We start from the raw sequence: 144,179 nt of genomic DNA on the forward strand, positions 1-144,179 counted from the left end.
TTTCCAAGGAGGGTACAGGCCGTGTTTACAGTGCCTGACATGCTACACATTTGATTTCTGGGTTTTAGGTTCCTCTGTCACAACTTCAGCCACAGAAGCGACTTTTCAGAAACTTTCTTTTATATCTGCCAGGGTGGCAAAAAGTAACACAACTTTTGTAATTATCCTCAGGGCCTTTTGGGATAAGAGGCATTCTGGAGCAGTGAGTGAGAGCACAGCTGGTAGAGCCAGGCTTTTAAAAGTTGTACATAACGTCGTTTGCACCTGCAGCTGGCCAGTTCAGTCCAGCTACTCTTAAGTACACTTAGCAGCTGGACGTTTAAGTTTCCTTCTGTTTATTATTCGGGATTCAAACACTTTTTCTCCTTTACAAAAGTTGTCTTTAGTTCCCTTTACTGAGTCACATTGGGTCATACATAAGTAGATTAAAATTAAAAGAAGAGAAATTCTCACTAAAGTGTATGATTCCAAGAATCTTGAGTTAGGGCTAATTCTAATTTACATACACTGTTCTGCTATGACAACCCAGCTACTGGTACCTGGACAACCTAAAAGGATCCTTCAATGCTAACATTAAAGGGATGCATAGAAGTTGATCTTGTACAATTGCTTTTTTTATGCTGTATAAAGACCCAACACGCATCTTTAAAAAAAAAATTTTTCCCCAAACATCAGACTTACTGGGCATATCAAGTGTTGTCTACCTTGCTTTTGCTGGAGGTCTGTGAAAGGACTCAGATGTGGATTTGTGCTCTCAGCACGTATTTTGCTAAAACTGACAAACTTTTCTTTCAGCTGTTTGTCAGACTTTTGAGTTAAATAAAAACAAAACAGAAGACAATGAATTTTAAACAATCTGCAAAAAAACCCTTCCCCTCTTAATCAGGTGTCATTTCCTTAACATTTAGGAGGTCAGATGGACCAGTCCACCATTCACACACATAGTATTCCAGGAACAACAGGGAGGGGAGAAGAGGGAAAGGAGGAAGATTAATTTATAATCTTAATTTAAAAAAAAAAGTAAAAATTTAAGGTCATAATAAATGTGCAAAAAATTGAACTGAACAGCTTTGTGCCTTTGTAATATTTAATATTCTTTTAAAGGTGAGCTATAGAGGTAGGATGACCATATTTCCCAAAGGGAAAACCAGACCCTGCAGCGGACTGGCCGAAGCCCTCACCCCTCATGGGACTGGGGTCACTGCTCGCCCGAGCCCTCCCACCCCACGCAGGGCTGGGGTTACCACTTGCCCCTCTGCATGTTCCTCCACACTGCACCCTGTTTTTTAGATAAATACCCAATTTTGCCAAAAAAGTCAGGATGGCCAGGACAGGGCTTAAAATAGGGACTGTCCTGGCCAAAACGGGACGTAGGGTCACCCTACATGGAGGGCAATGTGTATACTTACCATACAGTGTGATATTAGTTATGTGACAGCTAGTGCTACCAGCACTACCTGTGACCTGCAATGAAGTGGCAAGCTCATGCTGCAGAGAGGACCAACTTAAATGTTTACTTATGTCCACAGACTGGGGTATAAAGTTAGAACTCCATATTCCCTCAGTCCACAATGGGCCTCCTACTGATATCAATAGGTGGTTTACACCAAGATCAAGGATAGAATATTGCCATTATGTCATCACTAAACTCTATTCAGTCCCTTCTAGCTGCATTCATTCTCTCTCACTGGGCAACTACTCATCTTTACAAGCACTGCTGTTTCTGCCCTTGGTTTGGTCTCTCCCATTTTCAACTCCCTTTTATGTGGGCTTTGCTCTCAACTCCATCACAGTTGCTAAAATGACCAGCCATTAAATAATTATAGGTGATGTGAAGTAACAAAATGCTCTGAAATTAATATTCTATCAAGTTGAATGAGAGCGTAGTTAATCTGTGAGCCATGTTGTCTGTTTACTGATATGAAAACGCTGTAGTGGTTTATATTTAGTTCACATTTGAAAGATTATCTCTGCATCCAGGAGAAGTAGGAACTTTCCTTTTTGAAAAGAACGTTTAGATTCTGGAAAACCCATGTTTGGTGGGCCACAAATTCACTGAGCAGTCCGGACCTTCAACAACACAATTCCATCCCCTGGACGTCACACTAGGTTCAGGTTGCTTTTATCATTGGTGAGACAATTTATAGCAGTATTACAACTTGGAAATCTAAATTGCAAGGACACAATAAAGCATGACGAATAAGAGCCCAATTCAACAGAAACTCTATAAAAGAAAGTTATTCAGTTACTCTTTTGAAAGGTCTACAGTATGTTCTTCGGCAGTTCACCTATCCTATTTAGTAGATACTCCAAAGTGTTTGCAGTGAAAGATTCCCAAACGCATGACCCCACCCAGTGATGAGCTGCCAAAAGCTGAAGAACCGGTTCCTTCAGTTGCTCCAGGTCTTTGGCGGCACTGAAGGATCCGCTGCCGAAGGCCAGGAGCAACTGAAGGACCCTGCCGCCAAAGATCCAGAGTGCCGCCGGGTGAGTAAAAATTAAAAAGGGATTCTCAGGCGGGCCGGACAGGACGGTCCCGTGGTGAGGATGTGGCCTGCGGGCCGGAGTTTGCCCACCCCTTTAACAACCAGTTCTAAACCGGCTTCAAAATTTAACAACTGGTTCGTGTGAACCAGCTCCAGCTCACCACTGACCCCACCTACTAGCCCTATATAATCTCCTTTACTGTTGTGAGTTACATACCACAGTATAAGGCCCAACCTTGCAAATGTATGAGTAAAGAGGCATTTAAGGTGCCCTACAATTATAGGGCCAGATCTCCTCCTTCTCCCCTCCTCCGCCATAGTAAAGCACTTTGAGATCTACAGCTGAAAAGTATTATTGCTTTATCAGATGTTGGACAACTGTTTAAAGGATCAATGTCTGGTGTAAAACACCCACTGAAGAGGGAGCTGTAGCCCATTAGGCCAGATCTGAAGTCAGCTCACTGTCAGTTTCCGGAACGGGAGTAAGGGACATTTTAAGTACAGTGTATTTTGACAGTCTCTAAGTACTTCATTCCAAAAGCTTCAATAATTGTTTTAGTTGAAGACTTAAGGTGAACAGGGGCATTCTCTTGGCAGTGGTTCTGCAATACCCATTGTCCCACAGTAAGATATATCATCAGAAACAATCATTTATTCCCTCGTAAACCTTTCAGTCCAACCCATTCACTGGGTGGTGTTAGGTTAAAATAATGTGAAAATTGTAATTCCATCTTTAGAACATGGAGGAGCCAGATGACTAATTTTGTATGCTGGTCTAGCAAGTGGGGTACCAGACACCAACACATTTGGAATTCAGCAGCAAACCTCAGTATTGGGTTAGTCTAGATGCATATATAACCTGACTCCCATGTTAAAGTCCTCTGTATTGGCTCCCAGGAGGACTCAATGAGGTGAGGTGTCAAAAAATTTGGTTGAGCAATGGATCCTGACTTCTAGGTCAGGAGATTCACCGTCAGGAGAAGACAGAGGTGGTTGCAAGGACAGGTAGATCAGCTCTGGGAACCACAGGTCTTGGCCAAGATGGTGCTATGAAGATGGATAATAATTTTTCTTGTTTCAATTTGTTCAGGACCTTGATCAGAAAGGGAGGTGGAGGGTAAGTGAAAAGCAGTATGTGAGGCTAAGGGAATGACTGGGGCATCTCCCATCAAGTTGCAGCCATGCCTTCCCCTCAGGCAGAATCATCTGCCCTTTGCACTGGATAGAGTTACAAAGAGACCTATCTGTGGATGACCCCACATAAGACATCTCTCTCAGAATACCTCGTCATTCAGTGCCCACTTGTGGTCAACATAGGTGGGATGGGAGCTGGATTTTGCCACACCATGCTTGCTGGGGCCAAGAGAGCGTTGTTAATGGGCACAGTCTTGGGGAGAGCTCGCCTTGGATGTATGATGGATGTTCAACAAGGAATGCTGGAGTTCCTGTGTCCCCTCCAATGGAAGTTGTATTGTCCACTACGTGTTTCATCAGGTTTTGAAAGATCTTGAAATCATCAGAGTAAGATGGTGGAGGAGGTATGACAGCCTCAACTGCTGAAGAGGAGGACTTATGGGAAGGAGGTATTTCTTCCTCCTCAGCTGGTTCTTGCTCCTCCATGAGATGTGTCTGAGAAGCAAGGGTCAAGGGCACTGGTTGTTGTTCCTGACATGCCTTCTACAAGTTGGGATGCAGTAGAACTGGGTTCCATTGTGCCCACTGAAGTGGAGCATAAGGGTGGGCCCCAAGGCTGTCCTTGCCAGTGTCTCTGGATATTTCCCCTGCTGAAAGTTTCTTCCTCAGGTTGAACCTTGAAGGAGAGAGGGAGGGAGGGAGGCAGGAAGTCAGAGGACCTTCGTATGGACACTTGAGTCAGATGAGGTATCATCCCATGTCCAACACAGGGGCGGAGGGTGCCAGTACTGGGCCTGGAGAAGGACCTGAATTTGTAATGATACTGAGGTGCAGGCTGCCTAGTGAGAAGATACCTGGAGATGTCAAGTTGGTACCATCTGGAAATCTCTCAATACCCTCTGAGTCTGCATGGGGATGGTGCAGCACTAGAGGATGAGTTACCATCAAATATGGCAGGGATGGAGAGTAGGTAGGGTCTAGAAAGAGTCGGTACCGGCAAAGAGTCTCTCTCAAACCTGCTTAGAAGAGGTGACTCAGGATCATTCAGGGTGCGAAGGTCCTCATGGAACAGGAGTCAGGAGAGCAATCGGGACTCTGGATAGTGACCTTCAGGAGTCAGTATGTCAGGTGATAATGGAGATGGTACTGAAAACAAACTGTGCATGACGAGCATTTCGCCTCGACTCTGGAGGCCTCATGCTTTGAAGGCACTGAGTCTGGTGCCACTCTGGGAGGCTTCTTGGTGCACTGCTTCTTTGCCAGCAGCTTAGTATTGGTACTGGAGGGGATGGGAGCCTGTAACAAGATACAAGGTCTCCTAAGACCAATACCAAAGGGGTGACATTTGAGTTCTGAGTGGTGGCACAGGGCCCCCAGCGTCTTCACTTACTGCCAGAGCAAAGCTGGTTGGCATATTTGATGTACACGGGGGTGACCTAGGCCCCGTGGGTCTCAGACTGCTTGATTAACAGGAGTTTTAGCCTGTCCTTCCTCAATTTCTTAGATCTACTCTTGAAACCTCCACAGATGTTTCATTTAGAGGGGATGTCAGACTCCCCAAATCAAGGGAGACAGCCTGAATGTCCATCACTGCAGGGAAAAGACCTGTTGCAGGTCTGACCTCTGGGTCTTGGGCATAACCCAAACTCAAGGCTGCAGAGTGAGGCCTGAGAAAAGTTAAACAAAGGCCTAGATCAGGCAAAGAAAAAAAGGGGAAGAGGGAACCCCATCCCCCAAAAGTACAAACTGTGCTAAAACAGAAAAAATAAAATCAAAGGAAAATACTATGAAATAAAGAAAATATGAGCAAGAGATGTAGCAAGCCAAGTGGCTAGCTAAACAGACCACCACAATGCTCTGTCTCAAGCTGCAGGTGACTGAGAAGGAACTGGAGTGCTGGCTGATCAGCCCCGTGCTGTGTACCCTCATGCCGGAGCACAGGAGTGTCTAGGATACAGATGCAGACACTGCTGCTAAGAATCTCCAGTTAAGAGTGCACAGGCGTGCACACAGGCTCACATGGAGTACCCATACGGACACTACTAAAAGAAGAATGCACAGTTTGGTAACAGTTCTTACTGTAAAGTAGCTTCTCTGATCTAGGCACAGTAAGTAGTTGGCTCATGTTCAAAGACAACTTTGTGCCGCTCGTTGATCAGAAATTCCCTAACACTCTATTTTCAGTAGCATTAACCAACTATGGTACAGATTTTCTACACTTGTAAAAATGAGAAGCAATCTCTAACTACATACAGTTATTGTGACATGACATGTTAGCAGCCTGTCTTCTCCATTTCAGTGACCTCTATTGCCCTTATCTGGTAGCTGAATATTTTGATTGGCAAGTACTTGCTCCTGTTTACTATTATAAATGTTCATGGCTACTGCTGCTATTTCAGCAGTCAAAACGACTCTCTATTCTCTGATTCCTCAAAAGCAGGCCAATACAAATATAAAAACCCTTCAAGTTATTTCCTGCTTTGGATTTCCCACTGTATCCTGTCTTTTTGTGTCTCTCTTCCTTATAATCTGTTTGGGACTGGGAAAAACTTCCTTTTATATCTTAAACACTGCAAAGTACATTATTGCTTAAATATGCCATCTAAATAGCTTACACTGTAGATTGGTTTGTCTGTTTACTGTCCGCCCGTGGGCAAGGCTAAATATCTTAAGCCATTTGCTTTAAAAACCTGTCACAATTTTATTTTCCATCGCAGACACAGTCTAGTTATATAAGTGATAGACTGGAACCCGAATTACCCCAGGAAGCATGCAGAGATTTGACTTCTCCTTACAGCTCTGACACCAGCTTCTTCTAGAGCCTTGGGTAAGTCACACAACCTTTCCACCTGTCTTCCCATTTGTAAAATGAGTATGAAACTAATTCACCCACCTCAGAGAGGTATTGAGAACTAATTTGTGCCTGTGACAGAACTCCGGTGGTTTGATAAATGAATTAGAAATACCTTAGCTAGAAAAGCACTTTAGAAGAATTATGTCATTTGATTACCCCACTGCTCTCTGCTTCAGTGATCTTTTTCCAAGGTCAAAAACAGTTCTGCTACTGAGACTCTGATGTGTTTAGAGTCAGAAGTTCAAATCCAAAATCTAGAACACACGAAAACCCAATGTTTCTTCCCCTCCACAAATATGGAAAAAACAGGTGCCTGACATAAGTAAACAAATATTTAAACAATAGCAGCATTACAATAAAAGCAGGATTTTTAAAGAACTCATTAACAAAGGAAGAATGCACATATTTTTATTTAACAGCAATTTAGTATGCAGTAGCTAAAAGATGTGTACATTTTATTTATTTACTTATTTATTTTTAGGAAAGAGACAAATGTGTACCTGGATATCAGAATTAGCACCTAATGTATGTAGAGAAAATAAGGGCTCACTACAAGCATTGATAAGGTCTTGAACAGTCTAGGAGCAGAGTCTCATCAATGAACAGTAACTACTCAGAGTAATTTCTTATGATCAACTGACTCATTGTTGCATCTCTGCAGGGAAATGTGGGTAATTAGTTATCTTTAAAACACTAGGAATGCATAGTTCAAACCGTTAAACACAGCAATTTGAGAATTAAAAATAGGACAAGTCACAGTTTTGGTCTGAAATTATTGCAGTGCAAATTTTGAAGTATCAGTAATTTTAAAGCAATGGAATACAATGAAGAGGTAGGTACCCTCCCCTTGACGGAAAAAATTTAAAGTTGCTTAAGAACAGCCCTTAGCCAAGCTAAGGAACGTATCTCTGAAAAGCATTAAATATCACAGGTACACATAGAAGCCATGGCAGACTAAATTAACTGGAAGATATTTAAAATGATATATAAAATGTTTCACTGGAATATAAAAAAAATCTGCAAATGGTTACACGTTTTGTGGAGTGAACCAGCGGGTTACTTTTCAAATGAAATACAGTACACAGCGATTTAAAGCTTTTGGGAAGTGAACTGTTCACTTTCAGTACTCAAAAATCACTAAAGCCCAGAATAGTGCAATTTTGTAAAAGTAAATGTGCTCTTTCTTGCTAACAGCAAAGGGTCATGCTCTTAATAAAGCAGCCTCTAAAACAGGTTCATATGATGCATGCCTTGATTGGGGGGGAGAAGGAGGAGAGAAAGTGGTCAAGGCCCAACCCATTAGTGGGAAATGGCTAAACAATACAAACTCACTGTATTAGGAAAGGGAGTCAGTCACTGTTGGCTGAGCATTTGAGCCATTTCCCCCACAACTATCACCACGGGTTCCAAGTCTGTCATTTTCCTCTCCTTCCAAAACCTGCTTCAATGCTCTTTCTTCTTAGAAATAAGCAACACCAGCACCTACCTGCAACTCAACAGACCACCAGTATACCGACAAAAATGGAGGGAAATGTTAAGATGAAAAAATATTTCAATTTTCAGATCCCAAGAGTTATTATAAAGAATGCGTTTAAAAGCTATGAATACTATGATATAGTTCTGTCAAGCTTTCAAATCTGCAGTTCATTCCGTTGCATCATCCAGCTTGCTAAAATACATTAATGGTGTACTTCCTTATATACTGTGAAGTTAATATTGAACTAAATAAAAGGTGCTAAAAATGGACATTTTTATATATCATTTTGTACTAATACACAAGGTGCCATGCACAGTTGAAACATTACTTTTTTAAACCTATTTACAATTCTACATATTTATTTTACACTATATCTTTCATCATTACAACTACAGAATAAATTCAGACCCTGGAACACTGGTACCTTTGAGTTTCTGCTAGAACTCCCAGCCTTGCATTATTCAAGAAGTACTGCTAATCTTTTTCTTCTTAAATTTAAATTAAACTCATTATTTAAAAACACATAAGTGCATGCCCAGAAGAAAGCTTTCAGGAAAAAGTTGTCAATGGACTAGTGTTGCTTAAAAATTACATTGGCTTTGTGTAGAAAATTTAAATTCAGTTCAAAAAACCAAAAAAGCCTAATAGAAACCTACTTTGACTAAAATAAATACAATTTATTACACTCTAAACAAAATAATTGTACCTTTAAAAATGTACTGATTTAAACTCATTTGATTTTTTTAGCCTCAAACTTATTCCCCTTTCCAAGCAGCAAATAGTAATAGGTGTGTAAGAATTCCTTTTGAAGTTAATACTTTCATGGTAAATTATCATCCAGCATAAACCTGAGGCTGCAATGGTGGGGGCAATTTATCATTCTCTACGTTTTCAGAGTCAATAGCTGCTAAGGGTTGATTTTTTGGTTTTATTTCCAATGGATATTTTTCAACAATATCTTGGACTTCCTTAGTAATTCCATCAGTCCAATCTATAAGGTCTTTCTCAAGCTTCTTGGCTTCACTGACAATTCTTTCCTGTCTCTCATTCAATTGAGATAGGAGGTCTAAGTTCTTATACATCTGTTTAACACCTAGGCACACATCTGATGACCAGTTTTCAGACTCTTGTTTCTTTGGAGACGTTTGGCCCGACATGTAGCGATCAAAATCCTCCTGGCTTAGATTTAAAGATTGAGCGTCCAGCTTTTCAATGAAGGCCACAGCACAGCACTACACACAGAACAGAGAGAGAGTGTCATTGCAGGGTACATGATGCAAGTCATAACCCAAAACAACAAGTGTTCTGCATTTTAATCGTGCTGTTATACAAACAATATGGTGGTTGGTTTAATGGTTCAACAGATCACCGGACAGCAAATTGCTGCTCTCCTGAAAAGCCTCTCAGCGTAGCCTGGTTAAAATAAGGCCGTTCACAAAAAATAAAAATAACTAACATTTTAAGAAACTGCAGAACACCATTCAGATCAGGTCATCTTGGCTGTACAAAGCAATTGTGTGCTGACTGAATGAGGAAGCTCCATTGCAAACTATGGGGTCACTGCATTTTGAAAAAGAACAGTAAGTGAAAGAATGAAAAGACACAGTTGACAGCAGCACTCTATACTAGGTGCATTTGTTTTAGTTATGTACTGAGCATAATTTCATGCTACACCATCTAATCTGTTTCTGAAAAAGTAAATGGGAGGAATGCATCTCAGCTTGAAGCGTTCTCCTTCTGAAAGCATTATTTAGAACACACACTGAAGTATTTCATATTAAGAAAAAAATTCATTTTTCTTGTAGAATTGTTACATATGCAAATTCCAGGGTATCCAAATTCACAGTTTTGTTCAGCCAAACACACACACGCCCGCCCTGTTCTAGGGATACTTCCATAGGACTGTCCCTCTCTATCAATGGCTGGATCCTGCAGGCCTTTCACATGATGAAATCCTGCCAACTCAAATGGCAACCGAGCATGCACAAGCGCTGCATAATCGAGCCTCAGCAGATTTTGAATAGCTAGTAGTCAAGTCAACCTTCTCAAAACTGTTACAAGTTAATGGTTCTTCATCTGTTATATCTTTAATGCCTGAACCTTGAGGTTAACGTAAATCAAGTGGTAGCTGAACTTTCACTTTTCTTACATAATAAAAGCTTGCCCAGGTCTGCACGGGCAAAATACTGGTCAGAATCAAGGGCTTGAACTGGTTAAAGAAGTGGCTAGGAAACCAAGGCATTCTTAGGTTCACCTAACTTAGAAGGGTGGGGGGGGGGAGGAAGAAGAAATGAAAAGTGGAAGGGAGTGCACTCCAGCCTGAACAGCAGTACACTGTTTCATAAGAATAGTTTCACATTATCTTGCGACTACATTTTCTGTTTCCTTCAGTATTAAGACATTCACCTTTGCTGGGAATGCCTTGATCAAACAGCAGATGATAGTATGGTATACAGCTTCAACACTGTTCTTGAACTTACCAGGTTGGTAAAATAGTAGCCATCCTCTCCAGTCATTAACCTGCTTGGATTACAGAAGCGGGTTATATACTGGATGTTGGACTGCAGACGGGGTGGGTTTCCCTTCAAAACAATATAGATAAGTGTTGGTAAGAAGTCATCAGCAGAAGCTGGTTCGTTTTTTGTGATTTTTATAGCGTTGAAGATATGTTTGCTGCATTGGGTGATGCATGCTAATTTATCACGAGGGACACGTTTTGAATCCATTTCGATAATATCTGTAAAATAAAAACCCTATATAGTTAGATCTCCATTCATCAGAAGCCCACAAAAGTAAATCCATACGTAAAGGGTGACCCACTGGATTGCTATCAGATTGCACTATTTGTGTTTAATTTACTCCACTTGATACTGTATGAAAACTAAGTATTTATATGCCTCCCACTTCAACCTAGTTCCAGAGTAAACATTGTTGGGATTTATTCTCACAACACTTCCATGAGGTAAGGAAATATTATTCTCATTTTATAGGTGGGAAACTAGCCCAACATCACTCTACTAGTCTGTGGCAGATCCAAAAACTGAACCCATTTCCCAAAAAGCAGAACTAAGTTTTGTTTGATTTCAATAGTTGACAAAGTAAACAGTACAAATATTAGGATTCACAGAAGAATGACAACAGCTATGCTCCAAGGCCCTGATTCAGTATGGTTGCTAAGCATCTCAATTTTACCAATCTCAACCTTCTCAATGAGACTACTCTCATCCTTTAAGTTAAGCTTGGGTTTAAGTGCTTTGCTGAATTGGGGCCTAAGTGAGGCATATCTACCCCTTAAGATACCAGTGAACAAATGTGAGTTACAGAAGCAAATTTGTCCAAAGCGTTTCTGCAGAGGAATGAATTTATGTATACAATATTCAGGATTGTAGCCACTTGTTTAAAGCAAAAAATACAGTCTCTATGAAAAAGCAGGTGTTTATACTTTTTACTTCTTCAGATAGTTAATTTGGAGAAGATAAGCTAGTTTATAGTTCACAAACCCGTAATTGCTTTCACAACCATATCGGAGACCTCTGGAATTTCTTCATTAACAGGAACACACAGCATTTGTGGAGTAACCCAGTGTAAAGCCCTATCAAGAGAAACAAATGAAAACACACACCACCCCTAGCAATGAAGTCGTCTGAGGTCAGCGGCAAAGGTTAACAGTATGCTAACAGCTTCTTTAATTAAGCTATCATATAAGGAGCCTTCTGTTTGACAAGGCAAGCACTTCAACCCACTGAGGAAACTAGATTACTACCCAGAAAAACATTTATATTATAATTAATACGCTACAAGTGAGTGCATGATTATTTCAAATGAAATAACCCAGTGTAGTCATTTCCATTACCTTAACAAAAAGCTACAAAAGAATTAATCCAAAACATTGTCTTCAGTTAATAAATTAGTGCCACTCTTGCACCAGATTTCAGCATGCTAGTTTCGGCATGAATGGGAGACACCACTCATGCGATTTTGGACTTCTAGATTATTTCTCTTCAGAAATCCTTACCTGATTCTCTTTTGGACAACCAGATCCTTCTTCTCATCATCAGTTGTTTCAGGGCAGAACACATATTTATACAATCGAGTCATGATATATTTTTCAATCTGGTCCATTGCTTTCTCAACTTTTTCTGGGGAAACTGAAAGATACAAACCCATCCCCCAAACGTAGTAAATTAGATGGTTTACGGACCCATAGGATTGTTTGTGAAGACTTAATGCCAGTTGGCCACAATAACCACTGAGTCAGCACAGGTATGAGTTATTCCCTTCTACTGCTCAAGTCAAATGTGAGTTAAACAATAGGTACCGATGTACTGAATCTAATGCTTTTCAGAAGTAAAGAATAATACAACAGTAAGGAGCAAGTGTGGATGCTCTGAGATAACCATATGTCTAGGCATATGAAGGCAAGGCATGAAGCTGAAGATCAAACAGGTTCCTAGCTCCAAAGAGGTTTAATATCTAGGTTAAAAAAAATTACTTAAACCCCTGAACAGACATGGTCCTTGACACAGTTTACAATGTGGAGACATTTAATATACTCTGCTTTCAATTTTGGAGTTTCTGCCTTTCAGGAACCAAAAGGAAAGTGGGCTTGTTTCAAGGGTCAGAATAGTCATACCTGTACAGTCAGACCTGTACTGACTGTAGACATGCTTGAGAGACATAGAAGTGGACTGAAGTATTACTCTGCACTATGAATTTTAATTTTGGTTCTGCTGCTATGCATTTTATAGTATGAAATATCTGAGCTAGAGGCCTCATGAACTTACTATGCACTTCCATGCACATGTAACTACACCTAGAGGCAAGGCGGCTTAAAGTTTTTGAGAATAATCACAATAAGGTACGTGCCACTCAAAATACACTCCCTGGGATATTTCCCACTCCAAGAGTAGGGAATACACCAAATACTGGGTAAACAGACAGTTAGATTACATACAAATAATACAAGTTAAATTGCAGAACAGTTTAAAGAAAGATGAAAGCATAGGTATGAAAATTAGAAAATTAAAAAGGGACTGAATATACCAGTTTAAAAACAGCAACAATTAAGGGGTTTTTTTGGTTTTTGTTTTTAAGTTTTGGACCAACAAATGTTTTGTGAACTGAACTGTTACTTGGCAGGGTTTCTTTAAAATATTTAAATACCCTCTGACAATCAATTTAGATAGCAGAACTTTACAGAATCTTAAATATAGTGATGTTACTTGGAATAGCTCTAATTAGAGTGTTTACTACTAAAAAGTAACAATGTCACATGGGGACAGAGAGAGAAAGAGAGAGCACGTGCATGAGAGATTCGGGAGATGCAAGTGGCCCAAACATTATACTGTTTCAATGGTAAGGTGTGAGAGAAAGAAGAGTCTGATACCTTTCCAACGGGTCTGTAATTTCTCCGCTACATTTTGATAGAAGTCCTGGGCACATTCAGATTGTTCCTCAATACTTAATTCCTAGGACAGAACACTGATCTTAAGTGAAAAAAAACAGCATGGTGCCATGCAAATGACATAGAAGTAGTCATGTACCTATTTTTTCATGGAAAATATCTAACAGCAGCAAGAGTTGTACAGAACACAGGACAAATTATCTTCTCCGTATTGTGACTTGAAGACTATATTTATTTGTTCTGCACAATACTACGAACCCGAATGGGTGGAATGATGGAGCTGTATTTAAAGTATGGGGCTAGGCATTGCAACAGGCTTCCTGTGTGACCTGCAGAAAGTCACTTAATCTTTTCATGCTTCAATTTTCTCATTTGTAAAATGGAAAGAGTTTGTTAACCTAAGAGAGAAGTTGTGACACTTACTTTGTTAGTATTTTTAAAGCAATTTGAAATGGAGGCACTACAAAAGTGCCAAGTGCTGTTACTACTGACAATGGCACTTTGGAACACTACAAGATTAATTTCTAGTGTTGGACCATGATTCAGCAAGCCATTTCTATTCAGCAAAGCATTTAAGCACTTGTTTAGCTTTAAGCATGTCCTCAAGTCGCATTAAAGTCAATGGAACTTAAGCATGCGCTTACATGTTTTGTGTGCACAGAAAGAGCAACAAGTGCTGTATGAAGGTAATAAGTATTACTTGGAGGGAAAACTTCATGACAGAACCATTTGCACAGGTAGTAATAGAGAAGCAGTCTTCCTCAGCTGCTGACCAATTCCTGGAGCTTCAGTGGTGTTTGTACATGAACGTGCAAGTACACAGGCAAACTGGCAACAGAAAGCTAAGGGTGGCCTCAGTTTTCAAAGGAGCAAACGCAATGACTTATATTTTGGAATGACAAAAGGAATAATTTTAACATTTTAAAGTTCCATGAGCCCTAAAAGCATTTTACACGCAACTTACTTTAAATATAAAATAAAGAGACAGGTTCACAAATCTTCTGATTTTCCTATGACTTATACATGAGAAAAAGGGAGGGGGACTGTAATGAAAATGGTGACAATCTAAAATTCCAGTTAATTTTCAGGTTGCCATTTGTATTGCTATAGTTGAAGCAGAAGAAAATAGTATTAACAGTAGATACTCAATATTTAAAGCCCTTCATTTTAAAAAACAAAACAATTACCAAAAAATTCCCAGGTTTTATAAAAGCTATTGTTTTTATCATCAATTTTCCCCAAATTTTGGAGTACACAAAAATACTGATTATCTTGAGAAAAATCCAATAATGCATTTATGCTAATAAATTAGTCCAATGTAATGGAATATATGCAAACACGTGCTTGTGTAAGTGTGTGTACTGCTAATGTATAGTCCATGAAATAAACCACAGCATTAAACGGTGTTCACATTCGATACTCTTACTTTTCTCTGTTTGTTGCTTTTTCTGTCCTCCTGTCCCCCAATATTCACCCAGACAACTGTGAAGTTATTTTTTGCACCTTTTTTTAAACCTTTCAAATTTTATAACAAACACCAATACATTCTTGAGAAATTTCAAACAAAATTAAAACCAAAACTGAAGGGCCTTATGAATGCTGGATCATTTCAACCCTAGGTGGCACCATAGCCACATCAATACTTCCGCGGAGGACTGACGGTTCAGCTTTTGCATAAAGGATTAAAAGCTTTTGTTTCTGCCTAAGTCCCTCGTTTTTAACGTGTCACTTATATAATGCATGTGATATACCAACCCTTTTGTGATGCATTGCTTCCAAAAACATTTTGCACTGCTTATAAATGTCTTGACCAGATTTTTGATAGGTCTTGAGAAACTCTATAAACTCCTTGGACGCTCGATCTGTCTCAATGCTGACCTGCCTGTTTATTGAAGGGCTAGGAGCCTTAGCTTCATGAATCTCTGCTGGGAAAATTAGAAACAATTAGAGATTAATTGTACTAATCAATTAATGTATCAGATTAAAAAAATTATAGGACAAACCTAATTTAAACTTCTATACATAAAGATGAATTTTTCTCTTCTGAAGAGAACAGGATTAAATAGTGACATGTTGAACCATCACTAAATACAACTATATGAAACTGCTTATTAAGCTAACAGTCACAAATATTTAAAACCAGATTCTCATTTACATTAATGACCCTATACATTAATTTTGACAGTATAAAGGAGACAAAGTGGGTGCAAGTTACAGTTACATGCTCACTTGAAAATCCCCTTATATTGCTAGAGCAGTGTTAGTGTAAATGAGAATCTGGCTTTAATGTTTGAATCAGAGCAAAAACACCAAATATGGTCCAGTTTTCTACATGGAACTCAACAACAGACGGGAAAAACCCTACCCTTTGTTTAGTGGAATTTGTTCCAGTTGTGTATGCAAGTTTACAAAGCTGGAAATGTATACATTAACATGGGGCTTCCAAACATTTCTCTTCGGGAAACATGTACTTCAGCAAATATTGGCTGCACTTTACAAGACAGTCATACAAACTTGATAGGATCTTCTCTACCCAAGTTTAGCACACCCACCTCTCAGTTTGCCAGCCAACACTGTCAAAATGAATGATTGAATGCAAGATGATGTAAATGAACATGATGAAAAGCAAAAAGCAAAGAGAGAAAAAACATGAAAATATTCTTAATAAGCAGATTTTCAGCGCAAACAAACCCATTTATAACATGCAGAACAAGAGAATGCACTGTGTCAGTAGCCATACATGCAGGACTTTAAATAAGAGGAAAATAATTTGTCCATTAAGTTCATGTATTTCATTTGGTTTCTTATTCAATATGACTTTTTATAGGCTCAACACCATCTCAGATTCATCTCTCATTTTTAACTTCACATATTTCAATGGAGTTGTACACCAGTGATGAATTTGAACAGCAATGTTTGAGAGAGAGACTCTTCAAGGGCTTCTCACTTAGCAATATAGTCTTCTCTTGATAAAAATCAGTATAGACCGGGGGTGGCCAACCAGAGCCTGAGGAGCCAGAATTTACCAACGTACATTGCCAAAGAGCCTCAGTAATACGTCAGCAGGCCCCCATTAGCTCCCCCCTCCAGCCCCCAGTGCCTCCCTTCCGCCGGCAGCCCCAACGATCAGGCACCTCCTACTCCTCCCCATGCCTCTTGCCTGCCACACTGCTGTTTTGCGTGAGCTGCAGGCTCGGGGGGGAGGAAGGAGGGTATGGCAGGCTCGGGGAAGGGGCAGGGGCCTTGGGGAAAGGCGTGGAGTGGGGGCAGGGCCTGGTGTTGAGCAGTGAGTGCCCCCCCAGCATATTGGAAAGTTAGCATCTATAGCTCCAGCCCTGGAGTCAGCGCCTATGCAAGGAACCACATATTAACCTCTGAAGAGACGCATGCAGCTCCAGAGCTGCAGGCTGGCCACCTCCGGTATGGACACTATTAGCAGTAATGCAGTTACAGTAACTCCTCACTTAACGTCATCCCAGTTAACGTTGTTACATCACTGATCAATTAGGGAACGTGCTTATTTAAAGTTGCATAATGCTCCCTTATAATGTTGTTTGGCAGCAGCCTGCTTTGTCCCTGCTTGCAGGAAGAGCAGCCCATTGGAGCTGGCGGTGGGGGCTTGGAACCAGGGTGGGCCGGCAGCCGCCCCATCAGCTCCCCTAACTTCCCTGTGCAGCAGCCGCCCAGCAGGCTATCAATTGCCAGGCAGTTCAGCTGTCCCCCCCTCTGCCTTGGAGCTGCTCCCCCAGCCTCCTGCTTACTGTGGAGGGGGTGGGGAGAGAGGGGTGCTAATGTCAGGATGTCCCATCCCCCCACTCCTTTACCCCATCTCCACAGAATGGGGGGGGGGGGGGAGAGACGACACCACAGGGCTCAGGATGGAGGGAGCAGCTGCTGTCTCAACTTTTTGATCTACTTAAAAAGCCAGTGTACCTAGAGTGGGGTCAGCATACTTCATGGGGCAATGCATCTCTCTCTCTCTCACACATGCTGTCTCTCCTCCTTCCATTCCTGCTGCCTTATAGAGTATGAGGCTACATTAACAATGTGTTAACTCTTGAGGGCTCAGCTGAGCGCTAGATCATCATTTAGCAGTAAGGCATTCCCTGGGAAATATCCCACCCTCTGACTTCACCACCTCAGCCAAGCTTCACTATCATCATTGCTGTGCACAGTATTGAATTGTTTGTTTAAAGCTTATACTGTGTATATGTAAAATTTCCATGGACCCGAACCCACCCCCCATTTACCTTAATTCTTGTGGGGAACCTGGATTTGCTTAACATCGTTTTGCTTAAAGTAGTATTTTTCAGGAACATAACTACAACATTAAACAAGGAGTTACTGTACCGGTGTGTGTTAAAATTTTACTCCTTATAAGCCATATAAATAGAAATATTTGAATTCTATCAGTTAAGATCAATATTGCTAAAGCAAATCCATTCATTTCTATTTATACCCAAAGGTTGTTCTTTAAGTATAAAAAGGAATTTTAAAAAATTCTGAAGATTCAAAGCAGTATTCAAGATTGAGTCTACATAGTAATTTGAATACTACTTAAATGCAACCTAGTAGAGTACCATAACAGAGTAAATAATTTACTAAATTTAGTATGACATAACTAGTTGGTTACAAATATGCACTTTATAAGATACAATTAAAAAGAAAAAAAGCACTAATTTTGAAAAAGTATTCGCTCTAAATTATATCAAATAATCTTATGATGTATTTTAATTCACCATTAAATCAATGTCGAGTATTAGCTAACTGGCTTCCTTCAATATTCAAATTTATCAGCATGAAGTTTTATCATCCATCTATTCTTATGACATTTGGCTGATTAGATATCCATAAAAATGGCACCCTCATTCTGCTATTTCTAGTTTTTGTTTAACGACTACAAAAGCTCGGTTTAGAAAGCTTCATCTGAGACACTTTTAGCTTAGTAAAGGTAAAATATTAATAGCCTCCATCTAGATACAGTTACTACAGACATGGCTACAAAATTTGAGCGCTGTTTTCATTTGCTCTCTAGTTTAAAATAACTTCACTCTTTAATAGTTACAGCACCCAAATTTGTAATGATTTAATATGAATCAGGGAGGTTGCAATTTTATTTGCTACTACTCTCTACACAGAAATTTTGGCTTAAGACATGTGAAGCAGCATACTGTGTATTGCTCACTACATTCTGTAAGATATGTAATTTCAGTTATATACCTTACTGCACTTATTCCATAGTAAGTGAGCATGCGTATTTACTGATAATTTAATCACAGAAAAGGAATAAAGCCCATTTGAGCAGGTTAGGAAGAGCCTGCAAGAGGAGCTATATCAACACAATACAAAAAACAGAAGTGTGGGGATTTAAGGATAATTTTTACAAGGAGGATAATCATCATCTACATGAATATCTCCTTTTTCTTTCATTTCTATGTGGCGTTTGGGTGCCCCAGCAGAACATTAGCATTCCAGCTGCTTCACACTATGGTTGTGCCATTACTTGGACTAAAGTCAATGAATAAGAATATGAAAAAAAAGTATTTTCTAGTACTTCCCCCCAAAAAATTCCCTTAACATGTGTATATACCCGATATATTCTGTAAAATAAAGACACTTTGCAATTTAGAATTTCTTTAGAGACCAGAACATCAGAATGCCAAACATGCTATAGCTAAGATTTTGGACAAGATCCTAAAGCAGCTACTTTGTCAATTTTGCTATTATTCAACTCAGATTATAAAAATGTCGCTTCTCTCATAACATAAAATTGCTTTCCCCTGATTTATGTAACTATGTCCTGAAGACACGTTTTGAGAATGTACTGGGTATAATTCAAGCAAATTTACACAAACTAAAGTCCCATTTCTAGCATAGTTATTTTTAGTGCAGCATTTTAGAGGCTTTTTTTTAAAACTAAAGATGAAGCAGCACGGATTCATTCACTATTTTTAAAAAGTGGAAATTTGTCTTCTTTCATAGTTTGATTCCTGAAGTATTGTGCAAGAAAACAAATCTCTTCTAAGAAATTTGAGTTTCATTTTTTTCCCCTAAAGGCAACTTGTTGGTTCAAAGTTCATATATCATAAACCAGCTTTAGAATGTACATAATGATGTCAAGCATTGCCTTTCTTGTCGTCATCATATTCAATGGCCTAAGTTATAGCTGGCACAACCCTAGTTTGGATTTTGCAAAGCCCAACTAAATAAACTTACTAGAACAAGCAGACAGCTCTCCAAGCTGTGCTGTGTTACCTTCAGTAGGGGAAGCCAGCTCCCAGGAGGGAGTAAAAATCTCCTTCAAGTCCCTGAGAAGGTTATCAGCATTTCGCTCCCTCCCAAGCTGTCCTTGCTTAAGGTTTCTCTCTTGAGCCACTGGAATAAATGCAAAAGCAAGCAAGACACCAACAGCAAGAGTGTCAAGTGGTAAGGAGAATAGGACCCCCCCAAAAAAAAGGGGGAGGGGAAGAACATGGGAATGAGAAGAATGAATGTTACTATTCTGGATCAGGGACAAGGAGTTAAGACATCAGTGATTTGAGATGCTTTTGTGTTTAACCAGGTGGCATTCATGCACTGAGAGGCAGACACTCCAAAATGAAGGCAAAGTATATTTAATTTCTTATCGCAAGGAAATATGCAGTGTGTCTACAAAACTGGAGACCCAGCAATGTCACCTTTCCATTATAGGAAAATATACTCCATGCTTTTTGGAGTTCCTCCTCAAGAGTCAAGTTCTCTATCAGCCATTTACTACCCAAGCCAAAGTGCATAATTACAAAATTAGTTTCTTTTTTTAAGTTATTGCTATGCAAAGACAATGATGCAATTTTTCTTCTTCTCTTTCAACAGACTCTACAATGGATAACAAATATTTAGTGAAGAACAAACTTAGTATTCCTCCTGAAACTCCCTTTTTGTTTTTTTTTTAAACAATGCTTATTCACGTTATTTTCCTTGAGGATACACAGGTTACACAATCTTGGTTTTCCTTACAAAATTATCTGAAGTCTTCAGAACACGTGTTGCTTACTGCTTCAAAAGTGCATTTCCACAACATTTAGACATCTGTTTATTGAATATTACTAAAACTCAGGGCCCTATAATCTATTATTATTCATAGAGTATTCCCCTACAATTCCTAAACCATACAGTCATCACACTGAAAATGTGGCTGATCCTTGGTTCCAACAAAAACCCGTCTCACAGAAGTCACAGGGCCCTTCCACCCAGCTATTTACAATAAAGTTGTGATAGAACTTCCAGCTGGAAGCATTTTTGATGAATAAGGTTCCTGAAAGCTTTCTCCCTTAGCATGAGTTGAAGTCATTCCACTTTCAACATTATTTCTAAACTGTATATTGTCCACTAATTTAAAAACTTATGTTTCTGAAAAAAAAACCCCTTATATATAGTCAAAAAGATACCCATGTCCATATGCATCTTTATTGAAAAGATTTTGAGGAGAGCTTGCCAGAAACAATTGTTACTCCAGCCATTTCAAACATATGCTTCATTCAGTCCCTGCATTTAGCCTATTTTGTAAAGTTTAGTCTTAAATTGAATTTTCTATTAGTCTGGCTGTTGTAAACATTAAGCACATACTGCTAACAAAGGTCATTTTGTTAAATGATTTGAAAGTCACTTTTAATAAGGCTAATTCTTAAAACAACTGTTTGGGTGAAGAGACTGTCGTCCTGTGTAAGAAGGAATTTATTACACTGGTTGACCAATATGTACATTTCCTTGTTACACCTCTACTGGAGCCGACATTCGTCAAGGTGCTTGCTTTAAAGTGTATCATAGCTGTTCCCTGCAAGTGCTGATCATGGTTTGCTTTTGCTCTGATAAAGTAAATCACTTTGCTAGAAGTGTACCATGGTATCATCTATGGTTACCTTTTATGACTCCTGGCAGTTAACTAGTAACTTTATTTACATCATTACAACATTAGGGCTTCTGGGTTTTTTTAAGGTTTGTTTCATTTTTTGGGATTTTTAGCAATTTTTGACTTTTATGTACATGTACAAAAATCAGGGTTTTTCAGAGCTCTCTTGCATATACTGTAATGACTAATAAGAAAAGGAGGACTTGTGGCACCTTAGAGACTAACAAATTTATTTGAGCATAAGCTTTTGTGAGCTACAGCTCACTATGCTCAAATAAATTGGTTAGTCTCTAAGGTGCCACAAGTCCTCCTTTTCTTTTTGTGGATACAGACTAACACGGCTGCTATTCTGAAACCTGTAATGAGTAATGTAAATCATATGCATTACTCATTACAGTGTATACTACTGTAATCTTTGTAATGTTTCCCAATGTGTTTTAACATAGTTACGTTTCCAGCTGAGCTATCTTAAGGTGCAGTAGGGAATCTTTATTGTGCACCATCAGCATCTACATGGTTAGTGCATTTTAGAAATCACACTCCTGTACTCCGCATTACTGCTCTGTGTAGACAAGGCCTTAGATAAAAGTATGGGGGTTTTTTTTGTATCAGGAGTGTTTTATTCATGTTTATCAACTGAAACTGAAAATCAGAAGCCCTAATTAATACTTATAGGACTTCAGATGCTGCTCCATATAGTTTGTTACATAAAACATACGTAAAGAAGCCTCAGTTACATTTTATAGGATTATTCACAGTGATTTTAACTGACAAAGCAATCCAGAAAGAATACTAAGTTTCCTCATGCTCAATATAAAAAACACAAGAAGTTTAGCTGCAAACTTCCTTAACACAGCTTTGTAGTTATAGGATCTTTTACAAACAGTGATACCAGGAGAAAATTCCATTTGCTTTGTTTCAGGGATATATTAACGCAAGAAGTGGTGAAGGGAACAAAGATCTTCTGAACAGTTTCTAATGTCAGCACACTGGCCTTTATTGGGAATTGTCATAAGAATGGGTTATATAAAAAGTTTGGACAGATCAAGACACTTATGACTTGGCTGGCCTCAGCTTTGTTTGAATGAGTGTAGCATTGCTCTAATTTGTTAAGTGAACTTGCTTACAGCTGCTGCTGTACAGGACAAAAGGAATATTTTGAGCACAGGATGGGCTTAAATTGGAAGACAACAGATAAACAAAATGTGCTGCCAAAAGGCAATTAGAGAAAAAGTCCCTAATATCAGATAAAGTGACCTGGTCAAAGTATGCATGGTCAGTGGTAATAACCCAATTAGAAAAGAGAAACAACATGAAAATAGCACAGGTTGCAGAAGTCCTGCAAATTGAAGCTTACACATGCCTATTGTATGAATTACATAAGATACATAATATTGATGATACTTAATGGTGAGTGGGAAAAGAACTAATGAATATGTAATTGGATGTGTGTAAGTGTCTTAAAACGTGAGGGGACAGTTGGAGCTTCATTGGGGAAACCCACCATGAGTGACTTATAACCCAGGAGAAGGTAACTGGCCATTATCTTTTTCTGTATGTCTGTTGTATCTTGCTTTAATAGTGTAATTATTATTGCAAGAAAAGCTTTTCATTCAAATAAAGGTTTGAATTAATAAACTTAAGTGCCTTGGACGCAAGCGTGTGGCACCCTCACCCAGCTTTAGGAAGACAGGTAACTCATTTTCTGTTAACTAGTCTAAGCTTCAGTTTGGACACCCAACTTGGCCAAATTACATGGAGTATATTGCAAAGAGAACCACTGCTCATTTAGACCAGTGGTTTTCAACCTGTGATTTCCAAAGGGGTCTATACCTCCATCCAAAATCTGTTAGGGGTCCACAAATGAAAAAAAGTTGAAAACCACTAATTTAGACTAATCCAAGACCAAGAAAACTTGTTTTAAATTGAGTTAATCACAGACATGCACTGTCTACAGACCCTAGAATTTCAAGTCCCTTTCACAACTTTTTTTAGTGGCAAATAGCTTGGGAAGACTTAAAACTATTCACACAGATAACTCTTGTCAATAGTGTAAAGTGATCCAGGAGTTCCATCAATACAGAGTCAGCCGTCACATCTGATGGTATTATTTCCCCTGTATGCTGATCAGAGGAACTACTAACAACTCAGTGGGAATTAAGGTTTTAGAGGCTTTATTTGGGCATACAGTTTGTAAAACAGCATGGTAGTTCTGGAAACAGTGGAGCAGATTCAAAACAGTAGTTTTATCAGTATTGTTTCTAACAGTGGCGATGACTCTGACCTTGTAATTATACAAGTATAGGATGGAGGTCCATATACAACGTAGTTATTGGCTTATATTTGGTAAACCATTATACACAGCCTTCTAAAAATCCATAAAGGATATATTATATAGTAATGGTTAAAGAAATATAAGAATTACCCTTCTTAGCTCCTGTCCTGGAAGACGCACTGAAGAATTTCTTGACGGTTGTCACCTTGCGTGTCTTCTCATTGGTTTTCTTTTCCTCAAACTTGGAAAAGGTGAGCGACTGTGCCCCTTGTGTACTCTGACTACTAGCATAGGCTTCTTCCTCCTCACGCTGAAGTCTAAAATTAAAAGAATTTGGGACAGTGTGGCTAGTTAGCGCCAACAAAAGATTAATAAGCACTGTCAAATCCACTATCCTTTCTGCCCCCCAAGCCTGTTCCCAGACTCTTTTCTCCTCCCTCACCCCTCTATCAACTCTTCTTCCAAGCATCACTTCTTTGTCGTTATATAAATCTCTCCTTTCCTCACGGTCAACACAGTAAAAACATTTGTCCTTTCACCTTAATTGTAGCTCTTCAAGGCAGGGATTGTATTTACTATTTTAAACAAGTTAATCATAATCATAAAGAGCTTATCTGCTGCTTCAACATCCCCAGTGAAAAGTTATCACTTATTAAAAGGATTTCTTACAGACCCAACACCATGGTACTTGGACAGTTACAAAAATACCACCACCCTTATTACCTGCCCCCTTTATTCCCTCCTGAAGAGGTTATAAATTTGTTTTCATCTATGTCAATCTTGGTGACAGATAGCGAACCGTGGCCACCGGGAGCTGCGGGTGGCCGTGCATGCGGACAGTCGATGTAAACAAACTGTCTCATGGCCCGCCAGCGGATTACCCTAACGGGCCGCAGGTTGCCCACCACTGAGTTAGGGTATGTCTACATGAGGTTTTTCTGAAGTTTTTTTTTTAGAACTTGATTAATTGATTGCCAGTTAACTTGAGTTAGCTAACAAGTGTCTACATTCTAGCCTGGACATTCCAAAAAAGTTTGAGATTTATTCCAGATTGAATTCTAGGATATGCCACAAATGTTCAATTGCTGGAACCAATGTTTGTGGAGTAGCAAATGCAAGTTAACTGGCAATCAACTAAAGTTTAAAAAAAAAAAAACTTTAGTGTAGACAAACCCTTAATGACAGATGTGGCCACATTCTCCACTAGGTGAAACATGCAAGCAACCTTCAAAGGTAAACTTAAGCATTATAATACTGCAGCCTGTAGGTAATGGAGGCATGGATAATTGTGGTGCAGTATGCATTGGAAATCACAGCTGGACATTTCCAGGCCAGCTGAAGATAGCAGAAGTTACTAAAATGCCATTTATTGAATGGGCATAAAGCAAAAACATCTTCTCACCCATGATGTAAAAAACAAATCTTTGCTGCTAGGATTGACTACACATGAAATTTGATCTGGAATAAGGTAGGATGTGCATTTAAAACAGATTAACTATTTCTGATTATCTCCACGTGTGGATGCTCTTATTCCAGAATAAGAATGTCCACATGCGGAGTTAAACAGAAATAGCTAATCAGGAAAACACAAGCCTATATTAAAGAAACAAGATGTACTTTTGCCAATTTTGCTTATAAAGTAACGAAAGTACTTAAAACTGAAACTTCATATTAATTATTGGCTAAACCCAAGATGCTGCTGATCATGTTTCACAGTAGAGGAACTATAAATTTCAGTTAATGCTGAAAATGGTGGCATTTTTAATCCTTGCTACTGCCAGGACAAAAATATTAACTGAGAAGTATAATCAACTATAATTTAATCTAATCAGCATCTAAGAAAAAAAGACTGAAATAAAAGGAGTTTGTACACTGCCAAGTATTAGTCATGGAATTCCAGACTTTATCATGTAGATTATGCAGAATATTTATTGGGGTTTTGTTTTGTTGTCCTTAGTTACCACATAGCAATGCTCTTCTGAAGTGTTTTTTATGCAAAAATATCACAAATGACAAATTTCTTCCTCGAGATCAGAAATTTGATTCGGTCTCCTCCTGCAAAGCCCACAGCTGGCAACTGAAGGCAAGAAGGGTAAAAAGAACTATAAAATAAAAGATGGCCATACTGTTTGGCAAAGCCATCTGACTGCAAGGGATGAAGGAATAAAGAGGCATCTTTACCGCTCTGCCAGCTCCCAGTCATCCTGAATCTGCTTCTGCCTTGCCTTATGGTACTCTTCTCTCCAGCACTTGGAGCAGAAGCCCTGCCAAGCAGGGTTTCCATAGTAACCACATCCTTTCTTGCACAGTAGTTCTGACTGATCAACGTGAATTCCTCTGCGTTCAGACTTTAGGCTCATTTCTTCCTGTTTAAAGAACTGAAGAGAAACTTGTTGACAGACGGTTAAAGAAATCCAATGAAAATACTTTGATAAAGAAATGTAAATATTTTGAAGAGTCCATTTGTCTTACAGAGAGAAGCTATCCTCTCTCGAATTATTCGATAATTCAAGTAGTAAAAACACAAAGGCTAGAGGAGCCAGGGCAATTTTCACTAGTTAGAACACCATCATTTGATGGTTATACAATCATACAGTACCAAAACAGTCACAGGATGAATGTAAATGTGTATAGCTTTTGTCAATGTAAAGTGCTATGTACAGGTCAACTCTTAATACAGGAGGTCTGATTCTTCACCGTCTTGCACCTTGTGTAGTCATACAACTCTGAAAAAAACGTAAAAGGCTACCTAAGCAGAACACTCCACTCTCACCAGGGTAGTGTGTGGGTACGAGTGATTACACAACATGCCAGGCAGGAGAATGTCAAACATAGTAAAATACATGGCTCCTTAATGAACAGATACAGGATGTATTTGTATTTACTAGATTTGTATTTAGGATCTAACCGTCTCTGAAGAAGTCAAACTAATGAGTAGGACCCTACCCCAAATTCACAGCCATGAAAAACGTATCACGGACCATGAAATCTGGTCTTTTGTGTGCTTTTACCCTATACTGTACAGATTTCATGGGGAGACCAGCATTTCTCAGATTGGGGGCCCTGAACCAAAAGAGAGTTAGGGGGGGAAGAGGGGCTTTGGTATTACCACCCTTACGTCTGCATGGCTACCTTCAGAGCTGGGTGGCTGCTAACTGAGGGCCCAGCTCTGCAGGAAGCAACACAGAAGTAAGGGTGGCAATACCATACCATGCCATCCTTCGTTCTGCGGTGCTGCTGGCGGTGGCTCTGCCTTCAGAGCTGGGCTCCTGACCAGCAGCCGCCGCTCTCCAGATTCCCAGCTCTGAAGGCAGTGTCACCGCCAGCAGCAGCAAAGAAGTAAGGGTAGCAGTACCGCAACCTCCTCTACAATAACCTTGCAAACCCCCCTGCCTCTTTATGGGTTAGAACCCCTACAGTTACAACACAGTGAAATTTCAGATTTAAATAGCTGAAATCATGAAATTATAGGATTTTAAAAATTGTAGACTGCGAAACTGACCAAAATGGACCCTGAATTTGGTAGGGCCATGGTAATAAGACATGACAGATCCAATATTGTCAGCCATTTTAGCATGGAGGCAAGTAAGGCAATATTTCTGTTGAACAGATTTACAACCATCTAACACTGATCCAAGAATTTAATAAGCAACCAGATCCCTAGTTTCCTGATCATTTTTCTCATTTTTGTCTTCAACGAGTCTATACAACTGAGTAAGAATCAGTATTTGCACCAATGTCTCATAGTATTAGAGAGTCAGGTATTCATTATCTAGCAGTAGGTCTCAACTTTCAGAATTTTAAACTATTTGATGCAGTACCGAACAAGACAAATGAAACTACATTTACTGACCTAAGCCTCTGAATTGTTTGAAAATAATTAAATTTGACTCAAATACACAGATTGGAAATAAACTGTGTAAATGTCTTTACTCTTTTAGGACAGCTTGTCCCATGGACAGTTTCACAGTGATGGAGCAGTTAACTGCCAGATAGCTTCATTCTAATTTCAATTGCTTGGCTCCATTTATGACAAAAACAAATTCACTTATGACTCTAAACATAAGCAACTCAGCATTAAAGCACTATGCATATATTAATGTTAAAGCTTGGATTTGAACATCCTCCTACATACACACACCTCCACCCCAAAATATGTTTGACTATTGCAAGGGAACATGAAAAAGGAACTGGACCACACACAGCTGATATGGACTAGACTGAGTTAAATGCAAAAATGAAACTAGCATAGTGAAAAATATTTTTTCTTTAAAAATGGTTTTAGTTTAAGGTGTTAAGGTGCTTTGTTTTGTTTTCTTGAACTGATTTTTAATTCAATAGTAGCCCTTAACTGGAAAGGATTCTTCAGGGGAAAAAGAACATGACCAAAGATCTTTCCATTTCCTCTGAAATTCACACATACAAGGGTTGTGGATAATAAAACATGTTTTAAGCTTGTTTGATTTTGCTCAATCAGCAACTAAAGTATCTAGAGAAACATAGTATTATTTCACTTCGGAAGAAATAAGAAACCAATTTATTCCCCCACATTACCATCCATGAACACAGTTTTATAGTATGGAAAGTGACACACACATTTTGTACCAGGTTAAAATGTATATAATAGACTATTTTTTTAGAAACTATGACAATGTTCGACATTTCCCAATGACTTAGGTAAGAGATTTTAAGAGACCTGATGCAGAAGAGAAACCAAACTACTTCAGCCCCACCAATCAATACCTCCCCCTCCCTCCCAATCAGCTGTTTCTGGCATGCAATGGGGGGGGGGAGTGAGGGCACTGCAGGCTCCGAGGAGGGGGCAGGAAGGGGTGGAGTGGGGGCAGGGCCTGTGGCAGAGCCAGGGTTTGAGCAGTGAGCACCCCCGTCACACTGGAAAGGTGGCACCTGTAGCTTCAGCCCCAGAGTTGGTGCCTAGACAAGGAGCCGCATATTAACTTCTTAAGAGCCACAGGCTTTTCACACAGCATCAGCAACAGATTTATTTGAAAGTGACAATGTACACTTCAATTGCTTCCATCAATGCTGAGCTGACTGTCAATGGAAGGATCAGCTTGAAGAAAAATATGCCAATTTTGTAAGTTATTGGGAGCTTTAAGGAAGAGATTTTACATAGAATATTCTAACAACATGAATTCTATATCCATTCTATAAGACTGTCTTAACCATTATAGGAAATAAGCCATATATTTTTCAACTGTCATCTCAAATTATTACCTCCCCGACACACACACAATCACCTACATTCCATACTGTAACAAGAATAATATTTCAGTATTGTCCATTGACTACATCTAGATATTTAAATTTCTTTGGCTAAAAAGAGCAGGATGGTGCTTGAGAGACACAATGAAGGAGGAATTTGGGGAAATAAGGGACGCAAATTGAAAGTGCCCACAGACACAAAACCCTCAAACCACTTATGAGCTTGCATCATTTCTTGCTTTATGAAAGGGCTTGCCTTTATATCCAAGTGGTGCAGACCCTACCACAGCTTTCTGCAACTCTAAGTTCAGAGATACAGACAAATCTGGCTCCCTATATCGAAACAGACCTTTAACTGCTTTAAAAAGAAAAGAGAAAAGCCAGATACTAGGGCCAAGAAGATTTTTTTAGTGTGCTGCAAATACTCTTCTGTACATCAGAACAAAAAAAAACAGATTCTTTTCAATGTAAAAACTCAGCAACTTAGATTTGAAGTAGCTGAATGAATCCATTAAAGGAAGAAGTTCTAGACCGGGGGGAAGGACCAAAACAACTCCTTTCTGGAGTATGCCCAAACTATTCCTATCTTCCTCCTAGAGGGAAATGCAAGAAAAGGAAACCATAAGTTTATCTACAAAAAAGGAACAAAATAATGCAATTAAAATAAACTTCTGAATTAAGTCTGTTCAACAAACTAATTAAGTCAAGTTCCTCCAGATGTAGGCTCCAGACAACTATTGCTTGTGTGTAGTACATTCATTTAAATACAAAGAAAAGACCCTATCATAGAAGCACACTGGAGGATTGGAACTAAAATTTTAAAATGGAAATCTTGAAAAACAAAACAAAGGGATTTGACTATGTAATCCCAATAATGACCTGTTCTCAGGAGTATAGTAATCTGTACAAGTTTATGTACTACAGACAATAGTGATAGCTCAGTTATGCAGTTTATATTTGTGCATTATTTTGTTTATTTTGTTTTTGTAGATAAACTTATGGTTTCCTTTTCTTGCATTTCCCTCTAGGAGGAAGATAGGAATAGTTTGGGCACACTCCAGAAAGGAGGCCTCCTCTGTGACTCAGTCATAGGCTGAATCCACTCCCTTCCGAACTTCCATACACAATACAGTTGAGAGATGTGACAAACAGGTGCCAGAGCACAAGGGGGAGGTGAATGGATTTACCTGGGAGTATAAAGATGAGGAAAGGGGCAGTGTTATGGTGCATTATAGCATATTTCTGTGCCCACCCCTTTGCTCAGAGGTGGGCAAACTAAGGCTCGTGGGACCATCCTGCCAGGCCTGTGAGCTCCCCGCCGGGGAGGCTAGCCCCTGGCCCCTCCCCAGCTGTCCCCTCTCCCCTGCAGCTTCAGCGCGAGGTGACGCTAGTGGTCTGGCTCGCCGCTCCTGCCGGGCAGCACAGCAGTGGCGTGGTTGGCTCTGGTAAGGCAACAGGGCTTTGTTGCTCTGAGCAGCATGGTAAGGGCGGGGTTGGATAAGGGGCAAAGGACGGACAGAGGGCATTGGATAGGCGTGGGAGTCCCGGAAGGGGGTGGGGGGGCCCTGTCTGGGGGCAGGGGAGTCAAGGATCAGGGAGGGTTGAATAGGGGGTGGGGTCCCGGGGGGCAGTTAGGGGCTAGGGCTCAGGGCAGTCAGGAGACGGGGGGGTTGGATAGGCGTGGAAGTCCCAGGGGTGCCTGTCTGGGGGCGTGGGTGTGGATAGGGGTTGGGGCAGTCAGGGGACAGGGAGGGGGTTGGATAGGGGGTGGGGTCCCGGGAGGGGGTGGTCAGGGGACAAGGAGCGTTGTATGGGTTGGGGGTTCTGAGGGGGGCAGGAAGTGGGAGGGGAAAGAGGCCAGGCTGTTTGGGGAGGCACAGCCTTCCCTACCCGACCCTCCATACAGTTTCACAACCCCAATGTGGCCCTCGGGGCCAAAAAGTTTGCCCACCCCTGCCTTCAGACTCTGAAGTGTCTCAGGTTGGATGTCCAAACTTAGTGGACTCTTGAAAATATTGGTCTTAGAAACTAGCCAACTTTTGGACAGTTAAGTTATTTGTATGTCAAACCGAACTGATCAGCAACAGAGATACGAGGCTACCTAGCTCACAGTAAAATAGGAAGTGCAACCAGAAGGACGACATGATTTTCTTGTCTTACTTTCTTTTAAAGAAAGTCTACGGTGATCAGTTTACGCATCTTAAACCTATCTCCACAAACATCTTCCATTAAAATCTTAATGAAACTGAACATGCAACCCTCAGATGAACACTGCTTCACAATACAATCGTGAGGATAATAATAAGAATGCACCTTGTAAAACAAACTTCATATGCTTGAATTTATACACTATCTTTATTTCTAGAGAGACAAAGTGGAAGAACTCATACAGAAAAATTATAAAAGACCAAAAAAACCAATCACATCAACCACAGGTAAGCACTTTTCACAAAAGGATCATTCTTATTCCTGACCTCTTATTCCTCACCCCCAACTGAAACCTGCACAATACTTTTGAAAGATGAACCTGGAACTTAACTTCATTCTACTAGATACTAAAAATTATGGACTTAACAACCCACTGGATTTATGGCTCATTACAACGTATAATCCACTAACCCTCCTTGTTCTATGACTGTAGAAGTGTTAACTGCCCACTTCATCTTGAATGGTTTCCTGCAGCGTGTTCACTCCTTATCTCTTCCACCTCTGTAGTGAGCTGTAGCTCATGAAAGCGTATGCTCTACTGAATTTGTTAGTCTCTAAGGTGCCACAAGTCCTCCTTTTCTGTATTTAGCTGTGACACTGAAAACCTTTCCAGACCTGAAGAATAGCTCTGCGTAAGCTCAAAAACTTGTCTCTTTCACCAACAGAAGTTGGTCCAAGGTTCTCCAACCGGGGGGTCAGGGCCCCTCAGGGGGTCACGAGGTTATTATATGGGGGGTTGCAAGCTGTCAACTTCCACCCCAAACCCCGCTTTGCCTCCAGCATTTATAATGGTATTAAATATATTAAAAAGTGTTTTTCACTGATAAGGGGGCTCACACTCAGAGGCTTGGTATGTGAAAGGGGTCACCAGTACAAAAGTCTGAGAACCACTGACTTAGTCTAATAAAAGATATTACCTCACCCAGCTTGTCTCTCTCATATCCTGGGACCAACAAGGCTACAACACCACAGCAAACAGCTTTATTTCTAAGTCAGTTACATAACATACAAGGCCAGCCTTAAATCCAAAAAGGGCCCCTCCCCCAATCACATGTGTATAAATCCCCGAAGCCATATTTGTCAGTCCTGTACAACAGGCACAGAAATAGCAGTGATCCTTCTCCTGGGAAATTGTACATCTTGTGCTAAGAATAAAGCTCTTTCAAGAGGAACAAGAGGCTATATTTTATCAGTTTTCATAGGGAACACAGATTGCAAAATATCTACAAACACACAGCACCAAACCCATGATAGAGCTACTAAAATTACCAGAACGACTACAAAAAATAATGCTGTGACCTCAGCCTTAATATAGTGTAAAGAAAGGGCACCTTCATCATCAAAATAGCATTTATCACGCATAATTTATTTAGTGTGCACATAAAAGACTAAGATTATGTAATGGCGTCCTTTTCAGCTATGTAATCAAAATAAATTGCAGAATACATCAGTGTTTACAAGGACTGAAGGCAAAATTGTGACTTCAGGGAAAACTGTTATTTGTTAACTAACACATCCATACTAGGTCTAGAATTTATCATGTAAAAGTCATACAGTACTTCAGTCACATTTTCTGCCACCTCTCCTAGCCTTTTCCTCCCAAGAAGCAGAATAGGCAAATAAATTCATCCTCACAGCCAATGAAACTGATGACATTCCTATAATATACAACAGTATGTAAATTCTGTTTAGGGTCATCTTTGCACAGCAGAACAAAAACTAACCCAGAAATCTGGCAGAGTTAAGCAGAAATTAACATATATTATGAGCGCCTGGACTTCTGGGATAGCATCTGTACAAGTCAATGATGTAATTACTACAACACACGAAAAATGGTTCCTTAACATAAGCAATAACTGCACTTTGTGAAGGTTAAAGAAGTGACTTTGTAGGACTGCAGTAAATGTCAACAATGATATTTCAGTTACACAGGTTCAAACAAATGTTTCCTTTTTTTAAATATGTATGAAAGTCCAAAAAACCCAAACAGGCTAGTAGGAAAAGGTAAGTCATCCACTTTCATATTAAATTAGGCACACTAAGCGTATGCCAGCATTTATAATTTATGACCAACAGCAGTAAAATGCCATGTGACCCAACATGGTTATCATTTGACTCCTGAATCCCTCCCTTCCAGCTTTTATCCTCTATCTCCAGAAACAAGCAAAGAGACTCAGAAGTATTCCTGAATTCCACCACATTCCTTCGTGACAATCCAGACTGCTCTTTCTATCAGACTGATCTGCCCAAGATCCAGATTATTATTATTATTATTATTTTAAGTCTAACCTCTATGGCATTATTCATGCTTTGGAATGAATTTCATGGTGGGCATTATTAATTCTTTTAATTAGAACTGGTCAAAAAATGTTTCAAAGGAAGTTTTTTGAACTCTTGAAGCAAAAACAAACATCAAGACTGCCCGATTGTCATGTTCTGGGTGCTAAGCATTAAACCTCAGAGCAGGATGAGAAGGGGAAGGTGAGGAAGACTGTATACATTTTGCCAAGATATCAGCTGAAGCTTTAAATCTTATTAGCGGAGGAATGACCGATTGATTCCACATCATATTAGAAAGCTTTCAGGTAGGGCTCACCTCTAGTTCACAGCACACTTTCAACACCTGGGGCTTGATTACACTTGAAATGCTACAGTGTTGCAGCTGTGTAGCGCTTCAGCATAGCCACTGGGAAGGATTCTCCATCAGCATAGGAGAGGCAGTAGCTAGGTCAATTGAAGAATTCTTCTGTGGACCTAGTACTGGCTACCCTGGAGTTTAGGTTGGTTTATCTAGGCTGCTCAGAGGTATAGATTTTTCACACCCCTGAGCAACGTAGTTAAGCAGACCTAATTTTCTAGCATAGACCAGGCACAATCATGTACAAATCTACGAGATGGACCACGGTGTCTTTACTGCAAAGTAAAGACTTCTTCCGAAGTCCAGTCTAATATAGAATGGCATCTCTGGATTTTAGCCATCGAGTTGTCCAACCTGCCCAGAGCAGATCTAAATGACACAGCGGTATCTGCCAGCAGCAGATTCACACTAACACTCACGTGAGTACAGCTGTACCAGTACAACTGTGATGGTGGATAACTTCGGAGGGGGAAAAAACACTGTATGTGAGGCAACAACGACACGCTCCCACATGAACCCATTCCCAAACAGAGCAAAGGCAACGAAAACGGAAATTTTCAAAAAGGAGAAAGGCGTCCATTAGAAAGCAAGCATTTCTTTGGCTGCGCCTGAGTGAAACAGTAATGTCATTATTACCAGTAGCGTCTTCAGAAGAGTGATTACGAACCTCAAGTAATTTTCTTTTAATTAAATGCCACAAGTCTTTATGAGACTGAAGTAACTAACCATTCTATTTTCAATCACTATTCAAATATTTATTCAATTCAGAACAGCAATCACTGAATTGCATGGCACATACATTTCTTATAAGTCATGTAAGTGCTTAAATATTCATGATTCACACACTACTCTACAATAATCATTTAGGCATATAATTAGTACGTACTTGTAATAAACTAGGAACCAGTTTCCCCCATAGAAAAGGGAGGGACAAGATGACGTAAATATTTTCCATCCATGATTCTGTGAAAACAAATAACTTCAAAACAAGCTAACATCAACCCAATCATACAGTAACCACTTTGTTCAGAACCAGCACTTAATCCCCAAAACTTAATCAGCAACCAATTCACACTAAAAATATTAAGAAATTAGATACAAGTTTATTTTCTTGCATATTTACTATAGCCTATTAAATATATGTTCATTAGGAAGAGAGTCAAAAGATTTTAGTAAAATTGTTTTATCTTTTATTCAGAATTCAAATGACTGCTCAAACACTACTTTAAAGCAACAATGCCAGGTCAGAATATTGGTAACAACATGGAAATGAAACATCACAATAAGATTTCGTAACAATATTTGGCAAAGGAAGTTACATCCATTGTTTAGCATTTTTGGAATCCAATGTCCTGGTCACCAGGCTTCACAAGTTTTATAAATCTTAGTGAACATAATTCACTATTTGTTCCAACTCTAAAAAAGTAATTTAAAAAGTTATATGCAAGTAAAGCACCACCCTCAGCAGTGCTGACAGTGCAAACTAAAACCACAATTTAATTTGTCCACATGCCCACTGTCTGTATATCTTATTATGGAATCTCAGATCTTACTCAGTTACCATCTTTAATGATAATATTTTATCCATCACAGAGGGCAATGAACATTGTGAATTAACAGATCACACCCAGGTGTCTATATCTTGACCCTGTGTGCCTCATACAGAAAAGGAGGCAAATAAAATCCCATGCAATATATACCTGAAAATTGCTTCCTGCTATGATTGAGAAGAAAGGAAACAAGTAATTCAGTATCACATTAAATATGCATTTTTAAATAAATTTTGATCCAAAAATCCAGATGGAAAGTAAGCTTTTTGAAGTATCAGTTATTCTATTCCACATATACATTATCAAAATGCTAGATCATTATGTTGCTTGCCTGCTTGAAGGCAGAGAGAAGCAGTTTTAAGGAGCTGACATCTGATATCCAATTCTTAGTGTAAACTTGCACCTGACTGAAGTGTTGTCAGTATCACAAGCGTGACTATATGTTACAGTCGGAGGACTTGTTTGGTCACAAGAAGTACATCAATGATATACAGAGAGACTAAGCATAACAGGAGTTTATGACAAATGGCAGCAAGAGAAAGGGGAAGCTAAGGAAGACTTACAGACTAGATTGTAATACAAATTGAAATAAATTTAAAATAAGCACCCAACCATAACTTGAGTTTTCCTTTTGCACAATGTAAAACACACACACACACAGGATAAAAATCCTAAATAGAAATATCTGCTCCATCATATCATTCTACAAAAAAACCCTCCTGATCTAGCCATCACATCTCTTCCCAGTCCTCTTTCCCCACTTCCACTCCACAAAATACTAATGATGGGATTTACAGCATGCCCAGGTGGTCAACAATTTCAAGTTTTTACAGATATTAGTTGGAGGACTTGCTTCCTACAGTCAAGTAACCTTCCTTGAGGGTACCATTTTCTTTTAAGCCATAGGGCCACAAGCTTGGATTCCCTTTTAGTGGAACCGATGCGGTAACACGTGGACAGAAGTGATGTCTCAGGGAGTGAGATACCCAGACCACTTAAACTAGGTCTACACTTCAAATGTTGCAGAAGTAACACTGCAGCACTTCAGTGTAGACACTAGCAACACTGATGACAGAGGTTCTCTCATCAGCATAGGTAATCCACCTCCCCAAGAGGAAGTAGCTAGGTCTATAGAAAAATTGTTCTGTCGACCTCCTGCTGTCTACACCAGGGGTGAGGTCGGCATAGCTATATCGCTCGGGGGGGGTGGATTTTTCACATCCTGAAGAGATGTGGCTGTGGCAATGTAAGTTCCCAGTGTAAACCAGCCGTCAGGGTTTTGTAGATCAACATCAACACTTTAAACTCAATCTGAAAGCCAACAAGAAGCCAGCACAGACCCCAAAGTTCTGATGTAATGTGCTTGCAGCAAGAAGCACCTCTCAGAGATGGTCTTATGGCAAAGGTATTGGACTAGGACTCAGTCTTTTTGTGTTACTTTGGTCAAGTCACTTAATCTCTGTGCCTCAGTTTTGTGTAAAACAGGAATATTACTACTCCTGATTTTACAGAAGTAGTACTGTGAAATGCTTAGATACAATGGTGACAAGAGCCACAGAAAGACACGTAAAATAAATTAATATGGGAGCCATGCTATACACTGAACTGGATAGTCTTAAGGGAAAGCTCCTTATGTGGACTGCAATATAGCTCTCTAGTAAAGGAAAATGAGCTATTCCAGTTCAGCTATGCTTTTTTATCAGAACAACAGCCATTTTAATTAAGATACTATCACACGTTGCATGACAAGCACTTTACACACAGAGACATGGAAAAAAACATTTTTGCTTTGCACAGTTTTATTCACTTATCACTGAATAAATATTTTATGAACTAACCGGAAACAAATGTTTGTAGGAATCCACCAATTAGTTGTTTTTAAACTCCATACACATTCCTAGCTATGTATAACGTTAAGATTCAAGACTCAATAAATACCTTACAAAATCTCCCAAACCACCAAAAGATCATGCTTAGTAGTATTATTTTATTGATCAAACACCACTGTAAACTTTCCAACCTACCCACTGTCCCTAATACAGAATTTTTAACTTTCTCAAATTATACTACTATACCTATGCTTGAAAGCATTTGAATATGACGTAGTACAATCTCAATTTCTCTGACCTCTAACAACTGCCATCATCTAAGCATTAGCTCTCCGTGGAAACTTAATCAGGACTCCTTAGCTGGGTTCAGAATATCCAAGTTTACCTTGTTTTCCCTTATACAATGGGTCAAAATGTCTTGCTGTCCAGGAGCACTCAGTACGGAATTAAAATAAGACATGTCGATGAAAAATGATTAGCTTGAAAAATATATTACATAACCAATTTATATTGTTAATATGCCATTTTAATTATGCTATTTACCCCTTCCAAACTTTGCTTTCAAATGAGTGAGCTAACCAAAAAAGTGTCACAATCCATGCTAACATTGTATGTCTTTTTAAAATACCTGACCGCTAAACAAAAACTCAGGGGAATGGTCACGGGGATACAGAGCCTTTCACATTGAGATCACCAGTTCAGTTTTGGTCCAGATCAGTAATGGTTCAAGTCTTGCTTCCAATGGTCACACATGTTTACATTGTAAAAGCCACAACAACTACTGGTAACTTCACTGGCATTGCCACTAAGTATTTGGCAATGGAGTGAACTAGCCATTAAGACTGCACTACTCTTTCAACCCTAGAAGTGCTCTCCTGAAGGTCAGGATTGAAGTACCTGCAGTACTGTTTGTATAAACTTTTACTGGAGCTGCCCCAAATTGTACTTGGCCTGTATTTAAACAGATAACTTCTGTTTCCAGAGCTGTCATTCTATAGTTTCTATGAACACTAAATGCATGTGTAAGTTACAAACAAAAATAATAAACCTTTGATACCCAGGGAACTATATTAAAATGGCTATCATAGAAATGGACACGTGAGTAGACTGTTTGGGCTAGTAAGCATTCAAAATACATTTTCAAGGCTGGACCAATTGCTATTTGAATGATTAAGCTGCATTATTTGTTAACCAAAAGTAGAAGAGACAGTAGACAAATTTTCCAGGATGCTCTTGGGAAGTCAGCATGAAGAAATAGCCTGAAGTGTGCAATGAGTGAAACAAGTTTATTTCTCCCACCCCGCCAGAGTTAACACAAGAGAAAAAAAAATCACCTGAAGGTTATTCCATGCAGTTTCTATGTTTCCCTATAAACCAGTCCGTCCATAAGAAGTACAAGATATTCTAAAAAAGAAAAAAAGGCACAGCACCTCATTATAGAGCAGCCCGTCAAAAAACAGAAATGGACAGCAATAACATAAAGGCTATGGCTACACTGCATGCCACCTGCAGCAACATGTGTAGGGTATGCGTAACTACATGCAGCAGTGAGAAGTTGCATCCGCGCTGTGGTGTGGAGCTACAAGTGTCAGCGAAAAGCTCTGGCAAGGGGGAGACAGTGGGGAAACGCTCAGCAGCAGAGGAATGCTGGAGTCTCTTCCCGCTGCTGCTTCTCTGCCAGAGCCTTTCCCCACAACAGGGAGCTGCTGGAGCCTTTCCCCACTGCCACAACGTCTCCAAATGTCTGTGAAGTCTGCTCTAGGCAGAAGCTTGATATACACCCATGACACACAAACCTTGGTTTCCCTGATGTTTTGACAGGACTAGTATAGCCTGCTGCGCCAATAAAATATGTTTGAACTGAACAGCAGTCAACCAGAAAGATCAAACTATGTTTCACCAGTATTGTCATAAATTATTATTTATATTATCATATAACCTAGAGGTCAACTAAGATAGAGGCCCCAGTGTGCTAGGCACCATACACAGTAAGACACAGTTCCTATCCCAGAGAGATTACAGTCTACATGGACAAAGCATAGAAAAAAGGAAGTTTTTCCCTTTCACAGATGGGGAACCAAGGCACAGAGACACAAGATTTGGGCAGAGATCTGCCAAAGATCACACACAGAAAGTCTGCAGCAGAACTGGGAATTGAAACCAGGGCTGCCGAGCCCCAGTCTAGTGCCTTAACCACAACCCCATCCCTCCTCTCATATCAGCAGTTCTCAAACTGGGTGTCAGGATCCCTCAGGGGATCGCGAGGATATTACATGGGGGCGGTCGCCAGCTGTCAGCCTCCACCCCAAACCCCGCTTTGCCTCCGGCATTTATAATGGCGTTACACATATTTTAAAGTGTTTTTCATTTATAAGGGGGGGGTGGGGGTCGCACTCAGAGACTTGGTATGTGAAAGGGGTCACCAAAGTTCAAAAGTTTGAGAACCACTGTCCTACGCTCACCGGCTCAGAGCGCAGCCTCTCTGCGCGGGGGGTGGGGCTGGAGCGGGCAGCCCCTGGGGGCCCTTTACCCCAGGGACTCCTAGCACAGCCCCACCCCACCCCACCCCTAGGTCTACGGCCTTTCCCTCCCGCCTGCCTGACCCCGCTCCGGGCCGGGCTAGGAGGGGCTCGCCAGGGGGGGGATCAGGGCGAGCTCCTGACACGGCCCTGGGGAAACACCCGTGTTCGCGGCGGGGGAGGGGAAGGGGGAAAAGAAGGGGCCGCCCTACGGGGTCGGGGGATGAGAACCCGCCCCCCCCGGTAACTGGGTCAGGACCGGCTCAGCGCTGCCCTGACGCCCCCCGACGCCCCCGCTCCCCCCCGCCCCGGGGGCTGGCAAGGCCCCGCGCCGCCACGCTCGCCCCGGCCGGGAGGAGGCACCCGGCTCCCGCCGCGGGGGGGGGGGGCCGCCCCACCTGCGTCTCAGCCCCGCTCCGGCCCCTCCAACTGCGCCGCCTGCGAACGCGACGCGCCTCAGCTCAGGCCAGCTCGGCAGAGCCCCTGCCGCTGCGTCAGCGCGCGTGCGCGTGCGTGCGGCGGCGCCGTCACTTCCGGGTAGCTCCGGCGGGGCGGGGCCCGAGGCTAAGGAGAGTGGGCGGAGCACCTGGGGCAGTGGCTGAGGGAGAGGGAATGGGGGGGAGGCAATCGGGGTAGCAGGCCCTGTCCCTAGCTGGGGGGAGGGTTAAGCCCTCCCCCCCACACATTTTGGACCTTCAGGACTGGCCCTGCTTGCAGAGCCCTGTCACTGGCAAGTTGCAGCCAGCCGGGTCCGGGGCTGCCTAGGTCAGTGGTGGCACCATGACCTCCTTTGGCCAACACCATTACGACATGAGCCCGGGTGGGGGCAGAGGGGACTGGAGCCTGAGACCCGCTGCCCCGGGTGGGAGTGGAGCTCAGGTTTCAGCCCCAGCTCCCAAGCATGCAATGCTAGCCCTGGTGACCCCATGGTTGCCATCCACGTGAGGGTCCTGCAGCAGTTTGAGAACGGCTGGCCTAGAGTCCGATTGTGATGGGCGTGGTGTTGTCAAGGATGAGGCTATTACTCAAGTCTTACTCCTTCAGGGGGCACAGGGTGGTTTCCAGGTGCCCCAAAGAATTGCTGTATCACAATGTATGTCACCATAGTGTGATGCATCTGTCCCCTCCTAAGAGCGCCAACAATCCCTGAGACATTTCATTGATGTGCCAGATATGGAGACAGTTTCATTTAGATCTGTAATAGCCCTTAAAATAAGGAATGTTGGCAAATGAGCTAACGAAGAGGACTGCCACAATAGCTCATCGGGGCTATAAAAGAGGATGTGTTTAGCACTGTTACCAAGCAGATCATGCGGAATATTGACCCTTCCATTGACAAAGCCTCATGGTTGCTGACTGTTTCCGAGCTGCAATGTGTGGACATAAATGCTCACATCACAAATATCCAATTTACCAGAGTGAGCGCGTTATTACAGCGCTTTTCAAGTCTGAGGTCAGTCACTACTGTTTCTGCTGCATATGCTATACCAGGACAGAAATAAAGGGCTGTAACAGTCTGTAAGATTGTTATTGTAATTCTAAAGAATGTTCATGTGCAATTTGAACTTAGGGTTATTTTCTACAGTATAGTCAGGCAGCATAGTTAAAGTAATTTAAACTATTAAAAGCATAAGCCCACCAGTTAAGGAGTGTATAGTACAGGGGTTCAGAAGTGTATAGTACAGGGGTTCAGGAGTCTATTGGGGGGGGTTTGTGAGCTGATAGCCTCCACCCCAAACCCCGCTTTACCTCCAGCATTTATAATGGTGTTAAATACGTAAAAACATGTTTTTAATTTATGAAGGGGGGGTGTCACACTCAGAGGCTGTCTAGGTGAAAGGGGTCACCAGTAAACACATCAGGAATGGAGGTTGCTCATAACTCTGAAATGTTCATAATTCTGAACAAAACATAGTTGGTCTTTTAAAAGTTTAAAACTGAACATCAACTTAATACAGTTTTTAAACTTTACTATGGAGAAGAAAAATGGTGCTCTCTCTTCTTTTGTAGTTTGTTTAACACAGTGCTGTACTGTATTTGCTTTTTTTCGGGGTGGGAGTGGGGGGGAGGTGTCTCTGCTGCTGCCTGATTGCATATTTCCAGTTCCAAATGATGCATGTGGTTAACTGGTCAGTTTGTAACTCTGGTGTTCGTAACTCAGAGGTTCTACTGTATAAAACTGTAGAAGACAAAAGGATATAAAACATGACAACTGCTAATAGATTTAAGCCTTGCAGAGCTTATGAAAGAAAACCACTCAAATAATATTTTACAATATTAAGTGAAATTTAGCTAATGGAATGGATGGTAAAAATACATGTTCTGTTGCTCCACAAAGAAGCCAAAATTAAAGCCCACACTGATATCAGAATCTTGACAATATAACCAACAATGCTGAGTTCCTGCTCTCTCTACTTTTCAACTATCTGCAAAACCAAGTAAGTGATGAGAAAAAAAAAATCAGGAAAGTAGTAGCTTCAATTGATGCCAGATTTGTTTCTTTAACATACATTAAGTTTTCTCTCTTTCCTATTGGACAAGGTGTCCCCCTTATGAAAGCCATGCACATAGCTGGGGCTAATCAGCCTCCTTGCTGACCATCTCACCAGACATGAACAGACCCTGGAGACAAAATTACTTCCCTCATCCAACATTTAATAGTGATTGCTCCAGGTAAAGGCTGCCAGTTTGGTATCTGTTCTTTGAATAAATGTGCTTCAGTCTCCAAAGCCATCACACTTTTCACTAGTACCAAATTTTCTCTCTGTCTCTCACACACGCCTATAAATGATTACTTTCATTAAAAGAATATTCATTTTTGACATAAGTAACTTACTCCAACAGCTGCAGAAGGGTATGCTGCACTGCAGTTTGGATGGACTGTGCCAAGCAAATAACCAGTCTTTATCCCAAGAGCTTACAGTCTAAAATCACAAGTGGGTGAAATACAGTACAGAATGAACAAACAGCTATTGAAAGGGTATTACCATTTTTCACACTGCTGGCCATTTTATAAGAGAAAGATCCCATCATAGGCCACGTCCCTCTCCCACCAATCCAGTACCACAATGTATGATTCTCAAAATGTTTCATTCTGCAGGCCAGCATGAAAGACCCCAGAAGACCATGTTCTGAGAACTGCTGTTACACTTCAGGAAACACATTTGATTTTTTTTGTTTTTTGTTTTTAAAAAAGGATTGCTGAACTAAGGAAAGGAGGGCTGCTTTATGAACATTAATGGGAAATTTCTCCAAGGATCACATGAAAGAAAGCAGAAGTGGGTGTCACAGATAAGGGAGGGCAGATGGAGAAAATGAATGTAGACAAGGAGAAGCTTGACTCATGCAGACGGGAGAAAAAAGCCACTGCAGATTCAAGTAAGAAAAGACATGGTCAGGGAAGTGGGAAAGGATGATCCTGGCTGCTGCATCATGAACAGCCTGTTGCTGCGATAATACTGAGGTGACCCCAGGCTTGTGTCTGACTTGTAATGTGATAACGTCAAGAGACCTACCTCTCACTATTCTACACGCAGCCGATAAAGTGGGTATTCACCCACAAAAGCTTATGCTCCAATACGTCCGTTAGTCTATTAGGTGCCACAGGACTCTGCTGCTTTTACAGATCCAGACTAACACGGCTACCCCTCTGATGCTATTCTACATGTGTTACATAGTGTATGAATGAGGGAAGAGACCCACACTCAGAATTTGACCTCTCTGCAGGAGCAAAGCTCACATTTTTCTCTTTCCAAAACCATCAGAAATGGCATCCCTGCTCCCCTTACAGTCTGCAACTGGCCTTACTCCCACAGCTGCTTAGCCTTTAAATCAGAACATTGGCATTTTCCAGACTGGGCAGCCTGATGAATGCTTAGGAGGCATGTTTTATTTATGGTGCTTGCCTCAGGGAGAAAAATAGTTAAGATTACTTCTATTCAAACAAAAACAGTTTCCTCCCTCCCTCCCCAACTGCCTTTCATTGACAAAGGCTCTAACTTTCACCTTTGGGTCTGAAACCGTCCAGCTCTCACCACAGACGTGAGCGGTGCTTGTTGGGCTGGTTGTGCATGGGGTGTGGGTTTTTTGGTAAATTCCGGTTAAATGAATTGAGCTGCATTTGACTTATTGAGCACATGCAGCTCAGCAACTACCATTAAGCTTCTTGCTCCTAGTTTTAGCGTTGTATAGCATGTGGCAAGAGCTGCAAGTGGCTAGGTAGGAAAAGAACTATCAACTGAATTTGAATGAGGTGGTGGGGAGGGATTTGTAAATGTCTAATTGAAACAAGGGCAAACTCTTTCCACCACAAAGTGAGACTGTAAACACTGCATTAATCCTTCTAGTGGGAATCGCCACCACCTAAGTAAGTTTGAACGGGTTGTGTAGTGTCTTACTTCTCACCCATAATCAATCGTCTGTTACACAGAGGACCCTAGGTTCCATCCACTCCACTTGATAAGCTGGGGAAGGAAGCACTGCAATAACAGAGCAAGGGAAGCATCTCTCATGCACAACAGCCCCAACATGGGCATACCAAAGAGAGGAAAGCAGGCCATTGATGTCAATTAGTCATGATGCTCAACAATATTTCAGGAGGTAGTAGTGAGTAGTGGGGCAGAGTTCCAAGGCTATGACTTCAGCCATTGATTTCCCCCCCCCCCCAAGATACCAGAGCTCAAACCAAACACATATCCAGAAAGACGACAACAGGAGCAGCACTGGATCCATTAAGTCAAAGAAAAACCCTACCTATCCTATGAATACCTTTAATGTTTTAGTTAGTGTGTGGCAAGGCCATTTCTGTCTCTACTGTAGATAAAATCCAATAGATTAATACTTTGTTCAAAACTTTCTGAAATCAGATTTTGGTTGAGAGGCTTTTGTGCACATCTATATTTGTTCAGATTATAAAAAAACAAGTTAATATATTTTATTTCACAACAGACTATACATAATTTTTTTTCTTTTACACATTAAATGAAATACATAGATTACATAGTTTACATGGAATTGAAAATACATAATAAGACAAAGTGCTACAATATCCACAATATTAAATTAACATTATTCACAAACTTATTTAAAATGTAAAAACAACCCCACACATTTGCAGACACTGAATATCTCCAACTTTCAATCAGTATCTAGGATTAGTTTTTCAAAGGCATTCAGGATTATAATGCATAGAGACAACATCTTGCTGACAAAATGTAAAACATGACAAAATAAAAATCCTTATAAAAGCACTATCTGTAAACTCATACTAAACCTGTGAAAGTAAAATGACCAAAAATTCTTGTCCTGGAAAGTAACATCCATCTGAAGATCTGTATATAAAATAAATAAATAGAATTCCCAGATCAGACTCAGCTCATTCACAGAAAGAAAAATGAAACAACCTTGAGGGTTTGTTTTTAAAAATGTTAAACAATTAGAAAATTTAAAGCCATCTTAGATCTCCTCTATAGTGCAAGGGACAATCTAAAAAGCATTACAAAAATTTATTCTTTTTTGAAGCTGTAAGTAACTATATAGATCAGCATAACTACAAGGCTCAGTACTTCCAGTGATTACTTAAAGCCACCTGTGTCCAAAGTGTCCCGGGCACTAGCTCACAGAGGCTCTGGATGTGTTGGGAGAACTTCATGCTATATTCTGTGTTTTGTATCATTGCCCTTTCTGGCTGATGATCAGTTGTATGACCCAGTACTTCTGCACTGAGCTTTGCCACCCAGGAAGCACAAGGATCCTAAGCACAGGATATGGCATGAAGTTCTTCCAACACATCCACAAACTCTAAGCGACCTTGGCTGAAACTCAAGCAGGGGAAACCCTGCCTCCATGGACATAGTTCAGTCTAAATCTGATCCATTTCACCCCCAAAACTAACCTGCACTACCTTTCTACTGAATGCATCTGATGAAGTAAGCTGTAGCTCACGAAAGCTTATGCTCAAATAAATTTGTTAGTCTCTAAGGTGCCACAAGTCCTCCTTTTATTTTTGCAGATACAGACTGACACAGCTGCTACTCTGAAACCTTACAACAGAAGAGACTCACATTGGCAACCAGGTGCAGACAACCCAGATTAGCCAAGCTATCCACCACCAGGAACAGATCCACCGACAGACTTCACAGATGCTATGATGGAGACAAACATTTCTTTGCCTCCGGCACTACCACAGCATGAGAATTCAAAAAGTCTGAATGATGCAAACTATCAGCTTTGGCATGAGACTTTCACCACCAGTGCATCTGTCTTCCCTATCACGTCATTTTCCCCAGGTCATCCATAAGCCAGGGTGACCTGTGAAGATAAAGCTGGGGGAAGAATGTGCCTCGTTGACCACTATTGCTGACTGAGGCCAAAAGATCATGACCTGCCACCATGTTTATAGAATCAAGTCCTAATTTAAGATGAACAACAACAGGAAGAGACACACACATATGATGTAGTCCTCAGGATCTGGCAAGTCCACCAGTAAGCCCCTCAGAATCCCAAAGTATGGGCATCCTTGGCCTAACTTCTTTACGTTACTAAAAACAACCTGCAAAAACTATGAACTCGCTTATGTGTAAACTGATGTTACTTTTAAAAAATTACTAATGCTCTATGGGGAGTAAAAGGAGAGTGGTGAAATAAAGGGAGACGCAACAGAAATAAGATGACACTGTTTGACTCAAGGACACCTCTTCAGTGTTTCTATAGCAACTGCCAACCGATAACTTCCAAGGATTTTTTTTAATTAAGGTGTATTCTGGCTCTCACTGTAGATATTGAAACTCCTGCATACAAGATAAACTTTCTAAACTAGAGCATTTAAGTAGACTACATATGTATGATTTAGAGGTTAGAACAAAGAGCAGGGAACAAGGAAGAATCCAGTCACAGTCATTACCTCCATGTGTGTCCTCAGGCTAGTCACTTGATCTCCTTATGCCTCTTAAAGCTGGAAAACTGGAAGGGGGGAGGAGGGGAGCAGTATCTCACTGAAATTGTCATTCATAACTAGAGTGGGGAAATAAGTTATGAAATACAAACACTGGAACTGGAAAGGTTTTTTTAATAAAAAGTGCATGCTAAAAGCACTGGGAAGGATGCATTATAGAAAAATACATCAGAACACAGATATTCAGTCATGAAGCATAAAAATATATTGGAAACCGTAAACAAGAAAACTGGTCAATTTCTGCCATGACTTTTACAGGGTATAAATCAGGATAATTTGCCCCCAAAAGTTTCAGTAAAATTTGATTTATTACTGTTTAACACAGTAACCATTTAAAAAAATAACCTTAAAGTACCACTAACCCTTTGAGTTTAGCAAAGTGTCTGTGTTCAAATGGCACTAAAGCTAGCCAGGCTGTGTATTCAGTAAAATTAATGCATCCTTGGATACACAGGAGGCTTTGGCTCTTACTTTCAAGGACTTGTATTACCCAGCTCCACTATGCTGACTGCTATGTCTTGCGGTTTAATCAATCGTCATTCTAAGCAAAGGTTTGTCGAAATACATTTCAATTAGATTGCCAAGTACATGGTTAGATCCTCTTTAGGGACTTGCTTATTAAGAATCAAGGAAGAGTTCCTGTAAATAACAGACTGAACTTTGTATTTGTTGGAATGCTTTCAGGTTATGCCTATTTGTCTAAAAGGGGGGGGGGGGGGGGGGAGGAAGAGCATATAAGCTAAAGCAAACCTCACTGCAAGAATCCAGAAACCAATTGCTGATGATCTTGATAGAATTACTTAATTCAATGGAAGTTTTCCACACATAACATTCCTAAACACAGGAGAGACATGCTCTAAAAAGCATTCCCCTGGCAAGTGTTCACAATCATTTTCATGGGTTAGCATTAATCCAATTAGTCCCAAATATCCACATGCTCGTCTGTTCCACGCATTTGAATCTTCTGAGACTCCAGAATGGATGATTAGTTGAACTATATTTTACAATTGACCATATATGGAATATTTTAAGTGTCTGTACCAGCCAAACACACATACATTAGGATACAGAATGTTCAGTTTCTGCAGCATATCTTGGCTAACTACGTTCAAAAGGAAAACTGTTACTGAAGAAAGTCAGTGATCAAGATTTCAAATAATGTTGACATACACAAGCAATTTAAATAAACTAGGGATAGTCTATAGTCTAGGGATAGGTATGAGCACAAGGATAGGGAACCAGGATATCCTGCATGCTCACTCCAGCTCAAACACGATCTGTGGACTTGGACAAGTCATTTAATCTACCTGACTCAGTTGCCCTATCTGTAAAACAGAAAGGCTAGCTCGTGACATGAAACGGCTATTGTGAGAATTCAGTTGTCAATATTTGTAAACTGCTTTGAAGGTTAAACACCACTACTCAGGGCTATGTATTTTAATTATTTTACACGCACAATTCCCACTGACAGTAACAGGAGTAATGCATGTGTAGAAAGAAGAGACCTCGAAATGTCCATACCAGGCTCTAAGAACTACATATTTAAAAGTCACAATAGCACATTTAAAATTCAGTCTGAGTCTGATCCAGCAAAGCATTTAAACACGTTCTTAATGTCAAATATATCCCATCAAAGTTTATAGGCTTGTTTGCTGGACTGGGGCCTACATGAAATACATTTTAGACACATTTACCCCCTTTTGAATTACACTGCAAATGTAAATTGATACTTCTGCTCATTCTCAATGACCCAGCTAAATATTTATAGAAAAGACCTAGTATATAATAACTGTGTTAAATAAAAGAAAGATAAGAAGTCTAGAAATACAAAATTACGGTCAATGCACCATTCTTCATTTATGCCCTCAAACAAATGTACACACCATTTACTGTGGATTTTTGTGCAGCTCAGTTTAGATACATTGAAATATCTTTCACACACAACACTATGCTGGCTATGTGGAGGGCTTTAGGGTTCATAGGTGTCCCCTGTGGAAAAAATAAATTATAAACGTCCTCCCTGAGTGTCTGCCAAGAGCGTCCCCAAGCCCCTGCGCTAGTCTCCGCTCCAGTGAGTGCTTGAAGCCGGGAAAGCCAAAGTAAGAAAAGATGCCTACCTACAGCTTTCAGGTTAATGAATTCATTCTTTGTTGTTACTAGATTGTACAGTATTCCCCTGATAGACTCCCTACATTTCTACACAATCTGTCAGGGCGACTCCAGAACATTTTTGCTGTGCAAATCTGAATCTTAATTGCTTCTACCATTGGCAATACTTAAAAAAAAAAGTTACATGCTATGTTGAGTGTAAAGAACAGATCAGGAACTAGGTTTCAAAACAGTTTACAAAAACAAATCAAGGGTCTCAAAGGAAAAACAGGAACACAGAAGGGCGGAGGGAAAGAAGTAAACTGTGCCAGTGGCTGTTAGCCAGTCTGCATCATTAATCAACAAAGATGCCAGCACCAGGGGAACAAAATCTCTACACCCATGAGACAAAATGTATAATTTATGTCCCAAAAAATTCCAACTATTAATTACCACCTATTTTAATCCACTATTTAGCTGCCTATACAGCGAATGTGTTCTGCTCTGTATCATAGCCAGGCAACCCTCATGTAGTATTGTGGTATATAGGCAAAAAGGGCCATTATGAGCAGCACAAGGAAGGCTCATTGTCTCGTTTTGTTACATTCTTAGGTCCTACGAATCTGTAGTTACCTTTCAAGAAGCAATTGTCAACTAGTTGGGACACTAAAACATACCTTCCTTAAAGTAAAATAAACCTCATCCCATTCCTGGCGGGTGCCTTTCATAGATATAACATTTTAAAATGTACCACTTCGCACTTTTAATATTAAGCTCTCAAAGTACGTCACAAAGATGAGGAGGTATCGTTATTCCCTTTTTACAGATGTGAAACTGGAGCACGAAGAGGTTAAGCAACTTGCCCAAGGCCACACAACAAGTCAGCTGGAAAACCAATAACAGGATCCAGGTCTCTTTGCTCTGTTCAAACCACTAGCCAATGCATATACAGAGGTTTTTAAGAGGCTAATAATTTTAATGCAAATATTTGAGCATGCAGCAACCTAAAAAATAATTAAACAGAACTCAGTTCTTAACAATTTCTCTCCCCTAAGTCATCACAATTAGCAGAGATTTCACTGTAATCCAGCTTTTGCAATTTGCACACTGAAAACAATTGGAAGGTTTACATGAAATATTCCACTCACTGTTAGCAGGTTCCCTTCGGCATCACTGGAGAACGAAAAAATGATAGTCGTCCTCTCCAAAGATGCTGCGAAAGATGCACCATACTTCTAGGTATGTACATTTGGGGGCTAAACAGGCTGCACTTACCATTCCTCTGACAACAGGCAGGGCAGCATGACATTCATAACAAAACGATGTTGATGACATGAAACAATCACATGATCCATTTATCAGAATGGAACAGAGGCCCTGATGTTTATCCAGATAAGCGAGAGATTCTGCACAGGAAATATACCTTACAAGTGTTCAGATACTGCAGTGACAGAGTGGTATAAATACTCAATGTCTACACTTTAATGCTGCAGCTGCACTGCAACAGCACTTCAGTTTAGACACTACCTACACCGATGGCATAGGTAACCCACCTCCCCAAGAGGCAGTAGCTAGGTCAACAGAAGAATTCTTCTACCGCTATCTATCCTGGAGTTAGGTTAGTATGTTTCTCAGGGGTGTGGATTTTTCATACCCTGAGAGATGTAGCTATACAGATGTAAGTTCCTAGTGTAGACCTGCCTTTAGACTAGGCAGAGATAGAGAAATAGGCAGATAGGCGGAGAGATGTGCAGGGACATAACTGAATAGAGACAGAGTGTTTAACTAATGGCTTGTCTACACAGGGACATCCAGGAAAAATTAATTTGAATTAGCTAAAATTGTGAATATGAAGTGGACTAGTTAAACCAAATTAAAATCCTGCAAGAACCTCTTCATTCAAAACTTGCAATGGCCTTAATTCAGTTTGGAAGTTAACTAAACTAAATTGAATTAAGGCCACTTTAATTCTGAATAACAGCGCCCACAAAGAGATTTAATGAAGTTTAACTAATCCACTTTAAAATCACACCTTTAATTATCTGGATGAATTTTCCTGGATGTGCCTGGGTATAAGCCCTAAGAAAGGTTCTAAAGTCATTGAAAAAAATTCAGTGTTATGCAGATGTCTGGAGTCATTATACAACTACACATCATTCATTAAATATATATGAGGGTTAGCTGATCAGTGTTTTGTTTTGTTTTATTTTTCAAATTTAGAACTTGCAAAATGTGATGGTATCTGCCAAGAAAAGTTAAGTCAATAAAGTTATTTAAAGCAGTTATCGGAGTATACTCCCCTGACATCCTCCTGCACAATTCTTCTCAGTTTCTGTCAAAAAATGAACACATATTAGGCAGTAACAACATCTAAATCACGGTAAAAGATTTTGTTTAGAACAAGTCCAGCCAATAGCAATATTGTCAACTCTCACAAATTAAAATCACAAGACACAGAAAGTATGCTCATAATGAAAGCACAATGGTTCTTATGTCTGGGCTTTTCTTTAAACTGGACTTAAAGTTTTCAATGTCTGGTAGAGAATGTGGTAGGGCTTTAATTAAGATACAAATGATACAAGAACAAGTTTTTCTTCCTCCTGTCCATTTCTTTTTAATATAGTGAACCAGAATAAGTTGGCATGTAATCTACTGGCACAAATGTTAATGCCAGAATATTACCTCATAAAATAAACATGATCAAAAAGAACAAAATCCCCATCATAGCTTCTCTTGGAAATTTCTAAAATGTGATCAGAAGATAGTCAAGCCCAAAAGTATGCTTTTAATCACTGCAGCTGAGATTCCCATTTCTGTCAACAATGCTGAAACTCAGACCACAGCAATGTTCCATTTATACAAAGACATGAGAATTGGGCAAGCACCACTGAACTACCCAGTTCATGATGACTACTTAGTCATTAAATAAAGCATTTCTCCTAACAAGAAGCTTAGGCTCATAAGTTTCGTATTTTGGATCCGAAGGAGGCTGTTTAGTAAAAAGTTCTGTCTGTGGCTTAAGGATCCCTTTCCCTACAAAGGGACCAAAGTTGAGGAGCCAGCTGACAAGTGAAGAACTCATTCAAGTCTTCACTCAACTTAGGGCTTGTCTACGCTACAAAATTTAAGTCACTTTGTCTAATTCAACCTCAAGCCTCCGAATTAAGTCAATTGTGTGTGGCCACACCATGCTCATTGTCCCGATGGAGTGCGCCCTCACTAGCAGCGCCTACATCGATGCACAAAGCAGTGCACTGTGGGGAGCTATCCCAAAGTGCAACTTGCAACAGTGTGTTTTGGGAATTTTGTGCAATGCCTCATGGGACCAAAATGTTGCACGGGAGAATGGGAACAGTGCATCGGCATCCCATGATGCACCGTCCTCCCTCCCTCATATCAATGGCAAACAACCCAGCGGTTTTCACACCTTAAAACTGCCACGCGTAAGCCATAACCCCAGAAGCATGGAGCCTGCTTAGTTGTGCACTCTTGCTGGGAGCATCTCAAAAACCTCACGCCTCTGCCTGCAGTATTTCCAGAGCTGAAGTAGGGTCCGCCACGCGGAACATCGCGATGTCCTGCAAGCAGCCCTGCTGCAAGCCACTGAAAATTTTTAAAAAAATAAAATAAAAAAAAATTCACAGTTGGTGCTGGCAGTCACAGAGCAGCTACACTCTGTTGAGCACTGTTTCTGGTCCCGTGAAACAAGCACCGACTGGTGGAAATGCATCGTTTTGCAGGTATGGGACGACGAGCAGTGGCTGCCGAACTTTCAAATGCAGAAGACCACCTTCCAGGAACTTTGTGCAGAGCTTTCCCCTGCCCTGCAGTTCAGCAACACAAAAAGGAGAGCTGCTCTGACAGTGGAGAAGCAAGTGGCGATTGCTGTTTGGAAGCTTGCAATGCCAGACAGTTACCGGTCAGTGCAGAAACAATTTGGAGTAGGTAAAATCAACCGTGGGAGCTGCTGTGTTCCACGTGTGCAGGACTATTAATCGACTTCTGCTACGAAGGGTAGTGAGTCTGGGAAATGTGCAGGACATAGTGGATGGTTTTGCCGTGATGGGGTTCCCTAATTGCAATGGGGCGATAGATGGCATGCATATTCCCATCTTGGAACCAGACCACCTTGCCAGAGAGTATATAAACCGACACTGAGATGCCTATAGTTATCCTGGGGGAGCCAGCCTACCCCTTTCTCCCATGGCTCATGAAGTCATACACCGGCTGTCTGGACAGCAGTAAGAAACAGTTCAGCTATAGGCTCAGCAAGTGCAGAATGGAGGTTGAATGTGCCTTTGGTCGTTTAAAAGGGCACTAGAGAAGTTTACTAACCAGGTTGGACCTTAGTGAAGAGAACATCCCCATGGTTATAGCTGCCTTTTGTGTGCTCCATAATATCTGTGGGGGAAAAAGGAGGGGAAATTTTCCGCAGGGGTGGACAGTTGAGGCAGATTGCATGGCAGCCATTTTTGAAGAGCCACACACCAATAAGAAGAGCACAGCAAGGGGTGCTGCGTATCCACGAGGCTTTGAAAATCCGTTTCAATAATGAGGCACAGTAATGTGAGCTGCTTGTCTGCACTGTGCTTTCCCAAACCTTCATCTGCCTTGCATCACTGTCCCTGCAAAGCCAACCCCCCATCCACTCCTTCTACTCAATAAAGAACATGTATTTCTCAAATCCATTTACTTTATTTAACAAACATAAGTAAAGATGGAAAACAGAAAAAAAAGTTAGCCTTGGGGAAAAGGGGTTGTAAAGTTGGAACAGGAGTAAAATTTTTAGCTGTTTAACATAACACTGCATTCTAGACCATTAAAGATCTGTGAACGAGCACCTTCTGTTCCTTGTACCCTCCTCCTGAGGTAAGTGAAAGGGATAATGGACTTTTCTCCCATGATTAATGGAACGCTTGGCGGAGGGTGAGTCTGTGCCAGGCGATATTGGCTGGCTGTCCACCAGAGTCTGCAGAGGGACTGTACCCTCCTGCTTCTGTTCCTGTAGTTCAACCAGATGCCTCAACATGTCTGATTGGTCCCTCATAATCCAAAGCATCTCATCCTGCACCGCACACTCTTGCTCACTGGAAGCTTTCCTGCTCTTCATGTTCACGTCTAACTTCTCAGATAGTTAAATCCTCCACGCTCTCAGCTCTGTCTCAGCTGTCCCGGAGGTGTTCATTATCCCGGTGAACATGTCCTCCCGTGTTCTCTTTCACCTTCTTCTAATCAGCGAAAGTCTGCTTTCAGGTGTTGATGACATGCCAAAGGACACATTTCCAGCTGGGGGTCAGTCATGGGAAAAAAGAAAGGAGCCATTGTACATGCATAAAATGTTTCCATAGCATAGCTGTTTTCATTAAAAAAAACAAACAAACCCACTTTTATTACACTAGGTGCAAGCCATAACAATCAAAATCCATAACTGTGCGTTTTGCTGTTCCAGCCATGGTGAATAGCCCCCCAAGTCACGGGTGACCGCACTTTTAATGAAGTTTATGGCAGGCTCATGTCGGAAGCAGAGGTAGCTAGTCAAACAATGGCCTTTCCCCGTAGCACCACGGGAAGCTGTATACAAACAGGGGGTGGGGGGCATTTTCACTCTCAAATTGCAGAATCTCACATGTGGGCCCCAATCCTCTATCAGCCACTTAAACTACTTGTCAATCCATGCCGAGAACAGTAAAGGCACATTAGCGGCCATGTGGTTTGGCGATTTGGCATCTGGGTTGGGGGAGGAGGTCTACATGCTCTTTTTTACCCCTTGTAAGAGCACTTTTACTGAGAACTTCAACCGTTTCCCCTAGGTGACCCTATGTGCTAACTGTCTCCTGAGGGTAACAGAGGCGGAAAGGAAGGAGATGCTGCAAGCGTCTGGGTATGTACCCAGTCTTTATGCTGCTATGCTGTGTACCACAATGATGCCAGCAGAATTAATTCAGGAGTTGCATGGGGAAGCGTCCTACTGTGGTGGAAGAAATAAGACTGCCCTGCCCAGAAATCTTCTGCAAAGGATTGCAGAGTACCTCCATGAAAGTGTCCTAGAGATATCCATGGATGATTCCCGGGCTAGCCCAGTCCACACAAACAGTCACTTCCGGGGGCCACCCTTTGCGTAGCTGGAGCAGCCTCTTGTAAGCAAAGAGCCACAGCACCTCACTTTTTCTTCAGAGTAAATATGCAATACCACTGAATGTGTGCGCCCGCTAAAGTTTAACTGGACTTTGATTGTAACTGTATACTCACCAGAGGTGCCTTCCCCAGCATCATGGTGCGTCACCATGATGTCCTGCAACCCACAGGGCTCCAGGGTTAAAAATATTTCCTGGATCTTGGGGAGAATGGACCCACCGCTCACCTGTCTCCCATTCTCCTCTTCCTCATCCACCATATTGTCCTCCTTGTTGTCCCTAGACTCACACACCTGTGATGTGTCCATGTTGCTTGTGGGGGAACTGGTAGGGTCACCCCGAAGAATCGCATGCAGCTCATTATAGAACTGGCATGTGTGGGGTTCAGCACCAGAACGACTGTTTGCCTCCCTTGGCGAAGTTCTTTTATTTTCACACGGCACTGCTGTGTGTCCCTCATGTAGCCCTTCTCCCCCATTCCATGAGCGATCTTTACATAGATGTCAGCGTTTCTTCTGCTGGATCAGAACTCTGCCTGCACAGACTTCTCCCCACACAGCGATGAGATCCACCACCTCCTGTGCAGACCAGGCTGGAGCACGTTTGGGGCATGTAATCTCCATGATTAGCTGTGCTTAAGCTGGCATGCTCCCAATGCTGATCAAACAGGAAATGGGAAATCAAAAATTCCCGGTGCTTTAGCAAGAGAGGGGCTGTTTCCTGGGTACCTGGCTGCAGTGCAGCAGATTGAGAATGATCTCCAGAGTGGTCACAGATGAGCATTGTGGGACACCACCTGGAGGCCAATTAAGTCGAATTACACAATGCCTCGTCTGCACTACCTTGAAGTCAACCCATGAAAATCAAATTAAGTGCTATGCCTCCCGTAGAGGTGGATTACAGAAGTCAACATTAGAGGCGACTTGGTCAGCATAAAGAACCCGGTAGCGTAGGCACATACATTAACAGGTCAACTTAAGGTGGCTTCCTTCGACCTACCTCTGCAGTGTAGATCAGGCCTTAGTGAACTACCTTGGTTAGTTTCATTTGCCATTTCTAGATTGTTTCAGTTTCTCATGCACTAATAGGTTGGTGTTGTTTTTCTCAGACTGAAGGGAAATCCTAACATTTAAAAAAAGATTCAACTAAATTAAAAAAAAAAAAAGGGACAAAATCTGTTTATCTCCCTTCCCCCTTTTCCTTTCCAAAACCTAAATTCTAGTCCTAAACCCGAGCACTTGACACTGTTCCTTTACAAAGATACAAAGTCGTGAGCCCCCCAAGTACAGCCTTATAAAGAAGAGATTACAGTAATCTCTTAAATTAAACATTATGGATGAGGGCTAATCAATTTTTTTTGTTCAGAACATGCTATTCAAAGACTCTTACTGAAATTCTTGATAAACATTTTACATGCAAGTTGCCTTCCCAAAGATCTTTCTGGTCAACAAATTAGATTAATCAACCCAATGAAATGTAACACAGCAGCCTACAATTTACATAAATATTTCCAAGATTAAATTTTGAGGCCAACCCAAGTGACTTTCCTGAAACAGTGGAGATGATTTGAGATACTCCATATTAATAGTAATATTTCCAGGATTTAAATATATTCCTACATTTTGGATAAAATGATGTATTTGAGCTTTCAAGAGAGACATTTATAAATTTCGGTATTTCAACTATCACTTTCAGGGAAGAAAGATGATCCTGGGATAGCCTCTTTCAGTCTAAAAGGAAATCTGCTACAGAGACACATTAGCTGGTAGCCGGAGAAATCTTTAAAGATTAATTACAAAGTCAACAATTACACTTCTTATTGCTACAAACAGGGATATTCATCATGTAACTTAATTTTTTTTTCAGGGCTTGGCTTATAAAGTCTCACCATCCAGCTTCCATTTCAGAATCATGTGGAATTATCATTGGATCTGGAAGAGTTAAGTTTACAGTAATTCATATATTTGAGTGCCCATTTTATCTTTGCTAATTGGGGCATACCAGTAGGGTTCTCTCATTTTCCAAAAGACCCGTCTGTATACAGCTTCTTTTTTGTAGGTGTAATAAACATTTAGAATTTCTAATGCTGAGAACAGGCTTTCTGTGAATTGTAATTTGTCCTAAATGTATTAAGGAATGTAGCCTGAATTTGTTAGATGTTCTTCTGGTCATAAAAATGGAAATAATTGAACTATATAATACATATTTGTAATGCAGAGTCTCAATAAAGCTATTTTTTGAAAAACTGAAATAATCACAACCAACATTAACATTTAGGACATTTTTCCCTTATTTATTTAAACTACCAGGTATTTCTGAGTTGCATTATCAATATCTTTGTACCGGAGTGGTATTTGGCTTTATAGAGTGATCAATCTAGCAGAAGTGACTAAAACCATTACACCAGCTGGTAAAATTGAAGCCACAGATGTTCTCAAATGGTGCTAGCACCACCAGGAGCCATGACTTTGCTCCAAAGAGAGTGAAAGTTGCACTGTCCACTTTTCAGACCCTGCTGTTACAGAAAAGGCACCAAGCAGGTGGGGACCTTTCAGAAGGTGTCAAGTTAAGATACCTGAGCCAAGAATCTTGTTTCAGGCTCGTTTTTTCAAGACATTATCATGTAACAGGTTCCCATTTGCTGAACAGCTAAGCATTAGCCAACATTTCAGCACGTCAATTCCAGTGCATCTCAGCAGCAATGCATTTCCAGAGACATATTGCAAAAGATAATATTAAAAGCAATTGTTGTCTAGAAAAGACTTTTTATGCACTTTCTGAAAAGAATAACTCACCACCAAGTAATCTTGAATTCATAGATGGGGCGCTTGCAGTAATAATGGTTTATCAGATGTTTATCACACACACCAATGCACTGATGATCCACAGCAATTCCCTTGTCTGACAGGTCTGTCACAATACAATGCAGAAGATCGTATACATCAGCTACAGCCTCCCAGGGGCCAAAAGATACATCTACTTCACAGTGATGTTCAAACAGTTTTGTCTCACTTTCACTTCTTTCAAAACGTAGAGAGTTGAAAAGTGGACACTCATATGGGGTGATGGGCATTTCTTCCTTGAAAACACAGATCTTCAACTTTGCAAATCTTGCTTTTCTCTGCATGGCTCTAAGCTTAGCTATTTCAATTATCCGTTCCAAGTGTTCTAAACAACAACAAAAGTTACAAACAGTGAATGTCATGCGAGGAACAGAACACAATGTTTTCATGTGGAATCTAATTACTGCATCAAAGTGGCATGAATTATTCTTAAAACAATGCCAGAGGCAACAAAAGATATACTCAAGGGTTGCTTGCAGTTAGATATGGCCTACAATAATGAAATTATCCATATTCATATTGAGAGTTTAGTGTCTGTGATATTGATTTTATATCTTATGTGTGCATGTATATACCCCTACTTTAAATTCCAGTTATACACAACCTTATGATTGCAAGCTTTATGACGACTGCTTGAGCAGTATGCCAAAAGTTCAAGTTGTGAAATAACCAAAGAATCACAAAACTGAGAAAACTCCGGTTTTTTGGTCTTTAAGTTAGGTGTGAAGTCACATGTATGGCATTATTCTCTTCAGTTCAAGGCTGGTCTCAGACTAGCGTATTTTTAATATAAGCTGTGTTCAGATAAGATCTGTTGGTAATGTTATTATGTGTCTACAAGGAACAATGCAAAACACAGTAGTTTTGCTATTGTCTCAAAAAAATTGATTGTCGTCTGTAAGCTCTTTGAGGCAGGGGCCTGTTTATTGTATGTCCATAAAGTATTTAGCCCATTTAGGCACAATACATGAAATAATAAATAGCTGTTGAAACATTTCCTAAAGACCTTGAACGCACAACCTCTTATGCAAGGAAAGAGATGCAGGCCTCAAGAGAACCACCAATGCAGATTCAAAGAAATAGTTTTGTTCAAGAATCTCTTCTCACACTTTATGGGCTTGATCCTGCTCTCATTCAAGTCTAAGGAAAAACACTCATCACCTTGAATGATGCAGGTGGAAGTGCTGTGTGGGGGCTTCAAAGATGTCAAGAGCTAGGATGTTAGAGCGTAACTACCCAAAAGCAAAGCCAAAAACTGAAGCTTGGAAATGGAAATCAGAAGCCTAAATAAGTTTGAGGATCTGGGTCAAAATTACTCCAGTGTAGAGGAACTAGCATCAGAACCGTAGGACTTTCTAATAGTGTTAAGTGTTCTAAGGTAAATACGCAAAGGGGGTTTTCATGAACAGGAAGAAAGTAAACTCAGTCTTCTGAGCATTATTTATACTATACATACTAAGATACAATATACATTGTCAATATTCTTTAGTTTACCTTTGTAATATGGCATTAAGCCCAAGAAAGCTTGTCTAACTTTTTCTCCTTTAAGAGGCTGGACTTCCTCTAGATTGTCCAGCAATGGTCCTATGGAATAATATTGAGCTTCCTTGTAAACTGACCTCACCCGTTCTCTCGGAGGCAGGTCACCAGATCGCAGAAAGTTAAGTATGTCTCTAAACAGAAGGGGGGAAAAATATTATTCAATAACAAGTCTTCAAAAAAATTTTGGGAAAAAAAAGAACTTAATTGTTAATCTGACATGAAATGGAGACACCATTTTACTCAGTCCAGCAATTTTCAAATTCAGAAGGTAAGCAGCAGCTCTCATTCTTATATGAACTGTGAACTCTATTTTCAAATGCACATTTTGAGTTGCATTTGGCATTTTTGAGCCTCCAGCGGGAAAATGTGATGTATGTGAAGCTAGCAGTGTTGGGATCCCAGTTTAAAAACACAGCAAACAAAACATTCAGGATGGTTTAATCTCTTAAACTGAAGCAGGACACAGATTATAGTCTCTCACTGACAACACAGTGATAATTTTCAGAGTAGCAGCCGTGTTAGTCTGTATCCGCAAAAAGAAAAGGAGGACTTGTGGCACCTTAGAGACTAACAAATTTATTTGAGCATAAGCTTTCGTGAGCTACAGCTCACTTCATCGGATGCATTCAGTGGAAAATACAGTGGGGAGATTATATACACAGAGAACATGAAACAATGGGTGTTACCATACACACTGTAACCAGAGTGATCAGGTAAGGTGAGCTATTACCAGCAGGAGAGCGGGGGCGGGACAGGACAGGACCTTTTGTAGTGATAATCAAGGTGGGCCATTTCCAGCAGTTGACAAGAACATCTGAGGGGGAGGAGGGGGAATAAACATGGGGAAATAGATTCATAGATACTAAGCTCAGAAGGGTCCATTATGATCATCTAGTCTGACCTCCTGCACAACACAGGCCACAGAATCTCACCCATCCACTCCTGCAAAAAACCTCTCACCTATATCTGAGCTATTGAAGTCCTCAAATCATGGTTTAAAGACTTCAAGGAGCAGAGAATCCTGCAACAAGTGACCCGTGCCTCATGCTACAGAGGAAGGTGAAAAACCTCCAGGGCCTCCTTCCAATCTGCCCTAGAGGAAAATTCCTTCCCGACCCCAAAAATGGCGATCAGCTAAACCCTGAGCATATGGGCAAAATTCATCAGCCAGATACTACAGAAATTTCTTTCCTGAGTAACTCAGATCCCACCCCAATTCCAATTCAGCAGTCTCTCAGTGGAGTCTGTTTTTGAAGTTTTTTTGTAGCCCACGAAAGCTTATGCTCAAATAAATTTGTTAGTCTCTAAGGTGCCACAAGTACTCCTTTTCTTTTCACAGTGATAATTGTATTCATTAAGTACCCGATTTTGCTAAAGAACTATGTGGGCAGATCCCTCGGCCCACTGAAAACCTCACTAACATTGAAGAGCTCCAGGTGGGGTTGTAATGTCTGGCTGTGGAGTTGTCTTTACAGGATTAGGGCCTTCTGCAATTATTCTGACAACAGAAAGAGTGTTTCATTTGAATGTGTTTAACAATGGTTTAGATCAGAATGCTTTGAAGATGGAAAAACCACTTTACAAACATTCACTAATTAATCCTATTAGTGAACATATGACCTAAAACAAAGAACACACCTGCTACTTGGCCCTTCTTTATAATGTTGCAGGAAATATATAAAGTGCTGGTTTGGTTCGATAGTGTATATCACAATTAACTCAATTTCCAATAAGACAGTTGCCAGCAATAAGAAACTCACAAATGCCAACACTTGTTTTCAAATAAACAAATCAGCTTAATCATACTAGGAAATTCTGTCTTGATATAGATTGCACTTTGTGGTGGATTAAGGAACAGCACTGACTGGCTTTGAAGAGAATTAGGTCCTCAACTGGATAGATGAAGAACATCCCTCTGGGAAAAGTATTTTGGAAATGAGGTTAGAATGTCCAATATATATCTCTACAAGCAAAGATCTGATCATGAAAAAGCTTATTATTTGGAGTAGCAATTACTGCCAACAAGTGGAACTAAATATTAGCAGAATCATGCTCAAAATAAATAAATAAATAATAAAAAGAAAGCTACTATCTTGTTTGAGACCTTTAGAAGGATTATAACAGAGCTCTGAATATAACACTACCAGACATCAGCAATTTAAAAGAAGTTCTTTGACCCCTGCATTGTTTTTCCACCTATAATATGTAAACAGGTCTTTTTAAAACAATAAAAAATTATTATGCTTACTTTCTCACTGGTCCAGGGAATAGCTGGTCCACGTGCAAAACAAAGATTAATCCTACTACATTTTGCAGAATTTATTTGTTGGAAAGTGAAAATCCCCGAAAGGCATAGATTTTACCTAAACCTTCAGCTTTCTAAAGTGCATTATAATTAGAGCTGGGCCAGATTTCAAACAACAAATTCTCTTTCAGAGAAAATCTGGCAATTTTGGAGGTGAATAAATATCTGCAGGCTTGAAACAGTGCCACACATTTCATCAGCATGTAGTGTTAATCTGTTCACCTGAATTTACATATACCTGAAATTCAGATATGTGAAATTCAGGCAAATAAAAACGCAGACAACAGAAAAGAGGAAGAAAAAAAGATAAAAATTTGCAATTTTATCCAAAACAAGATTTGGCCCCTCTAAGTATTATAGTATGATTAACAGGGAAGAATATTTTACACTGAAGTCAAGCTTGTAAATTAGTCAGACAACTAGCATTGTGTTTTCCTTAACAGCACTGTTATACTCTAAACTTGGACGAATCTCTACAAATGTTCCATAAAACATTTGAAAATCATAACAACCAAAAAGAGGACTTTATCAAATATCCTAGGAACATCACTGCCATCCCCTTTTAGGGTAAAAACAACAAGATAATACCAACAAAAATCACAAAAAAGAGGCCACAATCATGTTATTACAAGAAATGGTGTCAAATACTCAACTTTTAATGTACAAGCAACTTGGCTCCCTGGATGGAGCTTTTTTGTGTGTTTGTATGTACACACACTTCTGCTGAGGACTAAAACATTGTTCAGGTTTTTTTGTAAAGTGAGTTACAATAATTAGTTTTTAAATGGGGTTTTTTGCACGACAACATACCAAGAAATCTGACAGTTTTCTGGAAGAAGTTTTAAAAACTGTAGTTGCATGTTAATCACACCAATCTTTGATAAAAAGATGCAATTCAAATGGGATTGAATCAGAAGACAGGCAAGAATTCATTTGCATTCTTAAAATTAATGATTCCTAACACAGTAACAGTTTCAAAATTAGAGTAATAAGGACAATGCACATACCCAAAATAAGTTCCATCTCTGTCAATAAAATATCTGCCTTGAGCATCTGTTGGAATGTAGTGTCTTCCACTAAACATAGCAGCCAACATGGTATCTTCACAGCGTCTTAGTGTTGACAGCCTGGTAGTGAAATACATGCCTCCTACATTAAGCGGAACAACTTCTGGGAACTGGAAAAGCAATCATATCACTATTTAAAAGTTATTCTGTGGTGCTTCACAAACATGTATATGACAAGATCCCTTGACCCACACAGAGGAGAATCTCTACGAAACACAGGATAAGATTACAGATCCAAGATGGCACAAAGACACAGTCTGCGAGGAGATCAAAGTCTGAAGGTTTCATAAAGAGCGGAGGAATAGGGAGAGGGAACCTCCTGGCACAAAGGAAGGAGGAGACTGTTCCAAGCATAGAGCCGCTGCATGAAAGGCAATAACCCAAGAGTGAAACAAGGTAATGAAGGAAGCAGTTCAGAGAAAGAAATGAGCGGGTAACAACTTTTGGCAGATATAGGTCAAGGAAGAGTTGTGCTGAGTTTAGAGGGTAAGAATTACCTATATTTACAATAAGGCAGCAAGCACTTCTCTTTCTAGGGTAGAAGACAGCAGATAAATCCTAATGTGGATGAGGGGAGGGTATGGGTTTCGCGGGTAATACGCCCGGCTATCATGCAAAAAAGGAGTTCAGTTTCCTTCACCAAGCTAGTTGGCAATAGAAATTAAACTAGAAACTCTTGAGACTTCAGCATGAGAAATAATGGATTCCCTGATACTGTACAATGGAGGCTCAAATGTAAGCACCTCACCAGCTCAGAGGAGAACAGTCTTACACCACTCTTACCTGCTGAGGCAGCAAGTGCCCTGCCTGAGTTGCAGTAGGAGTGGCAGGGTCTTGGAAATCATCCTCTGCATCTGAACTCGACATGGCATCGTCCAGATTTCCACTGGCTTTGTTCTGCCCTGTGACTACCACCATCCCTCTGGCTCTTGTAACCAGGTCTGCCGGGCAGACAGCCGTGGCAATGCTAAATGAGAGACAAGACCCAAATTATCTGGATACTTTCCCTACCAGCTGCAGACAATCACAGGGCTGACAGAGAGACATAATTGTCCTGCTTTGTACAAATAATTCAGGACACTGTTATTATTGGGAAGTGAATCATTAGAGGGATGATTATTATTGTGCTGTGAGTCAAGCTCACAGATGCACATATATCTGGAGGAATGCAGTCTGCCCAGCAGTGCCAAGAAATCTCCTGTCAGACTCAGAGCAGGAGAACCCGTCACTGGCTGAATAAAATGCTGATTTTCATACGCTGCCCAATTCAGTGTTTGATTGGCTTAGTTCTTTTCAGCAGCAGAGCTGTCATTTCCCAGCTGAATTCCAATTAGCTATTGGTTCATCTGCCGCTAAATTGCAATTGGCTGTTTACAGAGTTGTGTTCTGAAAGCTGTTCTCTTATTGGTTGGACTGTGCTGTAGTAATCCCGTCATTGTTTACAATAATGTTGTCAAGTCATTTAATCATCTTGCATCTTTCAAAGCAGTTTTGGCTCTGCTGTGTGTTAGTGCAGTAGCTTCAGATGCTTATAGCAGGGCTTTCTGCACATTGTGCCTTACCTGAAGGCTTCTGGTGCAGTTCTACCAACTCATGTAAAATATTAACCCCGAAAAACGAGCTACAAATCTAGCATTCTAACCACAAACACGTTGACGAAGTTTTCCTGTGAATTGAGTCTCACACTGTTGTGAATTTAGACCGATGCAGCATGATGTGGATAATAAAGGCCCATCTTATGTAGCAGAAAAGCGAGGCCAACCAGGTGGACATACTGTGCTCTCTTCTGTGCAGTGTGGGGGGGAATTAGTAAGGGAGGGAACAGGGAAGACAGCAGGCAGCACTGAATCCTCCTCTTTTGCCACCACTCTCTACACTTTGTTTTCTCGCTGTGGTCTTTTGCTCCTTTAAAAAGACTTGTGTACATTCTGCAAGTGGAAAAACACCACAGCTTAAACAACTTTTTAGATTTCTAGCAGTGCATGAAACATACACTTTGTTATCCTATTATTCTCACTTAAGTTTGCAGCTGGTTTTTACGTTATTACTCTGGGCCGGACACTGGTATTTTGTCACGAACAGGACTGCTCAAAGCAGCAAGCATCACTCCAATATTAGGACCTTTGCTTACAGGTCTTATCTTTCTCTCACATTGGCATTCTAGCCTCATTTCCAACACATCCACAGGGTGTCCTCATCATCCCTCCAGCCTGGGGACTGAATTCCCTTCAAAACCCATCACCACTGCTCTCAGTCTGTCAGAAAGTAAAATAAAGAAACTCTGCAGTTTTTAGTATAACCAACCTGTGAACTGTATTATTAAGCAGTTTTTATTTCCATTTCACAGGAAAACAGGCTACCAGTAGCCTCTCCCACAACAATTTAGCTCTTTGTAATGAGCTACCATCTACTTCCACCCCACATTCCTACCCTTTCTGGTTGAAGGAGCATGAGTTCCTGGAGTCTTTTCTCCATTCTCGGATCCCGTCTGCAGTAGTCCTTCAAAACCTAGCACTTCAAGTGTCTCTTGTTTTTAAGCTTCTACATTAACAGTGATCTGCTTCCTTATCTGATGTCACTTATTTATCAAAGCCAGGCTGCTCACAGGTAACAGATACCAGCACTGAGTTATTTAAAAAAATAAATTAATAGTAATAATATGACCAAATCATTTATCTGAAAGGGAGTGAGAGAATTGACTTTACCCTCTGCCACCTGACCAAAAAAATCCTAATTTTGGACCAGCTATCCCTAATAAATAGTGTCCACGTATGTCTACAGTAGCTTTTTAAAAAAAAACTGCAACCATCAGCACCCCCAATGTCAGATACACCAGCACTCTCAACTTAGCTATGTACTACAATACTTATATGGCCTCCCATTACCAAAGAATCTGAGCACTTCACAATCTTTACTGTGTGTATCCTCATGATATCCCTGTGAGGAAGGGCAGTGCTATTGTCCCGATTTTACACAGAGGAAACAGAGGATCAGAGAGGCTAAGTGTCTTGCCCAAGATCATATAGGGAGTCTGTGGCTGAACAGGTAATTGAAGCTAGGTTTCCCAAGTTAGCATCCTAACCACTGAAACATTATTCCTGTAGGAGAGTTTCAACCACCATCAATGGTTACTTAGCAGGCTATGTGAAGTGAGTTTGGTGGTCTAACTCCTGATCTCCGGGGGATCCCATCAGACACTACAGTGATGGACACAGCATAAGAACCCACAGAGAATAGAATTTAAACATTATAAAAAAATTAAAAAATCACCAAAACTAGCAATCTCGTTGGCAGTCTCAGCCTTGTTGTAGCCATGCTGGTCCCAGGATATTAGAGAGACAAGGTGGGTGAGGTAATATCTTTTACTGGACCAACTAGTGCCAGTGAAGGAAACAAGCTTTTGAGCTTACGCAAAGCTCGTCTTCAGGTCTGGGAAAGGTACTCAGAGTGTCACAGCTAATACAAGGGTGGAACAAATAATGAGTTAACATGTTGCAAGAGACTATTCAAGGTGCAGTGGGCAGTTAACATTAACAACTAATGATTTAATGGACATAGATACCAAAATACCTTCTAGAGGTGAGTCTATACATCCAGCTCAGATTTGAGGAATGCTGAGGGTAGAAAGCCTCCCATACTATATCTGTCCTGCAGCTGGAGAACTGCAGTCTCCATGGGTTGTCAGTTCAACACCTTTCACTGGCCCTAGCTTCCATTAATCCCCAACCCCCTAAAAAAGTGTTTTTAAAAAGACTGAACAAAAAGGAAAGCATGGCTTATAATAGCAACAGCCACCTCAGTGTCTTTCTGACAGACACGGCAATAGATGAAAACAATCAAAACAAGCGTTTCATGAAGCAACCAACTGGCCTCTATTTCTTCTGAAAAGGAAACAGTTTAATTTTTCTGCCAGTTGATGTACCACAAGCAGAATTGAGCCCCAACCAGCCCCAAAATAAAAATCTTTAATTATTCATGATGGGAAATACAGACCTAACAGAAGACTGTATTATCCATTAATAAACCTCTCAACTTTTAGCTTTGGAATAGCTCTTGGTGCCAAATATTTTTTTACTTGAACGCTCCAGCTATATTAACTGCAAAGAATTCCCTTCTCTACTACTCCAAAAGCAACACACACCAGAATACTTTGCATGTGCATACCACTGGGGATATTAACCATTCTCCCAACTCACTTTTAGCACAAAAGGAGGGGTAAGTACCTTAAAAGGTCACTTAGCTACTATATTTTCATATTCCACTGTTTGTAGCCTCTTATCTTGAAAATATTCCATTTTCCCTAATCAGATTTCCCTAAGAACTGCTTGATCCTACCACCAATATTTTATTGGATGCTGAAATTAACAAGGTCATTTCTTGCCTAGTGACTACACATATTTTTAACATGTTTATAGGAAAAACTGTCAGTATTTCTTTTCCATAAACATCCTAGGGAGGAAATATACAGTACTGAAGATAACAGATTACAATCGTGCGTATTACAAAAAGATACACAACTTATTTTAAAGAGTACAGCATAAAGGTTTATAACAAGTGTCTTATGCTAGTGGAATGTGTTTTACATCAAAAGGCACAACAGGAACAGAGTTAACTCCACACTCACCACAAATGCCAGGGAAAGTTTCATCTGTTGGAGCCAGGAAATGGGCAAGATGATTTAGTAGAAGATCTCCGAACAAACAAAATGTAGCATCCTCAATTAAAGACCTGTGAAAGCTAAAGCAATGGAGCAGATGCCCTTTTTGTAATGAAGATAGCTAAAAGCAGTCCTAGACCCTACATCAATATTGAATATCCAGGTGATTTTGCCTGACGGAGCATATCAGTTTTGCCTAATGGAGCAGATCAGACTGGGACCCTAAAACATTGTGTTTGCTCTCTGCAGCTCAAACACTGCAAACGTAAAAGAAGAAATCATGGTAGAGGCTCCATTGGGAGATTTGGGATTAGTAACATTCAGGAGCTGGAATTACTGAGATTTATATACTGTTCCCACAGAGAGTCCTGCAACAAAAGGTGGGAAAGTAGTAGGAGGAACCCTTTCCTTGGAGAACAGCTCCCTCAGAAGACTTGTAATCAAGGGAACTATCCTCAACCTCTAGTCTTTTGTCCAGAGCCAATTTATTCTAATTGGTTTTCATGTCTTCGGTTAATTGTTCTCTCTTAACCCTTCCAGTTTCCATCTTACATTTTACCTGCAATAGTCTATGCTCTTTCCTATTGGTTTTCCATTATCTGAAGGGTAACTGTTGGGCTTGAGTTACCTCTTGAACCTTGCCACTTAGGCATTCTAGTGATGTCTTTGCCTTGCAGCTTCCTTTTTTGTTTAGGGCTAGGCATTCCTTCTGGAACTCTGCAAAGATATCGTAGTTTCCATGCTAAATCCAAGGATTTTAATCTATTTATGTTTGATTTTAGATTCTTTTTCAATAGTTTCCACTTAAAAAATTTTTTTTTCTCCAAAGTTTAGTGTCATTGTTTTATGATTCCACGTCCAAGGATGAAGAACTATATTGCGGTCACTATTATCTAGTGGCTAGAGATCATTCTTGACAACACCTGAGAGAAACACATTAGTCTGAGACACTAGTGACCAGACTAAAGAACTACATTCAGCTTCCAGCACTGAGGTGCCATGTGACCCTCTGGGCTGCCCTATGTGGTCAACACATGGAGCAAAGCATCATAACAACCTGTGACTTTACTTGTTCAAGTTTAACAATATCTTTGCTTGGATTCAAAATATTTTGCCTCAGTAAACGTAAGACAAAACGGCTCTGCAGCACAGAGGCAAAGTATTATGAAGTCATTCAAGGACCAAGAGCGATCTGGACAATTGGACACAATCTGGTAGAAACAGAGGCAGTTAGTCATCTAATATCTTGTTACCTCTCCTGGAGCTTGGAAGAAAAGCATGTTGGCCCAGGCTGTGGAGGTGGACAAAGGGGAAGCATCAATCGTGGTACAGAATAGGTTAATAACAAGCTGGGAAACTGCAAACTAGAGTAATCAGCAGAATGTGAGAAATAGAGAGCAGAGGATCCTATATTTCTGCTAGAAATACTGCTATTCCTTTACTACTACATTTTGGTGTGAACAGAGGTCCCTATGTTTGCAGGGCTGTGGGTGTATCTGACTACACAATATCATCCCAAGAAAGAAAATGTACTTCTTTAATATTTTATACAGCTCTGCATCACTCCAAGTTCCTTCTTTCAAGCTGCTATAAAACCACCATTACAGAGTGGATACAACTATGCAACAATCTTCCAGAGGAGATCAAATGAATCCACAATCTGACCATCTTCAGGAAACATTAAAAAAAAAATGTTGTAAATGATTTTTCCCGCACAAATGAAACTCGCAATTCAAACACCACATTGATTCCCAAATTCTGATGACCCTCCACCCCCACAAAAAAAACCTTACTCCTAAGAGAATTTTGACCCTTGAAAGGGAGAAATGAGTCCATGAAGTCCACTTGGGACTTCACTTTTGGGCACTACAAGACAGTGTTGTATAATGGATATAGCACTAGACCGGAAGTCAGGAGACCTGGTTCTATTCCTGGCTCTGCCATTGGCAGGTTGAGTGACCTTGAGCACATCAGGATACCTCTGTTTTGTCTCAGTTTGCTCCATCTGCAAAATGAGGATAATGATATTGACCTCTTTTGTACAGTGCTCCAAGATAAATAGATGAAAAATGATAAGTAAGAGCTAGTATTATTATTGCTATTGATCTTACACATAAGGTGCTCAGATACTCAGCAGATGGGCAGCAGAATAAAACCCTAAAATAGATTATTTTCCATCACTGGCAGAGTTTACAGACAGACCCCGCAAAGACAAATTATATTTCATTTCCTTGGCAGTGGTATCTATCTGTGTTTAGCTGATCAGATGATTTTTTTTTTTTAAACTAAGACGATCCAACCTCATTTACCCAGAGCATATGGCCTCTGAGAACAGAAAATGGGTTTGTTGCTTTATCAGATTATAACGCGTTTCTTGGTCTGACAAACAGGACTGGCCTAGAGACCATGCCACATATTACTCATATGCACAATAAGAAACATTTGCATTGCAAATGGTAGAAATGGGCGCTGACTGTAATTAGAAAAACATCTTAGAACTACAAAGATGATGAGCTTTCATTCCATAACCCTCTTTTCATCACAATATAAAATTCACAGGCAAATATATGAAGGTAGAAGGACTTGGCTTTGGCAATTATTTTAAATCTTGTTATGAAATAAAGACCTATTTTTAATCTAATACAATTGATACTCAAAAGTCATGTGCACTGCACCACCCCCCTAAATGCACATTAACAAGAGTGTTCAAGCAAAAAATAATGTTGGTAGTGACTCCTTCAATGATAATTTCTTCACATGCCTAAAACTGCATGGTAGCTTGCAAGAGCCTTCAGCCTCATGGTTACATCTTGCACTGTGCCACAGAAAGGTTTTCAATCTTATTTACAGGTAATGTATTATTTATAACACTGCCATTTGAAAGCCAGTGCTTTGGCTACTATATTGCCAGTTCTTATCTCACAGAAGCTGAGATAATAATGTACAGTTATTACTGATAAGTGATAATTATCCACATTTCTCCGGGGACTCCCAAATCTTTCAGATCATTGGAGTTTGTTTTGAATTAACAAAATTCAGATTCTATATGAATGTCACTTTCAGGGAGAAAGAATGAATTTTGGATAACCATGGAATATCATAATCTGTGAAGTACCAATAGTGACAAAATCTCATTAAAAATTCCCTCTTTCCAATAAAGTAAGGCTTTGAGAAGAAGGAAGGATTAGGAGTGTTTCTCTGCAACTTCCCTACTCCATCTCCAAAGGCCTTTAATCAACTTTTATCATCCAAACTTTATAAGAAAAAAAATGTTAGAAAGAGAAAAATAAAAGTATGCTTCTATCCAGACATATAATAGCAATCCAACAGTGACAGTCCATCTATCCGTTATTTAAAGATCAGCTTTCACTTGTCAGTCAAAGGAAAAATTGGTAGAACCTATCCCAGTTGATTCTAATCTGGTAAATACTGATATTACCTTAGTCCTTGTTACTTAGTTATAGGATTACTCACAGCGATAACATTCAAACTTTGAACTCAATTTTGAAACTTGGGCACCTATATTTGAGAGACTATTTCTATGTTTATTTCCATTCTGCCTCTAAAATGAGTATTTAATATGCTTCCACAGGATCCTGTTTGACTGCCCAATTATGGAATTTGGTGTTCTCATTTAGGCACCCAAGTTTGAAAACTTTGGCTACAAAACTAGCATTTCCATTTGAACTTTTCAGCAATACAATTGCCTCTATAATGAAGCTCAGAGTAAATCATCAGAGCCCAAGAACAAGGATTTGTAATAACATTTATTTTATCTTTTTTAAAAGGTGAACAGATTGATTTTGTTAGTAAGATGCTTCAGTCATTAGTAAAAGAAGATGAATACTCAAATGATCAGAAGAAAAAAATTAAAATTATATTCTTATTTTGTTTAACCTGAATTTTGATGTTCATTTATAGGCAGCTGAAGTTATTCTCTAAACCTGCTTCATTTCCTGCTCACCCTCAGACACCCCTGCATGCAATGGATTACTGACATCACTATCACTGTTGACCAGCACCGGAACAAGAAGTCTGCCTAAAAGAAAAAAGATAAGCAAATCTTTCTGAGTGGGTGGTTCCACTTTCTGATTCTCAGGCACTAATCCAATGCTCTTATGTTTGGGTTCACAGAAGCCCAGGGTAATAATTAATTTGCTCCCAAACTCCTCCTCCCTTCATAAAATCCTGCTTTAATTGTTTAACTGATAAATATTTTCATTATTTTAAAAAAGTATGTTCACATTAGGTTTTGTAAATCGTTTTTTTTTTACATTAAAAAAAACAAATTTTGGACCTAAATTAAGTAGCTGGGGCCCCTTTAATTTTTCTAGAACATCATACTAAGGCCAAATCTAGAAAAGAAAATGAATGGAGACACTTCCTTAATAGGATGTATCATTGTTCTAAATTAGACATCAGATACCTTAGACCCATCTAATAATCCAATTATAAAGAAATATCCTCCCAATTTACAAACTGCTGTTCTACTTAGTGGACAAGATTACTTCCCCATAACTTGTTAACTGACATTTTTCCCCTAGATATGTTTTTTTCCTTAATCTCAGAGTTACTGAATGAGCCTGTTTTGCTAGTTTTGTTTCATTCTCTAGGGAAGACAACATGCCTAGTACTGTCTCACCTTCTATTGTAACCCAGATTGAAGGAGAGTATGTGTAGTGTTTCATACAAATGCTATCACAATTGCTGTTTTCTCAGCTCTTTTCAGATTGGTTTAATTAACTGCTTCTGAGGCAGAGTACTCCAGAGATGTGGTGTCAGTGAAGTTATGTACATGAAAAATGACAAACAATGTATAATCCAGTATCATTTGTGAAGTTAACACAAGGGATCAGTTAGCCTGTTCATTTTACAACCCTATTTCCAGAGCACTGCTATTCAAATGTAAAAAAGTATTCTGTGCTGAATTTTAAGAGGATTTAGAAGATTTCAAGGGAACCTTGGTTTTTGCAGGGACAGAATGTTGTGCATGGCTGAACAGCAGCCTACTGGAAGATCAGGAGTAACATTTGAAATGAATCCCATATGGTCAAGGGTTTGTGTGTACTGAGCGGAGAAGAGAAATTGGGGAAGAAGAGTTACCTTAGTCTGAGAAAGGAAAGCTGCCCCCAAACAAGAGAGAGAATATTCTCAAACAGCAAAAGAACCCCTGACATGTGGTAAGCAGAATGCTACAAATCAGTTTAACATGTCAGTAATATAACTGATTGTAAATGTAAAGGCCTGGGTACATGAGACATGCTTAGCAAAAGGGTATCTTGCACACATACCATTAATTAATTCTGTCTGGTTCGACCAGAAGGAACAGTTTAAAACAAAAGACATACTGTGTAGGTGGATATGACTGGAAGCAGCATCACCAGCAGTAACAACCCTAACTGGGAAATTGCATTAGAAGTAGAGGTTATCCAAACTAACCAGAGGATGCCAGAGAACAGATGAAGTCTGCCTGTGTGTATTGCCCATTCTGCATTTGCTGACAGTAACACTGACTAACACCAGAAGCCTGCACATTGTCCCCTTCAACAGCTCTTCCTACAAAACTATTTTTCTCACCTGACAGGTTGGCACTTGCAGTCTTCAGGAGCAGCGCTATTTGTAAGAATGGGCCAGCATACTGCGACAACCATTCTTATGCCACCTGGTGGCAACAGTCCAAAGGAACCTATTTTTGTTGGTTTCTAAAACACCTGTTGCAGCCCTATCAGGCCTTTTCGAGGGAGTGTTTCCCCACTTGCCAGGTGGTAATTTTAAGGCAGTTTTGGGAGTACTGCTCTCAGCTAAAAAATTTTGCTGTGCGTTTCAATTAGACCTATACAGTTTCCATTTTGATTTTGTCTCACCCTATTGCAACTTTCCTCACTTAGATGCTTGGGAGTGACAGCTTTTTAAGAACCAAAATAAACAGCTACCTGCCAAAACGACATCCATCACCACAGCGTGTAGGTGTCTACCCATGGGCTGCCGCCCCCCCCCTTTTTTTTTAGCCATTAGAAAAGCACTACTGGATCCACCCATCTGGCTGCAGGCATCCCACTATCACAAGGGAGAAAACATCCCTGGTAAACGACTCGGATTACATCCAGGTGGAGAAAGGCACTCAGGGCACCACAGGGGAAAAAAACCAAACCCAAGTATATGCAGGTGAATAGTGACCCTTATGCAGCGGGGCTGCAGCTGCAAAGGTCCCTGCGCCAGGCTTTGGAGACGGGAGGGGAGACTCCGCCCAGGCCGCCAACCTTTCAGGAGCCCTGTCTGAGGGCGCCCAGCTAGAAACCCCCACCGGGGCTGGTGATGTGCCTTGGCTGTCTGCTCGGCTGCTACAGCCCCGGGGTAACGGCCAGCCCCGCACTCCCGAGGCTGCCACAGCCCCTGGTGGGGGAGGCCGGTGGGGGTGGGCACACGCGTCCCCCCGCCCCCATGGGGACCCCGGCTGGGCAGAGACGGGCTGTGGCCTCCCCCCCTGGGCAGAGCCCGGCGGCGCCCCTGCCCGGGAAGCCCCTCCCCCAGCGAGAGCCGGGGGTGCCCCTCGCCCCCCAACGGACGGGGCGGCCGCCGCCGCCGCGCGCGCGCCCCTCCCCCTCACCTGCGGTGGCGGCTCCCCAGCTGCGGAGGCCGTCGAAGGGATGCGCAGCCCCGCCCCCGCCTCGGATGAGCCGCAGCCCCGCCCCGTGCCCCTCGCTCTACGTGCCGCGTCACGCGCTCCTCCGACCGGCCGAGCGAGGGCAGGGCCGGAGGAGGGGGCGTGGCCTGTCCCCTGACGGGCGGGGCTGGTCGCGTGCCGGGATTGCAGCCCCTGGGAGCTGGCTGCGCGCCGGAGCCCCCTTCCTGCCCCTGCAATGGGGGGTGCGGGGGCAGGGTCTCGCCCCATCGCTCACGTGCCTCTTTCAACGTGTGGGCGGGGTGGGTTTCGCTGCAGAGCGCGCTGAGGAGAGGCGTCGCCCCCAGGCACCACGGGGGGAAGTAAAGCAAGGAGAAAACCCAGCCCCAGGCCGGGAGCGAGCCCTAAAACGGCGCTGCGGAAACAGAGCCGAGGTAGCAGCCCCGTAATACATTTTAAAAAGCTGCACCTGCGCCTTGCTTTACCTTGCCTGCCAGGTGGTTGACCATCGGCTGCTTACCGCTCTTACCCACCATCCTGCTTTTCCATCTTGGCTAACAGTCAGTGCCTGTGTCAAGCTTTCCACACACCCATATTGTAGACTTACAGTTTCTTAGCTATGATTACATTTGCATGATAAACTGGATTTCAAAATACGATTTCAGCTAGCCTTTTCAAAGTCCCCCTAGGGGGAGAGGCATCTGAAAGTAACATGAAGTAATAGAAGCACAACTAAGATGACAAATGGAAGACCCTTATTTACAGCCTTTAAACATTTTAATTGGACACAGATTGATGATGCGCATTGGGCTAAAGGCTGCACCTACCCCTTTTTTTTAAAGAATGTAATCTGAAGTCCAGACAAAACATAGGTGACCGTTTCTCTTCAGTATGTTCTCTGCCAATGTGCTTTAAAAAGTAGGGTTGAGAGGGGGTAGACGGAGTTGGCATTGCTAATAGACTGCTCTAAATCCATGGTACGCCCACATCTTGAATACTGCTTGCAGATGTGGTTGCCCCATCTCAAAAAAGATATACTGGAATTGGAAAAGGTTCAGAAAATGGCAACAAACATTATTAGGGGTATGGAACGGCCACCAGATGAGGAGAGATTAATAAGACTGGGACTTTCCAGCTTGGAGAAGAGACGACTGAAGGGGATATGATAGAGGTCTATAAAATCATGACTGATGTGGAGAAAATAAATAAGTGTTATTTACTCCTCATAACACAAGAACTAGGGGCCACCAAATGAAATTAATAGGCAGCTGGTTTAAAACAAACAAAAGGAAGTTTTTCCACACCACACACAGTCAACCTGTGGAACTCCTTGCCAGAGCATGTTGTGAAAGACAAGGCTATAATAGGTTCAAAAAAGAACTAGATAAGTTCATGGAGGATAGATCCATTAATGGCTATTAGCCAGGATGGGCAGGAGTGGTGTCCCTGGCCTCTGTTTGCCAGAAGCTAGGAATAGGCGACAGGGGATGGATCACTTGATGATTACTTGTTCTGTTCATTCCCTCTGGGGCATCTGGCATTGGCCACTTTTGGAAGACAGGATACTGGGCTAGATGGACCTTTGGTCTGACCCAGTCTGGCTGTTCTTATGCTCATTTAGCACCAACTGTGGTGATGCATTTTGTGCTGTGATCACCTGTCCACTAGGAACTTGCATTGGCTGAAACCATCACCTCATTTCAAACAGGCCACCAAAAAGACAACAGATGCGAACAATGGCCATCCAGTCTCAACCCCAATACTTAACAGTCCCATCTCCAGTAAGAGAAAGTGCAAGACCTTTACATATGACAGTTATACGCAGGCATATAAAGGATCACTTGCAATAAGTACAATATTTACAAGTCAAATGGGGACAGCATCTTTTGTGTAAGAGCTTTTTTAAATAGCCATCAGGTAGAGTCAAATATTCTACATCACTCACTGCATGGTTAATGACAGCTCTTTCATTCCAGGCCACAAAATATTTAGACTGAACAAATACAAAATGGGGAATAACTGGCTAGTATACTGCTGGAAAGGATCTGGTGGTTATAGTGAATCACAAATTGAATATGAGTCAGCAATGTGATGCAGTTGTGAAAAAGGCAAATATTCTGGGGGTGCAGGAACAAGAGTGTCATACATAAAACACAGGAGGTAATTGTTCTGCTCTACTGCGCACTGGTGAGGCCTCAGCTCAAGTACTGTGGCCAATTTTGAGCACTACATTTTCAGGAAGATGTGGACAAATTGGACAGAGTCCAGAGTATAGCAACAAAATGATAAAAGGTTTTTAAAAAACCTGACCTATGAGGAAAGGGTGAAAAAAACCTGAGCATGTTTAGTCTTAAGAAAAGAGGACTGAGGTGGGACCTGCGAACAGTCTTCAAATATATTAGGAGCTGTTATAAGGAGGCTGGTGATCAATTGTTCTCCATGTCCATTGAAAGCATGAGAAGTAGTAATCAGCTTAATCTGCAGCAAGGGAGATTTAGGTTAGGTAACAGGAAAAGCTTTCTAATTATAAGGATAGGTAAGCACTGGAACAGGCTTCCAAGGGAGGTTGTGGAATCCCCATCATCGGAGGGTATTTTTTAAGAACAGGCTATACGCAACCACCTGTCAGGCATAGTCTAGATATAATTGGTACTCAGCACAAGGTAATGGACTAGAACTAGATGACTTCTCAAGGTCCCTTCCAGCCCTATGTTTCTATGAATAAGCTATTAAAGGAGAAAGGAATTGAAGAAAAACATACAAGTCAAACATCTGATAATATAGACTAGTATTCATTATCTGACCAATGGACACCATGTAATGACAATGTTTACAGTTGTACATTTTTAGCTGTAAATGATTATGTTTATATAGCATTTCATTCTAAAAGATCCTAAATCATTTCAAACTGACAATAAACATATGTCATGGATCACTGCTCTGAAGTACATGAACTTGGGTGTAATGCAGCAGTTATAATACATACCAGAACACTGCAAAATAAATAAATAAATCTGTTGTTGCTCGTGAAAGGAGGAAAAAAAATGTTGCGGCTAACATCAGAGGGCTTTTGTTCCAGAAAAGACTAATAGTTTTATAGCAATATGAAAATAACAAAGACCATTTTCAAGACAAAACTGGTTTTATCATTGACTTTGCTAATAGATTGTTGAGACCCAGAAATTACAAAGCTGCACTTCTCTATTCTGTCACTAGGGGATGCTCTGTGTTTTCTTTGGCTCTACTAAGCTATCAGGAACAGAAGAATTTTCCTTGCACATCGAGCATAGCAAATTAACTCAACAATTGTGAAAGAAACATGTCTCATTCCTTGTCTGCATCTATAAAAATGCTTTCAATATAGATTTTTAGAAAGTAAGACTAGATTCCATTTTAACCAATTCAAATTGAATTACTTGCACTGCAGTAAAAGGAAAGGAAACTCCCTAAACTGCCAATAAAAATAAAAAATAATTAATCTGTCCCTGTCGGTCACAAAAAAGGGAGAGTTAGGCTAAATAGAGAAAAATTCTGATGAGAGCCCACAATAAATATTTGAGGAAAAGAGTGAAGATGTCCTCAAACTTTAAAGCTTCTGTCAATTGACCAGGAAATAAATTAGTGGACAAAACTCCTTTGAATAATCATTCTTAAAATACTTTGCCAGACAAGATTTGATGACAAATCATCTCTCTATTTTTAGCAGTATAATTTACATTTCAATACTTTATGAACAAAAAGTTCAAAAGCAAACGTGTTTTCGGATTTCCCTCTCTCGAGGCAAACTGCTAATGTTCAAGGGACAGTGTCATATTTGGTAGACTCAAAACTTGATCTTCCTCTTTTGTTGTAAATTTGTTTGCAAACCCCATGTTATTCCTTCATTGCTTTCCTCTTTCTCCTCAATAAGAGCTGAAGCAATGGTCTTTTTCTACCAAGGAAACCCCAAGCCAAGTGTCCCCAGCAATCTTCTATTGATAACCCAGGGTGCAAATGCATGTGAAATGCAGGGAAAACATTGTCTAGCAAGGAAATAGTGGGTTACTTTAAATAAAAGAAAAAATATTTTCAAAATGATGACTAATGCCTTGACAGAGTCCTTTAAATATTCTGGTGAGACATTTATAATTTTTAATAAGCAGCTGTAACTGTAGTACAAAGATCCTCCCACTCAGCGGTCACACAACCACCAAGATGACTTCCTCTGAGTGGGAAAAAAAGTGTAAATGACATTTCAGGGGTTCTTGAATTATTATGAGTGGAGAATAATAGCTTTATAGAAGACAGGTATTAAACTGTTTATTAGAGGAATCTTTGTAAAGAAAATAATTTATTAAGTAGGTTAAATAAGTATCTACTAAGGTCTTATTAGCTTAGCATCCCTGTGCTAAAATCAACAAACAAGCTAGCTCATACTGGAAATTTAGAAAAACGGAATTTACATATGTGGAAACAAAATTCCATTATATTAGGCCCCAATCTAGCAAATCTCCATGTGCTTATCTTTAAGAACATGAGTACTCCTACTGGTCACATATTAAAGCTAAGCACATACATAAATGTCTGATGTTTCAGGGCCTCAGATTGTATCTTTCGTTATTACAGCTATTCACCTGAATGGTACAGTAACACCTTGTTTCTGATAACTTCAAGTTAAAAGCTACATTAATAACTCAAAACAAAAAAAATCACATTTAAAGCATTTATTTTGAAAAATAAAATACAAAAGATCACTGCATTGTAAATGTACATGTAATTTATCAACATCTCAGAAGTGATTTTTTAAATAATTAAAAGAAAGATATTTAACAATTCCCACGTCAATAAAATTGAAACAGGCACAACTGTTCTACCAAAAAAACCCACAAATTAAGACAAGCACAGGCCACTTTTACAACATTTCATACACTTAAATTCCAAATGTTTCACAAACCATTTTTACAACCCTTTAAAATTAAGGTCTGGAATTAAACAGAGATATAGACAGAATAGCAGTTTCAACATAGGCCAGATTTTGCTTTAATTTCATTTTCAAACTGTAGAAACAGTTGTATAAATGTAACACAGTACTACATCATCATCAGTGAAAGTGTTCACCATATCAGAAAAGTGCTTTTATTGTTACAGGTTTAAGTTCACAAAAAACCAAAAACAAACCACCAAACAAAAACAATAAAACAAAACAAAACAAAACAAAAAAAGCCCCAAACAAAACAAAAAACAGTCTGAAGGCAAATGGGAGAAGATTCTGTAAAAAGCAGGCCATGAGCGGTACACCTCACTGATCTCGGTAAGACAGTCCTTATAATGTCATGTCAAAGAGAAAATAATATTAAACAAGTTAGAATTTGTGCACTCATTTTGTTAAAATTCATTTTGCAGCCCCATACATTTTCACAAATACAAAGAATAATTCACAGATGGAATGGCAACAATCTCAACTGGTCCAAAATTACCATCCAAGCTAGGCACAGCCACTTTTAAACCTTTCCTTCAACCCCATATGGATATTTTTAAACGATGAAACCTTGTCAGAAGTAAGTCATTTGTAAGGCAAAGACACTGAAAAACTTTATCTCTGTATAGTTTCAATAAACCCTTTAGCTACATGGTGCAAATTCTTTTTTTATTATTAACTTTCTCTTCCATCACAAATTGACAGTGAAATTGCTTCTGAGGATGCTTTCAAGGAGATTTTGCTGCTTTGAAATGTAAAAAACAGCACTAAATCAAACTCCAATGCCAATTATTTATGAAAGTAAAATTATCTGAGACATAAAAGTTTTAAATGTTTATCTTATGTAATACTAAATGAATGCTTTCCACATAGATTTCTAAATTAAGAATGTTTCCAAACAGAATTTATTTCTTTATAATGCAACTTAATCCTTTTATGTACATATGTTATTTGTTATTTATAACACTATGTTGCCTTGGTTTAATTTAAGAAGGATGTTGCATTTTGGTGGGCACCCAGAATATTTTAAGCCAGGAGTGCCCTAAAAATAAAATCATTATTGATTATAGCATTAGCAGTAATGCCTTCACCATTCACCAGTGTCCCAGTACAAGTGCACTAAAATACGCATTCCATATCCTGGTTTGGTCCACTGACAAAGAAATGCAATTTTCCTGATTCAGGATGTATGGGACACTATAGGCAAAAAACATATGGTTAGCTTATTTTTGATTACGTCTTATCCCCTTCTTTCGCTAAAGAAGTGTCTTTAAAAATATAAAAAGCTTATTCTAAAAACCTTTGTCTTGTTAAAAATGCCTTTCAATTTGATGTACAAATGTCACCTGTATATTAATTTTAACACAAATTAAAAATATGAAGATCTACTAAAAAGTGCCAAATAGTTTGCTCATTTTATATCTTCCTTTGTACTTCCAGCTGTACACACAATGCAGAGAAATCCGAGAATAGAGAAAATGGTTTAAATTCAGAGGTGATATCATGTACGATTGTCTAGCAAGCCTGAAATGATGTAACTTACACTTTTTCAACTCTTCACCATATTGAATTATACCAAATTGACTCATATATATTACTTCTGAATCTGGACTAAATACCTTCATCTATTTCCCACCCAAAGCCCCAAATATATTAATGCAGAATACAATTTTCCATTCTGAAGCTTCCATTAATGATCTGAGATTTTTAAAAAAGATCACAATTAACCAGATTAACTGAAATAACTGGAGCAGATAAATAACCTTGTGGTACTCCATATTATTACCTTATGTGCAAGGTAAGTCCATCAGATATTCTACTCCACTGGTTCTGTCTGTTAAAGAAAATATATACATATCTTAATATAAACTGCTACCACCCATGAAAACAAAATTAGTTATTTTCCGTTACAAAATAAAACTATCACTAATAGTGCCATTTAGTTGTTTGGTTCTTTTTATTATACTCAAGACTCAATCAACAGAACAAAATATTAAGTAGTAAGACTAATTTAATAAAAGCAATTTCAACTCCAGCTTCATATTTTCCAAAAGGGAAGCAATCATATATATTTTATAATTCTTTTAGCATATACTGCCCATGAAACATACTAACTCTACTGCTATATCACAAAGGTTATTTTATGCTCAATAAGAAAAGGAGTACTTGTGGCACCTTAGAGACTAACCAATTTATTTGAGCATGAGCTTTTGTGAGCTACAGCTGAAGTGAGCTGTAGCTCACGAAAGCTCATGCTCAAATAAATTGGTTAGTCTCTAAGGTGCCACAAGTACTCCTTTTCTTTTTGCGAATACAGACTAACACGGCTGTTCCTCTGAAACCTGTCTTTATGCTCAATGTTGTTGTAGTTGTGTTGGTCCCCAGATATGAGAGAGACAAGGTGGGTGAGGTAATATCTTTTATTGGACCAATCTTTGTTGGTGAAAGAGACAAGCTTTTGAGCTGCACAGAGCTCTTTTTCAGATCTGGGAAAGGTACTCAGAGTGTTACAGCTAAACAAAAGGTGGAACAGATTGTTAAACATAAGGAGATAACACATTGCAAAAAACTATTCAAACTGAAGTGGCAATTAACACCTCTGCAGTCATAGGGCAAAGAAGAGTTACTGGGCTGCAGACTGTTGTAATGAGACATATAACCAGTGTCTCTATTGAGACCATGATTTTTGGTGTCTAGCTGAGTTATGAATTTAAACTCCCAGGCCTGTCTTTTGAAGGTATTATGCGGGTTTCCTTTAAGGATGAGGAATGAGAAATCAGATTTGAAGTGATCATTTTGTGAAAAGTGTTAACCTACAGATGATAGAAAAAACGATAAAAGACAAAAATACCCTGAGTTTATTCGGTGTGTAGTGAGCATCTCATTTTACCTGCACAGTAGCTGAGCCATTTGACGCACTGGATGAGGTACAACACATGTTGCGATAGACATGTGTATGACCCATGGATTTTGAAAGGTATATTGAGGGGCTGTATTGATCATTGCAGCAGTAGAGATATGGCTTTAGGTTTTGCAATTGTTATGGCACCATCTGGTGCCACTATGAGTTGGCGTGTTTTGGTCTGTGGCGAGATTGCTTCAGACGAGGAGCTTAGTGAAGTTGGGGGGTTGTTTGAAGGCCAAAAGAGGGGGTTCAGGAGAGATTTCTTTCAGGATGTGGTCCCCATCAAGTATGGGTTTTAATTCTTAGCTGCTAACTCCATATGCATTCCAGTTTGGGGTGATGAGTGACAACTTGGGGTGTTGAGTCATTTTTCCCCCCTGTATTGAAGCAGGTTTTCTTGGGGAATTAAGGTGGCCTGTTCCAAGATGCAATCTACTTCTCTAGTGGAGTGGCCTTGTTTGGTGAAGACAGTTTTAAAGTGTGTTAAATTGTGTATCCAGGACTTTCTCCTTGGAGCATGTTCCGGGGTATTTGAGTACCTGGCAATAGATGATAGATTTTTTGCTGTGTTTGGGGTGGTTGCTTGATCTGTGGAGGTTAGTGTGGTGATCCATGGGTTTCTTGTATATAGTTATCTGTAGAGTTACACTGCTGAAGTAGATTGTGGTGTGTAGGATTGTGCTGCTGTGGGAGTGTTCTAAAGAGAGTCTGATGGTTGTGTGGTAGCGGTGGAAATTGTGGTAGAAATCTATGAGGATGTTTAGGTTGTCTGTCCTGAGGATGAAAATGTCATTGATTTATCTCAGATAGATCATTTGTTTCATGTTGCATTTTTCTATAAATTCTTGAGTTGGCCCAGGAAGAGGTTGGCATATTGGGACACCATCCTAGTAACCATGGCTGTTCCCATGGTTTGGACAGAGAGTTTGTTGTTGAATGTAAAGTTGTTAAGGGTGAAGAAGAAAAGGATGAGTTTAGCAATGTGTTTAAAGTAGATATCTTAATGTTGTCCATTGTCTTACAGATATTTGAAGCAGCCATGGTGAGGGATATTGGTGTACAGGGAGGCGACATTCATAGCGGCAGGTATGGTGTTCTGGGGGAGGTTGTTGATGGTGTGGAGCTTCTGGAAGAAGTCAGTCCTTTGAGTAAAGAGTGGTTTGAGGATAGTTTATATGAGTCCTGATATTCCTTCAGTAAGAGTGCCATGGCCAGATATGATGGGTGTGACTGGGTTCCCTTGTTTGTGTATCTTGCGAAGCATGTAGGATTTCCTGGTGTGGGTTTGTGGGAGATGAGGTGGTAGAGTTTGTCTTGGAGTTGTCCGGGGAAGGATTTGATGATATCCTTAAATTCCTGTGTGAATTCTGATGTGGGGTCTTCTCTGAATTCTTTATGGTAGGTGGTGTCGGAGAGTTGCCAGTTGGCCTAATTGATGTAAGTCATCACAATTGAGAACTACAGTGACATCCATTTTGTCTGCTGGTTTGATCACTATTTAGTGGTTGGCTTTTAGGGACTGCACAGCTGTCCTCTCCACAGTGGAGAGATTGTGGTGGATGGGTTGTTTGTTAAGAATGTCAGAGTTGATTTTTTTTCTGAAGTAATCAATGTAATGGTCAAGTATGTGGTAGAGACCCTGGATTTTTTTTTTTTTTTTTTTTGCTTTCTTCTGCAGAAGGGGAATGGGTCACTGGTTTGAACCAGAGTAAATGGTGGATTCTCTGAAATTGAAATCTTTAAGTCAAGATTTGAGGACTAAAGTAACTCAGCCAGAAGTTATGGGCCAGATAAATCAGGTTCTGGGGCCTGCAATGTGCAGGAGGTCAGATTAGATGATCATGATGGTCCCTTCTGGCCTTAAAGTCTGTGAATCTAAGATATTACCTCATCCACCTTGTCTCTCAAGATTTTTTTATGACTTCAGTTTACATGTTTTTCTCTTTTTGGAGAAACCCAAAACTATTACTTCTTTTTAAATTAAGCAGATTTAAATGTAACTGTATCAGTTCTACTACTAAGAATTAGAAGAGTTCCATTTTGAATACTGTTTAACCATCTCACTTGGAACACAACAGACTTTTGCTGCAAGTTAAGGACCAAATTCTGCTGACTTAACACCAGGTCAATTTTTTTAAAATAGGAATTATTTATACTTTAAATAACTGATATTGTAGGCTTCAGAAAACATGAAAATTTAGAGTTTATGAAGCACCATGTCTATTTACTGTGCTCTATGAAGTATTTTTTAAATAGCTTAACTTCTGCTATTCAGAAATTCAAGAACAAACAGGTAGGTACTACTAACTTTTACTTTCTTTAGACACAACATGTACTACATATACTAAAACTACACATGTAACATTGTAGCTTAACAAGCCTTTGTCATCATTTAGTTCTATGAAATAACCACTGCAAACTTCTTCAAATCAGTTTGCCAAAGTACTACTGCTAAAAATCAGACATTTAAATAATTTTTCACCTTTAAGCTGCATAGACACTTTGGCCAGCAGTTGAGAACTGAGCAATACCGTGAATACTGTGAGCAACAGCACATTTAGCTTAGTGGTGTCAGGTTCTTAATGGCTTTATATTAGCTAAGCACAGCTTGCAAAGCATGAACACTAACTGTTCAAAATGTCAGAACAGGCAAAAATCCAGTAAGAGAGCAAAGCCCAGGTTAGAGATGGCACACAAAGAAAGTTTATCAGAAAGATTCAAGGTGCCCACAGCTAAGAGTTTTATGCTCTGAAAACATGAAACAGACACCACAGCTACTCTACTTTACTGGTCCACGTTCATTTTATCTTGCCACGGGACTTCCTTTCTACTGTCTTCTTTGGCTGGAACAAAAGAAACCAATTTTGGTTTTTAAATAAAAAAATATTTTTAATTTGAACTGATGGGGCAAGTCGAAAGGTTTGATTTTCACATGTGAAATTCTTCTGTGTATTTTCCTGAATGTCTAGTTTTAACATAGCGAGAATAATTAAAAGTTATCCTTAAGAAAAATAGTTTGTTCCTATATTTTTGGATATGGAATTACAAAATGTGCCTATTCTTTTATCCTGAGACCATGACAGTGAAAACATGAGTAAATTTTCTGAAAAACTGGTTGCAAACATCACATTAACCTTCCCAATGACCTTAGGAGGTAAGCAAGGAAAAGCTTTTTTTATCTGGCATGCTGGGGCAATGGAGGGTGCCAGTAAGTGAAAAATTCCAGTTAACTAAGAGGGAGGGAGTTTGGGTGCAGGAGGGGGTGTGGAGCACTGGATCCGGGCGGCACTCACCTTGGGCGGCTCCCTGGAAGCGGCGACATATCCCTGCTGCTCCTAGGCAGAGGTGCGGGTAGGCAGAACCATGGTTCCCGGCCAATGGGAGCTGCAGAGCCAGCGCTTGGGGCGGGCCGGGGACAGCACACAGAGCTGCCTAACTACACCTCCGCCTAGGAGCAGCAAGGACATGTCATTGCTTCAGGGAGCCTGCCAGCCATGGACAGCACGTGAACCGCCAGCTGGGGGAGACTAGCCCCTAGCCTGCCCCTTCGACCTGAGGCCCTGCCCCTTCTATGCCCCCTCCTGCCAGAGCCTAGGGCCCCCCACCACCGCACTGCAGCTGCCAGCCCCCACCCCAGGCTAGCGCCCCACCCCCGGAGCACCAGCACTGCAGCCGCAGCCCTGGAGTGCTGGGAGGATGGGTGTCATGGCCCCAGCCCCCCCCAGGCCCAGGAGGGCCGGGGCCACCGCACAGGAGCACCAGAGCTGCAGAGTGGCGCACTGGGGGTGGGATGTGGGTGGGGCCACACCTGGCTGTTTGGGAAGGCACAGCCTCCCCCAAGTATGATACCTGCCACCCACGCTGCTGGCCCCGCACCAACTGAACTATAAACCGGACTTACAATGAAGATCAGAAATGCCGGTTTATAGAGCTTTTCGGTTGATAGAGTGCCGGATAGCTCAGCTTTTCCTGTATATTATTAAAAACAGGAAAACTCAGTAAGAGAGCAAAGTGACTATGTCCTAACTACCAGTGCCCCACTATTCCACGGGGTCACAATACCCCCTCTAGAGCGCTGGCTCCCAAGCTTTTTACTAAGGACACCCACCAACTGCAATTTGACTATTTTTGTGACCCTCCCAGGGTACAAATTAATGGGGGATCTCCAAAATCACAGACCACCGTCCTCCTCCTCGCCCTGCAAAGGGGACACAGAGCCTGCAGCAGCTCCCTACAACCTGGCACCACAACCTTAATCCTGGCCCAGGTGGAGGGGGATGGAGAGCAAGTCTGCTCCACTCACCCTACAGTGGCAGCTTCGTTCATACGAAGCTGGGCCCAGCTCCCCATTCTGGGCATTGTGACCAGGCATGCAGGGTCACAGCACTACTCAGGTTTGACTCAGCCACCCCTCCACCATGACTGGGCCAAATAGACATGGGGCTACAATCACATGAGCCCTTCAGTTATGGCTGGGCCAACCCTGTGTGGCGCAGTGACCCCGTGCGCCAGATTGCAACGCCCAGAGCAAGGCCCAACCACGTGGGATAGGAGCCACAGCTACAGGGCGAGTGCATGGCAAGCTCACTCTCCAACCCCCTCCTCCTAGCACTGGACCTGAGACCCATCTAGAACCTGCCCATGGCCCACTGTTGGGTCACAACTCACCACTTGAGAAATACTGTTGGAGTGAAATGAAATTTCATAAGCACATTGGGCTGAACCAATGTCCTGTGTGCACTCAAACTTTTTAAAATTGCCACTTATCTGACTGACATTAGTACATATTATCTTATGGCATCAGTGTGAGGAAGGGGGAAAAGATGAAGTGTTTAGTGAGTTACCTAATTACCTGGTCCTCCCCAAATATGCAATTCTGCATGGCTCCCAGGTTCTTAGAACCACCATTTTTGTAGTAATGCTAACCTCAAGAAATCAAAAATCATGACTTGCACCCCCCAAAATGAGAGATTTTTACAGAAAAGATTATAGTGTGTTTTTCCAGGCTGTCTTGATTTTTGAACTCCACTTACCCATCCCCAATGCGTGGGGGCATGACAATTAATGTTGGCCATTCTGCCAAATGTATTGGCCCCTGCTGCAGGAGCTCTCGGCCTCAAACATGCCTGCCCCAACCCCAGCAATTAATCTTGTCCCCCAACCCCACTACAAGTTGCTCCCCCCCACCCCCAGCACCCACCCTATCAGTCCAGCCCCCTTCATTCAGTTCAGACGCCCATCCCATCAGCCTCCATCCCGCTCAGTTCAGCCCCAAAGGCCCCATCAATTCATCTCCCACCCCTCCAGGACTATTCCTCTCCCATTTTTATAGGGCAGAATCATATTAACATTAGATCTTTTTCAATTTAACTTTTGTATTATTCTAATTAATTTTTCATGAACAAGCCCTAAAACAACAACAACAACAAGCACTTCCAGCCTTTGGTATCTCAAGCACTTTGTATATAGATACATCACCAGAAGTGCTGCCTACAGGGGTCCTACCCTATAATCTTCCCTCATGTAACTGTCATTAGGAATTTTACGTAGGTCAGGACTGAGCTCATAATTTGTATGCATTCCTACAAACAACAACATGATCAATTTTTGTTTTCAATCCAACCTTGTAAAATTCTCAATCATCAGGGACAGTGTTTTGTTTTCTTTTGGGTTTGTTCTGGTTTTGTAAAACAGGCAAGTAAAATATCATTAATATGTTTACTATCTTCATGGTAAAGGTGAGTGAGCATGTTTTGCTCCGGGTGAGAGAATCTGCATGATGCTTTTTCAAGGCCAGATTAACAGAATAGAACACGGCACATTTAGATGCAGTCTTCTTCTCTTTTTTGTCATTAGAGTCCCATATTAAAAGCAATGAAAAAATGTGGTTGATAATTTTATAACATGTACATTTATTGTAAATAATTCCTCAGTGTAGATTCATCAGCTGAAAAAATATATCTGTTTGACAGATTTATATTGCTTAGTTCTTTAAAACTTGTTTGTAGTCACAAGACATCTACATATTAATCTAATGGAATTCTGAGAATTAAGTCCTACTTTCTGTTTGATTAAAAGTAAAGGTCATTAAATTGTTATCAGAAGACCAGTAATGATACCAGCAACAGAACCCAGAGTTTGAGATGCCACACATAGAGATCGAAAAAAACCTTTGTTGGGTTTATATTGATACCAATCCTAGATCAGGTGCTCTCTTGGCAATAATTTTTGAAGGACCTCAAGTCTGTTATTGAAACAACAAGGAAATACTTTCTCTAGTTATTATTGCTCATATAGCCCCTATTCTAACTTCTTCAATACCCTTTGGGACAGGACTGTGCCACGAATAAGCATCACATTATTAGTAGTGCTTAACAAATAATTATATTACTATAGAATAGAATACACCTGACTACTTTGAGGGGATAATCCCTCCCCCCCCCCAAATAAATACATTTAATTGCATTACAAGGTCAGCAAAACTCCTTGAACTAGTTAGCCAATGAGAATAATGTATCTTAATGTACCCAATATTGAATTATAATTAAAGTTGTGAAGTAGATTAACTAGTTCAATGTTCTTAGTAATTGATGAGATAATCTATCTTTACTGCCCAGGACTGAACTGCTTTCCTGAAGTGTGCCAGAACACTATGGAGATAGCCATGCTATCTGCTCTGTACTTGATGTAGAACGTTTCAGAACAAGGCAACAGATAGCAGATTAAGTTTCTTTACTACCAACAGTAATACACAACATTCCATTTAGAGGTATTTAGAATGAAACAAAGTTCAGATCTGAAGTTTCCCAAGGTTCCAGGAATGTTTGGATCTAGCACTGTGTCTTGGACTCCTGTCTAGTTTGGATCTAGCATGCTACATTCCATATCAGAGATGCAAACAGGCTCAGGAATAGTGTGGGGATGCTAGGACTCTCTAGGGCCTTGTCTACACTGCCACTTTACAGCGCTGCAATTTTCTCGCTCAGGGGTGTGAAAAAACACACTCCTGAGCGCTGTAAAGTGGCAGTGTAGCTACTGCCCTCTTGGAGTTGGTTTTTTTACAGCGCTGGGAGAGCTCTCTCCCAGCACTGGTGCCATGACTACTTAGCCAAGTTGAAGCGCTGCCGCACCAGCGCTTTAACATTGCTAGTCAAGACGTGCTCTAGAACTGTGAAGGAGGAGAGCAATGAAGGTCTCAAGCTCCGTGGGAAAGCTGCTAGGCACACAGTTTTCCTATCACCCACTAGCAAACAAGACATCAAGTAGAAAAAGTAGGCCTGGAACTAAATATTAGAAGTAGGATACAAGAAGGCCCCAGCATGGAAAGGGGAAAGAAATCAAATTACTCTAGATAGTGGGACAAACTATATACAATGCCCAGTTTATGGCACATACTTCATTAATTCAGATTAGGAAGTTCTCTAAAGAGAAGCAAAATGTAATGCCCTGTAAACGCAGATCATTCAAGCATTCCTTCAGAGGGAAACAAAGCACTATGTGGCTTCACTAATCTGACCATTATTAGAATCAACTTCTGTCATGTAAGGCCCACCTATTCATAGGAGGACATATTACCTATGACTCAACCATATATAATCGCACTTAAATGCAAAAATCAGTTCTCTATAAAGTGATTGTTAATAAAGTTGTCTGTCACATCTCTCTCTCTCTCTCTCGCACTCGCACACTTTCGCCGTATCACTTCACCAGAGAGAAGGAATACAATCCAATACTGTACCTGTGGCATTTCTTTAAGAAAATCAGGAAGCTGAAATTCACCTTTATAGACCTGGGGGGAAAAAAAGCATAGTAAAACTTTAAACAGATGCTTTCATTATGTTATGTTCAAACTGCTAACAGAAATTCTGTTCAATAAAAGATAGGTTAATCTGGGTCATCTGGAACTAGTCATGCTAATCAGACATGCCTGGAGCACGGAGCATTGATTTAAATCAACTATTTTAATCAAGATTTAAATCAGCAAACAGGAAACCGTGATTTAAATAATTTACTGTAATCAAGTTTTGCATTTGTACTTTAGCTATTTTCCTAAAAAAAAAAAAAAAAAAAAGTTGAGTCCCATGGGTTGGTAACCACTAAAACATTGATTTGCAACTAAATATAGCCCTTACACTAAATTTAGGCTTCTTTTAAGAACTAGTAGATTTCATTCTCACAACTAGTTTTTATTCATAGATTGGAAAAGGAAAACAAGCTTTCCTGCTTTTTCAGCTCCCAATTGGTTTGTTATTTTTAAATGTAGTAGTCATTGAACCTGAAACTGAATATGAATAAACTGAAGTGAAGAAAATATTCTCTCTGAACCTCCAGAAGAGGACACTCCTGAGTAACTGGCTTAGTACTTCAGTAAACTCTGATTCTAGATGTTTCGTCATGAAGTTCAAACATGTACTTGTTAATATTTTATATTTAAATAATTTTAATGATTATACTAAATTTAAGCCTTAACATGGATTGTTAAGTTCAAATGTAATTTTAAATTGTTTATTTAAAAAAATAAAACTATAAAAAACTGATTGTATTTTATCTTTTAAATCATTGATTTTTATGCATCAGGTTGTGGCACTTCTTATTTTAAAATTCTAATTTTAATTCATTAATGAGAATTTGTGTTAGTCTGATCCAGTTCTACACCTTTACATACATTCTCCAGCTTATAACTCCATGATGCCTACAAAAAGCCTGAGAACAGTTAAGCTGCTGATGCACTGAGACCACAGCCTATCATGCTGACCAATATCGTAGCATTTTCTTGTGCTCCCCAATCTGTCTCTACCCATCTGTTATTTCGTGTTTTACACTTAGCCTGGAAGCTCTCGGGGGCATGGGTCATCTTTATGTTACATGTTTGTACAGTGCCTAGCACAATGGCAGCCTAGTCCATGACTAGAGCCCAGAGGCACTATGGTAATACAAACAATAATGTCACATATTGACTGACTGACCTGTTAGAGTGAGAAGTAAATGGCATTTAATGCAATTTTTATTTAAGAAACATGCACTAGGTTAATACATGGCAAAATCTTATAACTTACATTACATTTGAAGTTTTCTCAGGGTACAAATTATGTTTGATGCAAGTCCAATATACCGTATTCACTATATATTAAGTATATACTAATATAAGACTTTTCTGTTTTCATAGAGAAACAGACTTTTGGAATTTAAACCTCTACACTATGATTAAGCATCATGACCATTAGCACTGTTAATGGAATAGTTCAGTGTAACAAACGCCCTCATTTGGTCTTCTGAAGTTAAATATTTATAAACTCACCACAAAACAATCTTTTCTCCAAAGTTTACTAAAACATCAGTGTATGAATAGAATTTGTAAGGAATAGTTCCAACTCTTTGGGGCTTAATTACAGTTTAGAATTAAGGATGGCTTTTACTGCATTTGGTGCACCTTCACAACAGCTTACATAGGAACTAATGCTTTCCATGATCAACAATGCTTTTCAAAAGCATCAATTCCTGCAATTCTCAAATGCAGATGTTTAGTTCCTGTAATGTTTGTGAAGGGTGTGTGTGTGTGTGTATCCAGAAATGTCAGGAGCAGACAAGAATATTTAGTATGAAGATACATAATTTGTATGATAATTACATCAGATATCATCACACAAAAAAGTACCACTTACACAAACAAATACTGTCTTTTTTAAGTCCGTCTTTCCTTACTATGTGGTGTCATGCAAAAATCTCTCCAAAATTAAAACCAATGACTAATTACTGACTTAAAAAATAAGAGGAATTTAGTACAATTTGCAGCAGGTTATCCTGACATGGCTAATATTGAATAGACGGATCTTGTCTCTACAGAATTGACAGTTTCTCTGTCTTTTCTGAATGGGAGTCTAAACTAGATAAAGTCTGCAGTATCTTACGCTGATCATGAGCTCAGATTAGGAGCAAAATGGTCTTAAATAATTACTACGTCAGTACACTGCAGTGGCCTGGTCTCTGAAGCTGAGTCAGCTCAGAGTTTCCTGTCTACAAAATAATTCACCCCAAATATGACTGCAACATTAAACAATATGATTCATTTTGAATGGCCTAAGCACGCTGGAAGCTTTCACTACTCTATTTCTATAACTAGACTGGTTAAACACATGCAAGGACCCAGACTTTATTAAAAATATAATCAGGGAGCAAGGAATCATCTATATATGTTGCAAAACCTTAAAAGTTGTTATCTCAAAAGAAGTGGAGAAAGATAGAAGAACAATGGTGATCCACGATAGACACAGCTCTCATTCACATTCTTGAAGCCATTCCCACAATAACCATAGCTTCCCACAATAACGTTAATGAAAGCTTCACTGATCAAAAATTCAGTGTGTGGTCAATGAGATCCCAAATGTATTGTAAAGTTCAGCAGACTACTTCAGATTTTTATCTTTTAGTTAAGCTGTTAAAATGAAGCTCATCTCTCCAGACAGCAGCTAAGAAGGTGATGCATCAACAATGTTGACACATTAATACTACGAACAATTTATTCACCTATCCACAACATGAAATCATTTTGGCTAATTTCATATCCATGAAAGAAACTGAACTCCCCCAGAAGCATTAGGCTATGAAGTCCCATATTAACGTGAATTTTTAGTAGAAGAAAGCATAGCTCATGAAAACAATACAGAGATTTGTTACATCAATCAAAATTAGCAACAAAGAGGAAAAGACTAATAGCCAAAATGATCAGCTCAGTTATTTCTAAAATGCCCAAATACTAATTAACTCAGTGTACTGAGTTCGTGTGAGGTACTAAATATTCCAACCTGCAAGTTAAAAAGTCGACATAGTCCAAGCACCACTATGTTACTCAATATTTGTTTAATGAAAAGGAGCCCATCGAAACAGGATTAATAATAGTGTTGGGTCAGGATTTTAATGCAGATATAATTCTCTCCCTGTTATAGTTTGCAATGTTTTATTTGGTCAGTTCAGTGTACAATGTTAAAAACTTGACAAAATAAAATTCTCATGCACAGAGATACAGCAGCAGGTTCCTGGAAGACAGCTGTGCAGTTATTCACATACTACCAAAGATAACCATCTCAGATAGTATTTTAATATTATGGCAGAATCAAAGGTGCAACAAAGCCTCTAGTCACACAGCATTATCAATTTTCCATAAGCATAATTGGGTATAGCAGATCAGATTACTGCAGATAAGAGTGATATTGTAATTTGCTACATACTTCATTTTTGTTATGTAGATACTGAAGAAAAACTACTTTTGGTTCAGACAGACATTTTAAAGATTCATAACCTAGGGGATTCTTTGCTCCCATCTGTCATGAACAGTTTCCGATCATGTGAATTCTTATCCACAAAACAGATAATCTAAACCAAAATGCCCATGTGATGTTACACAAAAAGCACCAATATTGCAACATAGTCCAAAATATGATGCAAGAGGAGATTTGATTAGGAGTTTTTAAAGATTAGGAATTTGGGAGGGTTTTTGTATATTAAGCTCTTTCATATTAATACATACACTCTACAAGCCAGACAGCCAATAAAACAGGATGAATCCTGTATTTCAACACTTGAAGCGGTAGTGCTGAAAAGGAACTAGAGCTGCAAGATTTAAACAACACTTGTAAGTATTAATTTTTAAAAAGTTAGTTTATGCAGAACCTGTTGCCCTGAACAAAGTTACCTTCTTAAGTCAGGAAGCTTATCTAGATATCATTTTCTCTCCCCCTAGAGGTTTGGTTAAAGACCTTAAAACTATGGACATCTATTATAAACTTGTTCAATTTTCTCATCCAAATGGCCCCTCACCTCCTCTAACCTCTCCCACGGAGATGGCAGAAAACATTCAATCCTCACAGAACAGGAGAATTGCATGAACAGTATTCTACTTAAACAGTGTGCAAAATATAAAAGTACACACTGGCTACTGGGTGGGTTTTACAACAGTATATTTGAATTTCACATACAACTTGGCAATTTTTTTAAAATAGCCAGATGTAAGCTCATATTTGGAAACAGGATGGAGCTCTAACATTAACAGTTTCCTTGTAAAGTTCTTTAAAAGATTTATTGAAAAAAACTTGAAAGGAAAAAATGAGATATTCCTTTCTGAGGTAGCTGAGCAGTCAGTTAACTACTTATCATGGTAAGGAGAAGTAGGGGCTAAGCTTTTCTAGAAGCATCGAATTTATGCACCAATTTTTCTTAGATATAAAAATGGTTGAGATTCTCCATTCCATCCTAGCAGACGCTAACAGGGCCAGATGACATTCACCCAACACAGGTATAGGATTGTGCAGCCAAAGTTAGCCCTGCTCTGGCCCCTGCAAGCCCCAATATAGGGCCATTCTGGCTTGTGCAGCAAACCAGATGCAGACCTGAGGAAGATGCCATAACTTAGAATGGCTGCCAAGATGCTAAGTTACATCCGGTGCCATTTTGGCTCCAGAGAAGCCCAGAAAATTCAGAGGGCTTTAAACAATCTTTGCCTGTCACTCTCAGCTGCACCTTTGGTACTGCACCTCCAGACGGTTCTACAAGAGTCTTGGCCAGAATGTGCAACATATAGCATCTGGGTTTGGCCCACCTTTCTTCTTTATAATTTCTCTGCTTCTTATATGTCAGCATACTGCACCATCAGTAGTTTTTAAGAAAGCGGGAGTGAGCTGTAGTTGTAGCGAAATAATTTATTTAATAATCTGCATAATTTTTATAAAAATATTATTTCCCTTATTCTTCATCCATACCTATTCATAAGTTAGGCAGATGGGAAAAAGCAGGTTAAGCATACGTAAAGCAAACAAAGGGCTAAAGCTTTGACTGAAACACATGAATCAAGGAAAGATTGACATCTTGGTTTTTTGAAATGGAGTGGGGATGAAAAACCTTTTATACCATGAATTATGTCAAGTCAAAAAAAAATCCACACTTTTGGGTGTGCACGTCTTTGGCAGTGAAAAAGACAAATCTAACCCATACTATAAACAGCTGTATATATTCTATCAACAGCACACCAAAGCAAAAGTTATTCTGGCACAAGGTAAAAGAAAATTAGGAACAGCTACTGCTGCATAGACATGAATTACTGTTGAGAAGACCACCTGCTTCAACGATCAGTAGTTTGATTTATAATACTTATTATTAGGGCTCCGTGTTTGTTACAGAGGTCGCAGAAGTCATGGATTCCATGACTTTCCATGACCTCTGAGACTTCTGCAGAGGCCAGTGTGGCTGACCCCAGGCTGCCCAAGCTGGAGCAGCTCTGCAGCCAACTGCTCGGGCGGCCCCACAGCCAGCCACACTAGCTGCTGCTGGAGCAGCTCCAGGGCCAACTGCACCAGTGCGGCTGGCCCTGGGGACTGCCTGAGCAATGGTCCCAGGGGCGGCCACTGTCGGCAGCCCCTGGGGTGGCCAAAGCAGCTGTTGTCAGCAGCCCCCAGCACTTTATGCTACGGGGCCTTCCGCCTGAGTACCCCTCCCAGCAGCGACCCTCCTGGGGCGCCTCCCCATCAGTGACCCCCACCCCCCACCCTTGCCCAAGGTTTAGTCAGAGGTATTTATAGTATAAGTGAATTTTTATTGCCCGTGACCTGTCCATGACTTTTACTAAAAATACCCATGACTAAATCGTAGCCTTACTTATTATGCACGGAAATCAGAGCTCACTATTCTTAAGTAGAACAAGAGACAGCAGCGTAGGGACCGTTTTTTAGGTGAGTGCATTTACTCTGAGTTGTACACATGCCACATTGAGCAACAATTCACTAGAAACCCTTTTCACAAGCAGATCAGAAACCAATGTTTGGTAGCTACCCTTTCTCTTAGACTTAGAGAAAGCAGAAGTTCTCATTGATTAATGAGCAATGAATAATGAGCCATCTATCACCTGTCTGGGGATAGAAAGGAATTTTTCTTGATGGACCAACTTGCCAGATGCTGGAGGGAAGGGGGTGTGTGTCTTTCTTTCAGCTTCATGGAGACACAGTTGGGTTGTAAGCATGAAGACTTGAAATAGTGGTAAGAACTTGTATGAAGAGTAAGGCTATCTTGCACCTGCCATGGGAGCATAGGTTTGATAACTAAGATTGTCACTGTGTTTGAATCTCTTTTTCTTTTCAGTATCCCTCTTTTCTTTTCCTCTGCAACCACAGAGAAGCACCCAGCACAAGCAGGTATGTGGTCCACAGTAATACTTTCCAAGGTTCATTAGCAAAAATGTGAAATAAAAGTGCCCACTCTTCATAAGTTTCACTCTGACCCTATTGTGATGCTATATGGAAATAAGTCATTCAGCTTATGGGGTTGGCTGGGTGGATGAATGTGTGCACACAAACGCACACGATACAAGAAAGCACAGAATGTGAGAGAACCCGTGGCAGATTTAATAAATATTATACCACTAACAGGGATTTAAAACAAAGATGTGGCCAAATGTCTGTATGTTGCAGTAGGTATTAGGGCAAGTAGCAATAAATGAAGGCATTCAAACTTAGTTCTCTTACCTATTTATAACCTAACACTAGTGCTCTAGCTATTACTTTTGGGTATTTGCCCTTTCCATTATCTTAGGGACAGGTCCTAAGACCTCCTTTCACCAACTCTCCAGACACTGTCAACTTCCCCTGCTGGCAAGTCAACAGCTCTACCAACAGGTTTGCAGCAGACAATCTGAGAGCGATAGAAAATAAACAAGACTAGAGAGTAACATGGTCTTATTTTTATCCATCAGCTAAATTAGACATAGAAAAGAGTGCTAGAAAAAACATCTCTCCTTGCCATTTAATTTGAGACAGCTATAAATACAAAACCTGAAAAGTGCAACTCTGTCCCGAGTAGTGGATCCCGCTTTCAAAAAGTTAAAATGATAGGCAAGGAACTAATTTCACCTGTTCTCATCATAGGATCCACTACTCTGCTTAGTATGGGAAGGAAGTATGTTCTGAAGTAAAACACACCACTTACTTTGTCAATGTAAAACTGTGGAAATTATGTTCTACAGTTGTGATGAGAAAAAGATTGTTTACTTTATGCTGTCAGCCGAGTCTAAATCACGTTAGATTTCAGTCCTCTTCTGCAGTTTATGAATTTTCAGGAGACGACCAAAATGATGTACTTAAACGCAATGTTGTGTACAATAGAATTGTGACGCCATCATAACTCAATTCGCCTCATATAACCTCCCTCCCCCGCTCAGCCACCTTTCTATTGGCTGGGGTGGGTGATTGGGACAGCGAATTAAATATGTAGGGAACAAGGAGGGAGCCAAACTCTCTTAGACTTTTCAAAAGCCTCTTCCTTCTGGTAGCTGCTCGGCCCGCTCTCATCTTAGTTGTACTATTGGAGCTGTGTTTAGGACACTGCAGATGTGATTTATCAGCTCTTTTGGGATCAGGAAGGAATTTTTCCTGTTGGACAAATTTGACAGTTCTGGTGGGTTTTTTCACCTTCCCTTCAGCTTCATGGAGGCACAGCTGGGTTGTAGGCATTAAGACTTTAAATTTTAATATTAGGAAAGGTAAGACTGCTTAGTTTGTCGCAATTTGTGGTAGTGTCCAGTGCAGATAAGCTAGAAGGGTCAGCTCCCAAGGTAAATGAGACCTGGGATTTAGCTGATGAGACTTAGAAGAAGGGGAAACCTGAAGTCTTTGTGGATTGAGCTGCCCTCACCCCTTGGTAACCTCTGCCCACGCACCTCCCTTTACACAAGGGGAGGCAGACAGGGTTCAGAAACAAACTAAGTTCTAGAGACTGGTCTAGGCAGGTCTACCCCCAGCTATTGATAATATGGTGGGAGCCGTGTAATTCCACAATGGAACCAGTTAAATGCCTGGTGTGTGAGAGCGGGATATGGGCACATAGTGACATTCCCCACTAGTAATAAAGTTGTAGCCTGCCTCCTAAATCCATCCTGTGTGTCTGTGGTTCATTCACCTGTGTGTCTTGATCAAGACCCTGTATAATGGCAATCTACTAAGCAAGGAGATTTGGGAATCTCCTTCAAATGCCAGTCAAAACCACTTCTTCAGTCATGTGGGTCATTAGAGAAGGGTGTCATGTTTTACTTTAAATGGAATCATTTCATTTTCTTAAATTAAATCTGTTACTATGCAATATTTTAACTGTGTGATCACTGTCACTGTTAAGATTTCCAAGCAACTAATATTCAGCAGAATATTAAAGAAGTTAAGAAGAGAATTGGCACCTGATATTTCTGAAACTTTCAGAAATATACTGAGTCTTCCACTTTGAGATGGATTGTTTTCTGGATAAACATCTCCATAATAAAATCCACAAACTGGGGCTGTACCTGCAGCAATTTCAGAAAACAACTGTTCCAATACAAAACAGCAGGGCAGCAATTTACATGTAAAAGAAAATTGATTGTTTAATTTTATTTTATAAACTTCTGCAAATTCCATTGTAGAATTTGTCTTGTAAAGCATACCTATAACAAAGCCTTTTCACCTTTTTAAAAATCAGGTGTTTACAAACATTTAAAGAAACTATTTTAGAAAAGCAAAAAATCACACTGCTGACTCCAAGTAGGAACTAGAGAGCAAACTCATTTAATATAGGTCACTAAACAGTCACCAGATGGCAACTTATAGTAATTAACAAACTTATACTCCAGTGGTGAATAGCTCAATATTCCTATTATTAATCAGTGTTAATTTTTTTCAAACCATACAGACATTTCTGTAGAGAAATGAGAGCATGGAGGCAGTGGAGTATCCTATATCTAAAAAGCTCAAAGAAAATTAACACACACACACACACAAAGACTATAAAGACTCTACCAAAGGAGTCACAGGGGAGATTTGTGGGTTCTCTTCAAGGAAACCCTTCTCTCATGGGTGACCACTTATAATACAAGAACCAAGATGGAATTTTTTTTTTCAATTTAAAAGTTAGAGCAAAGAACACAAGCCAAAATACACACTGCAAAACGCTTCTGTGGTCACCAACACCATCCATTCGCAGCTTAGCTATAGCACTATTATGGCCTTCATTCTGGTCTGTTCCACAGCTACATCTCATTGCTGCATACCTTACACAAATATACACTACATCTTATACAAGATAGAGAGCTGCTCAACCACACTGGTGTCATATGCACTATTTATAATGCTTTCAGATCACTATTGCAGAACATATGTCCTTTTTAAAAAAAAAAAAAAAAAAAGGACAAACACATGATCTCTAATATAGTGTATCTCAGTTGATAACATTAGCATAACACTGAGGAAATGTCTTCAAGATCCAAGCTGCGGATAAGCTGTGTCTTTGAAACAGAAGGGTTGATAAGACTCAATTTCTTTCTCCAGCTATTATGACTAGTCAACAGAATTTTCTGTGACATGACAGAGAAAAATATAGTTTGCAGAAGTTATTATAAGAAGGCCCACCAGTAAGTAGTCAGGCAGAACCCCCACGCTTTTTCCTCTAACACATGTAAGTTTTCTTCTCACAATCTCTTTATGGTGAACATCAGAACCTTTAGGAATTGTCAAAAGAAATGACTGGAATATGTAACACTGTGTCCACAAATTAATTCAGCGTGGAGTGTGTGCCAAAGAAAAACTAGAGTAATATGTTACAGATGTGAGAGGAAACTGCACAGCCAGTCATAATACAAGAATAAGCCAATTTCAATTGGGCATAAGTCAAAATCTAATAGTCACAAGGAATCCTCCAGTTTTTGCTATACTCTATTCAACTCAACAGATGCCTCTGTGCAAGTTCACTATTTTGACTGAGCTGCAGGCACATCAGATATTCTTAAAATATAATGAAGTGATTCTAATAACTTATATTCTTCACTTGGTAAATGGGCTACTAGTTTGTAGCATTTCAGAAAACACCAATTATTAATATTTTATGTGTACATATGAACACAATTACAAAAGATTCCTTTGTGTGTGAGGATACTGAATCTGTTTATCTCTTACATTTCTAGAAAAAGCCACTGTAAGGTTAACTATTAACACACCAAACTTGAGTCACTGTGAGGCAATCCTTAAAGTAAAGTGGATGGGCACAACAAGAATACCAAAAGATTTGCTTATATTATAAAAAAAAAACACTAATAAAGCGCAAAATTCTGCGTAAATGCCCAGAAGGCATTTGAAGTGTTGAAGTCAGTAGGCACCATGTATGCATCAAGGGACAGAAGTATTTTTATTTATTTGTCCCTCTGCATGCACTGATCTATATCCAGCACTATTCAGACTCTAGTGACACACATCTTCCACCTCCGTACCCAATGCCCTGCATAAGAATGGATATCTTGCATGCATCCACACAGTACAGTACAAGCATGCAAGGCCCAACATGAAATTAATGAAGCAATTAGTCCACAATGAAAAACAGTTGCTTGAAAGATCAATAGTTTATTATTACCAGAAATATCTTAAAATAAAGCTATTTTAAGGGAAGCTCATAACTTGTGAAATGTTATTCAAATGAGCTGTACGTTGCCAGGAATGGCAAATTATAATTCACTGAAAAACTGCTATGGAAGGTTTTTGCTTCTCCAAACGCAACTTTTAAAAAAACCAAAACTTTTAAGATTTGTAAAAGTTAATTACTCTTATTTCTTCCCTGTAGATGTGATGTGTTTGTAGTCTTGTCCGTCCTAGTAAATGCTCCTTCACAGAACTTTTTTTTCTTAGCATGTGCTAATAATAATCTATTTCTTTCAACTGATGTAGGTCAGAGAAGGGCATCCCAAATTACTGAAAGGCTGATAATCATCCTCAATTTTTATATCTTCTTCATTTCCAAACTCCTTATACAAATATGAATCATTCACATCCAGCTCAGCAATACCTACAACTGAATCCTCTGTCTTCACCATATCTCTTCACTTGCTGGGAATGTTAACATCCATTTCCTATGTCGCTCTTTGGATGTTTTCCCAACAACTGGAATAGATTGCCATTGAGGTTACGCTGCCAGATACTGTACACAGGACAAAGTTCTTGCTGTTGAAATGAAACTTTTCTCAGGTTTCTCTTAACCTTAACTTGTGAATAAATAACTTTTCACAAGTTATAATCTGTTCCATTCAGCCATATGGACAAATGGGTTTTAGATATTAAAAGGCGAGTGGGCATTACTATTCATGAAGACAAAAGCCCTCAGAGTCACCAATGCAAAAATCCTAATCAAACAGAAGAAGTCACTGGGGCAGCAAAGCCACCCTCTTCTAACAATGTAAATTATCACAAGCATGAAGTAGAGAGGTAATTATTCTTATTACAAGCAGCTGTAATTATTTTTAACCAGGTACCTCCAGAGATAAGCAGTACTACTTAATTTAACTACTTACATTCCAACAGAATCAAAATCATCAGGCAAACTTAAAATCCCAGTGTTTGGGTTAATCAACTTCAGATTCTGTGGCATCTTTTGTTTATTCTTCAAAAAGACAGCAAAGCATATGATAACCTGACATTTCAGTCATCCTGGGACTTTTTCCAGAGATTGCTTTTTAAATCCACCCCAAGTAATTTACATAGGATATCTGTAGCACTCTACTCCTGCCAAACCAGGGGCGAAAGACTCAGTTCAAAACTCAAATTTGGCAACCAGGCCAGCCAGCTTTAAAGATTACAGTCCTTAAAGTTAGGGAACTAGTTTTAAGTCTGGTTACTTACACAAAGGAAATAAGCTAAAGCTTGAAAGTTAAACCCCATGCATGACAGAAGAGAAAAAAATGAGCTGCCAAATTACAGTAAAGGCTTTTTAAAAAAAAAATCTAATCTTGAAGCAATTGTGAACAAAATTGATTTACAAACTATAATAATGTCACAAAGTATCAGTACTTGATAGATGTTTCTTAAGTGATAAAGATAAAGAAAGTCTATTTACTTAAAACGGAGCACCAGCCTTCCAAATAATTGCTTTTTACTGAAGGGGGGTGCCTTTCACACCTAAATCACTAAGCCCTTGTCTAAATAAGACACAGAGTTGGGTTAACACCATTCTACTCTCATGAATTTCTTGGCTAACTTAGCCAAGTCTTAAAAGTAATTTACACAGGCCACACTGCATACTATTTCTAACAACAAACAGTATTTCATGTTAATTTCATACCAAACAACAGAATAAGTTGTGTATATTAAGATATTTAGAGTGTGTTTATGGAATATTTTCTAGATCACCAAATATTACACAATTTTATTGCTATTTATGATTTACTCTTGAGAAAGCTATGGAAAGCTTCTGAAGAAATTTTCCTTCAATATAATATTACTGAAACCATTACCATCTAATGTATGTATAAGTTCAAAAATACCACTTATTCAGATATGTAAATGGCCAGGTTTATGGACTATGCCTCACTTATTTTATAAAGGAAAAAGGTTCTTCCTATTAGTTCAGAGACTGTACAAACAATCCTAACTGACTACCTAAATATTTACATGTAAATGCCTTTTCATCTTTAACAAAATACATTGTTTCACAAATTTTCACAGTAGTCAAACGTCTTCCTGCTTTCTACTAAGCTCCGAATTTGAGGAATATAGTCTTCTGACCTGCAATTCTGTAACTGGCTTACTTTTATGCCATTTTTACATTATATAGATATACACACACAGATACATATACATGCACGCATACATACATTCTATAGGTGGAACAGATATCAGTATTCTAATATATAAGTTACACTTTGCAGTATAAATTGCTTAAAAATAAAGTGCCGAGCCTCAGTGAAACCATGAGGCAGGCCAGAAAGGCAAAGAAGGAAACGTGAGATAGCAAATATATATGACAGAGCATGAGGGATTAGTCTTTTTAATTATACTTATTTAATTTTCTGCTAATAATGCACATAAATTAAAGAGGTGGTCATTTAATTTCAGTGTTCTAGTAATATGAACAGTCCATTCTAGCTCTGCTCTTGGAATTGAACTTACTAACTACCTTATTAGGCTTCAGTTTAGGGGAGATTATTCCTTCCAATAAACATTTAAATTTAATATGCAAATAAAACCACAACTACTACTCAGCACTGTACTCCTGGTGGAGTGAACAACTATGTTTATGGGAAGTTCTTGATTTGTTGCCTTATAAGTAGGACCCTGCCAAATTCACAGTCCATTTTGGTCAATTTCATGGTCATAGGATTTTAAAAATCATAATTTTCACGATTTCAGCTATTTAAATCTGAAATTTCACAGTGTTGTAATTGCAGGGGTCCTGACCCAAAAAGGAATTGTGGAGGGGTTGCAAGGTTATTGTGGGGGGAGGAGATGCGGGGGCAGGCACAGTACAGCTACCCTTACTTCTGCACTGCTGCTGGTGGCACTGCCTTCAGAGCTGGGCAGCTGGAGAGTGGCTACTGCTGGCCGGGAGCCCAACTCTGAAGGCAGAGCCACCGCGAGCAGCAGCACAGAAGTAAGGATGACACGGTATGGTATTGCCACCCTTACTTCTGCACTGCTGCCTGCAGAGCTGGGCCCCTCAGTCAGCAGCCACCACTTTCCAGCCACCCAGCTCTGAAGGCAGCACTGCAGAAGTAAGGATGGCATGGTATGGTATGGCATTGCCACCCTTACTTCTGCACTGCTACTGGCAGGGCAACACCTTCAGAGCTGGGCACCCGGCGAACAGCCGCTGCTCCCTGGCCACCCAGCTCTGAAGGCAGCATAGAAGTAAGGGTGGTAATACCGTGACTCCCCCCTCCCCAAAATAACCTTGCAACCCCCTGCAACTCCCTTTTGGGTCAGGACCCCCTATTTGAAAAACACTTCTCTCCCTATGAAATCTGTATAGTACAGGGTAAAAACACACAAAAGACCAGATTTCACAGGGGGAGACCACATTTCACAGTTCGTGATGCGTTTTTCATGGCCGTGAATTTGGTAGGGCCCTACTTATAAGCCTGAAGGCAGAAAGTAGTGCTTCAGTATCCAAATCCTCTAGGTTCCCTGTGTAGTACCAACAGAGCATCAGATTTCTTCCACAGTTTAGTTCTATGCAAGTAGAATGTTTACTGTCCTTACCAGACCGAGAGTACATAAATTTTTTTCAAAATGAAAGGGGGATCTTGACAAAAAGAGGACAAGGTATTTTCTTCCAAGAGAAATTCTGTGTTAGCAGAGTCCACTGCACACCTCAGAACTGCTGTAACTGGGAAAGTTCAAATTTAATACTGTTTTATGGAAATGGCCACAAAGGTTATTAATCCTCTCAGTCAACATGATGGATAAAAATGGGCAAACTTCAGAGTCAGAAAATACAATTTTAGTAGAAGTTAGAAATACTACATTGTTTTTCTAGGCAATGAGAGAGTGTGAAGGAGTTTCTTGAATGTGGTGCATCTTCCAAAAAATGGAAAGTCTATAGAAGCAGCAGGTAAAAAGTGGTTAACTCATGCGATTAACTCAAAAAAATGAACTGAGATTAAAAAAATTAATCGCAATTAATCGCAGTTTTAATTGCGCTGCTAAACCATAGAATACTAATTGAAATTTATTAAATATGTTGGATGTTTTTCTATATTTTCGTATATATTGTATTGAGTGTTATAATTGAAATCAAAGTGTATATTTTTATTACAAATATTTGCACTGTAAAAATGATAAACAAAAGAAATAGTATTTTTCAATTCATCTCATACAATACTGTAGTGCAATCTCTTTGTTGTGAAACTGCAACTTACCAATGTAGATTTTTTTTTGGTTACAAAACTGCACTCAACAGCAAAAGAATGTAAAATTTCAGAGCCTACAAGTCCACTCAGTCCTTGTATGTGTATGGTGAAATCAAAGTTTACAGTCGTTTACTGATAGAAAGCTAATCCTTCCAAGCCTAAACAACAGTTTCAGCTATTCTATAGTTCATTATGAATCCACAATGTCCCAGGAACACGTAGGGTCAGAGGGCATGGCAAATTGTCACCACATAGGATTGTACCTTCATCAGTAGGTCATACAGCTAGTAGTAGACCTGGAAGCCCACATCTCAGGCTGGCTACTGGGATGACCAACAACTTTTATGATCAATGGAGGAGCACAAGATAAGTCAAATGGTATTGTGTGGAACTGAGAAGTGATTCCCAATTGTGAAGTGTGGGAAATGTTGGTGGCATGGAATTCCTGGCACATGAAGATAAGCCTTCTTGAGATTTGTGAAGCATAAGACAGCTTGAGCGACAGAGAGTAGGAGGAGAGTCTGTTTCTTGGTTCAACGTCTCCATTCTGAAGTACGTTTTGCATACTGAGAGATGGAGGATGGAATGGATAAAACCTTATGTTCTTTTCATCACCGTGAAGAATCAAGAACAGAAATCAGTGTCTGTCTTTTGAGGACATTGGGAATATTGCTTCAAGAGAAAGAAGACTTTGCTACAGTCTAGAAAGCTTCATTTTTTTAAACAGACAAAGAGACAGCAGGGAATAGCTCTTGAAATTCCTTCTTTAAAAGTCTTGAGAGCAGGCTCATTCATAGTGGTACTGACTCAGACAGACAAAAATTCTTGAGCCTACCTATAAGGGGAAATAGTACAGCTGAGCTACAAAAGCTCCACTATCTTGCAAAAAAAATAAAATAAAATAAAAAATCCTTCATTGGGAGTGTTTCTACGGTTAATTTTGGTGAAGATTTTCCTGGCTCAGGTGGATCAAAAGGATTTGGCAAGACTGGAAATTCTATTCAGGTTTGAGGAGTCCTTTAGGGCCATTGCTAGGGACTTGCCAAAAAAGTTTCAGTCCAAAGGGTTCCAGAACCAAGTTCTCTGGAAGCAAATACCTGTTTTGTGGTGGGGGTTGGCAGATGAGAGACTGGATTGCTGGTTTGGCTATCTTGAAAACGGAATTAACTAATCCAGCCAAGTGCTCCACATCTTCATTAGCAAATAGGTAACTCAAATCATCTCATTTGGAGCACTTAAGTGTGAGAAGAAGCTAGAGTACTGGGGCAAATACCTGCTAAATCTAGGATAACTCTTTTATGAAAAGAACAGTTTCCTTTTTAGAGGCTGGCATTTATGGACCTTAGTTTGACCATCTGAAAAAGATGATCCTAAAATGGTGCTTAGAGCAAGAAGGAGAGAAGGAAACTATTCAAGGAAGTAGGGAGGTATCGGAGACCAAGGATCTCTGAATAATTTGAATTTGTGGGAAGGCAAGAGAGGACAGAAGGAGGCAGGTTAAAGGTCTCTGAGTGAAGGCAACATCCGAAGACACATAAGTGAATGTAGGGACACGCACATCAGGCTAAACAAAGCACACAGGATCAGTTTTAACCGTAGCAACAGAAGCCAACCATCATGCCAGTTTCGGGGGCCTGCCCACGTCTTCTCCAACTGTCAACCTGAGTTTCCTGTTTGCCATGTTACTGGAACAGGAGGAGCAGGGAATATGGCCAACAGACAAGTATCTGCTGAAGAGAAAACTCCCAAGTGATGATGTAGAAGATGAGTTGAAATTACATGAGGAAACCAAACACAGGAATCAAAGTTATAAAGAGGACTGAGATCAATTGTTCTCCACATGCACTGAAATAGAACAAGAAGTAATGGGCTTAATCTGCAGCAAAAGAGATTTAGGATAGCTATTAGGAAAAAACCTTTCTATCTATAAGTAAGCTTTGGAAGAAGCTTTCAAGGAAGGTTGTGGAATCCCATCATTGGAGGATTTTAAGAACAGGTTGGATGAACACCCTTCAGGAATGGTCTAGGTTTACTTGGTCCTGCCTCAGTGCCGTGACCTGGACTTGATGACCTCTTGAGGTCCTTTCCAGACCTACATTTCTATGATTCTATGAGTCCCTTAATGTTGTAAACAGGACCCTACTCAACCACTGAATCAACTGGGAATCTACTGTTACATTAGGGAAGTCCAAAGCCTTTCTTCAAGTGTTTCCCCAAAGCCCCACCCCTTGCCAGTCAGATCAAACTGGAGCGAGAGGGAAAAGTTGGCTAATAGTCCTGAGGAAAAATGGCCCTCAGAGAGAGAGCCTAAGGAAATCTCTGCCACTGAGCTTGGAGAGTCTTGGGAGCATCTTCATTTTACACTTCATCACACAAAACTATAAAGTGCCAACAGGAGAAAGGAGAAAAGAAACTTTTTTCCTGCTTCTGAGATTTGGAAAATGCAAAAGAAAAGATACAAAGCAATTCCAAGCTTGACACAGCAATAGATTTACCATAGTACAGAAACAAATGGTTAATGAAAAACAAGAGTTTTAAAAAAATCTCTGTAGTTTGATCTTTAAAGAGGAGCTAGAAATATTTATATCAATGAATATTTGTATCTGAGAAACCTAAAACAGGAGGAGTATTTCATTCTCCTGCTTTGCAGATGAGTCACGGAGGAGCTCAGGAAGGATTTTCCTTCTTCCCTTAAGTATACTCAGTTAGCTAGTGCATCATGGGATGTGGGAGAGGGATTCACTTTCTCTAAAACCATTGGGAGGCAGAAGTAATGGTCTGATCTGCAATGGTAAATCTCATAGTCTTATACGCTTTCCTATAATACTCAACATTGAAGCTCTTTAACAACTCCATGCATGCCAGTATGTTGGAGGCAGCAATGAAGGGAGTCATTTTCAAAGGCATAATGGGCTATTAGGCACCCAAATCGTATTGAAAGTCAATGGGAGTTGGAGGCCTAACTGTTCATAGTGCCTATGAAAATCTCCTCCAAAAGCTCTTTAAAAAGTTGCAGTTAGGAAAGCAATAAATTACTGTTTTATAGTCCACATTAAAACAAAATCTCCTCAACATTTCTTTCATAACGGAAGATGCACTTTTAGCCAACTAGATTTCATATACAAAAATACATTACCCTTCGTGTGTTTTCAAGAACTTTTTGATCTGGCTTTCCATAATTTGGTGGATTGGCATATGGGTCGTAGCCAAGTTTTGCTAACATCGGCGCTATCACTGGCATGTCTTGTAGAACATCTGAAGGTATTTTTCCAACCCATTTGGACAAAGCTTCCACATTGACTGGTTTGATTACTTGATCTGTAGATCTTTCAACTCTGCAAAAAGAAAAAGAAGTAGCTACTATTTTTCACTCAACCACTGTTTACTGTGTAATTGGCATTGAGATCTTTAGGTCTTTTTATAATTGCATGTTTACATAAAGCTGTTAGGAGATAAGACATTGGTCCATACATACACAGGGACAGCAAGAAAACAGGGAAAAATCAGGGTTTGTTGTTTATCATTTCTCCTGGACCATAAGTAGGACTCAGAAGGATTTTTTTAAAATCCCGTGTTACCCACTCTTTTCTATGGTCACTTCTTCCTTGGATAAGATCATGTACAACTCAGCTTTTTATTATGGGTTTAGGAAAAGTGACACACTATGTGCTAATAAAATGTTGACTCCCAGCTATTTAATATATGGTCCACAGCACAGACTGAACAGTTCTAGACTCTACCATGAAGTAAAATACTTTGATTCATTTTTCCAAACTTTCTTCCTAATTAGAAAAGTACACAGCTCCTTAGATGTTAGTATTCATCTTTTTTCTGTGAAAACAGGTTAAAATCAAAACCTTTCCACAAAAAGTCCCTCGGGGGATATTTAACTCCTGTACCATAAGTAATACCACGTGGTATGTCATCATACAACTGCAATTCCAACTGAATAGCTAAACATGTAGGGGAACTATTGCTAAATACATAGCTGTCATATCTGCCTACAGTCAATGCACTACCTGTACCTAACTTACTGATGGAAAGCATTTTAAGCACAAAAGGCTCTACCTAGGCTCTAATACCTAGCTCTTGTTACAGAAGTTTTCTTCAGTAGATCTCAAAGCACTTTACAAAGACAGTAATTATCATCCTCCCCACTTTACAGGTAGGGAAACTGAGGCACAAAGAGGCAAAGGGATTTGCCCATGATCATCGCATAGGCCATAAAACCAAGTTCTAGTCTACATTTAAAAACCAAAACACAAGAACACTAGCCAAACTCTTGCTTTATTAAAGAGACTCCTCTCTACTAGAACAAACAGGAAACAATGCAAGTTAATGAAGCATGGAGATTCCAGGTAAGACTCAGCAATTGGTAACTGACTCAGAATTAAGACAGCAGATATCTCTTGAGAAAAATAAAGGGAAATGTGATCGAATAGTCCCTGTAGCTTCAAGATAGGGGGCCAAAGTGCCATAACTTCATTGACTTAAGTCACTTTACAACAATAATGAGCGTATCTAATTAACCTGATAATTGTGAGAAGAGACTGAACAGTTTTTGCCTCATAGGTAATGATTATAATTACTGATTCATAAGCAGCTAGTTGACTTTGAGGATGTCTGGTTTGGAGAAGTATTCTATTAAAATTTCCAATTTTCTGGAGTCCAAGGTCAAAGTTTTCAAAAGCACATGCCTAAAAACGAGACCACTAAATTCATACTCAAGCAACCAAATAAGTAGTTTCATTTTCAGTGACGCTGAACACCAAGCACTCCCACAGATTACAGTGAAAACTAATGAACGTCTATTTTTTCAAGTGGAAGCTGTGAGAATCCCTTCTAGTTTTGAAGTAAGTCATCAAAAGGGATGCCAGTGAGAAACAGGTTGGTTTTGGTCCTTCTCTACCTTGCTGCAGTTTTAAATGGAGTGTACATGAGTTTCCCACTTAGGCCTGGACTACAGTATGCAGTTATTTCAGAATTAGCCGAGTTACCTCGAAATAAAACTGGTTCCGTCCACATGACCAAACCAGTTTTTTCAATTTAAAGGGCTCTTTACTACGATTTCTGTACTCCACCTCGGCAAGTGGAGTAGCGCTAAAATCGAGATCACAGTTCCGGGTTACAGGTACTATGGATGCAATTCGATGATATTGGCCTCTGGGAGCTATCCCAGAATGCTCCCTTGTGACCACTCTGGACAACACTCTGAACTCCGATGCACTAGCCAGGTAGGCAGTAAAAGCCCTGGGAACTTTTGAATTTCCTGTTTGGTCACCATCAGCACAAGTGACCATCAGCATAGTACACCATCACAGGCAACCATGCAGAGTCCACCATCACAGGCGACCACGCAGTCCCGGATTCGCAGACGAGCTCCAGCATGGTCCAAATGGGAGGTACTGGATCTCACTGCATGTTGGGGAGACAAATCTGTTATGGCAGAACTACGTTCCAAAAAAAGGAACACAAATACGTATCTTAAAGTCTCCAGGACCATGACGGAAAGAGGCTACTCCAGGGACACAGAACAGTGTCGTACAAAAATCAAGGAGCTCAGGCAAGCATATCAAAAAGCCAGGAAGGCAAACGGGTGCTCTGGGTCACAGCCCCATACATGCCGCTTCTACAGTGAATTGCATGCAATTATGGGTGGGTGAAGACACCACTACCCCATCACTGTCCATGGACACCTGCAAGGGGGGAGTAGCACGGAGTGAGGAGGATGAGTTTTTGGAGGACGAAGAGGAGGAGGAGGAGGACAGTGCACAGGCGGCAAGTGGGGAATCTGTTTCCCCCCTAGCCAGGAACTATTCTTAACACTGGAGCCAATAGACTCCCCCTACTCCCAAAGTATGCTCCCAGGCCATGACCCTGGAGAAGGCACTTCTGGTGAGCGAGAGCTTGATCGGAGCCACGCGGTGGGGGGTGGAGGAAAACCCAGCCACGCTGGGCTGTTTGCGTTTAGTTTAAAGAGCTCATCCCTGCTCAGTGGCTCATCAGAGCCCCGCGGTGTGTGTGTGTGGGTGGGGCGGGTTGCGTGGAGCGATCATCCCAGAGAGCCCGCAGGCTGCCTGCAAGCTGAATTCTGTTGCCTGGCCGCTGCCTGCAAGCTGAATTCTGTTGCCTGGCCGCATGTGATGGCTTACTCACACCAAAGTGGCAGGCACTTCAATATAGGAGGCAAAGTGAGACCTTGTACAGAAAGAATATGTGCTGTGTACTATGAATTGCCTGTTTCATTGAGAAACAGTGTCCCCTTTGTTCTCTAAAATGTATCTTTTAAAATACTACCCTCCCTTTTTCTCCTCCTGCAGCAGATGCAAATGTTTCAATGCGGCCCCTATCTACTCGGTCCCAGAAGCTGGTCCAGATTAGAAGGCAGAAAAAACAAACTCGGGACGACATGTTTGCCGAGCTCATGCACTGATAGGGCCCAGTTGAATGCATGAAGGCAAACAATTGCGGAGTCGCATAAAGCATTACATGAATACAAAGAGAGGAGGGACGCACACGATGAGAGCAGGCAGGATGCTATGGTCAAGTTCATCGGGGAGCAAACTGACATGCTCCGCTGTATGGTGGATCTAATGTGGGAAAGGCAGCAAGACCACAGATTGCTGCTGCAGCCCCCAAATAACCGCCCTCCCTCCTCCCCAAGTTCCATAGCCTCCTAACCCAGACGCCCAAGAACACAACGGGGGAGGCTACGGGAATCCACACAGTCAACCCCAGAGGATTGCACAAGCAGCAGAAAGCTGGCATATCCTAAATTTTGATTTGGTTTCTGGACTTGTCCTTCCCCCCTTCTCCACCGCCCTAACCCAACCCCCACCCCCATCTAGCTTCTGATTTCTCTCAATGTTTTGTGCAACAAATAATAAAGAACGTTTTTTAAACAATTGTGACTTTATTTCCTTTCATATTATATATATATGGGGCAGGTAACTTTAAGAGAAACAAACAATTCTCACACCGTACCCTGGCCAGTCATGAAACTGGCTTTCAAAGCTTCTCTGATGTGCAGCGCGCCCTGCTGCGCTCTTCTAATCGCCCTAGTGTCTGGCTGTGCGAAACTGGCCGCCAGGCAAGTTGCCTCAACCTCCCACCCCGCTACAGACATCTCCCCCTTATTCTCACAGATACTGTGGAGCACACAACAAGCAGTAATTACAATTGGAATATTGGTTGTGCTGAGATCTAACCGAGTCAGTAAACTGCGCCAGCGCGCTTTCAAATGTCCAAACACACATTCTACCAGCATTCTGCACATGCTCAGCCTATAGTTGAACTGCTCCTTACTACTGTCCAGGGTGCCTGTGTACGGCTTCATAAGCCATGGCATTAAGGGGCAGGCTGGGTCCCCGAGGATAACTATAGGCATTTCAACATCCCCAACAGTAATTTTCTGGTCTGGGAAGTAAGTCCTTTCCTGCAGCTGTTCAAACGGACCAAAGTTCCTGAAAATGCGAGCGGCATGCACCTTTCCCGGCCATCCCACGTTCATGTCAGTGAAACGTCCCTTGTGATCCACCAGTGCTTGCAGCACCATGGAAAAGTACCCCTTGCGGTTTATGTACTGGCCGCCCCAGTGTTCCGGGGCCAAGATAGGGATATGCATTCCATCTATCGCCCCACCGCAGTTAGGGAACCCCAGCGCATTAAAGCCACCCACAATGGTCTGCACATTCCCGAAGTCACTACCCTTGATAGCAGCTGGTCAATGATTGTGTTAGCTACTTGCAGCACAGCAGCCCGCACAGTAGATTTTCCCACTCCAAACTGATTCCCAACTGACCGGTAGCTGTCGGGCGTTGCAAGCTTCCACAGGGCTACGGCCACTCGCTTCTCAACTGTGAGGGCTGCTCTCATTTTGGTGTCTTTGCGCTTCAGGGCAGGGGACAGCAAGTCACAAAGTTCCATGAAAGTGGCCCTACACATACGAAAGTTTCTCAGCCACTTGGAATCACCCCTTACCTGCAACACTACGCGGTCCCACCAGTCTGTGCTTGTTTCCCGGGCCCAGAATCAGCGTTCCACAGCATGAACCTGGCCCAACAGCACCACGATCTCCCAATCGCCACATGTTGTGCTTCTAGGAACGTTTGTGTTTTTGTGTTCATGTCCTCATCGGTATAGTAATCGCGCTGTTGTCGCTTCCTCGCCCGCTTTTGCAGGTACTGCACCTACTGCTGGATAATGCGCGAGGTATTTACAATGGTCAAAACTGTAGCGGAGATCTGATCGGGCTCCATGGCTATGGCGCCTACACAGGTAATCCTGGGAAAAGAGGGCAAAATGTAGGAGATCACAGTGGCAACGGAAGCTGTGCTGTTCGGTTCATGGTAGCCGAACAACAGCAGAAAATGGTTGTCTTCTGTGGCTTTCACGGAGGTGGGAGCCCAGGACAGGCAACATGGAGAAGCTCGGAAGCGTGGCAATAGCGGGAGAGCAGAGTTGGCGGCGGAAGCTGTGCTGCTCGGTTCACGATGGCCAACCACAGTTGAGTTGGAGAGGTGGATTCATGGAGAGCAGCGGTGCACCATCTGCTGAAAGCAGTATGGCGTCTGCATGCCAAAAAGGTGCGAAACGATTGTCTGCCGTAGCTTTATGACGACACACACCCAGAAACACCTCCGAGAATGTTTTTGCCCCATCACGCACTGGGAGCTTAACCCAGAATTCCAATGGGCAGCAGGAACTGTGGGATAGCTACCCACAGTGCCCCGCTCCGACATTCAACGCTAGCCTTGATACTGTGGACGCAATCTGCTGAATTCACATGCTTTAGTGGGGACACAGAAGACGGAATGTATAAAACAGCTTCCGAAAATTCGAATAGAATAATTTTGAAATAATTTCATACTGTAGACATATCCTTAGAGAATCATTAGAATTGGATTTTAGGAGGACTGAGATGGCAAAGCGAATACAGCACAAAGCGTCATGACATCAAAAGAAGTCTGCAGAGATGGGACAGGACCCAAAAGATGAGCACAACCACTGAAGTCAACTCTTACTAGCGTTACACTTTTGAAGGTTCTCAGACATTCAAAGACTCACAGAGCGAAAAAAACACAACAGATCAAAACTGAAATGCCCCTCTCAAAATTAGCAAAGATTGCACTTGTGTTTGCACTCTGACTCTACAAAACAAGAAGTGTTGCAATAAGATCTATGTAAATTGGATTGGCTAATAATTGTTTGTACAGAACCATGATGGAACCCCAATCAGAGATGAGGCCCCAGAGGGCTATTATAATATAAGTAACATACAGGGCACTTATTGAATGCCCTCACATGACAAACAGCACTTCAAACTTTAAAGAAAAAAATCCACGTCCTGCCCCTTGCCTTTTTCATCGCTTACCGCAATAACATCAGCACAGGACATTTCCTGGCAGTTAACAACTGCTTTGGGTTAATGCTAGAAGCACATTAGCACCTCCCAGAAATCATTAATTCCCAGAAAATACTGTACCAAATTTGTTTTTGCTTAAGTAAATCACGTCTCCACAGAAAAATATTTAACACAGGAAAAAAAGGACAAGACCAGGAAAAGAACCTCAGTCTAGAGCATCTGAGCAGGAAGTCACGAAAATGAGGGAGGGAGATGAGAAACAGACAAACACGATAGCAGTTCCAGGTGCTACTTGAAAAGTGCAGTAATAGTTGAGATAGTGAAACAGCTGACAGCATGTAATCCAGAGCTAACCACAAGCACTTCTGTCTCTGCATGGCAGCAACAAAGAAAAAAAATTGATCTGCAAAAAAAGAATATTCCAGTACTATTTCTGCCTACTCAGCTATTTTCACAATAACCTAAAAAATATTTGTTTAAAAAAAACATTGCCAAATCCTCATTGAAAAAGGAATGGCATTTCTTTGCATTTGTGGTCACTACAGCTGCTTTCAGTTAGGTGGCAAATGCCAGGGATATATTAACAATACTCCTTATGGCTAGACTACTACATACTACAATACATTCCTTCAACAGCCATGCTGGCTATTGCACTTCAAACCGCAGAATGTTTTGTGCTACTATAAATCCTGCAATATACATCTTTAAAGGCCTTAGTTAGATAGAAGCCAAACTGAAATAAAATTGCTATTCCTGTTCTCTTAATAATAATGAGGCTCCAGCAGCATCAGCATAAGAAACTAAAGAATGAAGATGAAGATTATTAAGCAAATGCAGACGAAGACACCCATAATCACTGCCCATTCAAGGCGGCAGCGGAACCAAAACAAAAAGTCAGAATATTCATTAGATGCATCTCGTATCCCGAGTTACCACTAGTAGAGCGGAGCATGGAGGATGGAACTCAGCCAAAAACTAGGAGGGGAAAAGAACGTGAAGGCAAAATGTCCTTGCCTCAGGATTCTGCAAACCACTTATCTGAAAGTGACCAATATATCTGTGAGAGAGAAACAGCCTTCATGAGAATACAGGCTCTATATAAAACTGAAAATCTTAAATGAGTTTCATCTTCAGACGTTTTAAAGTAAGCTCCCTCTATCATGGTGAAAGTTTCAGGAGATAACCTATGTCACTCGTAGCCTAGTTCTATAAACAGGAAGATTACTGTAAATTTGTCATAAGTTCCAATTTATTTCCTATTTTTTTGCTGGGTGAATAATTGCTAATTGAACTTTCTGTAAAGTAGTGATGTGTCATCATCAGATTTTTCACCCAAAGTGCACCCTCTTCCTCAAAGAGGTTTTATGTCCAAATTCTGATTTTTGAGGGGATGAGACACAGAATGGGGATATCATGGACTTTCAGTCTCTGTGGTATGTAAAACCCCAAATACTTTGTTTAAATGGGACTTTTCTGGAATTGACAACTAGCTAAAAAGACTTAATTCTAACCTGATTGGACATGGTTACATGGCTCCTTGGTAGGCCTTGCATCTGACTTTTCCAAAGATCTTGGAGGAGATGCTACAAGGCTCGGTAAGCGAAGTTCACAAGCTATAGAAATCAAGGATATGGGCGAGAAGGTTTGCCTTTCAGGTTGAAAAACCCCCTAAGGGAAGACTGAAGCTCCAGAACTCCAAGACTGATCACCTGAGAAAGAGGAAGTCACAATATCAATGAGGAGGCTACGTCAGCTTCTGAGTAGTCTTTCCGTGCACTCGAAGAAAGCCTGCTCTAGCAGGAAGAGCCCCACTGGCACACACTCCCGCACCATGTAGACAACGCCATAGTCTCCTTCAATACAGAACTCTTACTTATCCTTCAGTAACTGGTTCTTTAAGATGAAGTGGGTGTACACTGCATTGCAGATATCCATGTGCCTCATTTATGTGCAATTGGAGTCTTGAATAATGGCATCGAGGGTGCATGAGTGCTCTGTACCTCCTCGTTCTCCTTTCTGCAGATTAGGAACCTCCCTCCCAATTCAAAGCTCATGTTAGTCCCATATTTCTGCTGATAAAAGCTTTTTGGATCCCACAATTAAGCAGCAATGTTAGCGAAGTAACAAAATGAAATGGAAACCTAAAATCCAAAGGTCACAACAGTAAACATAATTTGCTGATATACAGGCAGCGATGCACTGATTTACTCCAACTCAATCAGAAGGTTTAGGATAAGGAGATAGAGTCTGCAAGATTTTGCAATTCAGTTATAATTCCAGAATAATTATCTAATACTAATAATTTGGTTTTGAGCCAGTTCTTAAGTGGAACAAAAGTTGATTACTGCCAATTTACAACGCACCATGCACTCAATTTTGGTGCAGTAGTACATACTGTCAAATATCCTGACAAGCAAAAAAGTTTTAACAGTACATAACACAATGCTGTAATAAAAAAGTAAATCAAACCATGACATACTTACTAACTTTGACTTATGAGGGAAACAACTGTTAAAGAGCCTATATGAACGCCTTTGTAATAATCAAGACCACATGTTACCAGTTCCATCTGTGTTGTTCTGGCCAAGAAAATATTCCAGTAAAAGACCAATCAATGCACAAAGATATTGACGTTTGATCGGTTTGTTCACTACTAACATAAGCCATTGGTCATTTTTTAAGGAACAGATGGTTAGTCATTACTGGATGTGATGCTTTATGAATAAGATAATGGGGCTGTTAAATAATAGCTAGAAGATAAGACAAAGGAGAAAAAGCACAAACATATTTACTGACACAAGAGAATCAATAAGGAAACTACTATATTCTAGAGCATTATCAGACAATAGTTTGAAATATATGGCAGAACTGAAGTAAGAATGGGGTTCCATTTGTGCATATGGCCTAATTCTGTGAAGGATCAGAAACTCCTTCCTTATACAGAATAGAAGGATAATCTCAGTTATGCTACCTATGTACCAACACCGGCACCATGGAAAAGTACCCCTTGCGGTTTATGTACTGGCCGCCCCAGTGTTCCGGGGCCAAGATAGGGATATGCGTTCCATCTATCACCCCACCGCAGTTAGGGAACCCCAGAATATTAAAGCCATCCACAATGGTCTGCACATTTCCCAAAGTCACTACCCTTGATAGCAGCTGCTACAGAGAACACTTGCCCTATATTTACATCACTGCATTGACTAAAAAAAGATAAAATGAGAGATAGTAGGTAATGTTAATATTGAATGAAATCAAACACTTGAGAAAGCTGTTATACTACAACAATTACAATGGAAGATATGCCAAGGGAAAGATCACACTTTATTGTACTCAGTATTTCAGTGTACAGGAAAAAAGCCCATAAAACTAAATACAATTGAAAATGGCCAATAGAACTGTATTGATTTGTTTTACTTTATTTAAGTGAACAGGACACAGATTAACTTATCAGTACTACTTATTATGTGTTTATTGTTTCAACTACCTTGAAATGGCACAACCAATGACATGAGTGAATGGGATCAAATATCACATCAGATAAGATTGATAATTTAGTTTTGGGGAAAAACATTGAGCAATAAACTGTTTGGAGTTTGATATTGTAGACTGCTTGGTCAGGGATCCAGGGTTTTTAAATTGTATTTTATACATTAAAATAATTTAATATTTTATTTGGAACTGGTGATCTAGTAGAGAGGGAAGTTATCTGAAGAATTAGTGATTAGCTACAGGGAGCTGGGGAACTGGTTCCATCCTGCCATTGCCCGAAAGACTAGGTGGGGTTTATTACTTCAGGAGAAGTCACAGGTGGCAGTCTACTTTTGTGTTCCAGCAGCATTTTGACATCTGCACCCGCTCAATCTATTACAAACATGTACACAATTCACAATCCCTTGTGGAGAGGTCTGAGTCAGGAGAACACCCATGCAAATGTTTGGAAGTTACACATTAAATGTTTGCATTAACTACAACTCTGAGCAAATGCTCAATAAATGTTGGTACATAAGAACGGCCAAACTGGGTCAGACCAAAGGTCCATCTAGCCCAGTATGCTGTCTTCTGACAGCAGCCAATCCCAGGTGCCCCAGAGGGAATGAACAGAACTGGTAATCAAGTGATAAAGTATAAATACTTCATAAGAAACAGGGTTAAGAGACATAGTACTACTCCCAAAAACAAAACTAGCAATAAAAATCACACTGGAGCCCCCCCCCCCTTTTTTTTTAAATAAATCAGTGCAAGGGAGATAGAGAAGTCAGAATCCTTACATTAATAAGAAGTAATCAATCCCTGCACAGTACACTGAAGTGATATTGCACATAAAGCTGGTTTGGATCCTCCCACATTTTTAGGAGTGTCCAGTTTAAAAATCATTATTCCATCAGAAAATACAACGACTACCTTTAGAGTAAAATTAACACTATGGAGACTAACACCCTTGAAGACACGAGAGTTCTAATGGTTTGTTAGTTTTTGTGACTCAGGCACGTTACTGTTGACTCAAAGTCATTACAGTGTATCAGAACAAACAGAGGTGGGCCTGAAAAATCCAATTGCTTCCCAAGGTTCCAACATAAGCAGGGACTCATTAGAAAGCTGTCTATTTTCTATTTCTAAATACTTATGAGGCACTTAGATACCAATCTCATCTTTTCCAATCCTTGTTTCTGAACCAACTGTATATTATGTGAGGAGGACTTCCCAGTTCATTATCTTCCATTTTATGGACCACTGGTCTCCATCAGCCACTTAATCCTGAAGGCATCTGCAAAGAGTACCTATGCAATCCACATGCCAGTGACTCAAACCATTAGTTCAATGGTAGTGTAAGTTTACCATTGCATTTTTTTATGGCCTGTTCCCCAAAACATCCCATTGCCACTTCCCATATCTAGCTTATTCCTCAGACCAACGGGGCTTTTGCAAACTTGTATACCCATCTTTCCAATCAACATGATAACCCTTTTTAATAAATAAAAGGGCTCATGTCAAAATATCTCTGCTCTTATATTTAAAAAAAGTATTATCCAACCTTTTAGACCGTAAGCAATTTGGGCCACCGGCTGTCATTGATTATGTCTGTACAGCACTTAGCACAATAAAGACCACAAGCAAACTGGACCTCAGACACTACCACAATATAAAATGTTCATTAATGATGACAATCAAAAGTATGGAAGGTGGCACAGAAGAGTGAGTTTCTTTGCATTACATCTTCCCTTGCCACAAAGGCAACCATTTCCCCTGCAGCAGCATCAGTAGCCTGATATTTTACTGGGGATGCCAGAAATCAATATAAAGTCTTTAAAACCCTCTGTACTAAATACTGGCTTACGGATCTAACAAGTAGCCATTAATAGCTCATTTCCAATTTTTAATATAAAATTACTTTGCTTTAGGTTTTTGAAGGATTCATCAGTGTAAATGAGAGGATTTTGCCTGTTGGCTTACCCAACTGTTTAGGGTTAGCCTTTATCCTCTCCACTGTTCAGTTAATCTTACTAGTTTATTTGAATCAACTGAAAAAAGTAGTGACCCTACTCACTATGAGAGGAGCTTCCTTCTTTCTTTCTTCTACTGCAAGAGTACCTGAGCACAGACAGGTAGTTACACACACTGTGGCCAAGAAATTTAACTGGGCACATCCCACAGCTAGGACATCACTTTTTAATTAATATAAAAAGTAACCAGAGTCCCTCTGGCAGTCCAACAGAGATGACATAATACGGTAAAAGCTTTGCAAAATCAGGAAAGCAAAAAAGACATGATTCACATATTGAAAGAACTGTGTTTAGGAAGAGGAGGGGAGGGGGAAAGAAAAAAGACTTTTCTGTATTATGAATAATGAGTTTCCACTTCTCTCAAACTCCAGCTACACATATGGGTAGACACACCAAAAGAGCTGGTCGGTGAAGAGTAAGTTAGACATCACAGGAAAGACTAAATCGTTTAAGCTCCCTCAAGAATATCAAAACCCGGATACTTCACCCAGCTCTACTCAGGAAGTCAAATGCAAAGTGTGCATGAAAGACAATTAGTAAAAGATTGGTCTACAACAGGTTTCTTATATTCAAAATACTAACCCTTTCAGAAGGCTGTGCCAAAAGAAAAAGTATGCCAATTCTGGGTCCTACTTCACTGGAACAACAGTTCCTCAAATTTCCTGAAAGATTATATTCTTGGCAGATATATCTTCAGGACTCTTCTTGCATTGACAATATACTAACCAGTACCTGAACCAAAACTACTTACAAAATAATGCCATGCCAAATAGAGCAGGTCAGCTTTCCCTTTGGGTTTGTCTACGAGAGGCTTTTAACCGCAAGTTAATTGACAGATTGCTAATTAATGTGAGGTATCCATTCTGTCTGTAGAGGCTAGCGCAGACACTCCACACACATTTGTGGAGTTTCCACATTGGATTGTGGTAACAAACTCAAGCTGATTTAGAATCCATGAATCTGAGGTTAAAAAAACCCCTCTAATGTAGACAAACTCTTTGAGACACTCTACATTAGGACTCAGCTTCCTGAGGAATTACTAAATCATTTAAGATTGAACCCTAGATATAACTAATCTCTTAAAAAATGTATATACTGTCAATAAGATAGGCATTATCTTTAATCCGATGCAAAGATGGATTTCATACCTAAGTAATCATAGCTCATCATCAGCTTTTATCCAAATATTTAAAATTAAGAAAGTGAAATATAAACTGATACATAATCTTCCCAAACTGCAGATAGCCTTAACAAAAACTCTGAGATGTGAACTGCTTCAGTCATCCAAGGACATGAATTCTGAAATCTAAATAATTTAGCTGTAATCCATTGTTAACTATTTCCTTGCTGATCATTTCAGCCTGTCCACATAATTCTTGACTGAGTTTGTAACCAGTTAATGCTTTCTTTGCTCTATATTGCTCTATACATGGTTTGTGTTCACATTAACTATGATAAATAAATAGTCATAGTAAATGTGGCATCTTGTAGTGTGTTTTGCTACTGCCAGAGGCCTAGGCTGTCACAATAGCTTCTTGTGAACAGTTCAGCACATTTTATAGTGGAGATGGGACCCCCATAACTGTACCTAAGTAATCCAATGTAGCCAGGCCTACTTACTGCACAGGGAGCTGGAAGGAAGATATTCCAGAGCATAGTGACCTACGTGCACTGGTTCCACTCAGTGTGCATTGATTGTCCAGGTACCCTATATTCCTTGCTGAGGTATAGCATAACAGGGTAGCTGCCTACATTTTCCCAGAATGCATTAATACAAACATGGTTAGGCAATATGGCAGGTGCAAATATACAGTTAGCTACAGCTATGACACAATGATGCTGCTGTGCAAACTACTCTGTGTTTGTTTTAGCAAGTCAAGTCACCAACTGGTTAGAAAAACCATGATTGTACTGGTAGTGGTGATGGGACCTTTAGAAGAAACATCCAGCATGCTCATCTCACAATCCCAAACAACTTCCTACACCTTATTGGGGGTCAAAAGCCCAAACTGCCCCTTACCCAGAGCAAAATCCTACAACTTTCCTTGATATCTTCTACAAGGTAAGTATGCATTTTCAATATAAAAATCTGAAGCACACAACACTTTGAGGCCAATGAAAAAAACTGAATTTAATGTCAAAATTAAAAGACTAAGAAAGGACAATTGTACGGGTTATTTCATTTCCTACGTAATCCAGTAAAACCCTTCAATCCAAATGAAGCTGCTGCAAAATTTCATGTCAGCCACTCTGGTGACACAGAGCTTTGTTGCAGAATTTAGGTCCAACTTGCTGCAGCGTATTCTGCTCTTTATCTACAGGAACATTAAAACGGCCATAGTGAAAAGTGATTAAAGAAAATACACTACTGCTGAGACTTGTCAGCACTTGTATTTCTACAATAACCTGTAATTATACTTGGCATCAAAATGCAAGCCATGTCTAAACAGTGAAGTTTAGATCGATACAAGACACCAAGAAACACTTGTACTCACTTTGAAAGAGAGACACCACCTGCTTTCCCAATCATTTCCTCATGGTGTAGCACTGCTTGGTTCCATGGAATGTGGAGAAACTTTAATAGAGTTCTCATCCACCTTTCAGGATGTAATACAAGTTGTTCATAGTGTACCAGCATGCATCTTTCAAAACCAACCTCCATACACTGGTTATACATAGTCTCTATGGCACGATTCCACTTGGTCAAACAGTCCCTGTAGCTGTTAAGGTCAAACCCAGCTATGGTGACTTTTCTAGATATCATGGAATGCACCGATGCACGACCATCCCGTACCATTAGAAGAAATTTGGCATTGGGGAAAATTCTGGCAAGATAAGTTAAGGACTTCAGAGCAAAAGGATCTTTATTACACAAATAGGGAGCAGGTTCCCCATGTTTAACAATGATTTCCAATAAAAAGGCTTGCATGGCTGAGTCCAGAACTTCATCTGTCACCCCAGCTTCATCCAGTCTGATTTTCTCTTTACTTGATCTGGCCCACATCTGCTTAACTGCCAGAATTCGAGGGATTACCCTAGTCTCTTCTCCACAGCGGATATCGGGGTGAGCATCTAGCATGGCACGCATTAGTGTAGTGCCACTTCGAGGCACCCCTCCAATAAATATTAAAGGCATGTCTTTATTGTAAGCAAAGGTTTTATTTGCTTTTAAGTTAAAGACAGTTCTTATTGTGGTTCTCCCACTTTCCATCCTCACTGGCTGGCTGCGTTCTTCTATTCTGTGGTGACATTCCATAGCATGTTGCCCCAAATAAAACACCGTCACTGAGCTGATCACCAGACATGCCAATAACAAGTTTTGTTTGAGTTTTCCAACCATTTTGATACAATAGTCACTTTAAATAAACCAATCTTTTACTCCGGATTATCTTCAGATTTTCACGCCATGAAGATTATAGTCCAAGATGATCAAGATCTGGTGGGAATAAAAGAAAAAATTACAACTGCACTAGGAACTATTACAGATTAACATATATCTATCACGATGCCAGATATTTCAGTTGGAGATAAATTACAAGTTCCATGGTGTGATGTTAATACCACTGAACGTAGTACATATATATAAATTCTTGAAACAGAATATGTATTCCATGTTATACCATGTACTTCCATTATATTAATGAGTCCCCATCATCTCCTCCAGTGGATATACTCCATGAGGACTGGTTCAATTCTTTTGTTTCTCTGTGATAGCGCCAAAGCTGTGTGTGGTCTACAGCCAGCCAGATGACTGTATTATCACTGTTTAGTAAGACAAATAGTCAGCTCCATTATCAAGAAAATATTCAGAATAAATTGAACCACTGGATATCTACTACTAAAAGGTACGGTCAAGCAAAGATGTCACTTATGTAAGTGTCTGCAAACTGAAAGGAAAAATATTCAAAATACGTATTTCATTATTATTCGCTGAAGTTTAACAGTGTGCTTAGTACTTCAAAAAAGGGGAAAAAAGAGCAACTGAGAGCTCCTTGAGGCAAGAACTGTCTAGATAAAAAACAAATAATAAATCAATAGATACAATTTCACATTTGGGGAAAGCAGGATATAATTTAAATCAAACCTGAATAGAAATGTAAGTTGGCTGTGTAGCCTGACCCAAAGTTGGGTAAATATAATTGTAACTTGAGGATTAACAGGTTCTTGTCCCAGTAAGATTATTGTAAAGTTATATAATTTGGGAACCCCGACGTGCACAGGTGCAACACTCACACTATAGGAATCTCTCTCTCTCCATATATATATATATATAATGATTTATTAATAATTTAGCAAAGATTATACACACACCTAAACTCAACAAAGCAGATAGAGATAATACAGAAAGTACATTTGGATGTCCATACTTACACCCTTATCTTTCATACTTAACCATTATCTTTCTTATCACCGTCATCGTCCTCATCTTCCCCGGTGGCCACCATTCTGGCCCCTCCCAAGGTCTATATCTTTCCAACCTCCCTGCTGCCCCTGGATGTTACTTTTATAGTAGGTTACGCTGACACTGCCATGACCAATGCATATACAATAGAGGTCCTTATTTGTATTTTTCCCCTTAAGCTGTCCGTTTTCTATAGGTTAGTATATGTATGATGTTACCCTATTAACGTACACGTCAATTTGCTGTCATGGCAGCTTTGTGGTCAGAGGTCCTGTCCAGAACTTTCTGGATGTTGGTGTCAGCTATGTTCTGTGCTGGGGTCACCTGTGTTCTGTGAGTGGCTGATGTCAGTATTCTGGACAAAATTCCCCCTCTGGCATGCCACTTTCAGTTCCCTATAACTTATGAGTTACTTAAGTTTATCTATACCAAAGGTTATAGATCTCAAGCCTCACACTATCTACTAAAGCCAAATCTTACAGGATAAAAGCCTATAAGTTCCTTGCATTACTACTAAATATAATAAAGCAAGATAAAGCAATAAATACAATACAGGTAAGCTGGCCCACTGGGCTCCAGCTGTTGGAAGCTGCTGAAAAATTTGGAATATTAGAATAATTTTGGCTTGATGGATAAACGGCAGAAAATGTGGTCTCAGGAATGAGATATACAGGTAATGTCACGTCTCATTTCCAGATACATAAATACATTCTGCCTTCTATCATATCTGTGAAACCCCATTGCCTCCAGTGGATTTGCACAGATATAAATCAGAGGCAACATCTTTATTACTCATAAAGATGCAACTTTCAGATTCCATGTTGAGTTTAGAGGGCTGACAGGAAAGAATGTTCTTATACTTGCAAAGTTTTAAAATTCAATATAGAGCCACTGATATAAGCATGGAATCCTATACAGCTTTTTAAAAATCTTCCTACATATCTCAATGCAGGAGACAGAGAGAGAAGAGTGCTGCATAGACAATATTTATGACCATATGAGATACAATATATGACTCACTCACTCAGACATCTTACCCAGTACAGATAGGAGTGAAGTCTTTCCACGCATCTCTGGAGTATTGCATACACGTTGAAAGGAGAAGGAAATAAATTCTGCTCTCAGATACATTGGTGCAATACCACTGAAGTCAGTGGAGATACACCTGTACAACACTGTACAACTGAGTCCATTATATTCTTTAAGCCTAATAAGAGACTTGTTAAAATGCAATTACAGTTTGTATTTGGCTGGTGATTTTAGGGTACAGGGGCTGTTTCCTTGGAAACAGAAAAGATGAGGTTAAGCGAGTCTGAGGTACAGTAGAACCTCAGAGTTACAAACACCAGAGATACGAACTGACCGGTCAACCACACACCTCATTTAGAACCAGAAGTACGCAATCAGGCAGCAACAGAGACAAAAAAACCCAAAACAATTACAATACTGTGTTAAATGTAAACTACTAAAAAAAAAATAAAGGGAAAGTTTAAAAAAAGAATTGACATGGTAAGGAAACTGTTTCTGTGCTTGTTAAATTTAAAATAAGATGGTTAAAAGCAGCATTTTTCTTCTACATAGAAAACACAGTTGCCAACTTTCACGCAGTAAACAGGCACCCCGACTTTCATAATAAGTCAAAAAACAAGCTAATCCCATTTTAAAACAAGCCCAAAACAAGCCAATCCCTAAGAACCCCAACACTCTATGTAACTAGATCCCCCCGGCCTGCAGTCTGGGACTGTGGTGGGCCCGCTGTGCATCCCTGACTCTTTCCCACCCTTGCCCCTCCTTGCCGGGAGCAGATCGAAAAAAGAAGCAACAAACTACAAGCCAAACAATCAACAAGTTACAAGCCAAAAACTAGCCAACAAGCAACTCACAAGCCAATTAAGCCAAAAACAAGCTCAATTTCTGCATTTTATTCATGGGTCTGATAGTAAAGTTTCAAAGCTGTATTAAGTCAATGTTCAGCTGTAAACTTTTGAAAGAACCACCATAACGTTTTGTTCAGAGTTACAGACATTTCAGAGTTACGAACCACCTCCATTCCCGAGGAGGTTCTACTGTATGTAAGGCAACAAAGTGGGGATCTGGGACCAAGACACAGGATGAGGGTCTACACTGGTCTCAAGCCTGAGTGCTGCCAGGGCATCAACACCAGTTGTTATCAGCCAAAAATTTAAAACATACCTCAAGTTAATGGAAACCCTCTTCAACAGAAATAATGTGAAAGTTTCATTTACTCTTTTTGAGAAGAGTAAAATTTGTGTGGAATGAAGCAAGTTTTATGTTTCAGTAAATCAAATAAAAACCCTGATTCTGCAAACCCTCCAAGATGAGAGCTCAGACATAAATGGGAGCTTCACGCATAGAAGACTTGCGGGAATGGGCTCATAACATGATTCTGTTATCAGCAAAGCAATTTGAATGTAATCAGTCCGAACAATGACAGAAACTACTGCATTATATCTGTTTAACAGACCAAGCTAAATAAAATTGTTAAGGTGAAATGATCAGCAGAAAACTGACATCAGGTAAAAATAAATTAAATTTTATACTTCAGTAAGGAGCTTGAATCAAATCAATTTAGAAGTAGACATAAGGTATTTTTAGCATACAATCTGAACGTAAAGTGCATGCTCCCAATTAAAAAGAGCATAAATTTAATATTATCATTAAAAGGAAATGGCAACCAATGATCATTAGTGGCACTAATTGACTGTCAACAATTTTGTCAAGTTTATGCAACTCTACATGTTGCAAATGCCTTAATAAAAACATGCATTTAAATAATGCAATTAAAAAAAATTCTAGAGCTTTCAGGAAAACTGCTTTGGAGGGGGAAAAAGAGGAAGAACTTTCATAAAGCAGTCAAAACAAAATACACCCACAAAAATATTTCTATTTCTTTTTGGGTTTGGAATGTGGAACGTCAAATATCTTTATTTTTATTTTGTTGTTTGCGCTCTATTTCCATAAACTTTAAAATAAGTATTCTTTTGCTTATGAGAATCTGAAATGGACCTCTCAACTGAAGAAGTTATTGACGGGTGACTCAGACAGCACAAATGAATTCTGACCTCAGGAAAGAAAGTGCCAGGAGCAAAGAACAGCTTTAGTACCAAGGCTCAGGCACCAACGAAGAAGAAAGTTAACTAATTCGCTATCTGTGAGGTAAAGAGAGAACTGGAACCATCTCAAGTGGTACATGTAAACACACATCTATTTACAAATGTATGCTAGTTGTTTGTACCAAAAAAAAAAAAAATCTATGAGTATAGTAATTTTAAAAAAATATATTATTTATTTTATCAACAAAAGATTATGGAAATAATAGATCCAGTAAACTACTTTTAAATATAAAGAAAATATGTAGCCATTTTACATTTCCAACTGTGCTAGTGAGTCAGATTTATTTGTTAAATAATCACAAAATACAAGTTTTGACTTAATTGATTGCAATACTGTTGACTGAAAGCTCTGAGGCCAGGGATTATCTTTTACTTTGTGTTAGCACCTTGGCAGAGTGGGGCTTCAGTTTTGTTTGGGGCCTCCAGGCACTAAAAAAAGCCAACACAGCAGCAACAAGTAAACAAGCACTCAAATCCTACTTCAAGGGGAACTTTGGGTGTGCCAATGTGGTGAGACTTGGCCCTTGATTAAATAATTTTTCAGGTTTTAAATGGGAGAATTCCACCCACCCCAATCCCAATATTCAGATTTTTTTCTTCTTTGCACATCCACAACTTCTAGAACAAGTCATTTCCCCCTCCTCTATTTAAAATGTTCTTCACTAGACAGGTTTTAAGTCTGTCCTTTACTCCTCTACTATCTTCAAAGCTTTGAATTCTGTCTTGATGTACAGGGAAATTATATATTTATATTCTCACTGGTGTTAAATTTATCAATTGACCATGCTGCAAGTTGAAAAACTACTTACAGAAGTAGGAATGTATTAAACTTCAGCTGAGGTTCAGCTACAATATTAAACAGCTATTTAAATGAGGGAGGGGGAGAATGTATAATAAATCCTGATGTAAGATTCAGCATTCAATATGAAAAGCTAAAACCTTGCATAATGTTTTAATATTTAATTATGTAATAAAGCTTTACCAAAACAGAAAGTGAAGCTGAGCCCTGGGTGGAAATAAGATATATCAGATAATGTTCAGATTCTCTATGAACAGCACCCGCAACTTCTTTCCTTTTTTTAGCCCATCTTGAACTTCATGTACATAGGTCTGTGCACATTCATGCTATTTACGTGTAAGAAGAGAGGAGGGCCCTTCGTTGCCAAAAATCCATCACCTAAGGTTAGCAATCTGAATACATGGCTGCTTTTCATTAAATCTTCGGGCAAGCACCCATATGACAAACATGAGAAAACCAATTAGCCCAGCAGCAGCAAGAGCACTGACAGATCTCCCCAGGCTCTAAAGACAGCATGAAAGCCCTTATTTGTGGAGTTTCCTTTTTGTTTTGTTTTGTTTTTTTAAAGTCATTTCACTTTTGTCAAGGTACAGAAATGAATGCTGTCAAAACAGATTAAACTAACGCACTACAGCGCAATCCCTCTTCTGGTTCGGAAACATGCTATGTATTGAAGTATTTTATACAATCCAGTTTTTAAACACCCTCTTAAAGGCATCATTTCCTTCTGTAACGATTTCACCAAATGGAGATGGATAAACAATGATATTTTCCCTGTTACAAACTGGCTCTCTTTTTTACTTTCTTGTTTGAGTACCAGTGTTACTGAAGGACCCTACCCAGTCCTGCAGGCAAACAGTTAAACTTTACTTCCCAGGCTGGATTTGCAGTACCAGTACATAAGCAACAGTGGTTTGCTAGATACTTGTTTCCCCCTCAATTGCTCTAATAAATTTTCTCGAGTCATACCATGACTCAACTCTTGAAAGCCAATTAGATGTGTAAAATATTCAGATAGAATTCTTTTTAAAGATATATACTCCAGAACACATTCTTCTCCAGATTATAATTTTAAGGAAAGTCAAATTTTAAAGAGTGTAAATAACTCTTTTCACGGATATAATGTCTGTCAACTAAGGATCTTAAAATGTTTTAGCTTTAAAGTCTTGCAGTACCTCTGAAGCAAGAATTGTTATTTAAATTTTAAAGAAGGAAAAATGGTGCAGAGAGGTTAGATGATTTGCCCAAAGTCACAAAGTGTGTCTATTTATACATATTAGATACTGGTTAGTTTTGAATAAAGTTATGCCTTCAATTGAGCCTCTCAGGGTGTCAGATATACAAAAAGATCTATAGTTAAATATCATGTGTCTTTCAAAGTATGTTTGTAACAGAAAACAAAAACAATTAACAGACTTAAAACAAGCCAGTGTGGGCCTGTTCAGATCCCTGATGGCTTCAGTTCCAACCACTCCTTCCCTCCCTATGTTATATCTAATAATAGTCTAAACCTTGCTAAATTCAAAAATATATTGTAAGTAAAATATTACCCAGTAAATACCACTGGTTTTTAGAACATATACAATATATTATGTACTGAAGTTTTTATGTATAGACACACACACATATGTATATACATATATAGAGAGACTCATTACATGTACATTTACAATTGATTTGGTAAATCAAATATAAATTAGCAGAAAATCTAAATATGAAAAATAGAATGTAAAATATTTCATATTCATAGTGTGCCAAATGCCCTGCACAAACTGAATAATGAGTGCTATTTAAGGTTTAGGTTATAGTCTAATTTACATGTCAGGAGTACTGATTGTCCTAAGGGACTTCTCGTTACCATAATACGAACCATCGGAGGCATTAGTTTGCTGTAGGTGTCTTCAATTGGAATATTATTTATAGAAAACCCACATATACATCAAGCCTACTGCAGAATATATTCCACAATTTTTGCTGAAACTTGTGGAGCCTATTTTAACTCTCTCCCCTGTAATCCTAGCCACACTTTGTACTTTTGGCCAGAAGTACAAATAAATGAATTTATTCACAGAGAGCACCAGAGCCAGGAATCCACAAGGGGATGCTAACAAAGCAAAGTGAGTGATTAACTCTCTCACATTGCACTTACTGAATATATCTACAAATATGAAGTCAGTTAAATTCTGTGCAGTCATGAATTCAGTCACAGTAAGTGGAGTTACTCCACGAAGTCCAGTACATGGCAAGTTAATGTTAGTAGGATAACAAAGTTTCACTTCCCATTGTATTACACTAGAACAATTTAAAAAATAATACTTTCCCTTGTTTAAGAGAAGTGGAGCTCCCGGTGCTCACTAAGGCATTTAAGCAGTCCAGTGCATTTTAAAGTTCAAACCTTAGTTAGGAGAAAGGAGCAAGTGAGCGTCAAATTTAATCCTTTGCTGCAGCTACTCTTTGGCCAGAGACAACTTTCTACAAAGGTGAATTAACAGGGGAACAGCATTGCTGCTGCCCTTCTAAAGGTGTCGTCAAATATTCTGAAACAGTTAGCTTGTCCTCCACTTCCTTCTTTTGAACCACTGGATCAAATTCTGATAACTGGGCCTCTTCCCAAAAAGACAAAGTGTAGTTGTACTCATGGGCACCAGGTTTATATAATTTTTGGTGGTGCCCAGAACGGAGCCATCCCATCCATAGCACAGACTGGGGCAACTGCCCTGGGCCCTGCGCTTCAAGGGGACGCGGGGTCCAGGGCAGCCTGGGGGTTAGAGGGGGCATGGTGCCGGCAGAAGCGAGTGACCCAGCCCCAGACCACCCCTACTCTGCATCCTCCCTGCCCCCATTCCACCCCTTCCCCCAAGCCCCCGCCCCACCTATGTCCAGCTTCCGCCCCCTCCCCTGAGCAACACCGGGAGCTGGCGGGGTGGAGCGGGCTGTGGCCGGGTCACTTACTGCTGGCGCCAGGCTTCCCACTAGTGCCCCCAGGCCGCCCTGGAACCTGCGTCCCCCTGAAGCGTGGTAAGCCCAAACATTGGTGGAGCCGGGCCCACTTTCCTAAGTATTGATGGAGCACAGGAGCGACAGGCCCATATAACTTGCCGTCTATGACTGTTTAGATTTCTATGGGTTTTATCTTGCTTTTCCTGAGTGGTATGCTTTATAGTTTTTTGGCAAGGTGCTTCTGAAGAAAATTGTTGGGAGGAGGGTTTGCCATATAGCATCTGGCTTTGTTTTATCAGGCCACCAAGCCTTTGGTCATTTTCCCTGGAGCCCGTTCATTCCCTTGATATGACTCAGATAAAGGGGACTGAGGCAGGAGAACAATGACTAGTTTCTCCCTCAGCAGGTATAGACAATTCAAGATAGCTTTGCCCTGTTCTGGGCAGTTCTTTGGTTTATGTCTCCGCCTATTAGATTTCCACTCCAACTGCAAAGGAAAAATAGGGCTCTCCAACTTCTCTGAGGATTTACTTTTGTCTTGGAAAACTTCTACCCCACACACCCTAAAGTTTCACTTTCCTTCTTAGAAAGAGGTCTTCCCCCTGCTCCTTAGTCTCCTGGCCTGTGTCTCTGAGGAATAACAGGACTTGCTCTTGCCCACAAATCCACATCCCGAGAGGTTACAAATCTCAACCCTGAAAGGTCTGAGGTCAAGGAGCAGTCCGGTGACCATTCTGGTGAAGTTAACCTCTTTTACCCAGAGATGCTGAGCTAAACCTTCCAATAGAAGCTGTAAAAGGAAACCCATTTGAGAGTGACATCATAAAGGAGCTAAATAATCTCCTGGTAAAAATACAGCAGGAAGGGGTGGATTGAAAGGATGAGCTGGGCCAAGTGCCCCAATTATTTGGTCATTCAGGTCCAAGCTGCTTTCCCACCCTTTCCTCCATGGTCTGGAGCTAAGAAAAGAGACGGTTGGATAGCAATGGCTGATGATATATGCCTGGGCAGTTATGCATTCTTTCCATCCAACTTAACAGCAACTTACTTCTGCCAGACCTCCTGGAAGGCAGGAGAGGAAATGAGATAGGAATCCCTAGAAGCCTCTGCTTTGCTGACACTTAGTTCTTTGAACCATCCTGTTTCCCTGCTCAACAGAGGGAGGCTTAAGTAATCCCTGGCTGGGACAGCCCTTGCTTATTTTACTCAAAGAGCCGAAGCCTATCTAGTCAAACCTGCCTCTAGCTGAGGTAATAAACACAGAAGAATTGGCAGGCTCCTCAGCCGCTTGGATCATACCCTTTCTTCCAGTCCCGCCCAAGTCCAGTTTTGTCCTTTAAGCTGCAAGCAAAAAACCTATTGTAAAGGATTCTTAAACCTTCCTGTGCAGAACAAAGGTTCTACCCCACCACCAAATACTGTGTGGGCAGCAGGAAATCAGGCACTTCAGAAGTCACGAGACCAGTGGTTCCCAAACTGGGGTTTGTGAAATGTATCAGGGGGTTCTCAGAAAAAAGTTCTGTAATGGCGTATAGAACTGTCCCTAGGAACTCTGGGCGCGGAGGCCGGCAGTCCGACCTCCGCGACCATGACTTCCTTGCAGAACAAGTTTAAGCTTTGTTGTAGTCATGCGTTGTTTGCCTGGACTGCTCAAGACCCAAATGCTTGTGGGAGGCACTCTTTATTTGAGTTGGCTTCTTAAATACCTTCATGCTGTTTCACGTCTGGTACTCCTTGATGAAACATGTAGGAGGCTTAATCGAAGTGATATGAGCTACAAAAGTGAAATCTTGGAAGAGTGTTGCCATTTTCATAATGTAATGACAAACAACAATAAACAGTGTGTAATAAGCGTGTCATAAAAAAAAACAAATTATTTCCAAGATCACTGCTTCTATCACTTATGCTTAAGTAAGGGAGAAAATCCCTGGAAATATTCATTTTTAGGAGGGGGTTCGTGAGGTCTGGTATTTTTGTGAAAGGTGTTCGCAGATTGTTAAAGTTTGGGAACCACTGCACTAGACTAATCAATAGGCAAAAAAAATTACTAACAAGTTCATAGAATATAGAATATCAGGGTTGGAAGGGACCTCAGGAGGTCATCTAGTCCAACCCCCTGCTCAAAGCAGGACCAATCCCCAATTTTTGCCCCAGATCCCAAATGGCCCCCTCAAGGATTGAACTCACAACCCTGGGTTTAGCAGGCCAATGCTCAAACCACTGAGCTATCCCTCCCACTCAGCTACCCCTCCCCCTCAGAATATCAGGGTTGGAAGGGATCTCAGGCAGTCATCTAGTCCAACCCCCTGCTCAAAGTAGGACCAAACCCCAATTTTTGCCCCAGATCCCGAATGGCCCCCTCAAGGATTGAACTCACAACCCTGGGTTTAGCAGGCCAATGCTCAAACCACCGAGCTAATGTAACAAAAATGTTACCTGGTGAACCAAAATGTAGATTGTATTGAGCTAGGACATCTACAAAGTGTTTAATTACAAGCATTAGCCATTTTAACATGAAGTAGAATACTGGACTGGGACACGTTTTCTTCTGCCCACCACGCTTCACGCTTCACCCTTCCCCAGAACTCATTAATACATCTCCAGAGGAAAAACGTTCATCCAAATTACACTTTGTTTAAACTCAGCCATTTCATTTCTGGAACTTGGCTCTTTATTTTTGTACCTTTGTAAAGCCAGCCTTTTGCTTCCCTACTTTGCCTCAGATCATTACTATTGACTCAATATTTTGTATAAGGAATCACCCCACAGTAAGACCATTAGGATTGCAAGAAATACTGAAGATCCCTAAGAAATCCCTTTGAAACAAAAATATTTTTAAAAACAATATTCCAAAAGGTACCTACAGGTATCAGTGGAAGTGATCTAGATCAGTGGCTCTCAACCTTTCCAGACTACTGTACTTCTTTCAGGAGTCTGATTCGTCTTGTGTACTCCAAGCTTCACCTTACTTAAAAACTACCTACTTACATATAAAACAGACACAAAATACAAGTGTCACAGCACACTGTTACTGAAAAATGCTGACTTTCTCATTTGTACCATATAATTATAAAATAAATCAGTTGAAATATAAATAACGTACATACATTTCATACAAGTCGTCTGTAAGAAATTTTAGTTTGTACTGACTCTGTTAGTGCTTTTAATGTAGCCTGTTGTAAAACTAGGCAAATATCTAGATGAGTTGATGTACCCCTGGAAGACTTCTGCGTACCCCTGATTGAGAACCACTGATCTAGATTAAACCCATTTAAACAGTAATGAAATGCTAGGAACAATCACATATCTGTATGAGTTTATAGCAACCTTTCCAAAAGGCACACTTAAAGAAAGGGCTTAAAGGAATTCCACAGATCCTCTAATTCAATCAGCTGACCTGCCTGTGATTTTTCATGTATGTTCACCACAAAGAAGAATGTATAGGCAAGTTAACTGAAACAAAATGTTATAGCACTACACTGAGAAACATAAGTCAAATATTTATTGTATACCACTTAAAACAGCTGCACAAATTGCTCCTTTCAAGAAAGGCTCATTTAACAGACCATTCCAATGGGGGACATTATAAACCACCCTTCCCCTTCACTCTGAAAAAATAAATAATATTTCAGTAGCATTATACATGTACAAAGCACTATACAAACATTAATTCTCATGACATCATTGCAGTGCCGCTAAATGTGTATTATCCCAATTTTACAGATTGAGTAACAGAAACAGAGAAATTAAGTAATTTGCCCAAGGTCACAAATCAGAAGCAGAACCAGAATTAGAAATACGGAGATCCTGAGTTCTAATGCTATGCTCAGTCTTCCAGACCATACAGACTCTCCAAGCTCTATGATTGTTTCCATCATATTGTCGTCTCTCCTTTTTCATTTTCTTTCCCCATTTACATGGCACTGGCATTTTGTTTACTTAAAGGACTAGTACATAGCAACCACTTTAATCCAGTTTCCGAGTGAGAAAACTATCTAATTTACACACACACACACACAAAAGTGATGGCCTCTTTCCATCACTTTCTTATGTATTGTTATAATCTCCTAGTTCTCTTACAATATACATAAAAGAGATCCAAGTACCACATTTATACTCAAACGTTTCTTAAAATTGTTGAAGTGGTGAGAAAATTGACCACAACTAGGAAAACCTGAATTAAGTTTTTCCACTGCCAATTTATATCACCGCTGAATCTGAGATTTCCATATTGTGGAAGACACACACATACATGGAAATAGCCAGATTCCATTAAATGTAACTTGCACCTTTCACAGTCGCTGATTGTTATGGGGCATGTATCACATATGCTATAGATACATAAAAAGTCAATCGGTGGGTTAAGGACAAAGTGAGACCTTTTCCTTTTTTTCTTTCAGTTTGTAACATAAAATCTCTCTCCACCACCATTCCTACAATCTGTCATGGTAACAAACCTTACCTTCTACTAACTCTGCGACAACCATCGTTACCTATGGCTATTTGTTCCCAGATAACAAGAGTGAAGAACTAACCCGAATGATTTCTCCATTCAACTACAAAAGTACCAAACAGAGCACCAAACATAAGATTACTGTATTAGGATCAGGGAGAGTTGCCCTTCTCATCTGAAAAGCCAATTTAATGAATATATTTAAGACAAGAATATAATGCGATTTGTGACTCAGCGTTAACTATAGCATTATGTGAGAGTCTCCGCTATAATTACATATACTTCATATTTATATATATTGCATATTCTCAGGAACATATTTGGGTGTTCTGGAACACATTGCTTATGCTTACATTCCAAAAAAAGTTATCAGATAGTATGATGATTGCATCTTGTCACATTAAAACAGTTGCCTACTGCCAATTTAAAAATATATAGAAATATATTTCATATTTTACATGCAGCATCTATATACACACTCCTTTTTATCATACTCCCCCATATTACATTTTGTTCCAACAGTAAACCTGCAATATACCCATTAGCGACGACAAAACTGTAGTTTGTTGCATAGCTCCCAGGTGCACAGTTCCATTCTCCTAGAGAAGTTTATTAATTTATTTTATAAGGGCTGTATTTATATAGTACATTTCCCTGCGTCTGCAGAATAAATGTAACTGTAATTAGGTCATTTCTAAAGTGATACAAATGACATGAATAATTTCTGGAATTGTACTGACTTATGCCCACATAAATGTAATACTGCAAAAGATTACGAAACAGCTATATACAAGCTGCCTTTTACATCCCTAATGCATACATTTATACCAACTTCAGATAGTGAAGTAATACCCACAGATCAATATTATATGACAGTCTTCCTACTAAACAGTTTAATTGACAATCTTGGCCAAACAGTCTAAAACAGCTCTGCACTTTTAGGATCATGTTAATCAATTTTTATAGGAATTTTTTCCTGATTAGAATAAGTCACATCTGTCCTATAGTTTAAAACCACATGCCTAAGGCACTGGTTAAAATAAATCAATTTACTTTTAGAGTATTTTTATTATTATTATTTAGTATCATATTCTAGGATTCCCTGCTGTATTAACATTGAACCAGCAGAGGTCTTGCAATATACAGGTTACTCAAAGATTTTATAACAATATTCTGTTTTATGTATAATTGTAAAGGTTAAATTCAAAGTTAGAATGTCAGGGAAGGAGGATTTCTGTCCTGATAAGGAACCAAGAAATAAACAGCTGCTCTGTTTTGGGAATTGAACCTGTAATTTTAGGAGAGATCTTACAATATTGCTAATTGATAATGTTGGCTCCATAACACAGAAGTAAAGCTCCTTCTCCAAAATGATCCAAGTTACTAACTATATCTTCTTTCCTCCCCCTAAGCATCTGACAGCTATGGAAAGGTAGCATCACTGAATTCCATTCTCCTGCCTGTTTCAACATGCTGTATAAAATTCAGATTCAAGGGTGAAACCAGTTCTACAGAAAACAAAGACAGCCACTAGGAGGCCAAATCCTGTTAGAAAATCATTTGCATTTCTGCTAATACTGAAAGCAGTTTCTAATGGTTGATCCCAGCCTTTTCTGGAAGGGAAGAAATGGCTGTAAAGTTGAAAAGCCGAAAGCCCTTTTCAGTTAGGTGAGTAAAGGAAGGACAATGTGCACACATTGTATGATGAAATTTACAAAGCTTTATTAGCATGAAGCTAGTAAACAGAGAACATGCATATGTATTTTGTCTTGTATGTACGTAGACATAGAACAACAGGGCATTCCTACTGCAAATCATGAACTTCCAGAAAGCCTTATTTTATCATTTAAGACGGGATATTTGCCCAGCATGGTCCTTAGAGTTACTCAGCAATGGAGCTCTAGCTCTTGTATACTTCCTCAAAGAAACAATCTTAAATTGTTTAAACTTTTCCTGCTTTGAAATTGTGTTGGCCAGCAAATAATAAATACATAGTTATAGAACATTTTCTTCCCAGGCGAAAGAGCAACCACCTCCTGTGGAAAGAGTTCACAGCACCACTTATATTTCCAAACGGTGCGCACACACAGGTTGGCTACCAAAGGCAAACAGAGACACCAAGCAAGCCGGATTCCTGGCCCTTGCAACCACTGACACTTTCGTGTATTCTGTTAGGATGAAACGCTGTCAGTCCCATATGGCCAAAAACAGACATGGGGAGAGTAGAAAGACATTGGTGGCAGGGGCTGGAGAGAGAGGGAAGCAGGATGTGTAGATGGGGGCAGAATAAAATGAGGGAAGACCGGCGCGGGGGGGGGGGGGGGGAGCTAAACCAGGATTTGGCGATGAGGAGTAGAAAGGGGATGAGGAGGCAGTGAGTGATCGACAGGAGCTGGTTTTAGGGGGGGAAGGGGCCTCTGTCCTGGTGGGATGATGGAGGAATGATTCAGAGGTGTGGGAGGGGGCTGGATGGATCACATTGGGGTATAAAAGGGCTGGCTGGGGGCTAGGTCACTGGAGGGGGGGAAGGGAAAGCATCTGAGGCTGGGTCACAGGGGGGCTGGCTCGGGAATAACGGTCATGGGGGGCGAATGGGGCTGGCTCTGGGGGGTACAATGGGGAGCAGGGTCTCGGGGGGGCTAGCTCGGGAACAACGGTCACGGGGAGCGAGCGCGGCTGGCTCTAGGGTGGGAAAAATGGGTCATGGGGGCACAATGGGGAGCGGGGTCATGGGGGGGCTGGCTCGGGAATAACGGTCATGGGGGGGGCGAGCGGGGCTGGCTCTGGGGGGCAAATGGGTCACGGGGGCACAATGGGGAGGAGGTTCACGGGGGGGCTGGCTCGGGAATAACGGTCACAGGGGGCGAGCGCCGCTAGCTCGGGGGGGGGGGCGAATGGGTCACGAGGGGGCACAATGGGGGCGGGGGTCACGGGGGGGCTGGCTCGGGAATAACGGTCACGGGGGGCGAGCAGGGCTGGCACGGGGGGGGAATGGTCACGGGGGCACAACGGGAAGCGGGGTCATGGGGGGCTGGCTCGGGGGGGCACAATGGGGGCGGGGGTCACGGGGGGGCTGGATCGGGAATAACGGTCACGGGGGGCGAGCGGGGCTGGCTCGGGGGGGGGAATGGTCACGGGGGCACAATGGGGAGCGGGGTCACGGGGGGCTGGCTCGGGGGGGGCACAATGGGGAGTGGGGTCAAGGGGGGGGCTGGCTCGGCAATAACGGTCATGGGGGGTGAGCGGGGCTGGCTCTGGCGGGGGAATGGGTCACGGGGGCACAATGGGGAGCGGGATGACGGGGGAGCTGGCTCAGGGGGGCGGCCTGGGAATAACGGGTCACGGGGGGGGGGGTTGGCCGCGGAGGGAGGAGTCGGGGTCCCCCTCGCGGGGTCAGCGCCTCACCTGCGCTGCGCCGGGAAGGAGGCGGGAGGGAGGCAGGCGGCTGGGTCACGGCTCCGGCTCCTGCTGCTGTCGGCGCCGCCTCCCTCGCCGAGCCCCGGCCGCTGCTCCCGGCCGGCACCATCGCCGAGGGGAGCTCCCGCCGCTGCCAGCTCCTGCCCTTCAGCCCGCGGCGCGGCTCCACTCGGCTGCCATGGAAATCACAAACACGCCCTGATTGGCCACACGCCGGGCCGGGGCCGGTTTGTGTCGCGGGGGCTGATTGGCCAGACTCAGTGGATTGACAGCTGGGTAGGAGGGGCTCCCAGAGTCGTGGGCGTGGCTCTAGCCGTCCTCTGGCGATTGAGAAAAAAAGGGTCCCTCGGCGCGTGGGAGGAGCATGGGCACATCTGTATCAGTGTGAACAGCTGGATACATTTCTCGATTTGGATGAATGCCCAAGAAAACAGCTGAATGTGAGTGAAACACCTGTCTGCAGATTGGGCTTTGAAGCATGCACCTCACTGCACCTGTCTGAACAGCTGGTTTTGGCAAAAACATTTGGATTTAGAGCAACAGCTAGGTCAACATCTGTCCATGATGTAACACCTGGGTACGCAGCTGGATTTGGGTTTGCTGGGATGAATATCTAAGCAAACAGCTGGGTCAGGGTGAGCACTGGACACTTGTCACAATTATTATGAACAGGAATATAGCCTACAGGCAAATGACTGTGGTGAAGAACATCTAGAATTTGATGACAACATTTAGATTTGGACAAACATATGAATCAACGTGTAGGTAAACAGTTTGGGTTTAAAAGCTTGTGGATGAATAGATATCAAAACATTATGTAACTTTGCCAGCTACTTCAGACCTTGTTAAATACAGCCTCCTGTAATAATCACATAACATATATTTATACAGTGCTTTTCAGTCCAAGAGATTCCAAAATGTTTAAAACATAAACATATGGCAAGCTGTAGAAGTAGCATATGGCAGATGTACAGCAATCACTTCACCTATCACAGCACTGAAGTTAATTCACCTCTGAACTGCTCATTCATTTTTATTTTTTCACAAGAGGTTTTCCACTTCACAAAAAGTGGCTGGCGTAAACATCACCCCAGTAGCACTAATCCTGAAAAACTGTGTTACTGTTTGCTAAAAAAAATTATAGACAAATTGCCTGTTACTGTGATGTCAAGAATGTTTGAATCACAGCGTTGCAAGAAAATAACAGATAGTATGACAAAGGTTTTCACCTACTCTAAATATACCCACATCAACTCTACAAATGTATACTACCACATCCGAAGAAGAAAGTTATAATGTGTACTTGAATTACAAGAATCTTTAAGAAAGTGCAAGAGCTCCAACCACAGAAACCACAAGTGAATAGATACTTATGAACTCCAAGTAGAATGTGCTGCCTGGCTAAGATATTGCGAAGCTCACAATCAGTTAATTACAGGAATAGAACAGGCAGGTGAAAAAAGTCTAAAGCTTAGAATTCCATTGTATGGATTTGCTGTTCAGTCTTGCCTGGAAAAAAGAAAGTTGCAAAGGGCATTGAATGCTTCTCTTCTGAATGTTCCACAGCTGACATATAAATCAGATGTGAAAAACTTCCCAAAACAAACAGCCCTTTTGAGCAGTCCATTTCTAAGCATAGTGCAATAGTGGGTGGATGAAATTAAAAGGATACACACATAAATGTTCTTAGAAGTCTGGTATAAGCAAGAGTATAAGAGAACTGGTATAAGAGAGCTTAATTCCATCACGAATAGGGCCCTACCAAATTCACAGTCCATTTTGGTCAATTTCACATTCACAGGATTTTTAAAATTGTAAATTTCATTTCTTCAGCTATTTAAATCTGAAATTTCAGGGTCCTGTAATTGGAGGGGTCCTGACCCAAAAAGGAGTTGTGGGGGGGTTGCAAGGTTATTGTAGGGGAGGTTGCGGTACTGCTACCCTCACTTCTGCTGCCGGTGGCAGCACTGCCTTCAGAGCTGAGCAGCTGGAGAGACGGGGCCGCTGGCCAGGAACCCAGCTCTGAAGGCAGAGCCACCGCCAGCAGAGACGGAGAAGTAAGGATGGCACGGTATGGTATTGCCACCCTTACTTCTGCGCTGCTGCCTGCAGAGCTGGGCCCTCAGTCAGCAGCCGCTGCTCTCCGGCTGTCCAGCTCTGAAGGTAGCAGCACAGAAGCCATGGTAGGGTATTGCCACCCTTACTTCTGCGTTGCTGCTGGCAGGGCGCTGCCTCCAGAGCTGGGTGCCAGCCAACAGCTGCGACTCTCCGGCCACCTAGCTCTGAAGTCAGTGCAGAAATAAGGGTGGTAATATCACAACCCCCCCTAAAATAACTTTATGACCTCCCTGCAACTCTCTTTTGGGTCAGGACCCCCAATTTGAGAAACTCTGGTCTCTCCCATGAAATCTGTATAGTATAGGGTAAAAGCAAACAAAAGACCAGATTTCACGGTCCATGATGCGTTTTTCATAGCCATGAATTTGGCAGAGCCCTAATCATAAAGGTTCTTCAAGTGTTCTCTGGCTGCTTACAGATATATTGCCCTTTAGAACCGGAATCAGACCACATGTCCATCATGTCTGGAACCTTTTGATCACAGTTCTGCCATCCCTACCCTATACATAAAGCCAGGTTTTACACCACAGAGGAAGAGGAAACAAGATTGGAATCTGGCTCAGTAACACAATCACAGTGCTAGTTACTTCTCTATCCCTAGAGGTCCTAGTCCAGGTGACTTGGAGATTTCCACCATACACTGACACAGACACATCTCAAAAGTGTCACTCTATGCTGCAGAATCATATTAAGAAGAAACAGGTTTATAGGCTGCTCAGGTCCGGGGACCAAGGGCAAGGGAATGTCCCGTCCCCCATCCCCGTCCCCTGCCCTAATTCATGTTCCTGGGCAAAAGGAAATATTGGTTGGAGGGATTTAACAAGATTCCTGTATAAAAAAACTAGTAAACCTGATCTATGAAATCCACTCTCTGCGCTAAGTAGTTAAGCATTTGAAAGATGGTTATTAGTCATCATTAAAGAGTACAGACTAACACGGCTGTTACTCTGAAATTTGTATCCTCAGTGGCCCATCTCCTACAGAATGCAGCCATTTCAATTTGAAATCCCCTAATATAGTTTCACAAGCATTACTCTCTGAATTTCCCAGTGAGAGGATACAGATCCCTTTGACAGACTCCAAAGACAAGGAGGACTTGTGGCACCTTAGAGACTAACAAATTTATTTGAGCATAAGCTTTCGTGAGCTACAGCTCACTTCATCAGATGCATTCAGTGGAAAAAAAACCAAAGACAGTAATGGAACACATTTTACTATCAGCTGACACTCATGAAACAGTAAAAGGCTGATGACTGAATTGGCTGATGCCATTAAGAAGGAGAAGATGAAAAAATTAATAACATACCATTATCTGATTTAACGTTAACGTAGATCTTCCCAACAGCATGTCTTAAAACTTTTATGAGCCTGAAGGGACATACTTTCCATTAATAGCAATGAGCCAGTTCTTGCTGCCAATGCCGCCCAAAGAATTTATAAGAGTGTGCCTAATTTTCCTCTTGCTTGCCAGGGGTAGAAAATGAGGACTCTCTTGAATATTTTTGAGAGATTAATTTTATTGTGCTTCTTCAGATGTGCTGAGACTATTAACCAGATTGCAAACTGATGTGGCTGTTCTTATGAGACCCTATCCACTAACAAATAATAATACCCAGGGCTCAGGATTCTAGTCTCACTTGCATCAGCTTTACTGCTGTAACTGCAGTGAAGTCAATGGAGTTACTCCTGGTTTACACTGCTGTAAGGGAGAGGAGAACCAGGCACATCCGACTGAAATTCATGTGTTTAAAAAGCTCAGCAGCAGGCAGAGCCCTCAATGAGCCCCAAAATTGGTCTTTACTGATACTGGGTTAATATGTGGCACTATGCATTTTATTTGCAGTTGTGAAAAAAGAAACCAAGGATAGCAGCAACAGTAGGTGCTTACATGCCAGAGAATGAGGTTGCAATAGGCTGATATTAGGAAAGGGTCCATCGCCTGAGGGCCAGGTTTTCAAGTGTTCAGCATCCACAGCTCGATCCCAGGGCACTGCTGGAAGCAGATCACTTTTGAAAATCTGACCACTTCAATTAGGCACCTTTCTGGGCAGGGACTGTCTCTATTGTACGTTTCTACAATGAAGGCGTGGCCATGAGACACTACCACAGAGCAAACAAGTGAATGATGATAAATGGGAACTGAGCACTTTTGAAACTCTAGCCACTTTTGAAAATCTGCCTTGTTTTTAAATTGATTTAACTCTGGGGAATGGCACTGTACAGACAAGCCTGCCATCCCTACGTTTTCTCTTTTGTCAACAGGACAGGTAGTGCCCAGGCCGGGCCATTCCTCCATCTGCCACACGATGACAAGCAGAACTCATCACTAGTAGCGAGAGAAATTAGATATTCGGTCTCCACACTGCACCTACAGAGTTGGGGCACTGTGGTGTTTGGTTGGGGATTTTTGTAATACAGACACATGTCCACTAAAAACTGGACAGAGCCCATACATTCCTTTCACATGGGCTCCCATGCAGCCATCAGAAGGCCATAATAAATGTTATTTACAACCAATCAGGGCTGGATTTGAACTGGTGTTTTAGAGCTGAAACACTCAGTATCCTGTTACCAGTCCCCTGAGCCAGGCAGTTCACTTCAGTCCATTAAACAGCTCTTTTCAGTTTACTTTATTGTTTTACTGTTGTTGGGGTTTTTTAATGGCATTCATTGTGATTCACATGCTCAGTCCCTCTAAAGACTGCTTGTCTGCTGCAATGGAGCAGTGCCTCCAAAACAAAATAAATATCCTCCCAGGGAAAGAGGAAAATGAAAATGCCGCTGCACATGGCTGGTGCCAAACACTGACCCATGTTTCCCTTCCTTAATTAACACTTGCAGTGAAAGTGGAGCCATAGGTCAATTAGGCTGCTAAACATTTCATTATACAGCATACACACAAAGTCTTGTTGCCCTGTTCCAAGAGGCAGACACACTAACCGAGATTCTAACGCTCAGCAAAGAAGTTGTTGAAGCCAGTGTATAAACACTGTGTTAAATTATAAAAAAACACTGCTCGTCATTTGACAGCAAACCTAATAATCTGGGGCTACTATTTATTTCTTTTTGCCTCTGAACAGATGTGAAAGTACTCTAGCCTGGGGGTTCTACAGCGTGCACCAATGCTATGCACAGATACTATGAGCGCGAAGGGGAAGAATGATCATGTGGCTCACACAAAGGACTGGGAGAGTCAGGAAAGCTGGGTTTGGCTATGCCTAGTTTAGCCATAGCCTTTAGGTGAAATCCTCACTTCATTCAAGTTAATGAGAAAATGGGAGGAGAATGGAGGGGTGCTGGCAGAGCGAGGCTCCGCTATACCTGATTCTCTGCTGATGGAAGGTTTGCCTCGCAGCAGCGTAAGTTCAAGTCGCCGCCCTGCAGCTTTCAGATTCACCAATGCCAAGAAGAGCAGTCAGGGAAGTGGGATTGGGTCTCTGTTAGCAAAGATCAGCTGCAGGGGAGAACTGACCCTTGAAAGTTGTTGCCATCTAAGAGCAGTTCAGAGGCCTATATAATATGAGTTTAGTTCCTAACTGACAAGTATGCATAGCACAGGAACAGTCTTACAACTGATGCCCCTGTTGCCAGTTTCAGCAGAGAATCCAAGGCCTGAGTGGTCCACAGAGACCGAACTCCACTCCCCTCATCTCTGCAGCTGATCTGTCCAAGCCAGGGCTGAGGCACAATTAAGGAACAGGGGGCCAGATTCTCAGCTGTCAGAAATTTGAAGGACGGTGCTGGCACGATATGGTGTTGAGATTCCTTGGCACTGGGCCTGGTTTATTCGATAAGCACAGGGAACTCTTTTGTCCCGAA

The 144,179-nt window shown here is 40.6% G+C and overlaps 3 protein-coding genes across 22 annotated transcripts in view; all 3 read right to left on the reverse strand.

The window, feature by feature from the left end:
* Window positions 1-6,866: 6,866 nt before the first annotated feature.
* RABGEF1 (RAB guanine nucleotide exchange factor 1) lies at window positions 6,867-40,023 on the reverse strand. Of its 4 annotated transcripts, XM_048824347.2 has the most exons (10): window positions 39,887-40,023; window positions 38,304-38,373; window positions 25,700-25,896; window positions 23,669-23,835; window positions 15,111-15,280; window positions 13,338-13,419; window positions 11,967-12,099; window positions 11,452-11,543; window positions 10,432-10,688; window positions 6,867-9,183 (listed from the first exon to the last, which is right to left on the reverse strand). In XM_048824347.2, the coding sequence occupies exons 3-10, from the start codon at window positions 25,876-25,878 to the stop codon at window positions 8,785-8,787; spliced, it is 1,479 nt and encodes a 492-aa protein (XP_048680304.1). In that variant the 5' UTR covers window positions 25,879-25,896; window positions 38,304-38,373; window positions 39,887-40,023; the 3' UTR covers window positions 6,867-8,784. The 4 variants fall into 4 exon arrangements, with proteins under 4 accessions (XP_048680304.1, XP_048680305.1, XP_048680301.1 ...); XM_048824348.2 differs by lacking the exon at window positions 38,304-38,373 and having other exon boundaries at window positions 39,887-40,017; XM_048824344.2 differs by lacking the exons at window positions 38,304-38,373; window positions 39,887-40,023 and adding an exon at window positions 34,477-34,548.
* Window positions 40,024-44,396: 4,373 nt separating this feature from the next.
* On the reverse strand, window positions 44,397-73,764 carry KCTD7 (potassium channel tetramerization domain containing 7). Of its 11 annotated transcripts, none has more exons than XR_007353195.2 (8): window positions 73,684-73,753; window positions 70,974-71,115; window positions 63,203-63,386; window positions 62,360-62,529; window positions 59,000-59,178; window positions 57,458-57,830; window positions 46,390-53,814; window positions 44,397-44,818 (listed from the first exon to the last, which is right to left on the reverse strand). XR_007353195.2 is itself a non-coding variant. In XM_048824356.2 (8 exons), the coding sequence occupies exons 4-8, from the start codon at window positions 63,335-63,337 to the stop codon at window positions 53,778-53,780; spliced, it is 894 nt and encodes a 297-aa protein (XP_048680313.1). In that variant the 5' UTR covers window positions 63,338-63,386; window positions 70,974-71,115; window positions 72,368-72,471; window positions 73,684-73,730; the 3' UTR covers window positions 44,397-53,777. The 11 variants fall into 11 exon arrangements, 9 of the variants coding, with proteins under 9 accessions (XP_048680313.1, XP_048680317.1, XP_048680319.1 ...); XM_048824356.2 differs by adding an exon at window positions 72,368-72,471 and having other exon boundaries at window positions 44,397-53,814; window positions 73,684-73,730; XR_012665305.1 differs by having other exon boundaries at window positions 44,397-53,814; window positions 55,662-57,830.
* A 4,622-nt stretch (window positions 73,765-78,386) lies between these two features.
* TPST1 (tyrosylprotein sulfotransferase 1) overlaps window positions 78,387-144,179 on the reverse strand; it is an 89,823-nt gene continuing 24,030 nt past the window's right edge. For 2 of the 7 annotated variants that reach the window (XR_012665314.1, XR_012665313.1), the window contains 6 exons: window positions 121,593-122,533; window positions 107,366-107,564; window positions 89,299-89,349; window positions 84,344-84,403; window positions 80,442-80,489; window positions 78,387-78,999 (listed from right to left, as the gene is read on the reverse strand). Coding sequence is in view for 2 of the 7 variants with exons in the window: in XM_048824116.2 (XP_048680073.1) it covers window positions 80,472-80,489; window positions 89,299-89,349; window positions 107,366-107,564; window positions 121,593-122,437 (1,113 nt within the window). In the remaining 5 variants the exon portion in view is untranslated. Of the gene's footprint in view, window positions 79,000-80,441; window positions 80,490-84,327; window positions 84,404-89,298; window positions 89,350-107,365; window positions 107,565-121,592; window positions 122,534-138,230; window positions 138,457-144,179 lie in introns of those variants that run through there. The other 5 variants (XR_007353167.2, XR_007353165.2, XR_007353166.2 and 2 more) reach the window with 5 other exon arrangements.

Source organism: Caretta caretta, chromosome 17 (genome assembly GCF_965140235.1).
Source record: "Caretta caretta isolate rCarCar2 chromosome 17, rCarCar1.hap1, whole genome shotgun sequence".
NCBI classification, from domain to species: Eukaryota; Metazoa; Chordata; order Testudines; family Cheloniidae; genus Caretta; species Caretta caretta.

What these genes read in the sequence shown, in the direction of transcription:
- RABGEF1 (XM_048824344.2), bottom strand. Translation starts at nt 34,545, where the DNA reads ATGGAAAATATTTACGTCATCTTGTCCCTCCCTTTTCTATGGGGGAAA. An exon ending in CAGGACAGGAGCTAAGAAGG is followed by an intron (nt 15,281 to 23,668) that starts GTAATTCTTATA and finishes TAATTTTCCCAG; the next exon opens with CAGAGATTCATGAAGCTAAG. An exon ending in AAGCAATGCATCACAAAAGG is followed by an intron (nt 13,420 to 15,110) that starts GTTGGTATATCA and finishes GTTCTGTCCTAG; the next exon opens with GAATTAAGTATTGAGGAACA.
- KCTD7 (XM_048824357.2), bottom strand. Translation starts at nt 63,337, where the DNA reads ATGGTGGTAGTCACAGGGCAGAACAAAGCCAGTGGAAATCTGGACGAT. An exon ending in GGCACTTGCTGCCTCAGCAG is followed by an intron (nt 62,530 to 63,202) that starts GTAAGAGTGGTG and finishes TTGCTTTTCCAG; the next exon opens with TTCCCAGAAGTTGTTCCGCT. An exon ending in AGAGATGGAACTTATTTTGG is followed by an intron (nt 59,179 to 62,359) that starts GTATGTGCATTG and finishes CCTTCTGTTTAG; the next exon opens with AGACATACTTAACTTTCTGC.